At 43.5% G+C, this 126,960-nt stretch overlaps 3 protein-coding genes across 13 annotated transcripts; 1 reads left to right on the forward strand and 2 right to left on the reverse strand.

Annotated features, from left to right (window-relative positions):
* Positions 1-14,952: 14,952 nt before the first annotated feature.
* LOC108919977 (growth factor receptor-bound protein 14-like) lies at positions 14,953-27,564 on the reverse strand. Its single transcript, XM_018728421.2, has 13 exons — positions 27,270-27,564; positions 22,779-22,935; positions 21,331-21,452; positions 21,016-21,090; positions 20,758-20,895; positions 18,683-18,793; positions 17,995-18,090; positions 17,575-17,637; positions 17,367-17,483; positions 17,072-17,141; positions 16,903-16,990; positions 16,469-16,562; positions 14,953-16,341 (listed from the first exon to the last, which is right to left on the reverse strand). Exons 1-13 carry the CDS (start codon positions 27,330-27,332, stop codon positions 16,195-16,197), a joined length of 1,341 nt encoding a protein of 446 aa, XP_018583937.1. The 5' UTR covers positions 27,333-27,564; the 3' UTR covers positions 14,953-16,194.
* A 14,431-nt stretch (positions 27,565-41,995) lies between these two features.
* On the reverse strand, positions 41,996-69,609 carry LOC108920112 (cordon-bleu protein-like 1). Of its 2 annotated transcripts, XM_018728634.1 has the most exons (14): positions 69,508-69,609; positions 53,847-54,035; positions 52,338-52,545; positions 51,891-52,116; positions 51,367-51,408; positions 51,136-51,233; positions 50,779-51,009; positions 50,168-50,288; positions 48,802-48,906; positions 45,766-45,970; positions 45,481-45,566; positions 43,862-45,240; positions 42,676-42,828; positions 41,996-42,484 (listed from the first exon to the last, which is right to left on the reverse strand). In XM_018728634.1, exons 1-14 carry the CDS (start codon positions 69,573-69,575, stop codon positions 42,419-42,421), a joined length of 3,177 nt encoding a protein of 1,058 aa, XP_018584150.1. In that variant the 5' UTR covers positions 69,576-69,609; the 3' UTR covers positions 41,996-42,418. The 2 variants fall into 2 exon arrangements, with proteins under 2 accessions (XP_018584150.1, XP_018584151.1); XM_018728635.1 differs by lacking the exon at positions 48,802-48,906.
* Positions 69,610-77,060: 7,451 nt separating this feature from the next.
* On the forward strand, positions 77,061-118,219 carry LOC108920055 (sodium channel protein type 2 subunit alpha-like). 10 transcript variants are annotated; one of them, XR_001964973.2, is made up of 29 exons: positions 77,061-77,345; positions 83,209-83,304; positions 86,254-86,570; positions 87,884-88,002; positions 88,190-88,279; positions 88,413-88,541; positions 89,471-89,562; positions 90,643-90,849; positions 91,616-91,679; positions 92,625-92,766; positions 93,373-93,579; positions 94,353-94,634; positions 95,783-96,154; positions 96,525-96,660; positions 96,901-97,139; positions 97,268-97,441; positions 97,584-97,940; positions 98,446-98,931; positions 103,512-103,641; positions 104,895-105,049; positions 108,394-108,567; positions 108,908-109,030; positions 110,438-110,710; positions 112,761-112,814; positions 112,938-113,075; positions 113,943-114,047; positions 114,286-114,556; positions 114,695-116,201; positions 116,432-118,219. XR_001964973.2 is itself a non-coding variant. In XM_018728517.2 (28 exons), the coding sequence occupies exons 3-28, from the start codon at positions 86,307-86,309 to the stop codon at positions 115,885-115,887; spliced, it is 5,976 nt and encodes a 1,991-aa protein (XP_018584033.1). In that variant the 5' UTR covers positions 77,061-77,345; positions 83,209-83,304; positions 86,254-86,306; the 3' UTR covers positions 115,888-118,219. The 10 variants fall into 10 exon arrangements, 9 of the variants coding, with proteins under 9 accessions (XP_018584033.1, XP_018584037.1, XP_018584028.1 ...); XM_018728517.2 differs by lacking the exon at positions 89,471-89,562 and adding an exon at positions 89,272-89,363 and having other exon boundaries at positions 114,695-118,219; XM_018728521.2 differs by lacking the exon at positions 89,471-89,562 and adding an exon at positions 89,272-89,363 and having other exon boundaries at positions 95,783-96,121; positions 114,695-118,219.
* Positions 118,220-126,960: the final 8,741 nt, after the last annotated feature.

Raw genomic sequence — 126,960 nt, forward strand, 5'->3', positions numbered from 1 at the left:
GAATATTGTATTCTACACACTTTTTGAGACTCATTTTTAATATATACACATTACAGTTGCAGGAAAACATCATGAAACTTAAACTTAAAATTGCAACAAGACATCTATTTTTCTTGGTTTTTTTGGCAAAATCCTGTTCACATAATGTTGCGTCCTTTAATGAATGTACTATTTGTACATTTCACTCATTTATGTCAGACTTCATTTATGTCAGACTCTTGTGCTGTGGCACTGTGGTCAAATCTTTAGAAAGCATAAATCGTAGGCATTCATGTTTAAATGAAAGAGCTCAAGTTCAGCTGACACTCAGTTTCAGCTGTTGTCATTCATCCAGCGGATTCCAAAAGCTGGGGAGGCAAAGAACGGAAACTCTGTGCAATCTTGTGTTACACGAAAATAAATACCAGCACATCATCTAGCTTAATTAAGGCTTGGACCACAGCCAAGTGCACCCTCAATGAATGGAAAACCTCTTTGCTCTTCTGCTGGAGGCTCAGCATCCAGCAATATAGCTTCTACACAAATGCCAGCACATCTTAGCAGCCTGTGTGACCACAGCATACACTGGAATCCCCATCAAGATGATGTTTTTCCAGTGATCTTTTGGTGAGAACAATGATTTGTGTAAAATTCCTGAAACTGGAAAACAATACAACTTATTTTTTCCATGTTTTCACAGAAAATTAACTTTTTGGCACTGACAGAGTAAATAAATAGATTAAAAGAAAAAAAAACAGGAAAAAAGTAAAAAAAAAAAAAAAAAATAGAAAATAATAAAAAAACAGAAACTTTTATGTACCTGTCCTCATTGTGAGCATATGGCACATGTAGAGGCAGAGAGGTCTCATAAATTTTTTTAAAGAACAAATCAATATGATGGAACCAAAGTCAATACTCAATTAGCTCTGCAAACGATACCACTTTTGTAATGAATACAAAAGCAACTGTGGATTTTCATGCTTTTTGAAGCTATCTTTCAAGATTTAAAGATAGTTTTTATCCCGACACACAATGCATTCATCACGCAATCCATTAAAACATAAAATTGGAAATTGAGACATACCAGTTAACATGTCTGATCACAAAAGAATAGCTTTGTTTTTATTTCTGAGCGCGGTGGGTCCATTCATTGTCGACTCATTGGCAAATAATTGGCTGAATTGCTTGATTCATAACTCTTAAACATTTCATATATACACAGGTTTGATAGCAATTTAAAACTGCATGTTGAGCAGTCCCAAAATGTCCCTTACTAGCATTACAAGATCAAACTAAATGTCTCTTCGTTGTTGTGGACGGAGGCGTCCTAAATGTGTGTTAGCACTGAGTGCAATTGCCGGTTCCAGGATAAATAATGGTGAATTGTACTGGTCGCCACAGCAGTCTCCACATATGAACACATGCTAAATGAGTGTCTCTCCTGGTGGAATACCGGACCACCGACGGGTTCACAAAAGAACGAGTCTTCACTGTGACAGATCTCTCATTTCTATGCACCCTTCTTTTATTTACTCACTCACTTTGCACCTAACTAGTACATGACGCAGTGCTAAGCTTTTTTGTAAAAATAACACTTCCAAGAAACTCCTAAAATGCATGCTTTTCATTGCCTTTTGGTGTTCTTAAATGAGGTTGTCCATGGCCCAAGTGACGAGGTCACATTCTCTTGGCGGCTTAGAATGGTGCTCTCCATGCCATTATAGTGCATTCCCTTGGAAGCAATTTAAAATTAATGTGAAGTGGACTCAGTTCATGCCAAATTTCCATTAATGTTATTATTCAGTCATCTGTGTGGGGCAGAATGGTTAAAACAGTGTCTCACACTTTGAATATCCATCTCATGTGATAGCTGTCAGTATCAAGGAAATGTTCTATGAAGCAAGCAGATAAAAGCGTACCCACACAAAATTAACCGGGAAAAAATGAAGCAATTTGTCTTGTATCTATGTATAGTCAACTGATTTGTTTGTTGGCTCATAAAGCTAAAGACTTTCGAGCCTCTCTAGAGACAGAATTCTTGTTTTTGGGTGGATATCCTGCTTTGCATTGCATTATTCTGTCATGAAAGCTCATTCATTCTTCCTGAGGTAGGACGGATGTGTGTCTAAGTTGGCTGTCGGGACAAACGTGAGGACAGAAAGAGATTTTTCCTTCGCTATGCACCTGTGTTAACTGAGCTGCAGAATTATCCAGTTGATTTCCACACCGTTTTGGAGCCATCGTGAGTGCGATATTCAGTGCCAGCGTGTGTCTGGAGTTTATCATCAATTGGAACATCGCAATACTTCATCCCTTTAAGGCTCTGTGGTCAAATGAAGTAATCTTCTGCAGTGAAATGAACCTTACTGTGTGTTGTACAGTAAATAGACGGATGATATGAGCACATTCAGCTCAGACACTGAGGGATTCCGGTGCATAACATTACAGAGCACGTCTCAGGGCGGACAAGCACTCGCAAAATATTATTGATCATGCAGCAGGGATTAGAAGCTTGCAGCACTCAGGTAGAATTGAGACGTTTTTATATCCAAACACGATCACAAAGGAACCTGTAATTATGCCATGTATCAACAGAACAGCAGCAATGTAATTTTGTCCATTAGGCCAGAATGCAGAGAGAACATCTCTTTTATAAAACTGTGAGGTAACACCTGTCCATAATTCAGACAAAGTAAAGAAAACGCTCGTTCAATGCCAGCGACTAATATGAACGCAAATCATTTTTAAAAGTTATTTAAATCAGCAAAAATGGACGACAATAATTCAGCAATGTTGGGGATAGTGGATCCTATGCAAATTAGTTATTATGATAGTCACTGTGTGTCCGTTATTACTATTATTTAACAGTTTGGTTTTTGAGTTGCGATTTAAAAAAAAAAAAATGATAGTGAAAGAGTATGGTTCCATAACATAAAGAGGGTGGTGCGAAACTGCGCATTTGAAAGTTGCAAAGAGGTAAGACACAAAGGTAACGTTCCAAGCTCCAGGAGTGCTGAGTGTCCAGGAGACGCCCTATAAGCTGTAAAAGAAGCAAAGCGTCCAGTATAGATCAAAGTGAATGTATGAAGAGGGAATCCTCCTTATATTAAATAAGCCAGTTTGTATTTTTTCACAATAAGGGTTTTTTACCCTGTATATTAGGCGAGAGAAAGATTGCCAAGCCCAGAGCAGTCCGTGATAAGCCCAGTGAAAGGCTGTCCTTTGTCAGGGCTGTCAAATCTTTATTTCCCGAGTTATTTTGTTTGCCTTATTGTCATGAAAAGGAGAAACTATGCTGCATTTCAGGCTGCAGCATTATCATGCTGCATTTTTCTTATTAATTTAAGGCACAATTTTAGATTGATGCAACAATTTAAAAATATGAGAATGCACTGAAGAGTGAAATGATGTCAGTGGCAGATCCCGAGGAGAGAGAATTCTGGAGGAGATTAGTCAAACCATTCCCTTGCCGATTCACATAATGTTCCACAGATAAATTTAAATGTGCTTTTAAAAGTCCATAAGCTGGGTTAATTATAAAGCCAGGATATCATCAAAACACCTATTATATATATTAAAAGAATTAAAACAGTCTTAATAGTTTCTTTTTTGTTAACTTAACCACACCATTAATACATAAAATGATTTAATGTCCATAAAAGTGGCAAATAAAGAGTATCCAAAGTCCTGTGAAAACGTAATAGACAATCACACACTGCAGACTGGTATTTAACATTTTATATCCCATAATATGTGCGAGCACACACTTTTATTTATGTATTTATTTTTTTATAACCCGAGGGCTTGTAAGTACACAGCCACAGGCTGTTGGTGCAATTCGATTCGTTCAAGGCTACCCTGTCTTGAGAAAACTGAAAGATCCTGCTGTTTGAGTAGATAAGTCTCTGTTAATAGTCCATGGACAGCTGTGTGAAGGACAGTAAACACACGGTAGAACTGCTGTAGAGGTATATGTATGTTTAACCGGCGAACCGGACCCTAACCCGGCAACACAGGGCGCAAGGCTGGAGGGGGAGGCCAGTCTGCTGCAAGGCACCCCAAGCAGGACTTGAACCCCAGACCCACCACTTTAAAAACATTACTGCTTATTTTATGATTTTATAATATAGTTCAGCATCTTGGGACACAAACGTATATACATATATGTTTCCGCGGATTGTAAAAGATTAGTACAAATATTAATATTCATCACATGGGCTGACCTTTTTTGAGTGATGTGTTTGTAAAGCACTTCCATTGTCAAAGCACCATTCCCTCAGCTTCTAGGTGCCTAGAGTCCTCGTAAGTGCTAATTCCTGTAACTGGGAGGGTTACAGCTTCTCTGTTTAATAAGAATGTTTTTGTTTTAGTAAAGGATTGTTTATGAGCACCGCTGTTTGTGTGCTAGTAGTGGCTGTCTGTTTTATAGTGGACATTCCTTTTCCTTCATGTTGCCACCTTGACAAAAGTTATGCTGTAGACCAAGGGAACATAAATAAAACATCAAATATAACAGTCTACGAAAAATTACATTCTATCAATATTGCTAAGCTTATTATAATATCAAGCACTGTAATGCAAAAATATGTGCTTAACTGTAATTCTAAAATCTTGAATGATTGACCACACTGCTGCTCTGCATTTGATTGTAAAAAGGCTGTGATTTTTTTACAGTACACTGATGAGACAGTAGCCATGATAACAGAATCCTCAGATGGACACAGAACGCAAATGAAAATGTAGTCTGGTGTGCTGCTGTGGGGTTTCGATCCAGTCAGAATGGGAAGGTTGACAAACAAAAAACACAATAATAATATGGAGAAAAATACGAGTACATCTTTAGCAGTTATGAGCATGTATTGCTTCCGTAATCAAGCTATCAGGAAAGCTTAATATCGCTTGTTTGCTGTTAATCTACCATTTGTCAAACATTATAAAATGTGACACCTCCTTATCTTCTTTAGGTCAAACAAATTAAAAATGTCTTTCTAATGAAGCCAAAGGCAGACAAATCTGTGCTAAGTTGGACATGCATCTTGCTTCCCACATGAATCAGCCAAATGATGGAACGGCATTCAGCAGCGCTCAGCAGGGCTGCTCGGAGTGAAAACCCCTGGCACTCTTTCCTCTTGTCTTCTTCACACTTAATCCACTTCATCAGAAGCACTGCGCTTTATAGCTATTTGTTACACAGCAACAGTATCTCAGGATCTGTGCAACTGAAATGTGTATCTTTCTTTTTATCCTGCCCTCGTTCACGTCTCTTCTTTGCTTATCATTTTTATTCACGCCCTTCTTGACGGTTTAAAGGTCTAGGCAAACATTAAAGGTAATAAAGACAAGTTTGCAGGAGGCAAAAATTAAGGAAGTTTGACTGCTTTGCGGGGGTGTGGTGGCGCAGTGGGTTAGACCACAGTCCTGCTCTCCGGTGGGTCTGGGGTTTGAGTCCCGCTTGGGGTGCCTTGCCACGGACTGGCATCCTGTCCTGGGTGTGTCCCCTCCCCCTCCGGCCTTGTGCCCTGTGTTACCGGGTAGGCTCCGGTTCCCCGTGACCCCATATGGGACAAGCGGTTCTGAAAATGTGTGTGTGTGACTGCTTTGGCAAAATGTTTATTTTTTTAATAGACATATGCAATCTAGCACAGGAACTTTCTGAGAATAATCAGCATGTCAAAAGTTGTGAGCAAAACTTGACACGTAACTGCTATTGCAATGGTGAATTTAAAATGACCTTGTGTTCATCTGGAGGAGCCGCACTGGGTCCGGGGTTCGTTTGAAGCCTTTTTCCAAGGCACCTTACAATGTCAAGGGTGTGTATTGTCCTACTTCCAACTATTTACCATCTAAAACAGCAGGGTATACAAACTGGAGCAATTCAGGGTAAGTACTTTACTCAAAGGCGCAGCAGCAGAAGCGTGAATTTAAACTCGTGAGTTTGTGATTGAAACACTTTTAAATACTACACCACCCGGTGCCCCTCGCACCACCACAGTTGCACCATAGGCTTTCGCCATGCAGTGATGAAGGTTAAGGTTTCTAATTTGTCTCTCATCATGCCTTTCGTCTTCCTCACTGTACAATGAGTGCTGTATCTATCAGCAGGATGTGACAGCTACCATTCGGAGCAGACCTGCACATGTCACGGACAATGGCACTGATGTCTTTGGCTCAAGACTGTAAGTCCACGCAGTATAAAGGTGTTTTCTGGAGATACAAAAGAGAGATGTGCAGACAGACTGAGCTCCATTATATGCCAAGAGCGATCTAACCATAACCGTAACCCTAATCCTAACCCTTTTCTAGTATTCATCTGCAGCACACCAGTGTAACAACTTCTTCAATACTTTAAGTTACACTTCAAAGTTTATATTTACTATGTATAAATTTATACACACGCACATTTTCAGAACCGCTTGTCCCATACGGGGTCGCGGGGAACCAGAGCCTACCCGGTAACACAGGGGGTAAGGCCGGAGGGGGAGGGGACACACCCAGGACGGGACGCCAGTCCGTCACAAGGCACCCCAAGCGGGACTCGAACCCCAGACCCAGCGGAGAGCAGGACTGTGGTTCAACCCACTGCGCCACCGCACCCCCTGTGTATAAATTTATAGGTAGAATTAAATTCTGTTGTCAATAAAGTGAGTATGGTCATTTGTACACTGAGGAGAGGGGTTAATAATAGACCATACCTTGCGCAACTTGATGAACGTGCTCGCAGATAACTCAGAAGCAAACCGCAATCTGCGCCGTGCTTCAGATAAACACGTTACCTACCACTTCATCCCAACACAGTAAATATAAATTAACAGTTTGATGTTGCAAGGCTCACACCCTGTCAACAAATTAACTGAGTAACGTTATCTGCCCCCTACTGGAACAAATTACTTTTTTCAGGGCTTCAAATAAATAAATTAAAAAAATAAATAAATAAATAAATCAATAAATGGCTTTCAAGCTGCTATGTCTGAAATGACAAGTTTATAGTTAGTTATGAAATACAACAAATCCTTATATTCCAGTGTGCCAAATCAAGGACTGATTGCTCTCATAATGGAAGCTATGCTTACGTTCCCTGTCAATATTTATTGAGCAAAACTGTTTTCTATGTTTCCTTCTTGCTACACCTTGACAATGTAATCATTTTTACTTGAGATCTGTCGTCAGTTTTGGACAGGCTCTCTTTAAAAATGAATATTAACCAACATTTTCAACTTCAGGAACATCATGGAAATTGTCCCTTTTCTTATTTTCTGCTGGTAAATGAAACAGGTAGCCTGAGCATTGATGAGCCGTCTGATGCCGTTTATTTCCACTTTATTAGCAAAATCAATTCAAGAACAGAGAGAAACAGCAAGACTCGGACATATAGTGGGGTTTAAAAGCAAATTAGGTTTTAAATCAAATAGCAACAGATTGTTTGCTTGTAGCTATTTGACAGTTTTGTATGTGGAATAATTTGCGGCAGATGAAAGCTGCGCGTAGTGTGTGCGCCGTGGCGGAGCTCAGTACTGACAGCTGCGCAGGAATGCTCTCTGCTTCCCTGTGATCTGGGAGCCTGAGAGACTCAGAGGGAGTGGAAGCATATGCCCGGCGAAAGGTCGGATCTGCATCAAAATTTCCAGCAATTTTGTCAGAATGCCTGCTGGCGCTGCAAATATTTTTGACTCGCACTTCTCGGTGCTGGGGAGCCGGGCCCTCCCAGCGCAGTTCTCTGGTTCGCCGGCCAGTCCAGAAAAACACTGCTTTGGGTTATTCATCGATTGGCTGCTCGGAGCCCAACATACCATGCTCCGCTTCCCCTCCATCCTGGGAAGAAGCCATCCCATCCGTACGCTACCTTCCTCCTCCTAGAGGTTTCTGCCCGGCTCCGGAGTCTCTCTCGCAATCCATGTAAATTTAACGCGGAGATGCAAATGGATTCAGTACACAGGGGGGTGTGTGGGCAGCGGTGCTGTTTGTGTCCTTCAACAGCCTGTCCGTGAAGGAAATCATGCTGTGTGTGTGTGTGTGTGCGTGTGTGTGTGCGTGTGTGTGTGTGTGTGTCTGTGACTGAGTTCCTGAGTAAATACGCTCACCACCAGCTCCTTGATTAACTCATTTGAATTAAGCCCTCTATTGTGGATTGGTTTTCTCTCATGCTTGGAATAAATTAAGCGTTCAATGGGTTTACTTCACGTTTATGTGTTAATATGAATAGTAATTGCTCTATAAAAACATAAATAGTCTCACTCTGGAGGTAAATTACTGTTGAGAGGTACATTTCTCATCAGCTGCCGGACAGCGGCACGGGTAGGGTTTTTGTATCTTCGGTTTTGAATTTTCTGTGTACCGAATGGCATTTGCAGGTAGTTACACAGCATCTGATCCACAACAGAAACATGAAGAACAACAGCTGTGCTCTAGTAAAGAAACCAGTTACTATGTCCAACACACAAGTAATGCCAGCAGCAAACACACCAACCTTTGCCTTTTGCGGTATCTTACACAAAGAGGATCAATGAATTATCTAATAACGATTCAATTTTTGCGTCTATGCTCTGTTCAAAATAGAAATAAAGAGATTTTAAAATATTATTTAAAACCATCATTTTAAAGCCGACATTGCGAAACATGTCAAAGTGCTCAGCGGTAAAGGCTGACATTACCCATGATACAGAGCAATCCTTTTTTTTTCCCTAGGTTCTTCTCCTGGGAAGACTGCCATCAGTGTTAAATATAAAAAACATGCCGATTGTAACCTCTAAATATCCCACTGATATCACTTCACATGATCTCAAACTACAAACACTGTCAGCATTGATTTATTGTCAGATCTAAACAAGCTGATCCATATTTACCACTTGCGCCGTCGTCTTATTCATAACCAGCATTTACAAATACCAGTTCATATCACAGAGGTACTTGGCCTGCTGTGTTTTTTCTATCACCTCTGAGGCGTGATAAAGTCGCTCTTTCCAACCCCCACCCCCCACCCCCCATGAGGCCCCTCCAATGCCGAGACACTCTTTCCATGTTAATTTCTCAAGGTCAAAAATGCCCTATTGCCACACGGCGCTGTGTGAAGATGTACTGAGAAGACAATGACAGCTTTCCCGCTGTCCTCTGAAAGCAGCGCTGGAGAAAACACAGGTTCTCTCGATCAGCGGGACGCCTGTGGCTGTCTGGGCCTCCTGAGCCAACATGCCTTCCATGAAGACACTTTAAAGGGTTAATATTTACATCTCTAAGGAATATCAAAGGCTGATGGGTTAGGAAATCTACTGCGAAGCACTTATCCTTCTTTTTTAATGCCAAGCATCACTTGCAAGCACTGGGGTACCACAACTGCACATTTTACCATTATGCTGAGTCATGGAGGTGTTGGCTAGATCCATCGCTGATTTTACGGGTCTCAATTCACATAGACAGATTCCTGTACTCCATCTCTAAATGAAATGTTTTGCTTTGAATTCAGGTAGCAGAATGCACAAATATAAACGTTTCGAAATAAAAGAAAAAAAAAAAAGCTTTTCCATGGATATACTTTTGGCATCAGATTCTCCTGCAACTTCACAGGGAATTCATACCGTAAAAGATTATTAAAACTTAGTTGCAAAGTGTATCCTTTATTTGATGAGTGAATGTTTTATCCTTGTAATTAATGAAGCTGCCGACTTGCCGACCTTGGGTTCTGATACTTGGAAAGGAAAAAAGCTAACAGCTGAGAAATGTTCATTAAACTGTGTAATTAGTGGAGATGCGTTGTATCACAGCTGTACAACAGCTAAATGACATTCCATTTTAGACCATCAGATCTCCATAACCTTTAACTTAAAGGACTCATATCTAAGGACTGATGTAACCAAGATATCAAACATACTGTTGGGAGAAAACATTTTTCAAGCCTTTGGAATTGTCTAGATTTCTGTATAAATACCTCCTTAAAATTGGTTACAAAAGGATTTCTAATGACTTGGGTCTCTATCAGACCACAGTCAGGGAGACAGTTTACATTACACACACACACACACACACACACACACACACACACACACACACACACACACACACACATACATTTTTTGAACCGCTTGTCCCATACGGGGTCGCAGGGAACCGGAGCCTACCCGGCAACACAGGGCGTAAGGCCGGAGGGGGAGGGGACACACCCAGGACGGGACGCCAGTCCATCGCAAGGCACCCCAAGCGGGACTCGAACCCCAGACCCACCGGAGAGGAGGACCCAGTCCAACCCACTGCACAACCCCACCCCCTTCTTCAGTTTACATTACATTTACATTTATTTACTTAGCAGATGCTTTTCTCCAAAGCAACTTCCAATGAACTCTATGCAGTGTTATGAGCCCACACACCTTATTCATCAAGGTGACTTACACTGCTAGATACACTACTTACACTGGGTCACTCATCCATACATCAGTGGAACACACTCTCTCTGTCACTCACACACCGTGGGTGAACCTTAACAGCTTGTCTTTTGGACCGTGGGAGGAAACCAGACCACCCAGAGGAAACCCACGCAGATACGGGGTGAACATGCAAACTCCACACAGACTGAGCAGAGATCGAACCCATGGCTTCTTGCGAGAAGCCTGGTGCTCTGAGACAACAGCGCTACTCGCTGTGAACCGTGCTGCAGTTTACAAATGGAAGAAATTCTGTGTTGTTGCTGCTCTCTCTAAGAGTGGGTGTCCTACAATAATCGGTGCAAGGGCTGTTGAACAGTCATGAAACAAGTGCCAAAGCCTGGGGTGACAGGTAATAATCTTTAGGTATCCCATGCAGAAGGGGCAGCTAGTAGCATAGTGGTTAGAGGTACTGCCATTGGTTCCAAAGGTTCAAGTTTCAGTCTTACTTGCTGTTGTAGTACCCTTGAGCAAGCTGCTTTTCCTAAATTACTCCAGTAAAAATGAACTAACTGTATAAATGGGCAAATAACTATAGGTAACAACATTGTAAGTAGCTTTGGAGAAAAGTGTCACTGAAATAATAATGTGGGTATTCAGGAGGGGGGTGTGGTGGCATGGTGGCGCAGCGGATTTGGCCTGTCCCTGCTCTCTAGTGGGTCTGGGGTTCAAGTCCTGCTCAGGGTGCCTTGTGATGGACTGGCATCCCATCCTGGGTATGTCCCCTCTTTCTCTAGCCTTATGCCCTGTGTTTCTGAGTTAGGCTCCAGTTTACCATGACTGCACTTGGGACAAGCAGCTACAGGGTGTGTGTGTGTATTCAGGAGTCCACCATAAGAAGAACTCTAAATAAGAGTGGTGTTCATAGGAGGCAATGATGGAGGAAGCTGGTGTTGCCTGTCTGAGGTTTGCTAAAGACCACCTGGATGCTCCACAGCACTACTAGATTAAAGTTCTACATACAGATGAGGCAAAACTTGAACTTTGCAGTAAATATACACAGCATACCTTTTTTGGAGAAAACACAACACTGCATAGCAACATCAAAACCTCATCCCAGCTGTGAAGCATGGTGGCAGAAGAATAATGCTGTGGGGCCACTATGCTGCCTCAGGGCCTGGATCATGAAGTGACCAATGAATTCCAAGTTGTATCTGGAAATTCAACAGCAGAATGTTAGAGCTTTGGTGGGTGACCTGCAGCTCAAAAAAAGTTGACATACAAACTGACAATAATCCAAACCAGAGGAGTAACTCAGCAACAGCGTCATTCAAGCAGAAGGTATTCCACAGATTACAATGGAAACGTCAGAGTTCTCACGTTAAACCCACTGAAATGCCGTATGGTGATCTGAAGCAGGCCATTCAAACAAGTCATCCGAGAAAATTACTTGTATTGAAACAGTTTTGTATAGAGGAATGCTCCAAAATACCTCCTAACTGCTGTGCAGGTCTAATCAGCAGCTACAGGAAAAAATTTGCTTGCCATTACTGTCAGTAAAGGAGCGAAATGTAAGGGTTCACATACTTCTTTTTATAAATGATATTGATTGTTTAAATAATTTGTTTAGAAAAGATTGTTGTGTGCGTTAGTTAAATAAAACTCTATTTATTATGACTTAGACGAAGGTCAGACGACCTTTTAGGAGCCGCTCATGAAGAAATGCAAATAATTCAAAAGTATTCACAGGCTGTTTCTCAAAACTGTAATCAACAATCTGTAGTATGACATTCAAGTAACTAGTACATTGGGCATTATGTGATGAATTACTTACCAAACTAATCAGTGTAAAAAATTCTTCTTTGCACACATGATCCAATTGGCCTGGAGGCATTTTGGTTATGTTGTAGGGAGCCCACGGGAAATAAAGCAATTACCTTGTGGGTTCTGAAGAGCTTTTAACTTGATCATTCAGTGGAAAGGGACTCACTGTAGAATACAGTGTAAGACGTACAAATGATGTCAGTGGGGAGCGTCCTCGCTCAATGGGACACAGTTCACAGCGGGGACATTGTGACAGCAGCACCAGCAGCTACTAAAACTCAACACAAGTCATGTCTGATTCTCCTCGCTAATGCTCAACTCTATTATCCTTTTCATATGCTTTTAATTCTTTTGTCAAAACTGCGTGTCACACAGAGGTCGGTCAGTAAAAACACAGACTTTGCTCATAATTCTTGACACGAATACAATGGCAGACTGACAGAGAGCTTAAGACTTAAGACCAAGACTTCAGACCGTTCAATTATGCTCTATTTTTATCAATGACTTTGTTTTTCTTAATTTCACTGACTAACTTCACTTTATTTTGAAGTCTGATTTCAAGGTTTACTTGTCAAAGTCTGAACGCGCCGTTTCTCAGAATGCACGTCTGCATGCGTGTGTGTGTGTGTCTGTGTTGGAGGAGTCTCGGGGTTCTCCCTTTGGGGTTCCAGTGACACTTGACACGGCGACAGCAGGAGCAGGTCGTTCCCTCAGCAGGAGCTGCTGTCCGAGCACCGTGAGGCCGCCTGCGTCCCCTTGTAACCCAAACCCAGCCTGGCCGAGGGCCACGCTCCCAGGTGGAGGGACCAACGCTCTCCCTTACCTGAATCTGTCTCGGCATCCATTCCCACTACTGGGGTGACTCGTCCGAGTCGGGACTCCCAGGCCCGGACTCCCAGCCCCGGACTCCCAGGCCCCGCACCTGGTCCACGGGTGGCTGTCCGGCCAGGCGAAGATCGAGGGACCGGTTGTCCTGGAGCGCTGCCATCTCCCCTGCAGCCAGTGCCTGACTAAGCACAGCAGTTCACCACAGATGTCACAAGATTGGAGTAGATCCTCCTCTTTCGCTCTACAATAGATTCAGTCAGAGCTGGGAAGCGGACCATGTAATCAGCTCTTAAACAATAAAATGTGTGTAAAGAACTGAAAAAATTTTTTTCTTATCATGTAATTGTCAATACGATTTTAATGCACTGTTCAACTGGCATTTTTCTCCAAAGCAACTTACAGATATTCAGCCGGATGACTCTAACTGGAGCACTTTAAGGTAAGCACCTGGCTCAAAGGTCCTGCAGCTAGAGGTGGGATTTGAACCCATAACCTTTGCTTCTAAGGCAGCAGGTCTAACAACTGAACTACATTGACCTTCGCTCAGCTTCTGCCACAAAGTTTCAAGAATACTGTGACCTGAGGTATTCTCACTGATTTTTCATTAAATGACATGTACTTCTACATTGCAGTTTTTTTATAGAAGTAAAAACGGTTTAGTTCAAATGACAACAAATTACTGCATTACCAGTAGAGTAATTACAATTACTTCTGGCAATACTGCCTTTGAAATAATTGCTTATGTAATGGGTTGTAATTATTAGAAAGTTTTTGAAAAGTTTACTAAAATTATTATATAGAGCTTAAAAAATTAAGGGAAAACTTCTTAGGGTCTTCTGCCACCTAGTGGAGGAATTGAGGGCAAAACACGAGCATCATCATTATGTTCATCAATGAAGAGAAAATCAAGTCATGAGGAGTTTAGTCACACTGAGAACAGACAACATTTACTTGTCTACAAAGGGTGCCAATAAACAAGACCATCTTGTTTGGCTCACAGTCGCCTTTTTATTCTAAATTACATTTTTATGTGGAAAAACAACATAATGACAGCTTCAGTAAGGCACGCATCCGTCTTGCTGCTTTTACATAATCAAAGGAGTTACAACAATGGTTCCAAATGCAGACATTAAAAAGAAAAGCTGTTCGGAGGAGGCGTTTGCAGAAGAGCATTAAATTACATTTACACTTCCGTCTTACCTGCAATTTAGATTGTATTTCACTTCACAAAAATTAAATTAAACAACGTCAAACTGGGTTTTCCATAAAGCGCTCTAATAAAATGCAAACATTGTGACAGCCATTAAGAGCCTCTGTTTTTAGCATACGGAATATGCTACCAATATAATATAATACTATTATATGCTTCTAATATCTGTATATCAGTTCAATTCATGTAAGAGTTCATCTTTGATTTCAAAATATTTCATGAAGTCTGACAAGTTGTAAACTTGGTGCTTTGTCTATTTTAAAAAATACATGTTAACTGATCTGTTTTCTAAAGGTTATTGAACTGACAGAGTTTCAATGTTCTTTTTTACTGAAGAGAACTGGGCAAAAAGTGCTTTAAGATGGAAAATGTTTTGATTTAGACTTTTATAAAGTCCATTACATGATTATTTTTATAAATGCATTATTTCTAAGTTTCAGGTTTTGTACAATACGTGAAGTCTTTATTAATTAATTTATTTATTTTTTTTCCACACTGTTTTACTCACTCTATAGTACAAACTGACAGCAAGGTCTGTGAAAAGCAGTGCTTTGGCAGTCACTTGCTTCACTGCATCATTTCATAACATACGGCGTTGCTTGACGGTATGTGAAGCCCTTGTGTCCCTTAGTTTTACCACGAAATGGTTATTTAATGAGAAGCAGTGATTCTCATCTGACATAATAGGTGTGTAATGACCAATTCCATGTGTTGCTTTAGAGGAAATCGTGTGTGTAGTGGAGACACAGAAAGAGTGCAGGTGCAAAACTAAGTGAACCCCAAATTACACTGGTTAAACCAAGTAGATGAGTAGAATCAGGTGTATAAATTACAATCATTTGTAACATAAGTTTGTAATTATAATCTCATTTTAATATTTTCCACAAGAATGATGACCATCTCTCTAAGGTTCACATACCTTCAAGCGACAATGTGTACTGCAACTCCATGCACTTTTGTGCATTTTGCAGCACAGCTTGCATTTTGTTCGCATCTCTGAAAGACCTCAAGGATTTGAATTTTGCCACTCAAATAGTGTCAGCTGAAATAAATGAGCTCAAAGTGCAAGGTGGGCGAGTTCGCTGGTTTTGAGTTATGCGTCACAGCGGCCAGCGTAATGGGTTCATTCTTCCCGATAGCCGTAGATACTGTAAAAGGGACCCCATCGTTGTGTTTTTTTTTTTTTTTTTTGTCATGAAATACATAAACATAGCCTGAGATGCACATTACATGAAGCAAAGTCCAGCTACCCCAAGGAGCATGAGGCGCTGCGAGCGCACAGACACGCGAGTCACAGGCTTGGCGAAGCAGAAGAGAGAGGGCCAGCGAAGCAACGGGAGATGAAGGGGACACTCAACGCTGAGAACATCCTCAGCCCCGTCCGATCACCTCCCTCCTCACCCTCCGTGAGCGAGCGGGCGGATCCAATTCCCCCCGACAGCTCATGCGCGCTGTTTACAGGCAGACCCCATCGACCCCGACGGCGGGCCGCACTTCACCCTTTTATATACACGGGCTCAGACGGAACCGCCCCCGAGATGGAGAGCGCAGGTAGTGCAAACAGTCATTAGTTTCTGTGCGCGCGGCACCAAACGCCACGCGCTGCCCGGCAGGCCCCCCGTCTCCCAGGGCTCTCGGCCAGCGGGGTTTATCTTCCCGCTCGCAGCCTCCGCAGCCTGGTAAAGCTATGCAGTCGCCAGCGGGATCCACATCAAATGCTTGACGTTCTCACATGGCGGCCCTACTCAGAGTGCGAGCTGGGCTGATGCGCCGCTGGCCGACACACACACACACACACTCCGTGTCACAGGGAGAAATTTCAGTCTCGCACCGGCTGAGTTTCTGCAACAGATGGGCTGCGACTGCGAGGCGTGTCCACGGGGCTCAGTTGTGCCGCTGCGTCCCGCGCTCTCCGCGGACTCGTTGTGAGGGGGCGTCGCTCCACGCGATCCTTCGGTCCAAGGCGCGAGAAGTTCTCCCGTGTGCCTGTGGGGGGCGCCCTCCTCAGAGAGTGACCCTGGAGCACTGGTGCTTGAGCTTGCAGGGCAGCACCCCCCTGTTGAGCTGGTAGAACTCCACCAGCTGGAGGAGGTCAGTGAAGTGCGTCTGGCCGTCGTCCAGGCTGAAGAACAGCTCTCCCTCGCTCTCCACCTGCTCCGAAAACGCGCACACGCGCGCACACACGCACACACACGCACGCACGCGCCCGGCTTAGTATGCAGAGGAAGCAAAGTACGGGAAGGAGCCCTGAAAGCAGGACACGCTAGACTGCACTCACAGGCAGGATTTGGAAGTGCTTCACTCTCTGTCTGTGACACATTGACAGGACAAATGTCCTGGGGTTGCTCTGGCTCTCCCTTAATAGAAACACCCTGAGAACAAAACAAAACAAGACACTGCAGTTCGTACCCATATAAGGAAAAAAATGAATTTCCGTTTTAGAAATATGAAACGCCTGCTGGCCTAAGATGCCTTACGAATAAAGAACAGAAAATAAAATATGATCAAAATCTAATTCCTTTCACAACTTGATGCTGAAGCGCTACACAACTGCTATAGAGTAGATAAATTAATAAAGAAATTTTTCCAAAAAAAAAAACAAAAATAGCAAAGCTTTTCTTGAATGTGGTGCAGTAATTGCGTTATTTTCAGCTCATCGGGACCTGGTGTTTGCGGCGTGACTCAAGTATCGGTTCGAAGTGTCGCTCGTACCCATCGACGAGGCCTTGCTGGACGATTAGCCGATGAGCCTCATCTCTCGATATGCTGCTGTGGAACCAGGGCTGGGCTCTGTGGATGGCTGCCAACGAGAGGAGAGCGTGAGGCCCACCAGCTGGGCCTCAGCCAGGGCTCTGCCGGGACGCGACCGCTCTCTACTGACCTGGGTTCGACCGGGGTCTGCGGCCAGCCGATGGGCTCCCGTGGGAGACGAGCCGAGGACAGCTCTTCCTCTGCCGGAGAGGGGAAGTCGGTGGGTCACGCACACATTCAGGGCTGGCTGAGGCCTTCCCCCAAAACATTTTCACACCATTTAACACCCAGTCATGTGTAATGTTAGATAATTAGACCTGTGTTTCATGTAAGAGGAGGGCAGCATCTGCTATAATCCTCTGCCTCCCATCTCCCTGGCAACAGAGCACCCAGAGCTGTGCTGTGCTGTGCTGTGGGCAGCGTACCCTCCAGGACAGTCCCTCCTCCACCGCCACGGTGAGCGCCTCCGACGGATTCTCAATCACCCGGCTCTTCTGACCCGAGAAGTCCATGGCCACGAGGGAGTTCTCCGAGATGCTCCTCTGGAGGGACCGGACACACTGAATCTCATCCACCGGGCTTTCAAATACATGATCTGCATGAAAGTTTTCTTGAAAGGGGTACAAGACCTACCATGGGGGATACTTTCTGCTTCTGATGTGGCTCTAGGAAGTTCTGGTAGAGCTGCATGCCATACTTCTCACAAAAGACAAAGAAGGAAGAAATGAAGCTCATACGTTTTAAAGAAAGCAAACAGCTGCGCTCGTCCTCATACACAAGCCGCAGGGCTGTAGAGCAAACGGATGAGTTGACAGCCAGGTTTTCCCAGGGGGGCACAGTGCCCCCTATTGGCCGGTCACTCTAACCGCGTCAGCACCTCCGCTGACCCTCGTCTCCAGAACGGTCGCATTGGGCCCGTCTTGCTGACCTTCTAAGGAGCTCGGTGACAGAAGGTGTGTGCGTCGAGGGTGTGTAGATCAGCTAGGAACTGGGTACCAAAGTCCCACCAGCAATGGAGAGAAGGCAGACAGTCGTCGGAGGGGCTCTGGCTACCTTGAAGAGGCGCATGGCGGTTACCCAGCAGATCCTCAGGCGCTCCTCGTCAGCACACAGCACCTTCAGGTCTTGAGGGGAGTCTGACTTGGTGGGCTAGTGGTCACAGTATAAAAGGTGCAACACAATACGCATTTTGGTATTATTATTATTATTGTTCTTGTTCTTGTTTCTGTTGTTACTTTCTGTGCTAAGCTGTCCTATAATAAAATAATAATCATCTTCATCATTTTTTGTTGGAAAGCAATGCATGAAAATAGCAAACTGGAGCTACTTTCGAATGCTGTGAAATCATGATATAAAATATTGTCAGGTCACTTTTGTTTCAGTTCAGTTTTTTTCCTACTCTGTTTCAATGTCAGGAATCAGTTTATTCTTGTCTCAGATATTCTGTGTTTGGGTAAGCAGGGTAATAAAGTTCAGTGACGATAAGGCTGTGCGGAGACATTTGAGAGGGGATTTTACAGCCTGTACTTAACATTCTGTCTTAGATAAGGCTGGCAGATAATTATGATCGATTATGTTATCACATAAGCCTTAAGAAATTAAAAGGAAAAAACATAAATGGGTTGAAAATGATGTCATTCCATACATTTGAAGCCTTGGAAATATATCATTCCATCTAAATCTGAGCATAGGCTTTGATTCCTTCAGCATGTGGAATATAATACATGTGAAAATCATATACCTTTATACAAAATCCATAATCAGTTGGTGCACCATATGACTTCCTGGCTGATTGCAGCGTGTAGATATCACTGTCGCTGAACTCTGCGAGGAACTGGAGATGTCTCGGTTCCTTAGTGGAGAGTGAGATTGAAAGAGAACACGTGAAACGGCAAAATGCGCATTTAACGCGGGTAAGTGCAAAGTGCAGCTGAACGCGAAAGGTTTCAGTGTTCGATAGAGGTATGTAGAGCAGTGAATGAAGGCAGCTGGAGTTGGACAGCTGTTTGTAAGCCTTTTGCTTCATAACCCCCCAGTCACAATCACACACGCACACTGTCTGAACCGCTTGTCCCATATGGGGTCACGAAGAGCCGGAGCCTAACCCGGCAACGCAGGGCGTAAGATTGGAGGGAGAGGGGACACACCCAGGACAGGGTGCCAGTCCATCGCAAGGCACCCCAAGCAGGACTCGAACCCCAGACCCACTAGAGAGCAGAACCCAGTCCAACCCACTGCACCATCACTCACAAGCAAGGAAAGCTTAAAAATAGAGATGCCCTTCAATTTATTTTCGTAAGATTTTTATTAGATTTTTTAAAACTTTGAGCTAAACTGAATCTAATGTGACTAATAAATGAAATGTCACCTCTTCAAAGTACCGTTCACTGCTGATTGCTGACCAGCCCACCAATAGTAGTCATTTTATTATTGATCACTGACACTGATGAACACCGGACACATTTGGAAGGGCACTGAATCAAGGCAGGCAGTCGTACATACCTTTATTGTCTGAATACACGGTACTGCCAACTAATATCTAAGTGCGAACATTCCTGTTACAAGCTCCGCAACAGAAAGAAATTTTAGAAACTAAAACGGTGAAAAAAAAAAACACAGCTAAAAATGGAAAAATCTGGAGAATGTCATTATCTGAAATTTGCAAGTGGAACATCAGGAGCCAGTGTACCGTTTTTGCGCGCGTCACTTTTTGCCACTTGTTTCTCATCTTCAAGTATATTTGCTAGGTCATGTCCTAATGTGCTGAAGCCGGGGTGAAATTACACAATAAACTGGTCGTCAAATAGCGCAAGCGATCTGAAACCAATTCCATCTCTAATAAATACACGGTATTAATAAGGCACGCACCTTTGGTAAACATGGTAAAAAAAATGCAAGTAGAACTCTTCAGCAATAAACATCTAATCCACACCTTGTTCAAACATCTCGTATCTATTACCGCACTGACCAACAGGCAGGGTAAAAGCTTGGGCTGAGACCTAAACACGGTGAAGGGAACTCGAGACACAGCCTGCTGCGTGTACTCTGGTACACAAAGGCAGCAGTTGTTTTACCGCAGCGCAGGCCACGGCAAACAGCCTCGTTTGCACAGTGCAGCCTCCTAATGGGCAGGTGCAGAGCTGTGTGCGGGAGACAGCTGATCAGCATGACAAAAGCACAGCACAGAAATTCATACGCAGCCTCTCGAAAAGTCAGGAGTCGAATTACGCATATTGGAGTGTGCGCACGCCAGGGACGTGTCATATGCAAAACAAAAAGCCCTTTGTCCCCAGACCGCCAAGAAAGGAGCGCAGGGTGCTGAGCAGAGGGCTGCAGACCTGGCATGCCAGCGCACCTGTGCGACAACCAGAACGACCAGTTCCGGAGCGCTGGGGACCGCTGCTGGGCTCCGCCGCACGGGAACTGTTAGTCAGACCGCGCTTCCAATAACCCGCCGCACGAAACTGAACGGGACCGCCAGACTGCAGATGCTGGGAAATGTGGCCTAATTGGCAAAACTACAATTCAAGCACAGACGAACGTGCGTTTACAGAACTGGGGCGAGGTGACAGCTGAGAAACGGAGTAAACCGCAAATAAAAGGCGTCACGCCCACCGTTAGAGCAAGCGTGGCACCGTTACCTAACTGTGTTAAAGCTGGAAGGGCCCGCGGTGTATTAATAGCTTTTCATATTTATTTTAATGTCGTTTGCCTTATACACACGCATACTAAAGTACTGTGCTATTGAATGGGACGTGATATACTTACACATGAAAATGCAGCATAATTTATCCCGTCACCTGCTTTCTGACATACCTTTGAGGTCCCCTTACTTGAGAAGTACAGCCCAGACCTTCTCAAGACAAAGTAGAGCTTCTTCCAAGATTTCTTGCCCTGCTCTCTAGCATGGAGGTATCCACAGATCTCCGGGCATGTGTTTGAGTCAAGAAATGTCTGCAACGCAGACAGAATGTCATTGAATGGATTAAACTGACATTTTGAATTGAATTAAGGTCTAAGTATGTGAAAATGCATTTTGTTGTCAGTTCTGGGCCGCATGACAAAACTAATAACCTGAATCAACTGGAAGTGAGTCATTGTGTCGTTGGTCTCTCTGGACACACACACCATGTGCTCCGGGAAAAAGTCCTATTAAGAGGTGGTGAATGGGAAAGAGCATCAAACTCCTGATTTAACATGTCTTAAAAATTTAACAGAGCGGTCTGTAAAAAAAAACATGAGACAGAGTGAGAGGCAACTGAAAAAGAAAAATAAAAAAAAAAACGCTAAAAGGCAACACAACATATGTCAGCACTAAATATTGACCACAGTTTGGGTTTTTCATTTAACACATCAGACACTAAAGATAGAACATAAAATCGCACTTACCAGGGGTCTTTTGAAGAATTCATATTTGGCATAGTTCTTTCTGAAGCAGAGTCTGCTGCTGGAATCCATGCCCCAGTTCGACTGTACGTCAATGACTAACTCATGGTCTTCTATGGTTCTTTCTGGAAAGACAGGCAATGCCAAGAGAGAGGCGCAGCCGTGAACTCTGGCAAGCCGCTCCATCAAAGAGACAAACGATGCCAGGTTGGAAACCAAGAGGTAAATGAAAAATCCACTGTATCTGTAGGCCTCATCGGATTCGGGTTTGAGCGCAGCAAAGCCACAACCACCGGACATATTGCCCTAACATTTTCTAAGGATTACAGATAGGAGATGCAATGATCATTTTCATCTTTTTACTTTTTGTATAATACATGGCAGGTATGTAAGAACCGTCATAGAAGAATTAGAAGGACTTCTCACACAAAAACTGAAATGTATTATTTTATGGCTATAAGGGGAAAGGCATTTTCATCTAACAATCAGAAAGGTTTCCTGTAATTTCATACAGCAAATACATCATTTGTTTAGTCATTTTCCATATTTTTTTAAGAAAGTCACATTACATTTACTTATTCAGCAGATGCTTTTCTCCAAAGCAACTTCTAATGAACTCCATGGAGTGTTATGAGTCCACACACCTTATTCACCAAGGTGACTTACACCGTGTCACTCATCCATACATCAATGGAACACACTCTCTCTGTTACTCACACACTATGGGGGAACCTAAGCAGAATGTCTTTTTGACTGTGGGAGGAAACCAGAGCACCTGGAGAAAACCCACACAGACGCAGAGAGAACATGCAAACTCCACACAGACTAAGTAGGGATTGAACCCACATTTTCTCACAACACCCAGGTGCTGTGAGACAGCAGCACTACTTGTTCTGCCACCACGCCCCCGGCTTTTACCTTGCTGGAAATCTGTGTGTTTCCGAGAAGACGATTCATACAGAACTCTCTTTCCAGTTGTTTCTATTGTAATGAAAAGTTAAGCTGAATCCAGTTTCTATTTGTGACTCATAGCGAAACTGGAATAATACATAACACACATCCAGTCAAGTATTTCCTTTGCACTGCCAATGTCAAGATAAGCCCCACAGAAACCACAAACATTTACACGATTTCACATATATGTGTTTGTATAAGAGACTGTTGAAATAGCCTAACAGCTGAATCATCCAGTAACCTGACTCTTTCCATTGTGTTTGGAACAATCAGTTTTGCTACATATTGGTTGTTGAAAAGTTATTTTGTTACATATAACAAATCCTCGAGTACAACCTGTTATTAGGGCTGACCCTTTATCGATAACGGTGGAAAGAGCTATGGTCTAAGTTGCTCTATTGCTAAATCTCAGCCCAAATTGAATACCTCGCCACAGTGATACATCTGCCCAAGAAGAAAGACTGTGACATTTTCATCGAAGGGGGACCTTTGCGTACCTATGCCCAGGTGTGAGAGCTGCTCAAACAGTGTCCAGCTGTGGTCATCCACACAGTGGTTCTTCAGCACAAAGAGCTGACAGATGTCACGGGCAGTGATGTCATTGGGGACCTCTACTGCTCGGCTCGTGTGGTCCTCGCTGAACACCTTGATCACCTGCAATACACAATAAACATGAAGGACTGAAATGCAAAATGCGCAACAGCTGGCGATAAAATGCAGCGAAAGAAGTTCATTGGGCCATGCGTTTTTCATCACATGTCAATCAATCCGGAATCTTACTACGAACAATTGTTCAACTCCAGCAACTCCCATCTGTGAAATTTACACTTAGGGCACACAGATGTGCCTGGTCACAACATACAGCATGCTCTAAAAATGCTATGGCAGAATAAAAACTACTTTGATCTTCACATAGACTTGCGAAAACACTCTTTTACGGGTCAGTGGAGGTAACAAAGGTTTAAATTCCCCTGCAATATTAAGATATTTCTTTTAAAATTGTGTATGAACATGCACTTTCAGCCACAGAATGGTGCTATTAATTAAATTTAAAAAAAAAAAAAAAAAAGATAATTTAAAATATATATTTCCATGAGCTACTTACCCGTCTTTTTTGAGGGAAGAGGAGTTGAGAACGTGGGCTAGCTCTGCAACTGACATAGGGCTGAGTGCACAGCATTGTAACACGTAATTTGTACGTGCAACATAGACACAAGCATGAGAAAGAGTGCGAGCGAGGCGGGGAGCTGCTCCCCGACACACTGTGCTGCAGCGGAGCCAAAATGAGGTCATTAGAGAGAACTGCTGCTTAGAGGAGCACTCTACTCACTCCACATGTACATGTCACTGCGGTTCTGCCCACTAACCTGCTACATCTCCTCAAATGGATGTGTATAAGACAGGGATGATCCATGCACACCTGCACATTTTTTTTTAACATTTATTTATTTATTGATTAATAACAATCAGTAGGCTCTCTACACTTTTCCATTTGTGTGGCACTGGAAGCTTCAGCTTTCGCCAGTAAGGTTCAGTGTGACTCCCGAACCTCCTGCTGAGTGAGAAGGTAAAGGCAATGCTGGCACAATGAGGTCTATTGGAGGCTGGACCTTGTGGGAGGTGAGGGATGTCAGCAGGCAGAACAAGGCAAGTTCACTTGCCTGGAGGAAAAGAGGTCCTGCTCTCCAGTCTGACCAACATTACTACCCTTCAGGAGTGAGCAACCAGTGGGCGTCTCTCCCTATACAAGATAAACTATCTGCTGTTCCACTGCATGGGGATGTCTTGCATCAGGCAACAAAAATTTTCTTCTTCTTCTTCTTCTTCTTCTTCTTCTTCTTCTTCTTCTTCTTCTTATTATTATTATTATTATTATTATTATTATTATTATTATTATCACCCTTTGCACTAATTGTTAAGTATTTCACAAGCTTTGTCTATTTTAACTTTTGTAGGTCATTTCTTTTTTGGTCTTGGAAAATTTTCTGCCAGCTAAACACAAAGCTGTACACTATTTTTGTAGTTACACACTGATTTCATGTCCTTTCCTCAATGTCCCAATAAATCTGGCAACCGTCCCCAAGCAAAGCGCCTTCTCAGATGATCCATGAGAGATCTGAACCATATTTCCGCCAGTAACCTAAGGTGTGACTCCTAGGTATTCTCCCGGCTCTCAAACAAATCACTCATCTTCTGCAGCAAAATTTACCCGAGGCATGTTCACATTATAAGGATTATTTAAGTGACGTATAAATGGATCTGAAGAAGGCATGACACAGCGTCCACAAGTCCTAGGTGTGCAAGTTGCTCACTGGTGAAAACTAGTCTTGATAAACTACTGCTGTCAGCTGCTGCTTAATGCACTCGCAGATATCATAGAACACAAAGAGCTTTGTTCACAAGGCCTCCCAGCACCAGTGCAGACTCGTCCGTCTTTATCATCGCAGTCTGCTGCTCCATCTCTGTCTACGGGACTGAAGTCTCACTTTCAGCTGCGGGTCAAATGCAGGAACAATGCCATCACTGTATGATTTTACTGTCGTGTTTACCCCAAGGTTTTACCTGGGATTTGGGTTCTTAATCTGGTGCTCATAGACCCCTTTGGGGGCTGTGGATGGGCTTCAGTGGCTCTGTGAAACATTGGCTTGCCTTGAAAATAAACATTATAAATAAAATGAATCTACTAATAGGCTATTACTATCTGCGACAGTAATCGAAGTATACACACACAGTCTGAAACCGCTTGGCCCAAGCAGGGTCACGGCAAGCCGGAGCCTCACCCGGCAACACAGGGTGTAAGGCTGGAGGGGGACGCACTCAGGACGGGATGCCAGTCCATCACAAGGCAACCCAAGCAGGACTCAAACCCCAGACCCACCAGAGAGCAGGACCCAGCCAAACCCACTGTGCCACTGCGCCGCCGTACCCCCCAGAAACTAAAGTATCAATGTCATAAAATGAGTGCAATATTTTCTTCAAATTTATTTACGGCCTTTTGTCTATGAGGAGATCCTTAACTTTCGTCAGATTCTTTAAGTGATCTGTGGCCTGGACAAGGTTAAGAACCTCAGACCTGCAATCACAGTTCTGTAAGATACATAAGCTACTTGTAGAATGTGAATAATAAAGCAGTATATATGCAAAATTAGAGAGAAGGATACAGGTTTGGATTTGAATCCATCTCTGCCTACATGGAGTTTATATGTTCTGCCCATGTTGTGAGTTTCTTCCCAGACTCCAAAGACATGCACAGAAGAAGGACCTAGGAAACCTCTACTTTGAGCACCTCATGAGCGTTCCCACACAGTTGCCTTCGACTTCATGGTACTTTTTTCTTAGTTTGTAATAAATTTCACTACTATGAGCAACATATTTGAATAGAGACTGATATCCAACTTAAGCTGTGTGTATTGTAGAATTCATAGGCTGTAATTCAAATTTCTTTATCTCAAGGACAAGGCATAGACGGGTTTGCCAGGCATTCTCCTGTGGCACTCCCTTGTACGCCTGTCTCAGAGGGGCCGCTCTGGCTGTCTGTCCAAGAGTGTAGACAGAATAGGACCCAAATTGGCACAAGTGAGGGATGAAAAGCGTTCACTACATTTGAGCAGACAGACGTCCCATCCCAGGAGCACAGTGGCTATAAAACCTGGACTTCAACGTTGATGTTGTTACCAGTCACACTAAATATAACTTGTCAACCTGCCTTTTGTGTTTTCGTATCCTATTTTTTAAAACACGTCCCCAGATGTCTTTCCTGATGCTGACACTGCATGTAATGGTGCTCAGCACCTTCTGCTCATCCTGCTACATGTCCAGTCCTATGGCTATAAGAGTCTCTTCAGTCACTTTTCTGTGAAACTGCTCATATTGACCTTATTCTTCCCATTCTGTCAAGCAGTAAATGAGCTGTATGATAACTGCTTATCGGGGTGCTTTGGTCCCGAAATATTCAGACTGTGAATGATGCCTCTTAACTGCGCTGTAGGAATGAAGATGAGATCTGATTTGCTGACAGCGTACATGCTTGAGGAGGGAGCATAAGCACCTTGCATCACTGTCTCGCTGCCTTCAGGTGGGAATCAGAGCCCACCTGGAGTCTGAAACCTTCTGTTCTTTGTTGTATTTAGTCTTGAGTCAACTGATCAGCTGGATAACTGATTAATAGAAATGATATTTGTTTCTGAGAACGAAAGCTCTCAGGAAGAACGTGGAGGAGCAACATGGCCCAAAAAGCTTATGAGATGTTCACTCATATGTGGAAGAAAAAACCCCACTCAGTAACATTCAATAGCAACTGTATGCACCCCTTCCTGGATTTTGATATTCATTGATCAGCATTTGAATAAACAAGCACATCTCTCACACTTTACAGGTGCAGTCTTTGATTTTGCATTTACTTGACAGTGTGCCTTGAAGCTGTATGCATTGTACAGATGGTCATCACTGGAAATGCTCTCTGAGTACAGCAGCAAAGGATGGGAATTCGGTGGTAAGTACCTCCTTTCAGGAATAAAATGTAAAGGAAATCTCTACTAAGTCACCTGTGCAGACTCTGCTTCATTTCTCTCTAACTGGCAATGAGCTACATCTACATTCAGTCTCTGTAAGTTTTTGTAAAAAGGCATGCATGTTGTGATCAGTCAAAACAGAGACTCTAGATCAGGTTATATCTTAGCTCATGATCCAGAATGTGTCCCACACAAGTAGGAATGTCACAGCTACAAATTCTGCTGAGCAAATACAACATGCTGAAGTTTATAGTTAGTGAGCGTTGCCTCTTTGAAACCATGGAGGGTTTCACAAATAAACATAGCATACAAGTGTTGTGCTTGATCTGATTTAGCTTTGAATACAGACTCTCAGTTAAAATAAGAGTTTCATGAGGAGAAGGTTTAATCCTTTTTTCAGGAAGATATCCCTATGACTACCATAGAGATGAGCATCTTAATTCAGTAAATACACAAAAGCCCGGCACGCATTCTTACCCGCTTTTGAAGGGTGATTGGAGTTATGACCGGCAAGGTGACTCTTCTTGCATAGAAGTTCATTCTTCTTTTTTCAAGTTTCCTCACAGCTAAGGAGCACTCATGTGCAGCAGACTGGTTTCTGAAATGTGGGTGTTGTGTCAGGGATTTCTTCCTCAGCACACCGCTGGTGTGGCCTTCTTAAATGCTTGACCACTGTCGCTGGCTGTGGGTGATGTCATTTGCAGCTCGCTGCCAGGACCGTCAGGCGTGGATCAAGGAGGCCCACTTTGAAGGCTTCCAAGTGTGGCCTTGGAAAAGTGCAGTGTTCTTCCACCAAGAGTCACTTCACCCTAATACAAGGAAAACATAGATTAAAAATAGCTTCCCTGACAAGGACAGCAGCTCACAGGGGTTCAGTAGAAAGTACCTTTACTTCATTTAAAATTAAATCACACGTACTGATACAGAAAAAATCAACTGGGCATACCTGCAAATTTATATATGAAAAGTTACAGGAAGATAGAATAGTCTGAAATAACAGTAAAATAGTTTTTACAGGGTTTGATAATACAGCGAGACTGGAGTCCATGGTAGTTGTTCTTTTCATTGCCGTTCATTAGGGTTGGGGTTAGTGTTAGGGTTAGGGAAGGAGAAGGCCTGCTGGTAAGAAGGTCACAAAAGGGTGGGACTGAAAAGGAGACTGGAATTCAATAAGGATTCAGGATACATGTATACATACATACTGTAACGACCCGCGTTACTGTGTTTGAGCAGGAAATGCGTTTATTGTAATTGGCTGGATTTGGGTGACCTACGGGAATATAAGGGTGTGATTGCGTCTGTCAGAGGGAGAAAGAAGAGAGAGCCTGGGGGCACTAAGCAGGCTGGGAAGGCTGGCTAGAAGCGCAGGTCCTGGAGGAAATTAGATCCTTGGACCGAGAGCATTATTTCTCTGCGTGCCAGTGTTCAATAAAACATTCGAGATGAACGTTGCCTCCGCGTCCTTCTTCACCCCATCCAAACCCAAGGAGCTGCACACCACAATGCATACATACTGTATATACATACATACATACATACATATTTTTTTTTTTTCTTCTCTTTAATGTCTCGCAGTAGTTCACATCTAGTTAGAAAATAAAAGAGATGTCTGAACATGGGAAAGAGATGTAAATGTTTTAAGAGCAGTTTTGCTTGGCGACAATTCTTAATACATTTTTGAGGGGTGTTGACAATTATTCTCACAGGTCAGATAAATAGTTTCACAATCACATTACATTGTATCTGTTTGGAAAACGTTTGCTTTCACTCCGCAGAAGATGTACAATGTTGTGTAAATCCAGCAAATTGTCTTATGTTAATCTAAATGAATAAGCACATTTGATGCAGTACATATCAAGGTAAATTCATAGACATTAAGGTGCAAAAAAGGTGAATGCAGTGTTGAATAGGTATCACTAAAAAGTCAATATTAAACATTTGCCACGTTTCATTCATTTAAAGAGTATCTCCTAGCAGTTTCTTCCGTCTCCCCACAGAAGTCAAAGATGTCTGCTTTGTCAAAGCCGAAAGACAGGCCGGTACACCTTTCGCCACCACACACAGTCTCGTCCGCAGCACGCTCAGGGGAGTGGTCAGGATGCGTTCCAGGATATGAATCATCAGTGCAAAAGGTCACAGAGTTCATGTTGCATTACATTTGAGACTGTGCTTGAACAATGGGTCTTGGATTAGAAATCATTATTTACCACCTACGCACTATTAATGTTTAAGGACACTCACTGGCATCACGCCACTATCTGTACAAGCAAAAAACAACAATGATCAACAGACGGAGTTCTCTTATCAGCTTAAGATGCACAATGGGATTCCATTTCAACACAGCGTTCATGGGAATGAAGAAGGCTGATCGCATCCACCCCCAGTCCGAATCAGCTATCGGGCTTCCCAGCACGTCTTCTTAAGGGAGTGCAGACTGGGAGACGCTGCTGGTTATCTGACAGTGCAGAAACTAATCGGAATTAACAGAGACAGACTGATAGCCACGTCTCCAAAGTACTCATAACACAGCTGTCCCCAGATAGGCTTCGTCCAGGGCCACGGTCCACGCAAAGGACACATCTGTGTGCAGCAGACCCGGGCCCCGAAGTCTCCGCACTCCTTCCGCTGGACAGTGCATGAGTTCGCATTTCTCTTCTGCCCGGTCTAGGAGGAGAACTGATGCCTCCTGACAATGTGAGAAATGCTGTCGCCGCAGACATCGCTTTCCTTGCATCCCATTGTGTTCGTGGTCAAGTCATTCACTTGAGCCACATTTTCACATACACGCAGAAGCACTAGATGGCGTCTTGTAAATTAAGGCAAACGGAGTAGTATTTAATACAACCACACAGGATAATAACTGCCATGTTCTCTTTTGTCAGCTTCATCGCTTGTCCATGTAGGGTCACAGTAGTCCGGAGCCTAACCCAGAATCATATGGCGTGAGGCAACAGTTATGGTTGTTGTTGTCGTTGTTGCTGTAAATGTGTGGTAAGCACAGTCCTAGTTACCACAGCGGTAGTTAGTATATTAATGTCATGTATACTTCAGCTAACATACATTTTACAAAACGTAGCTATCCCTGTCTCACTTTACCATATGTATCTCTTACTTATCTGTACCTCTTATAATTTTTGTTATGAATAATTACACCCTTCATTTAAGATTCATGAGCATAACCTCATGTGCAGCAAGTCAGTTCTGTTTGGCTATTGATACTGGGAGGATACAGTCAATGTGTTTCCTTTGTGAGGTTTATGAACTGCCGGATTCTCCGAGGGTTTGTACGACACTGTATTTCTGATTTATTGCTGTTTTATTCGCACAGAGCTTTAGTTCTGCGGTGCTAAACTGATATATACACACACACACACACACACACACACACACACACATTTTCAGAACCACTTGTCCCATACGGGGTCGCGGGAAACCAGAGCCAACCCGGCAACACAGGGCGCAAGGCCGGAGGGGGAGGGGACACACCCAGGACAGGACGCCAGTCCGTCGCAAGGCACCCCAAGCGGGACTCGAACCCCAGACCCACCGGAGAGCAGGACTGCAGTCCAACCCACTGCGCTACCGCACCCCCTAAACTGATATAATTTAAATCAAATGTTTCTCAGAATGAAACAGAACATCTTATGCAGGTCTGAGTCTAAAAAAGTGTAAGAACCCCTGGACTTTGATACAATACATGACCCTGACCAGAGTTATTTTAATCACCCCCGTGACTCATAGGAAATAGTTAAGAAGTGTTAATAATATGTGCAGTTAGAGATAACTGTCCATGTGCGATAACTGACCACCAGAGATCACTTGCTGTCTGCGATGACTGTCCTTCTGCACTGTGAGCAATAGGGTTTCTGTTGAGTCCAGCTGAGAAAAGTTTAATGGCCTGCACTGATATACAGTACAGCTTGCACTCAAGTGTATAAAGAAATACCAGTAAAAATCATAATTCATGCAATGAGATACTAAATACAGCTTTATAGTGGTTGTAAACAGCGTGGTGTCCGTAGCGGAGCCTATACTCGGAAATGACATGTCTATATTAGCACGCTGTTAATGCCGGGGCCATGTAGTGGGAGGCGGGAGCGCAGCTCGCGGCTCGTCGTGCACCTGCCTGGGGTTCACAGAGCAGCACGTTCTCCCTCGCCAAGGGCTGGTGCACGGCTCAGTGGGCACATGCAGGAAACACTCGAGGGTTTGTTTAGACACAGAGTGTTACTTCACTTTACCCATTATAACTGTCGACCCTGATCACACACAACCACTGCTGTAAACACCCATATTTTATGTGGGCCCAAAGGAATGAACAATGACATCTTTCACCAGTCTGAAAATGGATAACTGATGATGGATGAAAGTGTAGGAGAATATTATTTCATTTCTTACAGTTTTGCACAAGGATTTGGCAACCCATGGGGGGTGTGGTAGAGCAGCAGGTTTAGCCTGTGTCTGCTCTCTGGTGGGTCTGGGGTTCGAGTCCTGCTTGGGGTGCCTTGCAATGGACTGGTGTCCCGTCCTGGGTGTGTCCCCTCCCCCTCCAGCCTTACGTCCTATGGTGCCGAGTTAGGCTCCAGCTCGATGCGACCTTGTTTTGGGCAAGCGGTTTCAGACTGTGTGTGTGTGTGTGTGTGTGTGTGTGTGTGTGTGTGTGTGTTTTAAAAGTGACACCGGAATCACAAATTAATCAAATTATGAACTGACATCTGATCCCAGCTGTGTTTGTAAGAGGAGTTAGTGAACTTTCCGAAGTGCCGCCCGAGAGGACTTGTGTACAGCCGTTAAAGGAATTTCAGGCCTTAACTGGAGGGGGCTGCTAGTCGAGGCCTTGTGGACTCAGCCAGCGGTTTATCAGCAGAGCGGATCAAGTGCTGGAGGTGCAACCGGGGACAAAACGACACTGATGAGTGTGCAGTACAGCAGCGGAACCAGCGGGACTCGATGGCATTCGGAGCCCAAGGTCACGATCCCCTGTGCAATGTAGGTGTCTCCGTACAGCACTGCGGATCAAAATTCAACGGCAAATCCGTGGTAATCCTCAGCTCTGAATACACAGATGGAAGGAATTACCACGTTACAGCCACTATCCAACTCTCCACAATAAAAAACACGGGGAGAGAGACTCATGTAACTCTGGGTCAGCACCCACTGTAATGTGCAGCCAAGCACTCCGCTTAAAACACATTATTTGCTCGCAAGTGACATTACACACAAAAGGACAAATAACTATTGTTCTCCGTCCCTTGAGAAATCATGTCGAGTTGTAAATACACCAGCGGACGACAGATAGTCATTAAAAACTCCATGAAAGACACACGTTGCTGATATGACTATTTCCAGCAGCCTGCTCGGTAATTTCGGCCCCGAAGATGAGTGCGGGACTTATGCTGGCATAATGCCCACGAGCACAGCGGCGGTAATAAGCACCGATGGTGAGACCAGCGACTGGGGAAACGGGTGACGAGGCTCACGGGTCACTGTCGCACTGAGCTAAGAGGACTACGTACCTGGCTGAGCAGAGCAGCTGTGGTTAAACACTATATGTCTAGGGACTGGATTCGGTTAAGTGCTGGAAGGCAACTTTAATATCTCAAGGAAAATTGGAAATATACAGCACGTATTGATTTTGTTGACCGGATGATTGAGACATTTGCTTTTATTATCAAATCGTCTCGTTTGTTGCGCGAAGCCTAATTTTCCAGTTGTACGAATCGTTTTCAAGGCGATGAGAAGCGTATAACGTAGTTAAAAATACACAAAAAAAAAACAAATACAGTAACAATAGAAGAATGACATCACGTGTTCAGACACGGTATTCTTAAAATGTGTCATGTGTGGTTGAGATGAATGGCGTCTCTCCAGCTCCAGACAGCGCAGGGTGCGGAAAAACAAACCCAGACGTGTAATTCTGTTGAGTCAGTGCCAGCCACCCCCCCAACCCTCGCCTGCACCACATTCCCACTTCTGCAAGGGTCGCATATGTGCCATTGGTCACCCAGCAGGACCCCAGAATAACCGCACACCTTAAAGTCAATTAAAGATGATTTCTTTCAAAGTGGTAAGCTGTCAACGTGGGCTCATATCTGCAGTTTATGTTGCAAAATCAGCCATTTGTTGGACTTTTTGTTTTATAATACTAAATAAATTTTAAGAACATACTTCCACATTCACTTAACCAAGCCTTGTTAATTTTAGATCAGATTAGATTAAATAAATAAATAAATAAATAAATAAATTTGTCCATTCTACCTATAGCTATGATGTTGTTTTTTCCCTGTAAAAGCACAAAACACCATTTGTGAGCTATAATTCATGTATCCGTATACATTGTTGCTTCTGTTAAAACCATAACAGCAATGTAGTATTAATAAGACTCGTAAAGAATGCACGATATCTTTTAAGAAGCTGTGCTCACCTGAGTCGCATAGCATTTGTACCATGACATGGAGACCATGGTAAGAGGGATCTAAGGCCCCTTCGGACTTCCGTCAGCCATGTCATAAAGCCGGTAGTGATGATCCGCACACAAACTGTCGGCGCTGCAGCGCAACATGGCAATGAGCGATCTGTCCCATAACAGGTACAATATGAAGAGGTGCAGATGTGACGTCATTGTTGTGACAACACACACAGTTGCAAGGTTGTTACTGTGGCTGAAGACCCGTGTCTCCTTTCGATCTGCGTGGATCCGACCGAGCAGACGTTTCATTTACATTCTATTTGAAGCATGCCGTATACAGTGCATGTCTTTTTATAAGTCATACAGCATAAATACGGTGATGATAGTGTTCATGAAATCTTGGACTGACCCTCTGGGAGAGGAGTTATGCTTCATGTCTGATGTACAGTTTATTTGCTTAAAGGTGGTGCAATAGTTTAAATCTGATATTCAATTTCCTAGATTCTGATAACCTACTAATGACTTTTAAATTTGGGGAATCTGAGAGGAAAATATTAGATGTTATTATAATAAAGAAGTTAATGAAACAAAATATTTGCACTTGAGTAGCTCCCTATAAAACCCTCTCGGAATGTCATACTCTTCTGAGAGATGACTTTCAAAGATGGATTGGGAAGAAACGGTGGAGGTGAAAAATCCAGGGTACGACACAGAGTAACAACGCCGCCACTCGTCATATGTTTGCTCACCGTGGTCATTCAAATGAGCAGCCAAGCAGACAAGGAAATGGATATCTTAGAGGAAGATAAATAAAGACATGCATGACTAATGTCTTCCACGTCACTTGCCAGCAGCTTGGTAAGAGTACTTGTCCTGGGGCTGACCCTGACCCTTTGGGCCCAAGAACAGCTCACCCACGACACCCACGGGTAAGCAGACATCGCCACCGATCCATTCCGCAAGTGGACCGTTCTCCACCACGCATACCTTAAATGCTCTCTCATAAAGGCTTAGCAGATGTTTTTTAATAAGAAACGGGTTACATGCTGCATGATTTCACAGTATTACAATTTTTAAAGCTAAATAAACTGACGCCTTATATTACAGTTTCCAAACTTTTGAAGATAGTCAAGTTTTCCAATTTATTTTTTCTTAACCATACTTGAAGCTGGGGGGGTGCGGTGGCGCAGTGGGTTGGACAGCAGTCCTGCTCTCCGGTGGATCTGGGGTTCGAGTCCCGCTTGGGGTGCCTTGCGACGGACTGGCGTCCCGTCCTGGGTGTGTCCCCTCCCCCTCTGGCCTTACGCCCTGTGTTACCGGGTAGGCTCCGGTTCCCCGTGACCCCGTATGGGACAAGCGGTTCTGAAAATGTGTGTGTGTGTGTACTTGAAGCTATCCTTTCTTTTGTTATTTTGTAATTGCACAAATGCGACCAGTTTTCAGTCTCTGCCCCAGATTTTTAAAAAACTTTACCCATAAATAGTTTTAGGCTTTATCTGAATTAATAGTCTTTTATTGCTTTTGATTTTAAGATGAAGCTCATTTGAAGTTACAAAGAAAATGAACTGCAAACACATTTCCAGTGCCAACTGAGTTCACAAGCTGAGGAGACAGTGTGTATTTATTGAGACTATGCACATGAGTACCTTGCTTGGGTGTACAAGAGTAAACTGCAACCTCAGGTTTGAGACCTAAGGTAACTATATTACTGTATCATTTACCCCAAACCAGGACAGCTGGTAGTGTAGTAGTTACAGCTACTGCATTTGGACCCACAGTTCAGAGGTCCAGTTCCTACCTCTGGCTGTAGTGGCCTTGAGCAAGGTACTTACCCTAAAGGTGCTCCAGTAAAAATTTCCCAGCTGTATAAATGGGTGAATAATTAGAAGTAGCTTAACATTGTAAGTTGCTTTGGAGAGAAGCATTAGCTAAATGAATAAATGCAACGTAAACTATGGCGGGAATCGGACAGCGTTTCCAGCTAGAGCGGCACAGTGCTATGAGAGAGGCCGTCAGCAAGGTTCCTACTGTGTTCATTATATATATTTTAACCTTTCGAATTCAAATCAGTGGTGCGGTGCTTAGAAAGCAAGGGCTGGTTCTTGCTTTAAAAGAAACGAATTTAGGTGGGAAAAATCTTTTACAGCGATAGTTTTTTTAATATTAGCCTCACCGGCATCGCTGTTCAGTTAATATACCTAACTAAGCTGTTACTCATTACGACGGGTAAAGCGACAGGTGCGCCATACAGACCCAGTTCGTTCTTCCCGAACTCAGAATACAGCAAGTGTTTGCAGGAGCAAAGTCCGCTCATATTTGTGCAACAGTAGTCCTTTCATTAAAATCCCCAAACATTTTGGCAGCACCCGCCGATGATAGGCGTTAAAGGTTAACCTCACTTTTGGAGCACAGGTGTGTAAAAACAGGTCTGAGCACTCAAAGATTTACCGCGCTGTCTGCAACACGTACGTGGAAACAAACACACGCATGCTCTAAATTACGACACATGCCGTTTCGACCCGACTTAAAAAAAACATTCGAGACTAAAACGTTTCCAGCGGTTTTCTGTGGAAAAGAAAAAGGAGAAAAAAGCCACATGTACAAGTACAATGGAGAGCAGCACCAGGACAGGTGCAGCACACCACCTGAGACTTGTACGTCTACGAGTACCTGGTGTCCGACTGCACGGGGCATCCGGGGTCAGGAAGGCTCTTTCCGGTGGGATGCAAGGATCGGTTCACTCGTTCTATTCTGCACCCCCCAGGAAGGTGTCTGCTTCTCCTTGCTTAGTCTTCAAGGCGTGTCAGTTCTGCACGGTGTCATCAATGCAGGCTATGTGGGTGTGCTGCAGAGCGAGCGTGACCGCGTGCAAGGCGTGGCGACAACACGCTGGCCTTCTCTGTCCTTTGCCACCCCTCGCCCGCGTGCACAGCGCCCGGCCCCCCCACAACGGAGCTATTTTTGAATCTTCCATGCTGCAACGCAGCGCTGCGCCAAACTGCACCCTTGTAGCCTGCACGTCTTTGCTGCCTCCCGTTTTTCCCTCCCTTCCTCGAGCAACGCGGCACGTGGAGCGGAGCGCCACGCTATGCATACAAGCGCCAAAGGCTCCTCGCAGGGTTGGCAGCAATGAGCCCTGGAGGCCTGCCAGCGCGTAAAGCAGCGCTTGCTTTACTACAGACTTCGCACTCGGTCCCTGGCGCTGCTTCAGACTCAAGAGCAGGGCTCGAACCCGTGCGCAAAACAGCAGAACACCATGAGCAGCTTACATATTAATCCTGAATGCTTGTAAAAATAATTTAATGTAGACTCACTTCTCATCAGGAGATCGCACACACATTGTCTGAAACCGCTTGTCCTGCGGTGAGCTGGAGCCTAACCTGGCAACAGAGGGCGCAAGGCTGGGGGGAGAGAAGAGACACACACAGGATGGCACACCAGTCTGTTGCAAGCCACCCAAATCAGGACTCGAACCTCAGACCCACCGGAGAGCAGCACCCAGCGAAACCCCCTGCGCCACCACGGCCCCTATCAGGAGATCAGCACGTTTTTAAATTTCAGCAATAAGGCAGAGTTTCAGGGGAAAGGCGTATCATCCCTGTAATGCTTGCTGTTGAAGCCTGGACGCTCATAACATGTACAGTATGTACAGTGGGGCTGTATGACAGAAGCTTTCTGAAAGCAGAGCAACCCCCTCAACACAAAAAAACTTGTCTGTTTAAGCAGGAGCTGCAAGTTGAAGAGAGATCAGCTACTTGGTAGTATATTTATGCCCTGAGCCAAAATAACCTGGTCATGCAGTACACGGCAGTACCGACTTTCACCTTTGACCTCACTGCATGAGATGATCTCTTGGTGGATGGCCGACGCTGCTCTCAGTGTGGACAAAACAGCAGAGAACTGTTCCAAAAGAAAGTAAATTGTTCTCAGCAGCAAAAACTTTAGACATAGATAGATAGATAGATAGATAGATAGATAGATAGATAGATAGATAGATAGATAGATAGATAGTACATGTCATATAATGTATTAGACATTCAGACAAGAATAAAGGTCTAGACAAGTATGTAGAGGTTAGCTATGAAGGAGCTTCCGTCATTATGAGCTGTAAGCATAATTTTGACCTAGTCACACAACCCTAATAAAGACCAGGACTTCAGGAGGGTATCCAAACATAGCCCTGACCTGAAACACATTCTTCTGGTCAAAGTAAATGTGTTTTAATTACATTAGGAAAAGAGGAGTGCCAGGGCTATTTCTGTACCCGCTGCGTGAGGGCTGCCTCCCCACGGCAGGACAAGTGCTGCTCTTCCTCACACTCGCTCAGCTTTGGAGGTGTGCACTCCCATGTGGGGGTGGGGGGGGGGGGGCGGTCTGAGTACCGGGGTGCTAGAAAGGCTTCCTTACTGAGGACTGTGTGAGATACACACACACACACACACACACACACACACACACACTGTTACAGCACAGCTGGGTACAAGGGATTTCATGCTGACTGCTGTTTTTGTGCTTACTGCCCACAATTAAAACTGGGCTTGGGAGAGGAAGACTCCAGATGTGTCAGGAAAAGCACGGTTCATGCGCAGTCTTAATTCATTCTCATTTAAATAATGAGGACAATCTGGCTGTTTCTGCCAATTTAGCCCCTGTATTGGTGAGAAGGCTGTCAGTCCTTTTTTTGTGATTCTGAGATGCATTTACTGATGAGTTTTTCACACCTTACACACAATAAATTATGGAAAAACATGCCTAACATTTTTATCCCAGACCTCTTCTCATGACATGACCGCCTTACAATCCTTTCAACCTCTCCAGGCCAGCAGAAGTACTTTTACACTGTCTAAAAAAGCTGCTCTTACCTTTCTTCGCTAAAAGGCAGAAGTGTGGAATGGGATGAGGTGCAGGAGATCAATGCAGGTCCCATCTCCTATGTTCTTCACAGCAAATAAGATGTGTGGCCTAAGCCAGCAACACAGGGCGTAAGGCTGGAGGGGGAGGAGACACACCCAGGATGGGACGCTAGTCCATCAAAAGGCACCCCAAGCGGGATTCAAACCCCAGACCCACCATAGAGCAGGAGCCGGTCAAACCCGCTGCGCCACCACACCCTCCTCCGCTTAGAAATATTGGTATTGGAAATTGTTAGAAAGAACTAATAAATGGACAATTCTGAGTATGACTGAACTGTACAAGCAGAAACAGATACAGTTCTGGCTGTCATGTTTTATGTGACTTTACAGTCATGCCCAGATAATTTCAGCGGCAGTTATAATCCATAAAAGCCAAACTGAAACCAGTAAAAGTGCAACAAACTTTGAAGGGCTCAGGGCTGCAACGTCCCTGTTCATATCCTCTTCTGCTATGGGACCCTCGTTCAAGGTACTTAACCTGAATTAGCAGAGTAAGAATACACTGTTTTATAAATAGAGAAGTCATCGTAGAGTTATCTAACATTTCAAATTACCTTGAACAGGGATTTCCACTAAATGGAAGCCAACACCACTACTTACTGCACTTAACATTTATTTAGCAGATGCTTCTCTCCAAAGCTACTTCCAATGAACTTCCAATGTAGTGTTATCAGCCCACACACCTTCATCACCAAAGTGACTTACACTGCGAGATATAGTACTTGGGTCACTCATCCATACATCAGTGGAACCTGAACAGCATGTCTTTGGACTGTGGGAGGAAACCAGAGCACACAGAGGAAGTCAAGACAGACACAAGGAGAGCATGCAAACTCTACACCGACTGAGCGAGGATCAAACCCACATCCTCTCACACCATCCAGGCACTGTGAGACAGCAGCACTACTTGCTGTGCCACCATGCTACCCACTGTGTAAACAAATGCAATGTACCATGTACAGTACCAGACAGAAGGTTGAATACCCTACTTGCTGGAAAACATTTTTTCTCCACAAGACATTCAGTTAACTGGTTTGATCAAGAGATGCAGAGTCATGTCTTCCAGGCTCTTCTGCAGCAATTCCTAAAGATGTAGGAGGCTTGTGAGTTGCTTTGCTTTCACTCCTTGACCAGTTGATACCACAAAAGTGCTGCCCAGGTTACTCAACTTTTGACTCATACTGTATACCAACATAAATTCAAAATATATTTTGCCTTCCATGTATACTACATAGTTTAGTCTTCATCACTTTCCTCTGGATGAAAAAATGTGAAATGTTCCCTTATTTCATATTTCATCAGTTTTCTCCCATCCTCCCCAGGTTCATTTTATTAATTGCTCTGCAGCAGATGCAGTTAGCAGACCAGCAGGCTCATCCTCTCAGTGTTTCACATTATCTTCTCATCCTATATTAGCAGAATGTTAAAAAGAACAATTAAGATTGTGAAGCAGATTCTTTTCATCCTGCAGATGGCTTAAGGAGATTACTGTAGAAAAAAGCCCTCGCGCTGTGCAAGACATGGAGCGCAGCGTTGTTTCAGTTTGACGGTTCAGAGTGCAAACGTGAGCTTAGCAGTGTTTTGGCCGCTGACCACAAACATTGACCTCTGCAGTAAAGACAGAGAGGACCGCCTAACCCTGCGATGACTTCCTGCTTTACCGCTCTGGATGACAAAGACCTGGTCAAAGAACCCAGTGCATCTTCACGGACTGCCTAAAGCTCAGCGGAAATAATGAAACGTGGGAATCACTGTTCCTGAACAGGTGCCAACCACTGAAAATGCCAGCTCTACTGAGATATAATATAAGTGAGTTCACCACTGAGCTACTTAGTTCCCTATGTGAAAAGTGCAAGCACCTTGACGTATCGTGTATTAAGGAAGATAGACGAAGAAAGTACACACACACACACACACACATTTTCAGAACCGCTTGTCCCATACGGGGTCACGGGAAACCGGAGCCTACCCGGCAACACAGGGCGTAAGGCTGGAGAGAGGGAGGGGACACACCCAGGACAGGACGCCAGTCTGTCGCAAGGCACCCCAAGCGGGACTTGAACCCCAGACCCACCAGAGAGCAGGACTGCGGTCCAACCCACTGCGCCACCGCGCCCCTGCTCGCGAAGAAAGTATCTGTTCTCTATATAAATCATGTATATTCATTTGTAGCGTTTGACTAAAGAGTTGGTAAGAAAACGATATCGGCATTCGTTCAGAGCACAGTCCATCTTTAAAGGTATCCTTATTCAACAGGTACACCCAAGTTATGAGAGGATTAACAGCGCTGCCACTTCTGGGAAGAGGTAAAGCCACTGGTGCCATCTACAGGATGTCATTAGTTTACACTTTAAATTGCCTATACTATACTACTTACAACGACTTACCCATTTACACAGAAGAGTATTGTTTTACTGTGCTGTTTCAGAGTAAGTACCTGCAGAAAAGAAGCGCCGGCACAGACAAGGAGATTTCGTGGGGGGGCTTTGATTCAGGGTCGTGGGAGGAAACAGACAGAGGGGGGAACGGGGGGGACAGGGAATGGCTAGATCGTGGGGGAACTTGGCGTGTGGGGTTGTGGTCGGGGTCGTTCTCGGGATCGCCGATGTCTTGGGGCCGTTTCCGTCATCGGCTCCTCAGTCTCTCTCTCCCTCTCGCCGGCCGGTCCGGGGAAAGAAATAGAGGCATTAATTAGCTTCGGCTACTGCTGGCCCATCCCTGGCTCCGCCCCCTCTTCAGACCACCCCGGCGTGCTACAGTACCTTAAGGACAAATGCTCTAATAACTACACCACCTGTTGCCACAGCATGTTCTCACAGGTAGGCTTTGTAGGTGATAAACTATTACAGCCAGTTATAAAAGCATAGCAATTTTTAACGGTTGTAAATGTGGGCAGCATGGTTGCACAGTGAGTAGCACTGCTGTCTTAGCACGCCTGGGTGGTGCGAGGACATGGGTTTGATCCCCACTCTGTGTGGGGTTGGCATGTTCTCCCCGTCTCTGTGTGGGTTTCTTCTGGGTGCTCTGGTTTCCTCCCACAGTCCAAAGACATGTTGTTCAGGTTCCCCCATAGTGTGTGTGTTCCACTGATATATGGATGAGTGACCCAGTGTAAGTAGTGTATCTAGCAGTGTAAGTCACCATGGTGAGTAAGGTGTGCGTGTTCTGATAACACTACATGAAGTTCATTGGAAGTTGCTTTGGAGAAAAGCATCTGCTAAATAAATGCCATGGAAGAGCCTTCTAGTGAGGTATCTCCAGGAGGCAATCAGGAGAAATTCTTAGTGGATAGTTTGCCTACTTGTTTCAGTTAAACAAATTTGCATTATTGTGCTATGAAACAGGAATAACAAGTCTACATGGCAAATGGTTTGATCATACATGGTGAGACATGTTTGGCAGCAGAGGCAGAACATGAACGTTAAATAGGGCATGAATGACAGCAACGTGACTGTAGCGTGTCAAACTACGGCACAATTAAACATTTACTCTACACATTAACTGATTCCCCCTTGCATTCTGGCATTTGGGGTTTTTAAAACTTTATTTTCTGGAACAATTTCTCATTTTTGCCATTTCAAGCATTTGTAACACAGGTAATGCATACAGATACAGTAACAGTGCCTTCTTGGGACTTCAACACACAGCTGATAACTTCTCAAAGAACTGCTTCTGTGTCACCCAAGCAGTAAATCAGTGTATACCACACTGTGTGCAGAGTAACTCACTCCTATGTGTACAAACTCTTAAAGCATTTATTTAATGCTTGAAAAAATAAATTTAGGAAAAACAAATTGATATCATTTTAGAGTTAGAATTAAGATTAAAAATAACTTGTTTCACAATTCTTTCAATATATATAGACATTCTGCACATCCCCGTGTATGGTGTTGTCTGGGGTGGGGGAAATCAAAAATGGAAACTAGAGTAAAACAATCTGATCATAAAGATTTATTAATAAACAGAATTCATATCAGCCTAGAAGGACCATTTTAAATCTCTAAATATACATTTCTTACGAATAAAAATTACAACTTAAATTTTATGCTAATAATTTAACCTGAAAATACGTTACCCAGCATAAGGCAGGCCTTTCAACAAAAATACAATTATGAAACCAGTGACTCATCAAGTAATGAACATATTGCAACAATATTGTACAAATAAAAACAAAATACATATACACAAAAAAAGTTCTCAAAAGCTGGCCAGGAATCTCATTTCAACATTTATTCCACTTGGGCGAGTCACTGGATAGAACATAGTTGGCAGCTTCCTTATGGCAATTATCAGGCAATAAATCTCTATCCCAGTGGCTCAGCCTGCACGGAACTTCCATTCACAACTGGCGCAGGCAAAGTTTCAGGCACCTGAGGACCAAAAATAGAAACAGATTAAAAATTAAGAATTAAAAAAAAAAAAAAACTGGTTAAGGTTTGTTTTCAGGGGGTCTACACCAGACATTAGAGGAGACCTTCATATGACACGGACCAAAACTTGATGACTATGTACAGTACCTGCAACACTGCACCCAATAAAGAGGGCACCCGTCGGTACTCACTGCACATGGGTCTCCGCACAACATAGCGCTTCCATACAAGCTGTGGCTTCTAACATCATCTAGGACGCTTCCAGGTATGTTGCCATCCCGGGCACTGCCAGGATATTCTGCTTCCTGCAATTCAGTTGCCTTCGTTCCTGAACTGAAAGTCTCCTGTATACAGGGAGTGGGAAAGAAAGATGGAAAGAAGTCAAGAGGATGACAGAAAAGCTTGACCCAGACACACTGGACATCGACGAGAAGGTGGCAGCACTGAAGCGAATCTGGTTTGCGCACACCCTTAACAGACTAAACACAGTGTTCTGAGTGAGTCACAGCAGTCAATGTCACACACCGCCAGGCCACGAAAGAAGAGGGCCACTTATCAAGGGCTAAGGTGCCTGATGTGGAAAAACCACAAAGAATTGTTTGTCTTGGCACCTGTTAAGACAAACACTGACCCCTGAACTGAACAAAGAGCCTTAGTGTGTGAACACCGCTGACAACCATGAGGCTATGTGAGCTTCTCAAAAAGGGTACGTTTTGTACCGTATAGGTCTCACAGGACATGGACCCTCACCCGTTTTCCGATATTTCACAGGCATCACTCAGATCAGAGCACAGAGAATGCAGTCCTTTCATTTTGTGGCGGGGGCTGAAAGCCCTTAAAACTATTAAGCTTTAAAGCCCTCTGTGGATCTTTTCCCTGATACATGCAGGTCCTGCTGACTCACCACGCCCTAATCAGAACACTACACACCTCCACTTCTGCCCACCTAGTCTCCCACACACAAGAGGTCCAAAACCGAAAGCCTGTAGGTTCTCGATTCTGGTCCAACATGATAGAATGAGCTCCCTCTCTCACTCAGAACTGCTGAATCCCTCACAAAAAGGGTCTCAAAACATCTCTTTTAGACCAACTTCTCTTTTGATCAGCCTGCTCCACAGACCTTCGCCACATTTGTCTATCAATCTTATACACAGCTCATGTAATGTATGCTGGTAAACATGGTGGTACCGGACTAACCAAGTGTACTTCAAGAATCGTGTCTGCATCGGTCTCAATTTCTTGGTGAAATGCTCTTTTGTATTGTTTTCTGTTATGGGCATCGCTTTGGAGAAAAGTGTCTGCTAAAGGAACAAATGTAAAAGCCTGCCACGCTGTGCTCTTCCCCCAGCGATCTGAAAGGCAGAAAAAGCAGCTCACCATGTCACTTGAGGGCTCCCTCAGCTCGATGACGGAGTATCGTCCGGTACCGGAGGTGCGGGAGGAGGAGCTGGAGCCCCGCGTGAAGGACCGCGACCTCCTGACTGCCGAAGCCACGGCCTGGGCGAAGCGCGACGGAGCAGGAGCAGCATAAGGCTTGGGGGCTGCGAAGCACCGCAGCTTGTCCACGCCAAGCCCTGCTGGCATCTCCTTGACCGGAACGCTCCACTGCCGTGTAAGCTTGGGCAGCGTGGCTCCTGATGTCCTTGAAACCAGAGGGATCTCACCTGGTGCCTTTTCAAAGCACACTGGTGATGGGGGAAGGGGAAAGCCATTGTCCCCAGGTACCTCTAGAGGTGACTCTACAGGAGATCTTCCATGATGGTCCTTCTGTCCACAGGCAGTGTTGTCACTCATGTCCTTCTCAGCTGCTGAGGTTACATAACTCCCTGGTGCATGTTTGTGTTGTGGTGAGCGAAAAGAGCCTGGCTTAGGTTTGACTGCTGGTGGAATTTTCTTCTGGTTGCCCTGCAGCGTTGAATATGCCTGAACACCTCCACCAGAAGGAGAAGGTGATTCGCTGGAGCTTCCATCTCCTTGAGGAATTCCATAAGAGTGGAGCGAGGCTGTGCTGCTGCAATGAGCTCCATTACTGATCACAGCACCATTACTCATCGGAGGAGTTTGGAAGAAGGAACGACTATGGAGTCCAGAGGGACTTGCTGAGACCTGAGGTCCACTGTTTGGTGAGGGACATCCTGCAAGTTCAGGAGAACCTGCTGAACGGTCGTGATGGGTGTTCATACTGGGAGCCTCCAGAGTCAACTCTACTTCGAAGAACTTAAGTTTTTCCCGGGACTTTAAGGGCATGATGGTGTAGGTGGTCAGTCCAACCTTTGGCGTGTAGTCCCTGGTCAACTCGTCGGAGGGCTTTGGCCTCAACTCTGACTCTTTGACAGAAGCTACAGCAAGAGCTTGCGCCACTGCTGGCTGATGTGTCACAGGCACAGCCTTCCCAGAGCTGAACTCCTCTGTGGATGTGGCCATGTCCTTCCTCAGACGGGCTGGGTTCAAGGAGGACGGCTCAGGCGCAGGACAATCCACAGGTGGCGAGCGATCACAGGACACCTGTACTCCAAGAGAGGTGAGCACTGGGCTTCCCACTGGTGTGCCCATGCTCTCTGGCTGCTCTTCACTCACTGGGTCCACTTGCAGACCAAGGGAAGCCTGAACTGCAGAGTCCTGCATGACAGACAGTGCTGCGGGCTTCAGGGGGACCCCAGCACCGAGCTTCTGCTCTTCTACGTTCAATGTCCGAGCCGCTTCTCCCGAACCACCTGCCTGTGCGTGCTTGCCCTCAGAAAGGCTTGAATCAACATCTGCCGAAAATAACAGTGCAATCTTAGGCAAGGTCTCTTCATACTGCAAAACATGGTTCCACTTAGTCACCAACAATTGATCTTTAGAGGACATACAGGTAGAGCAGTGTGTTAGTTGCAGCTCCTTTGTGTATTTTATAATGCAGAGCTACTATAGAATTGAGGCAGAAGAACAAAATATGAGTGGCAAACACAATTCAGCTGTTCGGAGTGCAGCAAGAGGACTAAGTGTACAATTACCAGAATGTTCAAAGTTCAGACCAGTTCCTACAGTGTCCAGAGTTTCCCTGGGATGTTCCTTGCAGCTCACATCATCCTGGGCTGGTCTAGAAGGCAAAAAAATTTTAAGAGGCTTTGTTTTATGCAAAGGTTAAGGTTGCTGTCTTGCTGAATATGGAAACTATAAAAGTTATGACACCAAACTGTAAGATCTCTCTGTAGCCAAAAAACACACAGACATGTGACACAGCTGGAACTCAATCCCTTTCCCCACATGTAAAAGGGCTCCTTCTCTAAATTTCGTACTTGCCATCAGTGGACAGACCACTAGGCTGATCCTTCCCTGCTTCTTCCAACAGCACGGAGCTCCGCCCCTCGATGTCGAGGCGAGGATCCTCCGAGACGTCAACATCCTGGTCCCCACTCGCGGTGCTGGAGTTCAAGGCAGGAGCACAGATGTTCTCCTCCGGCTCTGTGATCTCCTCCAGGGTGTTCAGGGGTGTTACTCCTACTGCGCAATGGCAGGAGCACAAATAAAAAGGCATCAAGTCGGGCTGCTAAATCAGAGCGGAGTGTTCACAACCAAACCGTGCATCCAAGAGAGCGGACTTCATTCATTTCAGCCAAACTCAACATAGAATTTAGATAAACTGTGTCCAAAACGGTGACGGATTTGAGCCAGAGTTCCTCTGACAGAATGTAATACCGTATGTCAGGTCATAAAGACCTGAGAGGTATGTTTGGAAGGAGTATTCCAGGAACTGGGGCTGTCTGTCAATTTTAAGCACAGGTCAGCAATCCAGCCATCTATCAGCAGAGGCTTTCCGTTCAAGATAGGAGGAGGACCAGGTACTACATCATCTGGCAAATACTGAATTGCATAACATATCCCAAAAAGCCAGATAATTTACCAAAATCTAATGTGCCCTTACATCAAAATTCTTGAGAAGGTTACCTACTCTCATACAAATTCTGTGCAAGACCATATCATTTCCTCATCCCTAACCGCTACCTCCAGCCATGTATTTCGAGCTTTATGAGGAGAACTCAATACTGCATTGACTGAGAAATGGTGCAAAAGTGGTAATTGGTCCCGACGGACTGCAGAGTACAGGTGGGGGACACACGCATTGCAAATCCACATTATGGTCCTCTTCACACGCAGCAAACGGAGAGAGTGGAGGCCACCAAAGGGGAGATGCATGCAGACACCAGGCCCATTTTGTGAATACCATTTATTATTAGAATGCCAGAGAACACCTGGACCACCTCCAGCGAACAATTCATATCTAAACTATTTCTACGGGTTTACTATTAAAAAAAGCCACCAGACAATTACAGTCATATAACACAGAGCAATAAGTAAAATGTAGGAGATTACAGAAGGCAAATGAAAGAAGTTCTGAAACAAGTGAGATCCTGTGAGGAGAGAGAGACAAAAGGATCTTGGCTGCCTCATGTGAGTACAGTTGCAGGAACATGTCTCAATTCAGCTCATTTTTATAAATATCAAGACTTCCTCTGAAGTCTTGGTCCAATTCCTCTTTCTGGATGATTCTTCTCTATAACAAGGCACAATTGTTCTAATAACAGAGAACAGAGACCTCATGATCCACTACGTTTGTTCCTTCTCCCTCTTATCTCAAAGCAACATCGTCATTTTATTCCACTAAACCAAGAAAAATCTGACATGGTTTGCTTTTATCCAATTACTTCTTTCAATGTGCCACAGGGCTTCAGCACTAATCTCATGACTGAATTGAGGGATCTTCCTTAAAAAGTTTCCTAAGCTAAGAACATAAACAGGCTGAAGTTTAATATAATTCACCACAAATAACACACAATCATACGTTCCACCAAAATCCCCCCCCCCCCCCCCCAACTATTCCATAGGAACCATATAAACGAAAAAGTGCTCTGTTTCAGGATCAACATCTGAGAGCTAAACTCAAAAATTAAATACAAAAAAAAAAAAAATTCAGCAGCTAATTTTTTTTTTCTTTTTTTTTAGGGGAGCACATGGAGTCATTTCAAATATGGACAAAAGCAGGAGCAAGAAAAGGGGAAACAAAGGACACGTAAAAAAAAAAAAAGCAAAGCTTGACGGACAAAAAGCTTGACAGGACATGGGAAAACCAAAGTGGAGGAGGAGGCCACCGTGTGAAGAGCAGAAGTGAGGAAGAGATGCGCAGGACAGGACAGCTCTGCAGTGAGTCACCGCCCTCCTCCTGTCAGCCTGGAGGTTAGAAGAGAAGCACAGTGTGAAGAAACATGTCCTCCTGAAGAAACAGCGCAAAGTCCTGCTAATGACCATTTACTCCTCCATTCAGACTAGAGATCAGGGATTTACACGGTTATGGTCAGACCTGACCATCCAGGGCACCAATGTGGTTAGATCTTTGAGTCTTGCCATGAAAAGGAAGAACCAGTAAAAGCGAACTTGGAAGGAATCCAGTTAACCCGCTCTTTGGCTGCTCAATTTACAAACGCAACCGGGACCAGATGTCTGCTCGTAACTCCAGCATCACTTCACCGTGTTATCAATAAAAGCTACACGACACAGATGCCCCTCCATTTGTTAGAATTAAAAAAAAAAAAAAAAAAAAATGAATAAAACAAAACCATCGATCAAATCCATTACCAATACATGCTAGGTTGCTGTGGCCTATCTTAGGAGCACAGTGTGTGAAGCAGAGTAGAATGTGAACCAGATGCTCATCAATAAAACTTTAATTCAAATTAAAAGCTTAAAAGTTATTAAACGTGATAAAGACAGCATCTCAAAAATCTCAGTATTTCACAGATTCATTACATGAGTGTTTGCAAAGTTTGTCAGCTTTGGGGCCACTTTCAATTTCCTTTATTATCTGCAGTAAAAACTGGAAACACCGCCCCCAATTTAGTTATTGTAAAAACCTTGGATATAACTATAAAAAATTGGAATGATCTGAAACACCTTTCATTTTAACATATTAACTTTGGTATTCATTAAAATACTTATTTTAAAACGGTAACTATATATTCTCTCCTATTCATTGCCGATTATTGAGCGATTCCAGCCATAAACAAACGCAACGATCGACACTGACAAACACCAGACAGCAGGTACAAACTCTGAACGTGAGCTGAACTGATGTGGCCCCACACTCTGGTTTGGGTGCATTTTGCTGACAGCCGTGAGTGGGAACACAGATCATGTTCGCTGTGCAACAAAAGACCTTTGAAATGTATAACTCGCTCATAAAGCCTGGAGGCAGTGCATCGGGAAAAAAAAAAAAAAAAGAAATTTTTAACTTACATAAAGGCACAACCTTTCTTCAAACACTGGTCAGGGGGACCTACCAGTGTAACTGGTGCCCCTCCAAGGGAAACTTCTGTTCTCTTGTAACTTGATATTATCACGCACTGCTACCTGCACTTCATCGTGAATGAAAAATTTCCCAGTACCTAAGGGCAAAAACACACGAGCTCAGCAAAACCACTGAGACTGGGCCACAGCAACCACTAGAGGGCAAAACAAACCACTCAACCAGGCTCCTGCACAAAGACCAGAACGTTCACTTCTGCACAGCAACATGTGGTTACCTAGCAACAAGCACACCTGGAAATCTTGCCATTCCACGTGGACCAAGGGTTACGCAAGCATCCCAGCGCTCCCCTTCATTCTCAGAACAGACAGCCAGATGTAGGAGGTGTGTGTACTCCTGCCTCGTCGCTACCGACTTCAGCACATCAAGCACCAAAGTCACCCTCGACAGCATCTTCTGCATAGAAAATCCAAGCAGCTGAACAGAGGTCACTTTTCGGTTCTGGCGAACGCTGGAGGGGTCAAAGCACCATGTGAACGCCCCAAATGATCACGCCATCTCCCAATCCCACAGCAGCGCACAGACAACTGGCACCACACCGGTCTCAGAGGCCCCAAATAACAGGTCACGCCTAATTAGGACCTCCTGCGCAGAAGGGTGGAGACAAGCGAGCCAGACTCACTGGGGCCACCTCATGGCCACCAGGGACACCCCTTCTCACCACACTTCCTCCTGGAAGACTTTGAAGGACGCGAGGGCAACGGAGCACGGGTCCTGCGGCTGATGTGGTCCGTGACCCCTCCCCCGGCCCCTCGCCGTACCAGCGAAGCTGTAGCACCCCGCACGGAATTCGCATTAGGAGCAGGGCAGGACTTGTTACGGAGCTGACGGGGCCCCGGAAAAAGCAGACTTTTTTAAAAGGAGAAGCTGCGCCGTCAAGGGTCTTTCCGCAGCCAACCAGCCCCTCCACTACTGGCCCAAGTGGTTGGACAGACAGTCTGCAGCTCCAGCCACGGCTAAGTGGGGTTGATCCTTTCGGGACAACAGAGCCCAATAGGAGGGCAATTCCGCAGCTATTATCCAAAACATAAGGGAAGTACTGCATTACACTTTTAGTATTACAAATGAAGCACTTCCAGTTGCTTCACACACCCACACAGCAGAAAGTTGCAGACCTCAGGTTGAGCTATGGTTAGCTGCCAGCTGTTTAGTAGGAACTGCCGCACCAACAACCAGCCCGGACATGAACCAAAACAACATTCCTAGGAAGTTCACGGGATTACTTACCAACCTACATTAAGCGCTAAACGCTTCCAGCAAGAGGCACGTATTTACACTGTGAGCCAGGAAGAGAGCAAAGCGCATCCACGTTGTTTTTAAGCGGAGAAGCGACAACACACCTTGAACAGTCCTCTCCGGTGGCATTTCATCCTGCGAGACGGTACCGGGCGGTAGAGGAGCCTTCCGCTTCGTCCTTTTCAGCGAAGACTCCGAGGAGCCTCGACTCAGCGCCGGCTTCACCTTCGTGTCACACAAAACACACCTGGCATTCAAAATACTACGCAGATTTACTGGATTATATTCATTTTATACAAAGTCAAGCAATGTGGATACATCTCTCTAGTCTGGTCTTAGTTCAGCTATTATCATCTGCAAGAAGAGACCTGTGGTTAATGAATTAATAAGGCCATGCAATGTCGGCCCTGTTGGACTTAGCCAAGCAGCTTTTCGAGGTCTCCTTAGAACTCCAAGGGGCCAGACTGGGAGTTAAAATGCCCTCGGTCAAGAAATTTGAACTTCAGCGAGTTTAAACAGGTGTGGTCACCCTACAGCATAAACGCCCCTGACACTGTTCTCTGAGGCTGAGGATGAATTACTCTGGTATAGACCGAAACACACTGGAGCGTATGCTGAAAATGTGTTTAAAAAGCCACATGGTCACACTGGTCTGCTGCGCCTAAGAAGCATTCAGAGGTGTTAGCAGGAAGACGGCGAGACGTGGCCGACTGACCTGCTCCCCTTCGATCATAGCCCCGGACTGAGTACCGCTCTGGTTCCGATTGAGGTCGGATGGGAAGCTGAGAGACGCCATGACAGGGGGCAGCGGCGCTCGTCTCTTCTTAGACCCCTCAGAGGGCATTGTGTTGGAGCAGTAGCCAGGGGCTTGTCTGCTCTGTGGGGCCATGCTGCTCGACGCCCGCTTGTTTAAGACAGGGGAAGCCGGGGCGCTCGAGGTCACCGCCTTTACGGCAAACGGCACAAACACGTCACTGCAACAGACAGCTAAGGAACACAGGAATCTGAAGGGAGGGTCACGCGTGATGCCAGACTCACAATAAAAACGTGGAACAAGAAATGACCACGGTACCTGATCGTTCTTCTTCTTACTTCTGCGGAATATACTGAAAAATCCTCTGTTTTCCTTCTCCTTCACAATTTTCTCTTTGCCAGGTGGGCTTTTACCTTCTGAAATTGAAGATGAAGAAAACACAAGTGATTTATTTCCAAAAAAAAGCCTTGTTTGCCAATATAAAAATCCAACGTTGAAAAAAAGTCTTACACATGTGCACTGAACAAATGGGGGGGTATAGAAGATTACCTTGGTGGAGTGGAGATGCTGGGCAGTTAGCAGGACTCTCTCCTGTCAAAGAGGGGAGAACAAGTGAACACAGCTGTCGCAAAACACAGGACAGCAAAGCTCTTGCAGCACAACACTTAGTACTATTAAAACAGTAATCCTAATGTGTTTGGAGATCAAACTAGATTTTCTGCCACGAGGCAAGTCTTTTGCTTGCTCTATGTCAAAAACCCTAAATGTGCCCAGGAAAGATGAAAGAAACTGGTACTTGGAATCCAAGAGGTTTATTTTTCTCCCAGTTTTCAGGGTTAAGATTTTTGTTTTCCTCTCCTCAGCTACCAGCCCGCATACTTGTCTACTGTTCCTAGCATTACGGCCGTTCTTTTTTATTTTAACGATCATTTGTGCTCCGTTTAACATTGCTCTGAATCACTCAGCTGAGGACAGCGGTCCATAAAGATACAGTTTAATTAAAGGTTAATAAACAGAGCAGAAATTCATCCTCAGAAACAACAAACTGCAAGTTCCAGCAAATCATCTCTTACCTTTATTGTCCTTTGCATACACCTCCCTTAATCCATAGTCATTGAGAGACTTTGCCAAGTCCAGAGGCTGGTCAGAATGGACATCTCTCAGTAAGACCGTAGTTTTCGGATCAAATTCACATTTCTCACAAACTGCAGGCATGAGCTGCTCCAGAGGGACTCGAGGGTTTACCCTCAGAATGGTCTTCTGGGTCTTTTTGTGGTTTATTATCAGGCGCACAGTAGCCTAGAAATAGCATGAGGGACTCGATCAGCATTCTAATACTGAGTTAAAGAGTAGGCAAAAATGACAGCAGTGAAACATAAAGGAGAGGTATGATGAGATATTATGGTATGCAGACTGGACTCTCTACAGAGACCTATGACCTACTATTTATTGAACTGTAGGAATTTCAGCTCAGAGGACAGGGAATGAAGTCAAAAAGATGAGTTATGCTTGAAGTGTACCTCTGGCATTTGAGGGCCCGTCTTTTTGTTTTTGTCATCCGTTCCCTTCAGTTTGATTAGGATCTTCTCTGCCTCCAGACTGCCTATCAGGGCATTAGGCTTGAACTTTATGTGGTTCCTGTTCGCTGAAACAAGCTCAATGGTGTGGCTGGAGGGGTTCAGGTGGTACTTTGCACAGAGCATGACCAACAAGTCCATCATGGGCTGGCTGAAAAACAGCAGTACACTAGAATATTACATGTGTTCTCATCACACCTCGTTATATCACAGACGAAACTCGAGGAGACACTTTATACCAGTGCTGATAACATGGTGGAATGTATAAGTACTTCTCAAGTACATTATGGGACTTTAAAGAATATCAACACGTCGCGTACAATTTTTAAGAACTTTGCCTCTTCATCGGTACAACAGAAAGAAGAACGTAGGTGAGCATAAAAAGGCCCAAAGTAAAGCCATGAGTGTTTGTGAAAGGTTAATCATTATTAAACTATACAATACTCAAAAGACATACCCTCTACTGAACTAAAATTCTTTTCCTGATAGGGGAAGAGGAGGAAAAGAAAAAAAAAAAAAAAAATTTTATTCTGGTAAAAGCTTATACAATAACAGTTTAACACAATCTACTCAGTAAGTTCACATGCTAAACATAACCCGCTAATTAAATTCTTTACACTGATTTAAAACTCTAAACCAGGTGAAGCAGCAATATACTGTATACTGAAAAATTATTTTAAATGAAGACAGTACCAACACTTATATCAGCTTCAAAAGAATAAGTAGTCACATAAAAGCAATCACTCCAAAAAAAAAAAAAAAAAAAATCTTCTATCCTCATCTCACTGAAGGATTTATTTAAATATCATTTAATCAGCACTTCAATATGACAGCTGATATTCATTAAGCTCACACATACTGACAGTATGGTACATGTCTCTCCAACTCCCTCATCCTCCTCACATTTATACTGTGTAGTACATGTATAAAGTCTTCTTTAAGCTGCCATTCCAATTTAAAGTCCATAAACATTTAGCTCTCAGTAGTGATGATAAACCCTTTAAAATGCAGCCCTTCCTGAGTCTTCAGTTTTTCCCGGTAACTTGGCTGCACCGCAAGTTCCTGCAAAGTGTTGGAGTGAGATGTGCGAGGTGATAATGAGAAATAACCTCCGCATCCGAGAAGCGCATACGTTATGAGATAAATCAGCGTGCCAATGGCTGAAAGATTTTAGCCTGAGGGCAAGAGAGAAGTACATAAGTCAAATCCACCCATGACAGCTAAAACAATACTCATTGTGAGGAATAACTTCCAGCTGTCACATCTGCCAACTGAGAACAAACACAATTCAAACTCAATACAACACAACTGACCCTTGAGTATACCACATCTTTATTTTCCAGATATCCGTTCCGTTCGAGCGACGTTTTCCCGGGAATGCGTCCAGCACGCTGCTCCACCTTCACAGACTCGTGCACCAGATGTCAATAAGCACCGAAGAGCATGTCTCACCTTCCCTGTATTGTGGTCATCTTCTCCACCCCTCCTGGAAGGACCACAGCGAGGGTCAGATCCTGGTCGACAGCGTTCTCCTTCTGCTCCATGGCGGTGTGTGGAAGCGCCAGGCGTCTCCGGGAGAACCCTGAACCATCCAAGCGCTTGGACGGCGGCGGAACAGCTGGAGCTTTGCTTTTGGCTGATCTTCAGTTGGAGGGGAAAAGAAGGGGAGAATCGTGAAAACCTGGTAACCGTGTGCACGCTTCGGCGCATTTGTATCACATGTTCCGTGAAAGCATGAGGTCAGCACCGTTGACACCGTTGCAGCACACCCCCCATTACCGATGGGGCGAGGAGTGAGTCAGCAGCTGGCGTTGGTAACGTCCCTGACAATGAACATCACCGGTAGAGAGGAACACGGCTCACGAGAAGATACGCGGGTCAACGTCAGTGAATCACACACAATACCCACTGGCGTGCCAGCAACAGGATAGGACAGGTTTATGAAACGTGACAGACGCCGGCACACACCGCCAACCCTTTGTCATACCGCTCCCTCTTCGAAGTCGCACTCTTGACCGCGAGCTCGACATCAAGTATTTTCATTTTGCAGTAACCCTGAATACAGCTTGACACAGAAGCCCATGCAGTTTCACATCCATCACACACAGCTATCAAGTGCCATCAGCTTCGGCCCAATACCCCCCTCCCCCCCAACAGAGGAACTGGAAGCCAGTATAAAACGTAGCCTATTAAAAAACTGTACATTTGACAAGCTATATACTATGGATATTTAGCTGAAATAAAACCAGTGGCTACATTTTGCCGCTATTAAAATTCTAAATGTGCGAGTTATTATAGCAGAACAAAGACAGCTCATATTTATGTCAACACCAAGCTATAATGGTATGTGCTTTCCTCACAAATGTATTTATACATCAATTCACAAGTCAACATGCGTCACTGAACACAAAACTACAAAGGATACAGTAAAATGTGGTCCTGTTATGCATACAACACATCTGTTCATACCTTAACTGCAGAAAAAAAAAACTTTTCAATGCAATGTTACTGTACTTACAGACCAAAGTATAGCCTATTGAAATTGTGTGCTGAAAATCTGATTTTTAAAAAAAAAAAAAAAAAAAAAAAAAAAAAAATTGGCTTCATCATACAACCTTGTTTCTCCGTCTGTGAAACAGACTCATTCTGTAGGTAAAATTATTTCACTTATTATTTCACAGAGACGACTGGAGAGCCCTTGTTGGCAGCCTATGCCCCAGGAGGGGTGGAAGGCGCAAGTGAGTATCATTTCACAACTTGCTTTATGAAACCATACAGCGGGATCTCATTCATCTGAAGATGAATACAACCGGAACATGTTTTGTAATGCGGAAAGCACACCCATTAAGCTTAAAATGTAAATAAAAGGAGTTCTTTCATCCCGACAGCGCGGCGCGCTGGCTTTCTGGCCGATCACAAGACAGGCTGCTGAGGACACTTATTTACCCCCTCAGCCAGGGGGCGAAAAGGAGGACGCGAAAGCACCAAAGGAGAACATTAAATAAATCCCGCACTGTCATCACCGAGCACGCGGTGCGTGGCAGGGAAGGCCGTAATAATTTCAAACCGCTCATTTTGCTGAGGATCCACTCTGTGCCGCCGCCGCCGCCGCCGCCTACAGAGGGAGTTCCCGGGCAGGTCTCCCTGGGGACGGACCTGCGCTTCCTCACCTCCCCGATCCACGCATCCTGTCCACCTCGACACACTCATTATCCCAGCAGACAGATGGTTAGTGGACTGCAGGCCACAGCGCACCCACATGCCCCTGCGTCAGCTTCTGAGCTAATGGTGCCTGCAGCAGTGGGTAATGCTGGTGGCGTGAGCAGGAAAAACAGGCTATAAAAGGAAGCAAGACTTGTTCGTGAGCCAGGAGGACACCATAAAAAAAGTACATAAAACACTGCTAATAAGAGAACACATGTAAAAGGCACCATTTACACATAATGAGAATTAAGTGTTAAAAACCAAAATGTGAGACAAACTAGCAAACTCACTAGCAGAAAATAACCCTTTGCCTACTGCAAAAACATAAATGCTCGTTACGCTCAATAAACATTAGGGATACGCCAAGTTCAAACGAAAAGCCTCAGCTGTAAAGGGGTGGGGTCACATTTTCAGATGTACCATATGGCTAAATGACCTAGAGCTTAAGGTATTTTAGTGTGTATTTTCATGCAACGGTATAGCCAAAACTTGGCATTTGAGAAGAATTTCCAGAGCTTAAAGCTGAAGCGACCGAAGCTTAATGGCCTCGGAAACGTAAGCTTTTTGCATGTCGGGACCGCGAATTAGCCGTATCTCCATTTTAAGGTCATTCTGCCGTAAAATTACAAGGTAACCGTGGTACGCCACGCAACCGCTAAACCACTGCTGTGCACTGCGTGTTACGAAGAGATGGAACGCTCCACGAACGTGGCAGAAACCTCTTTTGCAAGATACTGCCGTGAGATATGCCGTCTTAGTCGGGACCTTGAAAGAGTAGGAAATCTCACGTGACAAACGGGAAAATGCTGCCATACACGTTCTCTTCACACTAGGTCCGGTAAAGCCTGTGCCACGCAACCCAACAAAAATGCATAACCAGTCAGCACAGCGGCACAATGCTTTCGGAGCGGATAAAGAAATACCCACGGAGGCCCGAAACCGTTGAAGGCCAAAAGAGACCAAGTGTCAGCGGCACACGGGTGAAAGTCCAGCAGCCCACATATCACAAGTTTACATTCTGTATTCCTGTTCAAATAAAAAGATTAGTCCATCTTACTGCTGGAGTTGTAAACCACTGAAACAGAGTGATTCCACACACGACGCCTGCCTCTGACGGGTTACTTCTGAATGAAAACACCTGCCGTTACTGGGTGTGGAATACAGTATCTGCTATGTTTATCACCCAGGTGAAAAAATAGAATGAAGAAGGGTGCTGCGGTTAACACCCATGTGAGAGCAGCAAGAAGGATCCATAAACTGGCTGCAGAGACGGACATCCTCTGGCATACCGTACGCACATACTTTGGTTATTTTTAGTTGTTTTTATGCCTGGCCTCTGGAGATACACACTTGGGCAAACACGCCACAGAGCAAGACAATGGGCCAGCTTTCATCACTCGCTGCCCCACGTCTTTCAGCAACATCTGTGCCGCCGGCGCACCCATGACACAGGCGTGTTTTGGCAGGCCCAGTTTTGCAGGTTCCTGCAGCGACGGCGCTTCCAAATTAACTAATTCACGAGCAGGCCACGACAGCTTTTCCCAGCCACGCGTGCTCCGAACGCCCCATTAAGAGCAAAACTATACAACGGCAGGGATGGGAACACCGTGACGGACGGGGTCTCCCATTCACCGGTACGTATAAACAGCACAGCATGAGTTCAGTCTGTGGTCCTCACTGCCTCTACTTACTCCGCACATGGGTGCCAACAGCAAATCATCCTCAAAACACCCCTTTACAAAGGAACTGATTTATGGCAACAAGCCTCAACTGGATCAGTGCAAACACTATATTACATTTATTAATTTAGCTGACAATTTTCTCCAAAGCAACTCAGTGTCAAGCTACCTGCTACAGCTATTTACCTGTGTATACAGCTGCTGGACAATTTTTCTGGCACAATTCACGGCAAGTACCTTGCTCAAGGGTACTACAGCTGGAAGTGGGATTTGAACGTACATCCTTTGGGTCGACAGATGGCAGCTAATCACTAAACTACCAAGCGCCCCACAAAGAGTCAAAACAGTTCCAGTCCCCAGTGGCATAAAGTACACATGTAATAATATAATCACACACGGGGAGCTGATCTGAGTACATACTGTTGTATGTAATTTCTCACTCTTTTCTCTTGTTTGTTTATTTATTTAAAAGTATTAAACTTTGGCCATGAATAACGCATAATAACTACGTCGCATTTACTACTTCCAGAACTTTCTACATTAAAAGCCTTTAATAAAGGGAAGATAATAATCTCATCATAATCATTGCGGCGCCACATTCTAAATAAAACTATTTCTCAAGAGAAATATGACAAACTAGAATACGTTTGAAATACCAACAGGAACCAGGCACTGCTTGCACTTCGGAGGAGGAGAAGAGGTTTCCACGCGTTTCCACGTCCACGCGCGGCGCACAATTGACAACTGAATTGTTCCGACACCTGCAGCAGGGTCCAGCGGCGCAAGGAACGGGAGTCCTGAGCGCCTCCGCTTCACAGCCAAGAATTGAAGAAACACAGCAGACCCGCAGTCCGACTGCTGCGCTCCGCTCGTCCGCTGTCCGCTGTCCGCACGCCTTAGTTTCGGGGGCAGAGTTAGTAACGCGCTCTGGAGCGACAGAGAGAGTAAGACCCGAGTAAAACTTCTTACCGCGGTGCGCTCACTCGTGTCCTCTCATGAGCGCCTCTCCACTCCAGTCCAGTCCAGTCCAGTCGCCCGACCTGCGCTGCTGTGCGGTGCGCAGCGTCACTTCGCCGCGCGCTTTTACCGCGGAGACGAACGCGGAGCACAGACCGCGCGCGCGTCTCGCTGCCAAGTAGGAGCGGCTTCGGAGACGGAGCGCGCATGCAGTCCCTGCCCACGGCTACGGCGGCAGCCCACGGGTGTTAACTTGGCCGCGGACCGCCCACCGTCGGAGAACCGCGCCGCTTGGAGCGAGAACAGACACACTCGGACACACGTCGACGCGCGAAGAAGACACTCCTACGCGTCACCGCCGCGTGGCCTGCTGAGTCTGCTTTGTAGTTTCGCTCTAATTACTTGTTGACGAATTTCTTTACATTTATTTCTATCACTAGTAATAGTATTACTTAGAGTTAGTCCGATTTAAATTAAGATTTCAGTACATTCCCACTCTGTTTACCTTTTTTGTCTCACTTGTCCAAAGCGGCGTTCGGTCTAGATTAGATAATGACGTTCAGAACAGTGATTTACCCTTGTTTTACTCAGCAGGGTGTTCTTACTGTACAGATTCGGAGTAAAAACCCTGACCAAAGGGCACTTATGTTTACATTGATTCAGTCATCAAACGCGACGGAAAATGCCGTTTTCAGGGTGACTTACAACAGTAGGAGTCGAACCCAGAACCTTCAGGGTACAAGAGAGGAGCCCTGAGCCTGAGGCCACCGCCTAACGACACTCCTTAGATGAATGAGCGCAAAACAGATGAGTAGAAACATCATTTTCTCCATGACATCACAGTTCCAGTAAAGTATACAGTGTTCAGTATAGTTAAATCTATCATATAAATGTATTGTAAATGTCATATAAAGTCATATACATTCATAATTATATCTACATAAGTACATAAACTGCTTCCTTTTTTTTTTTCTGTGCTTATATGACAAACGGGTTCTTTCAATGTACACCACAAGAAGTATCCTTAAGGGACAAATAGTACAGTATTTCAGATACTTACTTATGAGATGATCACCACATCAGAGCAGAGTTTCCAGGGACTATGATCAGCTCAGTTATGAGGGAGGTTATGACCCTACAGGGCGAAGTAACATTACCGTGGTCCTTTGGGACCACAATACCCTGAACAATATGCAAAGGGCTTTTCCTGCTCAGAAGTGCCAACACCCGTTGTATTTTAAGATGTGAGATCTCTGGAGCGTAGCAGATCATCTGCGCTCTGCGTGGTTTTCATGGCAGCGCAAGAGTTCCACATGGGCCCCTGCTCTAACCCCTTTGGGCATCTTTAAATAAAACATCAGAGCAAGTCGTCTCACAGCCAGAATCATCCACTCATTTTAAAATAATAGCCAAGTTAACAGACTGGTTTGCACAAATCCAGGCTGCCATAGTTCTTCTCTGGAGCAGAATGAAACGCCAAGAAGAACACATACGGTCCAGTCCAACATGCCACTAGATACACGCATGTTTGAGAGTACAGTTTCAGCACGTGCACTGCGATGAAGGATTTTTTATTTTTTTATTTATTTATTTTTTAAAAATCTCGTGTTAAATATTTAGGAGCAAAGAAATGAATAATAGCGTACAAATATAAATGATCAAAATATGACAACCATCTGAGCAGCATTCCTCCCTGTTAGTCGCTGTTATCTGGGCTTCTTACCTCTTTTGACGTTGTATGCAGGAACGTCCCACCTTATACACCTGTTCCCCAGGTTCAGGGACCGACTCTAGAGTCCCGCTCTTGCTGCCAGCCGGCCTCCTTCCTACTGTGACGTCAGCGAGTCTGGCTCCTGCGCTTAAACCTCGGTAAAAAAGGGCCGCCTGATCCGATCAGAGAAAGCCCATCGGAGCAGTGTTAGTGTTAAAGTGGTTCCAGAGGGCCCTCGGCAGGGCCAGTTGTGGGGGGATAATCAGCTTTGCCTCTTTCTGCTGCTTGAACTTCATCCTGGCCAATTAAGCACCACATGCCACCATGTTTTCCAGCAGACGTGCGACTGCCTGCTTCCGTTTTCTCACCCACGTTTTTCTCCGACTAAATACTAAGCTCTTATTTCCCAAAATGTCACTGGATGGTTGTTGTTTTTTTTGACAGCAGTAACAATCGCTGCCACACCTATTAATTAAAAGATGATTCACCCGGTTTCTTCGGCAGAAGACGCCGTTGACACTCGGGCCCCATGACATCATGTTTCGTGGAGCATGTCACAACAGACGCCGTCTTGCACACGTTTGCCTTGCCGAGGGCGTTTCATAAACGCTGCTCTGAAATCGTTGCGGGCACGCGAGTGTGACATGTTACACCATGCATCATCTTGTAATCTTTCCCACTGCTTGTTGGCGATGCTTTTCTTTCTCGCTCTGCAGCAGTAGCGGATCATCCTCAGCAAGCCCAACACTTCCCATGTCTCTAGCCTGATATGCATATTGACGCTGGAGCTTCGGGGGGGACGCTGACCGTTCAGTGATGTTCAAAGGCAGTGACACACACGCTCTATAACGCAGGCTGTCTTCGGCACATCTAGCGAAAGGCTTGTCTAGACAACAAACATAATGGCGTAGCGCTTTCTGAACAGTGCAAAAATTCGCAAGACGCCGTGAGACTCTCCACCTCAAAACGCAGCAAAAATGGAGTCTGGAGATTTATGCGCAAAGTACACGCAAAAATAATTGTATATCTCCAGCCAAAACAGCAAAAATGCCTGGAAGTCTCCACCCAAACAAATTACAAAAATGCCTGGAAGTCTCCACCCAAACAACTGGCAAAAATGCCAAGAAAGTGTAAATAAATACTGGTGTCAAAATATGGAACCTCGTGTGCCACCAGTCGGTTATTATATGTGGGTCACATAAAAATCTTTATTATGTGTGTTTGTTATCTATTTATTGGCAAATTTTTTAATTCGGTCTGTCTGGACTGTGACGGGCCAACAGATTTACAAGGGCGTTCAACTGAGGTCGCACCCATGCACAACCCACTGGGGACATGATTGTGGGCGGTCAATGTATTCCGTACGTCTCGTAATGACCAGTTCACCTACCACATGAATTAACTTTTAATCACACATAAAAAGCAGCCGGCTGGGAAATATTTCTGTGCAAATGTCTGGATCTAATACGTTTAATATTGATCAGATTTTTTTTTTTTTTTTTTTTTAAATTGACAGCAATGTTCCTCTCCGGGTCAATCCCTCTTTTCACCCCTTTTGTAAAGTCCCTCTCCCGTGGTGTCTTCCTCATTCAGTAACTAAACACAAAGGTTTTATATCACTCAAATGAATCAACTGGCCCCTCTGTGAGTATCAACACTGACAACTTTTCAGCAAAGTGTCAACTCCCTTAACTATAAGGGGAAACTGCCTAGAGATGAGAAGGTACTTTCGGTTCGCTCTACTGACAGTGCAGAGGACTGAGTGATTGCAGGACTGACAAAATGTGCAAATATTTTTTACGCGTGCTTCTCAGGCCTGCATCATCCGTAGCGTTTTAGAATAGAACCGCTACTTCCAAAACTGGCCTTCTCTCGCTGTCAGTCTCAAAGTACATTACAGGAGCAATCGCACATATTCACAGCCAACATTGTCCCCAACCCATGAATTCTCATACAAGTAATAAAAAAAAAAAACACAATTCCATTTTGACTAGGTCTTTTAGTTCTAGAACCAAAATTCCCATTTCGTTCATAGCTCTCATTGCTTTTTAATTGCCTGACGTTGTGTGTGACGGGAGCTGGAAGCGGTGGGCTCTGCTGTGGGAGGAATGCGCTACCGCTGGCCGCCGGCCCGCTGGCTGTGCTGGAGGCCTCTGCCAAGTTGCCTGCTGCTCATTAAGCTTCAGACAGACTAGCGAAACCCTGAGTGCTGAAGATGACGGGTCAGTAGAAGACAGAGCCAAACAGGTTGCGCCCGCAGCCTTCTCCTCCACCCCCCATGCCCCCCACCACCACCAACCATCAAATATTCCAAGGGTTACGGTAGCCCAGATGTTGCGGGTGTTCGGTAAATCTGCAATGAGCTGGCCCCACACTTAAAAACTCCATTAAAACTTTTTACACATGCTACTTTTGAAATGGAACTATTGTCTAGCTCAAGACAAACAGCATATTAAAACAATAAATAATCTTGTTTCTTTAACAAAGTGCAGGGGCTTGGCAGGGTGGTGCAGCAGCACGGCAGTCGTCTCTGGAGTTTCTCAGCGTGAGGGCTGCACGGGTACACGTGGGTTGGAGGTTAGAATGTACAAAGAAGAGAATATTTGGATCTGTGTAGAGAATACATCTACAGAATGATAATACTTTAATTGTATGCACTGTTTTTTCTTTTTTCCACTGAACCACTGTCGTTATGTTGCCAGGAGACCACAAATGGTCAATGGGATATCTGGGGCTAAAATCAGGAAGCAGTGACCTTCAGGCAGGACTCTGCAGTGACTCACTCTAGGTTCCTGTGCCTTGAAACACATTTAACTGGTCACCAAAGCGGCAGAAGTTCCCTTGCACTTTGGCTGTCCCCCCACTTACACCCAGCGATGATGGCATTTTTCACAATAAGGCCTCTCTGAATATACTGGAATTTGCTGTATCTTAGGTTGGTGGCCTGCTGCAGCGTGTGTCCCGAGCATGAAAGTAGCATATGCATCAAACGGTCCTCCTGCTGCTTTCATAAATAAAGTCCAGAACGGCAGGGAAAATATGCACCCAAAGTATCTATTCATGTGTTATATATCTATGTTTGCATTCTATTAATAAACCTTTAGTTTAAGGTCTTGCTGCGTTTGAAATGTGACACTATCAGGTGATTGAGGGGTGGGCTCTGATTGGTGGTTGCTGGAGGTGGGGTTTAGGGTTCGGGAAATGGGGGGTGGGGGGCAGTTCCAGCAGACAAAACACAAAGTCAGGGACACAGCTGGGAAGTTGGTTTGTTGCTACTGGTAAAAATGAACTGTTCATATGGTCTCAAAAGGGTAGATTTCGAGGTACAATAAAGAATAAGGTGTTTAGCTGCTTGCCTTTCAGTTTAAATTTAAGAAACGTATCATAGCCATTCCGCAGCTGTGCTCCATACATAAACGTGTCCCCGGCAACGGAGGTACCATATGGATAGCCTGTAGACAGTAAGCAAAAAATAGATTAGATTTCAGATGTGAACATCAGCCAGTATTAAACTGAAATGTCTCCAAGCACAAAAGGAAAATTCTGATTATATCCAGGATAAGACTGGGTTGGGCTTGTATGCAAAAGACATAGAATGAGGAATTACGAAGAGAAAGGAATCCACCCTCGGTGAATTCTTGTCCTCTCGGTAACCCTACGCAAAATAGTGGTCTTCCGACGGCACACCCATCCATTACCCTCTGCGTCTCAAAGGTCAAACATGCTGTATTTCAGAGGTCAGAGTGTTGCTGTGTCAGACTCCTGCAGCAGATCAGTTATTGTACACAATTAAGATTTATTCTATTCTATTCTATTCTATTCTATTCTATTTGACTTTATCTACATAAGTGAACCATGCAATGCAAGGTGATACCTGAGAATAATACTACATTTACTTTCAGTGTAAATGAACCCTAGGTCGGCTGTGTGATTTGAACAAATCAATTCTGGATGCACCTAAATCGGCGGAAATCCAGAGCGCAGACAAGCAGCACAGAGATGCTGAATGCCCTTGTCCGCAGCTCCGAAGCCACAGAGTTGCGTGAGTCATTTCAAGGAGCTGCAACACGTGTTCATTGTTAGAGGTTGCAAATTGTCTGCTTTTTATAGAACGCACTTCCAAAGCTGAGCCTCTTGGGTTTAGCAGAACGGGGCTTTTGTGCGATTCGTATGTTTGTACGCATGGCAAACATACAGTATATACATAAAGGGCAGCAGTGCAATAACAGTGAAAATATTTCCCCTTGAGTCATAATTATACCAATTACTCTGGGTCTGCCCTCGACAGACAGTTGCTTGTTGTCTATGCCAAAGAGCTTTGGCAGAGCAGAGCCGTCACACTCCGTACTGCAGCTTCCCAAATGTCACACCGAATCTGAGATTCCCAGTCTATAGTTCTCCGACACAGCAGACGCTACTGTAAAGTAGCCTGTCCGCCTTAATCTGTGGAAGCACGAGATTTACCTTTACATTTCTTCCTTTCGTGGATTCTTTTCTCTAAAGCCACCTATAACTCCAGTATGCAGCAGTGCATTTGACAATCGATGAAAAGCTATAGACACAGACACCCGATGACTGCGACTTTGTCTGATACCACCACTTTGTGACTGTGTCAATGTCTCTATTAATCTGTGAACGACATTCAATGTCCATCTTTGCTTTACTAGGAAGAGTTCCAGTACTGCTAACAGTAACAATTAAAGACCCTCCCACTGTGGTGAAGATATTTCTTCTAAGGCTGGTGCCATCTAGTGCCTGATGTTACTCACATATAATACAGACACCCTCAACTTACGCAAATAGACCGTTCTTCAACCCCTTACGTAAGTCAAAACTTACATATGTCAGATTCCCCCTCCTCCCCCACCATTCAACATAATAACATTAAAAGTTTTTCCATCTCAGTTATTCACCTTGACGTTTCTTCGTTATCATCGTCGTTTTCATGCTGGCTGTTCCTTTCATGTGCTCCTTTATACATTTACATACATTTACATTTATTTATTTAGCAGATGCTTTTCTCCAAAGCGACTTCCAATGAACTCTATGTAGTGTTATGAGCCCACACACCTTATTCACCATGGTGACTTACACTGCTAGATACACTACTTACACTGGGTCACTCATCCACATCATCCATGCATTTTCAATTTCATCTCCAAATCAATTGCTGTACACTTGCGAGACAGTTCTTGTTTTCCTTCAAATGCACGATTACCATCAGGCATTGTGAACAACGAAATGGGTAAAAAATATGCAAAAAAAAGCACTACACTAACGCGAGGAGATGCATTCACGGCTCAAAACACGCCGGAATTGGGAAGATGCAGCTTCTTGCCTTGTCTGGTTACGCCGACTTGCGCTTAACATATATCAGATGTTTTGCATAAAATAAAAGCACTAGCTGTAAATAACATGTATGCTGGGAATTTTTTACGTAAATCCAGATTTAGGTCACCTGTTGCCCCTTTGAAAGACTTGGCTTAGAGCACATTTTAACCACTTATTTCACTGTCTTTCCCAAGTTCCCCTAGCTTCGCAGTGTGCAAAATAGAGGGGTAATTGCGAACCGAGCCGTAAGCTACCTTGCAGAAAGGTCCAGAAACCTGAGCCTTTTATCTGTGTTTCCTGCTTTGGTCTCTGCATGGTCTCCCAGTGCACAATCTGCTGGTGTCTCTGTTGACATATGTCAGCATGTCTGCTTGTCTGACACCCAGTGCCAAAAACAAATCCCTCCCCACAAGCTCTGCCATCTGGGTACTGTTCCCGGCCCCTGTAATTGGATTACGTGGATCTACAATGGCCATGAAATTCATGCAATAAACAAGATGGTCACTCCCAGAAACACGATTCCATAGCACACTGCAACTTTATGCTCTCGTACGCAAATGTTTTTTTAGTGACTGGGGCCCAAAAGTGATACAGGGTTAGAAGGTAATATGGTTGGACCTGTCGCTTTGCATTCCAAGACCCTGGGTTTGAATCCCCCACTCCTGCTGCAGCAATCTTGAGCAAGGTACTCACCCTGAATTGACGCAGTGAAATTGCCCGGCTCTACAAACGGGTGAATGAGCATAAGGAGTGTTGTGTATTAGGCCAACGCTGTAAGTCACATCGGACAAAAATGAAAGCTAAACGAATAAATAGTACAAATACTCATTTGGCAGAAAAGCTAAAGAAAAAAAGGGCTGGAGTTGATTAATCATGCGAAAGTCAAGCAGACACCTTCATCGCACACTCTTCAGCTATAATTCATGGCTAGAACTGTGGAGTATTTGTTTCGCAGAGCTTCGAATATGAAGGTCTCCTTCATCAGCAATGTAAACACTGCTCTTTCCAACATCTGAGCTGAACTGACTTTCTAATGCTTCTTCGCTACGAGGCACCAGCAGCTGTAAACATGTTGGATGGGTGACAGCTGTGTTGACAGGGGACGCCATACCACACCTGATGGGACAAGCACAGCCAAGGTGGTCCAGAGGGCTTAAAACTCTCATAAATGTTTAGACATGCAAAACAAACAGATACATTCACACAAACATGCCAAAACACACATACGCACTGAGATATAAAGTATCTTTTAAAAGACAATATTCTTGTCCTCCTCGGGAGATGAAAGATTTTTTTAAGACGGTGGTCCAATAATTGTGCAAATCATACACGAGCGTCACTAGCTCACAAGCCATAAAACACTCAAATTCCTCCTGCCAGGAAAAAGATACCGCATCCCTGAAGTTATTGGAAGGAAAAACAAAGTCATAACTGCTGAAAGCAAGTTTACTGCACTGCACAGACACGGAGAGGCCCTGAGCGGCTGCATGCCTGCCAACTTCATGGATTTACATCAGCTAGAAGGCAGCGGTGCTTCGGACGAGCAACCGCGGGCCTCTTTCCAGAAGTTTCCCGCATATACAGTACACGCGTCCGACACGTATGGAAAAGGGCCTGATTTCTTAACATTAACTAAGATAACCTAACTGCAGATCTGATGCAAGTAGACATTTTCTTTGGAAAGTTTTGAAATGGACTGTTGGTGCATGCCAGTGTTTACTGTTGCTATGCAACCTTTAACAGCATAACAAAGAGTGCCCATTATGCCACAGTGCTGTAGGAAGGTCACTGTTGCACCCAGCTAGGTCACAGAACATGCTTTCCAAAAAGCATAAAAGGCCTACTATTCCACTATATTTTGTCAATCCAAGTCTGCATGGAGTTTCAGCTATATTTTGGTTTCCGTTAAACATTGTTCTCCCTCTGACCTCAATTAGCAATCGGCTCTTTGACAGCAAAATGAAGCCAAATTAGCTGGCATTCCCTGGAATGCCAAACTTCAGTGAAAAAGGGTGAGCAGGACACACATGTCCTCAGTGTCACACGTTGTACCGCAGTTTTGCCAAAATGAACAGCCAAATTTAAAATTAATAGCCAAAACTGGCATGTTGTATACCTGGCATAGTAGGTCACCTTGGATAAAGGTGCTAGTTAAAAAATGTATAGCATTTATTGCAGGGGCACAGTGGCGCAGCGGGTTTGGCCTTTGCCTGCTCTCCGGTGAGTCTGGGGTTCAAGTCCCGCTTGGGATGCCTTGCAATGGACTGGCGTCCCATCCAAGGTGTGTCCCTCCTCCATCCTTACCGCCTGTGTTGCCGGGTTAGGCTCCGCTTTGCCGCGACCCTGCTTGCAACAAGTGGTTTCAGACAGTGTGTATTTATTGCATTTTGTTTTGGAGATAAAAGGACAAACAGCTAAATGACAAAAGTAAATATAGATGCAATAGCTGGTAAATGAATAAATGTAAATGTAGTCAGAAACACTATATCACAACAGTGATTTTTTTTTTTTTTTTGCAAGGCGCAGCTTATAAAAAATATCTCGAAAATGTACATTTTTGAATAATATTTAAAGAAAAATTACTATTTTACAATTATTAATCTAATTTAATTGCAGCTAAATTAAAATTATTTTTCAATTTTTAAAAACTATTTTTGTAAATATGAAATATTTCTAGTAATCAGCATGCTGGAATGGTGAAAAGCATACAGAGACGTGATTTATTCAAATCCAGCTGCGTGTTCCCGGCACTAATTTGACTAAACGCTTTCCGAGGGGAGAGGCCGGGAGGGCTTGGCGAGAGCAGCAGTGCAGCACTGCGTCCGGGCCGCTTCAGAAAGCGCTACACGTGATGCTCTTCTCCCGCGCGCTCTTGTCCTCGCGCACGGAACCGGCCTCTTGAGGCTCGGAGCCTTCGCCTCCGCTACAAACACGTTTCCCATCAGAGCAGAGCTGCGCTCCTCGCGGGGGGACGCGCGACACCCGCGCACCGAATACCTTCCGGCGCCGCTCCGCACTCGAAGCTACGTGGCTTCGCGCCCTCGGCCGCCGAAGGGAAACGGCACCACCGTGGGCGTGGGCAGAAAGCGCGGCACAGCAGTGCGTGTAGCGCCAGCTCCTTCCCCGCATTTATCTCGCACTGCGGTCCTTAACTGTTGACCTGGGCGTGTTTGCGTGCAGCCGCCTGGATCTCGTACCCCGCCGCACCCCGAGGAGTGACGCGCTGAGGGAACCCCCGCTCGACCTGTGACACGCACACGCGGGGGTTGCGGGCTGCAGTAAGCGTTTTCATCACAAAGCGAGGGCGCGAGATGCGCCTAGAAACAAGATGCTGAGGGCCACATGGCACAGGCTGCGGCGTCACACCGCCTTTGGTTGCGCACCTCGCCCCTGCCTCGTGCCGACGTGTCTGTGTCTGAGACCCCGTCCTACCCACGGTGATCCGTGAAGCGCCCCTCCCGAGATCCAGACCACGCGACATGATCATCATGATGCCCGACCGCAGTGGAGGGATTCGGTCGACAGCTGCGGTACCTAGATTGCAGATGCTTGGCCTCGTGCTACTCATTTCCTCAGGACGTCTCCCATGACTCACGCTGAACGCGGAGGTCATTTCGCTGTATCTCCTCTGGCATGAAAACAACACACGACCCAGAGTTACTGTAACGACCTCCGAGGAACGACGTCATCGTAAGAGCGGCGGCGCCAAACATCGCAAAATTGGTGACCCCGAGGAAGCAAATAAACACCACGTATTTCTATTTGTTTGTACTGATTCGAGATAATTGCGCATCCCCGCCGATGAGCAAATGCCAAGATATACCGTTTACACCATAGTAAACTGTTTCAGTTGTGACCTCTTGTTTTCTTTTAAGACAAATCAATGAAACTCAGGTGACACACTGTAGCGGCACACCCCGACAGCAGGTGGCGCAGCGGTTACAGCTGCCTCTTAGTGCTCGGAGGAGCCGGGTTCGAATCGGAATCCCCCTAGTTGTAAGCAACGTCCTTACCCTGGTGCGGTACAGTGGTCGGTACACCTCCGAGCTTCGTGGAGAGACATGACTGTGAGGGAGCGGACTTTCCACACTGGAGGGGAGTGTGAGCACTAAGTGCGGCCCCACTGCACTGCCGCGTGCCGAGACACATTCCGCCCACGCCACGCCGCTAGAAACAAACAGCCTCAATAATAATAAGAGCAACACGAGAGCGACACGTGTGTGAGACGTACCTGGCAGCACGAGTGTGTGGAACAGTCACAGTGTGTCCGGCGCTCTCACACCCGCCGGGGAGGTCCATGATTCCCTGAAACAAGGGGCACAAGACAAGTGCGGAACATCGGCGATCGGATCTGTGTGTTTGTGCGTGTCAACCAGACACAAACGACACACTCCCCAAACTCCCGACGCTCACTCTCACGGACTGCTGCGCGCGCACACACACACAGGCGCGTGAAGTAACGGTCCGCTTTCCGCCATGCACGGGTACTCTTCACTCACTGCACTGTTTACTCTTTACTATACTTTTTACTGTACTATTTTTGTTTGCTTACAGTAAGTTTACTGTTTACCATACTGTTTACTGCAGCTACTGTTTACTGCCCCGTTATTAACTGTACTGTACTGCACCCATTTTTTACTCTGCTGTTCACTGTACTGTACCCTTCACTATACTGCGCTACGCTGGACTGAGAAAACGGCAACATTCATGAGTCTTTCATAAAGTCGACTTTGTTCCGCTCTTTTTCACCTCTCCAACATTAACACACTGTATTTACTTTTTCCCCTCCAGTTTTGTGGAAAAACTGAAAAAAAAAAATTGAATTCCCAAAGACACACACACACACACGCAGTTCTCCTCCAGAGAAATCTGCACTCAGTCAGTCAGCTCATCACTCTTACAATCTGATAATTTGATTTAATTAATTACATATTATTTACCTACGGATGTGAATCTCCTCCATGTGTTTACCTGTCTGCTGTTCCTTACAGGTGAATCCTTATTCTCCTAATATATTACCCTTAGACTGTTCATTAAAATTTACGAAATTTTTATTATTTTGCATATGCAGTATTCTCAAATAAATAAAAAAATAAATAAATAAATAAATACATGTGTGTTATGGCGGCATCTTGTGGCATAAATGTGCATCATAATGTTACGCATGAAAAACACCGTAGTTTTAATTACCTTGTTTAAATTTACCTGAAACATTTTATGAGCTTCTGAAATATGACATCATGTCAATCCTTTCAGAATAGTTCGAGTTTGGAACAAGCTACCCTAGAATAATACCTGAAAGCGGACATAGCACTGAAAACACTCCAGCATTATTGACAGGAGTGTGCTCGTATCAACAAAATTCATTGATTAAATGATATAGGTTGCACGTTGAGCGCAAGGGCCACCATTTATTTACATGTATTGACACACACACACACACACTTTCAGAACTGCTTGTCCCATACGGGGTCACGGGGAACCGGAGCCTACCCGGCAACACAGGGCGTAAGGCCGGAGGGGGAGGGGACACACCCAGGACGGGACGCCAGTCCATCGCAAGGCACCCCAAGCGGGACTCGAACCCCAGACCCACGGAAGAGCAGGATCCGGTCCAACCCACTGCGCCACCACGCCCCCCACATATATTGACAGTGCAGTATATATATTTTCAAAGGTACAGCTCCAGTTACAGTACAACTAAGGGTACCGTTCACTGTAACACTAACTTCACACGGAACTGTGAGAATGAACAGGCTACACACACAAAGCACATAAACACAGCACCGGGCTTTTTTATGTTTTTTTGTAAGCTTTCTGAGGGTCATATCTGGAACACTGAGGTTATGATTAATGCAGGACTCCAGAGACCCTCAGTGGTATGAACACAGCAGTAATACATCTGTCTGTTAACTACATATAAATTGCACACTACTGTCCAAATCGGTGAAAATCGTCAAAATCCAAAGTCTTTAAGCTGTGTGCGTGACGGATTCACACTGGAAGTGTTCGTGTAATGCTTGTTAAGGCAGAGTTTTGGTTAACAATGTGGTCGGATGTACTGGTTGTACAGGTTTAAGAACTTTGCTCAGGTCGAATAAAGCTACAGTCTTTAATCAATCTGTTATCCAAGTTATGAACTTAACCGTAATTTTCTTAAACAATATTCAAAATAGAGGCCTGTTTTAATGTAACGAGAGATAAGACACCTGGGGTTATTTTATTTAACATGGTACCAGCTACTGCATCCATTTTTAACTATTTATTATATGTTATAATATTACATTTAATTCTCCCTTTGTTTAATTCATCTTTTCAGAATATTAGGGGTAATTATTAATTCATTATCATGAGAGACTAATGTGGACACCTTTGGAGAATAAGTTGAAGAGCTATACTGAGGGGATGGCGTTCCGTAGCAATGGCTGTGGTTTTCATTCCCAATGCGCTTTATTAAAACTTGAGGCAGGACGACGGTAGAGCCAGGATAAAGAAATAGGACTATTGCCCTTTGACCCGAGAAAAACATTTTTCCATTATGGGATGATACTTCAAAGGCAGTCTTTCAAACCCCAGGGACAGCGTTGACACAGCGCCATCTCACACACACACACACACTTCTGGTGTGCAGATTAACTATTTTTGGTTGTGTTCCCACTCCCGTACCTCAAGTAGCAGAGCGTATGTGTGGCCGTGGCCATGATCATCTACCTGCCCGACGTGGATATCTTCTGTCCGTGCTACACGTGTGCCGAACACAGTGGCGTGTGGCTGTCCTCCTTACAACCCTAGTTACACATGTGTGCACCGAGGTGGACCCTTCACGAGCAACACCACTGTGAGGAAATTTTCAGCTCACGAGATGCAAGAAGCTAAATGATGATGATCATAATGATCTATGATCGTGTGATCATATGATCACATTATCATAACTGTTGTCTCGTTTATTTTTGACTGCCTGTACAACTGCTACAGTAATTGTCATGGCTGTACCAGTCTGGTGCTGCTCTTTTCCTTGCACCCCCAGCAGATGCCTGTGACCAGGTGTAGAACTTAGAACGTATCTTAAGAGAAACGGTGGGAGTGTGGCTCACTCTGGGAGTTGCTGAGGATAGGTGCTCTTATTGCTTAGCAACAGCACGAGTACCGGCTCTGCTCGAGACTCAGCTTCGCATCACTTTGTCAGTCCCAGTACATTCTGATGTACCTCGTAGTGTTTACAATATGCGCGCCTACCTTTTTCAGGAATAGTTGTACTGAATTAGTCTTCGGAATAATTAATCTCCAGCATAGAAACAGTAGTTGTTAACAGATTAAAATAATGAGACATGAAAGCATGAGCCCGAAATACTGCAATCAGGTGTAAGGAGAAGCTGTGCAGCAGACACACACAGACATTGTCTGAAGCTGCTTGTCCCAAACAGAGTCGCGGCAAGCCGGAGCCTAACCCAGCAACACAGTGCACGGGGCTGGAGGGGACACACCCAGGATGGGATGCTATTCCATCGCAAGGCACCCCAAGCAGGACTTGAACCCCAGACCCACCAGAGAGCAGGCCCTGGCAAAACCCACTGCACCCCACTGTGCAGCAGGCAGTAAACTTTAATTTCTGGTGTGGGCAAAAAAACAAAACTTTTTAAAATGAGTGTAGAAACAGGAGAAATGCAAAGTTGTAGCTCATACTTCACTATGACAACATAGATTAGTTGCAAGATCCAGATTCATTTGCATTTGTCTGATTTACCCATTAAATAGATTTCACTTGCGGCAGTGAGAAAAGGATGCGACATTAGCTCATGGGAAAGGGAGGGCGCCTCGGATGTTTGGTTTCCAGCACACCCTTCTGTTTCATTCAATTCATTTAAAAAAAAAAAAAAAAAAAAATCAATAAAGGACACAAAACACAGGGAGATTTAGTGATGGAACCAAGAACTGCACTGCGTCCTGTGGCCAGGTGAAAGAGCACCTTGCACCTACTGCGTTCTCCTCCTTTTCCACAGACAATCACTGATGCCTTGTGCTGCAGCCTCTGTAATGTGATCAGATGAAGCGTGGCACTCCGACCGAGTTTGAGAGCGCAGAGGCCAAGAGCCTGTAAATCTGGAGACGGCTGATGAAGGATGAAGAAGACAAAGATCAAGAAGTACAGTAATGGGTCAAAATTTTATCAGAGTTTTTATTTCTGATCAGAGAGGCCAGCATTATGAAAGGACTCGCGATCATTGCTTCCCTCTATTTTGCACGGAAGCGTGATTTTCTCTTTTCGTTGGCGCCAAGAAGCCCATGGCCTCATAGTAACGAAAGACAAACACAAAACTGTACTGAGATGACACAAGGACCAGTTTCTCCAACTACAGAAACTGCACAGTGGAGCTGGCACTCGATGAAACGGCTCCATGTGAAAACAGCAAAGCGCTTGTCAGAATGACCTAGGGACGCTTAAAGGACATCTCATAAACCTCAAGGGATCCTGAGTGAATGAAGAGCAACTGAAGGGCAAGCTAGTGGACGCTGTGAGAGAAATAATCAATGCCTGACCCTCCAGGAGGACAATGACGGCACTGTCCGAGGTCACTGAACAGAGGTTATATAACCGTGCATCCGCTGCCACTGAAGCCTCTCGGTCTTATGAAGCTCTGCAGAATGTTTAATAATTGGACCTCTTAAGAAAACTCCACTTTGAAGCAATGCCATATGCACACCCGCTGCTCAAAATTCTCAGAATATCCAAACAAATATTACATGTATTTTCTGCTAATTCAAGTAATGCATTGAATTGAAAACAACTGCACTTAAAATGAAAATGTAGGCATGGACATGTATTTTTAGGGTAGACTGATTTATCTGCAGAAAGTGTAAAGGTGCCAGTGTTTTTAGTCATGACTACTTTGCATATATGTAAATACCGGCATGTCTCTCATATAGCGCATATAGAATTTCTGAAGGCTTTGAGACGGTATGTAAGTTCATAGGAAAGGGTTTCGAAAAGAGAGAACAAAAATTGTTTTTGTGCACACCAAGAAGTCTGGAACGCTCCTGCTCCGTGCATGTATCCTATTTTGGGAGCGTGTGTAAAAACGTTCAGGGTCGGCGCACAGTCGACTGTTGCGTATTTCATCGTCCCGGAGGTGCCCACTCACTCACACACCTGCACACACAAGTGCACGCACTCCAGTTGGCTTTCAGACGGCGCGTTGCACTGTATTCCGCCGTGCCCTGGGAAGTGCAGTGAGCATCAGAGTAGGGCCAATGATTCAAAGAAGTGGGTCAGAACAGAGACACACACATATACACACATACACACCAGCTAAATGGCCATATCGGGCCTAAACACACACTCCGCCAGTAAAAGAGACCGTCCGGGGAAGAGTTTAATCAGAAGCTCAGAGAATGTCACGCTGTGACTGGTGGGCCATGGGTCAGTCCAGGCGGGCGTTCAAAGAAGTGCTTTTAATAAAGGCACTTTTATACACTTTTTTCAGTATTAATAACTGTGCATTGTGCGACACGGAGGTATCAAAGAGCCTGCATACTTCCTATCCTACAATTTCCCGCTCTTAGTCATTACGATTCCAAAGACTAGTAATCAGGTGGACACTTAAGAACCTCTTTAGAACAAATTGGATGTGCACATGATTACTGTTTATTTTTAAGCTCATGGATATGAATGAAACTGAAGACAAACTGGTTAAATATCACCACGGGGAAAATCGGACTTCGGATCGATACAGTGAAAGCAAAGCTGATGGGTCGACACAGACATATTAGAATAAATACAGATTAATAGACTGCAGATAGATAAATACCTTTAGCCATTTAGGAAGTGTGATAGATGTTAGAGGAAGTGCTGATATTCATCATGCCAACTCCCTCAAGAACAGGAGAGCGACTTTCCCGCTATGAAGCCATTGCCATTACACTGAGTCGAGCCTCAGTCCAAAATAAAGATTTTTAATTCAAACACACGTTCTGCTCTTCTGTCTGCTCTTCTGGCTGTAGCAACAGCCAATGGTGTGGTGGTTAGAGCTGTTTCCTTCTACTCAGCAGAGCTGCATTTGAATCCCATTTCCTGCTGTACCCTTGAATGAGGTACTAACCCTGAATTGCTCCAGTAAAAAGTACCCAGCTGTATACATGAGTAAATTATTGCAAGTATAGTTTAACATTATGTTTCTTTGAAAAAAAAAAAAGGCATCAGCTGATTAAACGATCTGAACTGAAACAATAAATAAGCTTTTGTTTACCGGAAAAAAATGAGTATGGAAGGTTATTCAACGAGGAAGATGTCATGGTACGCTTTACCAAGAAACTGGACCTCAGTCAGTCATTAACAAGGCCGTGCGCTTCATGACACTGAAGGAAAGAGAGAAAAGGGAAGGAAAGATTCCCAGGACAGCAGTAGGAGATAGACCTTGTGGAGCCCCACCCCCGCAGCACTACAGCAACGAGGTCTTACTAATACCATGGTTCGTCCTATAGGCACTGCTTTCCAACACAAATTCTTACAGGGAAGAGGAGGGACTCATTGCTACTGCAAAGTAAAGTCAAATTAAATACCTTCCTGTACATGCACACCATTTAATGCAACTGTTTTTTTTTTTTTTTAACGATTCTTTAGAAAACAAAGTTTTGAGCATTGATTTTGCAGATGAGAAAAGCAGTATCACCCAGCCCAAGAGGAATAGTTTTTTTACAACTGTTGCCTTGTGATCCGAAGGATCTCGGTTTGAATCCCACTCCCGCAAGGTATAAAGCGAGGAGTGTCTTGCACAGTTTAAACAGAGCTAGCAAAGATGTGGTGAGGGAGTCCTCCTTATTTTATGTGTCAAACAATCACAATGTAATTTATTGTCATCCCCCCCCCCAAAAAAAATTACAAATAAATGTTGTTGAAGGAGGGAAACTGCAGAGTGAGGGGAGCTGAGCAGGAATGTGTTTTCTGACCAGCACCTATTGCTAATTGTCACCCACAAGCTGCCCAGGTTATCATTTCGCATCACTCTCTGCACTCATGTCTGACTGTACCGCCTTACGCGCGCCGTCGCGAGCCGCAGCGGATCTGAGCACCCCGCACAGCCTCGAGTCCACGTGTACCGCGCACGCGCCACTAGGGGGCGTCGCCCGCCAGTTTTTCTGCGCTTCTGTGGATTTTTGGGGTAGTTTCTTAATGCAACGTCCTCTTCCTATTGTCCTCGCGCACAGTGTTACACTACAGCGTTTGGCGACACTGACGTTTCAATCTTATTATTTACCTTTGGGGAAAAAAGGCGACGTAAGCGAAGCACATGACAGAACTTTTTAGAGTGCAATCGGTTTTATTTCAGCATGCGTTACTCAGGAATACTATAAAACGAATTTTTTAAAAAAAAAAAAAAAAAACATGAAGCGCTAGAAGGAACGAAACAATAAAGATATTTTGCCAAGCGATGATGGCTAGTTTGTCTGCGGACGGATAAGTGCAGCTGACGGCCGCTGAAGGAAGCGCGACCCCCTTTGTGCGGAATTGCGGCTTTCTTCGCGCCTCCGTCGACCTTGCGGTGCGCGTGGAGGTGCGGACTCCTGCTCGCGCCACGAGCGAAACGGGGCGCGCGTGAGTCAGTGCGTGTGATAGTGAGAGTATCTCTCAGAGAGACCTTTCTCAGGTGATCCACCTTCGTGCGCATTCGCGATCATTCCCGGTTTAAATGTGGATCACGCAGTGCCCCCCCCCCCCCCCCGCCCCATCCTTCCTGACTTGTGGAAGAGAGGCGTGAATCCCTGAGAGGAGGAGGAGGAGGAGGAGGAGGGCGTCCTTCAGCCCCGAGATGAACCACTGACTCCTATCCGCTGGGTTTGTTTGTACACTCATATCTGTCTGGGACTTATTCATCCGACGAGAAAGAGCCTCTCTCTGTATCTGCTGCTCCAACACATCGACGATCCATCCGTCGGTGAGAGCAGGAGGAGAAAAGGCTGAGAGAGAGAGAGAGAGAGAGAGAGAGAGAGAGAGTCACAGCGACACGAAGAGCAGACATGATGGGATCTACCAGGCGCTCATAGATCCCCCACCTGCCTCGCCTGCTCATCATGGTGAGTACAGAGCAAAATGTGGACCTCGAAGCGCTGGAGGAGGTGAAGGGAAAGCTTTGAAATGGCGCATTTCGTTGGTTTCTCCTCAATTTGTATTGCACTGCCGAGAAAAGATTTCTGTGTAAAGACACCGTTGGCACGATCAACCGTCTAATTTTGATTTCCCCAGTACATCGTGTGAAAAATGCACCCCGAGAGGTGCACTAAAATGATGCGGTCGTTTTGCCACTATTTTGAAGGCATCCAGGGAGGCACATTCGGATTCCAATAAACATTTATTATTAGGCTGACTGGAATTACCCTCATCGGATATAATATGGCATTTGCTTTCTGAGCGGGATTAGCAGATGAGACATTCAGAAACCGGTTATAAAAGACAGATGCAGGCTTTTACTGGATAATTACAACAAGGACAGGTATATCATAAGCAGCTTACAACTTAAATCTATGGCCGCGTCACTAATGAGACACTTGGACACTGAAATAGGCGTCAACTGCCGTCTTTTCTTTTTCTCCTTTATTATTCATTGGCAAGCCTTCCCACATTACCTCTTATTTTGTGTTCAGACGAAACCGATTTCATTTCTTTTACATGATTATGATATACAATAATACGTGGACAACTGCCGTAGTGTGCTGTCAGTCAGATCACTCATATCACCCAGGTTATGGCCATCACTGTCGTACATCCTTCATATTGTAGAGAGCAGAAAACAGCGCGCATACATGGTGCACATTTATCACGGAGGAAGGGCTCAACTGGTGATGTGCGTGTACCTGCGTGTGCTGTGCATACATGTAGGATCTCTCTACACCGTTTCCCACTGCATTTCTCTTCATTTGGTGGATGATGCATGGAGACGACCTCCCCACTCCCTTCCCCAGTCCCGCAGCTGGGAATTTCTCATTTGTAGGAAGCTGACATCTTCGCTCCATTAAATAAGCTTTCGACGGCGGGCTCGAGCTGTCACATTACTACAGCCAATTCATATGGCTTCATTGCAAAGGAGATGATGCCATTGCTTTAGAAAATCGGTCGACTGGTAAGGTTACGTGTATGTGTAGTTTCGTAAATGCAGCATGCTGCCATTGAGATGAAGAGATTGGAGTCCATACATTAATATGAATCAAAAAGTACATTAAGAACAGGTATATGACATGACATCAATGGGCAGGGTACTGATGCTGTAAGAGTGACGTTCGGATGACTATAGGAGTGGCAACGGGTGAGACCCTCCAGCTGGCCTGTCCTTTGGAAAGACCCTCCTCAATGCTTTCATATCCTACAAAAGTCTTGAGATGGAACCGATGTTGACATTTACTCCAGTATACAGTATAAATACCGCCTAGCGAACGTGCGTTTCCTACTCGCTCCCTCAACACCCTCATATTTACACTTAATCTGTTTTGTTTTTTGGCGAATCCCTTTCATGGAATCATTTTATTCTCTTTCACGTGGGGACCGATTTGGTCATTCCTGTGAAAAATGATAATCCTGCGAACCAAAGGCGGGTGGCTGCTGGACACGGGATGGGATGCGCTCGTCGTGCCGTGGGTGGGTGCGTTGGGTCGCGCGGTGCTGCTGCCACGCGGGGGGGATGTGAGGAGGGGCTCGCGGGGTCCCGCTAGGTGTGGATGGGCAGGGCGCTTCATCCTTCGGGACCCTCGCGCGGCAGGGTGGAGATGTCGCAGCTGAGGAAGCATTCGAAGCCCGCTTGTTTCTGGAAATAAAAGCAACGCTCAGTATGGCGACAGCCGCTGCTCCTTTTGCCCGTCAAACATCTTTCAGGGACAAGGTACCGTTTTCACATTTTACCCTTTTTTACCCGGTCTCGTGCGTGATCCTTTTGAGGCGACTATTTCTCGTTACCGATGCAAACGTCGGCGATTTGCGCCTCCTTTCCAAGTTGCGCGGTGGTACAGTCTGTTCCACAGACATTTTCTTTACACCTTCATCATCATGTGCGTTCATCCTCGAATGGAGCTCGCGCTCACTGCTGCTCTCAGGCGAATGTCTTCAAACAGAACGGATGTAATTCGCACGGTCTATACCTGCACTGGCTCTTACAGCTTACAGGTGTGTATATATAGAGTCATCAGAAGTGCGAAGTGCGATTCTGAAAATCTTCTTGCGGACGACATGCATTATTTAATGATGACATTTTTCAGTGTTGCGTGTGTTTTAAGCGCAGGGGCCGAAAACGATGCCGTGGCAATGACGTGACGGTGATGCTAATTGTAATAATAGCCAGAGGAGTGAAATAGTGCTTGACGGCGGCTCACTGTAAATGCGACAGCTTGGACAACGGTGATGATGGACGATGGATGGATGGATGGAGACAGTAGCAGCAGAACGTCCTGCTTCTCTGCCTCTATTCGCTTTTCGCTCCCTTTTCCGTTCGCCTGAAATTGTAGCAGAAATACCAGCAGCAGGAGAAGTAATGCATCCGACATGCAACAATTGCAACAGCTTTTAAAAGCACGGCCACCCCCCCCCCCCCCCCAACCCCACCCGCGGATTACGGCTGTCTGCTTCATTTTATAGCACGCTTAGCCTTAAAGCAGTATCTGCAGATGTTTTGGACACGACACCCTTTTGGTTAAAAAAGAAAGACGGGAGGATAGATTTTTATTAACGTAGATGTCGGGCTTACTAGAACGTGCTGGAAGTTTCTGGTACCAGCAGCTAAAGCTCAGCTCAGCCACCTGATCCTTCGTGGTTCTGGGATGTGTGTCTGTTTTTCGTTAATACAAATGTAGTGATTATTTAATCATCCCGTTATCCTGTTGGGGGTTGCGCCCAATATGTAAAAATACGGAAAAGCAGTCTTGCTTTGGGAAGTGGGGGGGGGGGGTCTTTAGGTCAGCTGTGGGAACTGAGCCTGTTGACATCTGAATCTTTTTAGAGAGGGTCTCATTTGTAGCTGAGGTTCGGCCCTGAGCCCCGTTAGGGTCCAACAGAAGAGCACGCAGATCCCTGCCTCCTTTTACAGCAGGTCAGAGGCTTCCGCGCATTATTGGCCGTGTGATTCAGCTCATACATCGCTTTTTCCCAAGACTAAGTTCCTTTATGCTTGCGTGAGAGTTTGTTGATTTATTGGAAATGGTAACGAAACGCACACGTCCCTTATGGAGGCAGTGCTTCAGCACCGCGGACAGCGGCACTCGCCCCCGCCCACACATTGACAGGGAACAACTCGGCGCTTGGCTGGTGAGACTGTCAGAAATAAATAAATAAGTAAGTAAGTAAGTAAATAAATAAATAAATGTATTCGACAGCTGTGTGTATTTACTTTTCTGTAAACCATTCTTACCGCTGCTTCATGCAGCTATTGAATGAGCGCGGTTATTTTCTAATAACTCGTATGGTATGTTCATCGTTGCCGTAGTTGCCATTGTGTTGATACTCTGAGATTAATTTGTCTATATTGGGCAGTGTTTTTGTTATCGAATCCCACATTACAGGTGTAATAATAAGTCTTTTGAAACTAAATGAACGAGCTTTTTTTGTGAAAGAGAGGAGGCCCGTTTCATTTTCAAGTACGCTGTTTAAGTCTCCTGAAAACATCTGACTTGTAAACAAAAGGGCATGACATTTATAGGAGAAAAGCAGCAGATGAGGCATGCATTTAGTAAGATGTGAGTGTCACACGTGGTCTGGGCAGTTGCTGCTTTACCTGGGCAGTGTGGTGTGTTTATTGCTGTGAATCAGGACCCAAGGAACTGCTGTGCCAGGGGCTTCAAGGGCTTCCCGTATCTCTACTCCACATATATTTGTGAAACAGTCATACGTTAACTGAACTTAATTTTATTTGTAATCTTCAGTATTCACACTAAATTATTAACGATGCACTAGGAAATGCACGTCTTGATGCTATAATTCAGAATATGCCGACTTTTTCTCTATAGATGTGTACAAATTTTCAGTAAAACTTTAGACCTTAAATAAGTTTCCATCTGCTGTTTATCCAGTAATCTTAGACTCTCCTGACATATATTGGAATGGCTCTGATGCTGCTGGATCTTTACAAAGGAACAATTGTGTGTAGTAAATAGAAGCACGGGTGGTTTCAGATGGATAGGAGTAAAACAATAGAGGGCTGAAGCAACTACACACCTGGGTTTTTGGGAGGGGCTTGTTTTTGTTGCTCTCTGTGTCTCCAGAGGGAGCAAGGTGGGTCTGTGGGATAGAATTAAGGTAGAAAGAAAGGCGTGGTAGAGAAAAGGACAATCCAGTGTTAAATAACCACACTGTACAGATGCACTTAAACAGTATGTTGTGGTTAATGCCAAATCAGTGTTTTTTTGTGTTCTTTTGTATGATACGGTTTCCTCATGTCAAGGCCCTTCTCTCACTTTTGTTTTGAGTTAGAACAGGAGTCTACTTGCTTCATTTTTCATAACAAAGGGTTCAAGCGCCTTGGCCAATTATGAAGAGGCCGAGAATAAAATGTCATTCCATTTATAGCCAGTGACCGGGAGAGCCTTGCACTGTCAGCAGCTCCCATTTGCAGTAACCAGACTGAATTTCGTCATTATGTTCAGGGAGTGCCACATATATCTGGGTGCAATTAAAATGGCCTCGCTGTCACGAAAGCTATGGATGACTAATGAACTGTGTGTGTGCAGACAGATAAAGCACTGGTCACCCTCTCCATCACGCTTGGTGTGTGAGAACAAGTGCAAGGGGACTCAGCACCCTGGCCTTCCACTGTTTATTTTGGCCTCGCTGGCTGTCGTCTTCATAGTTGCCAAGCGCTCGCAGTGACTATACTTCAATAACCAAAACAGTTTCATTTTTGTTGAAATATGGCTAAAAATTGCAGCTACCCATAGTTATGCAAAATCTCTCCTGTAATTTGTTTACAGAAGCAAAAAAAAAAAAAATTAACACTGATCTTGCTTTGATTGATATATAACATATTTATATAAAAGACCCATACAAACGCTGAACAGGAATACCTATCAAACCCTAGTAGAACTATCAGATATAACTGGAAACTTTATTATCACTGATGTACATGTGTTAAACCCCATTAATTTGGTTTTGGTACACGTTGCCGGTTCATTTTGTAGCGGAACTTACATGTACCAGTGGCAGAGGACCACAGTTTTGTCCAGCGTTATATGAGCCAAGACCCATTCTTAACTAAAGTGAAATGACAATGAAACAGTTGATGATCCAAGCTGGAAAGACAGCTCATGGGCTCTTTGCTATGTTTGGGGATGGATGCTTTTAATAAAGCTTTGGTTGTTTAAATATTTATTCTTCGTTGTTTATTTTTTCATCACTTTGATTAGAAATCCTTTTTTGATTTTTTTTTTTTCTGCAGAGAATATGTGTTTTCCTTGTTCAGTTATCTATAACTTACAAATATAAATAGTGCAGCAAACATGCATATACCTGCATCTAGTTCTTTGCCAGCAGTGTCTGTGGCCTCATAAATTCAGCTTTAGATTATTTTCCAGTCATAGTAAGTACTATGTTAAACAAAGTAAACAAGCAAAGCATTTGAATCAGTTTTATTTGTGTGTTCTATATACAAACAGCTTCAAAATACAAACATCACATGTGGAAGAAATTGTTTTTGTTTGTTAATACTTCAAAATTATCGTAAGGTCCGTTTCTCTTACAGACGACATACAAATTCCTTTAAATGAGATCAAATGTGAGAGGTTAATTTTATTTGATTTATTTTTGTAACAGACAACAGTTTGCAGCTTTTGTCATGTGTATATGATTTGTACCAGCAGTTAGACAATTATTAGCACCTGGCATGCGTGCCCATTTAAAGTAAACCTTAAAATTGTTGCATTGTTGCCAAGAAAACTGAATTATTGTGTCAGTGTTTTTGTCTTCCAGCCTGACCCTATGCTCTCGTAGAAGCTTTCTAAAATAAATGGATGGCAAAAAAACTTGTGTTAATGGAGGGGCCTCCGCCCTTGGGCGTAGACAAAGGTTGGTACCAGGGAACTGGCATGACTACACCCTGGCACTTCATTGAATACATCCTAAGTTGGGGGTTGCTTCCAAATTCCATTTTGATCAATGACAAGCTTTGTAAAAGCTTAATGAGTTTCTTTATAACCATACAGCATTTCATACATTTTCATAGTGGAATGTGGTGCACTAATTAAAAACAAAAATTATACGTGTATAAATAAAAAATGAGAACCTAATACAAGCCACAAGAAGAAGCACATATATGCCATTTCATCCATCTTTTGTTCTGAGTTTCTTCCTGAACCACAAGATTGAATTGACCCTGAGGCCTGTCTTTTAAAGAGAAATTATGTAATTTTACGACATCGCTCAATGACCGTTTTCTGGTCAGAATGTTTGCAGTGTATAATTCTGGTTCACAGAGATGTTCAGATGTGAATTATGAAGGACATGGCAAAAAAAAAAGTCTTTGAAGTAAATTGTCTGAAGAAATGTGACGACCCTCTGCTAACTCTTAGAGAGATCCCATTCTGGATAGTGTGCCCCATTATTCAGAATAGGAGGGCCAGCTTCCTCATGTATCACTGTGCTCCATGGTTGCTGCTACCTGCATGTGACAGAATGGTGCCCTGCTCTTCAAGTGCATGCGGTCCGAATGTGCATGCTACTGGAAACTAGAATGGTCATTCTAGGTGGAATGGAGTCCTGCTGGGATTCTACATACACACAACTGGTAACACTTTATTTTCCAGGGGTTTTATATTGACATACATAACACCTTATGATGTGATTTTCTGGCATTTGTAACTATTCATTATCATTCACTGGACTATTTAATTGCATTCACAGTTGTTCCTAAACACCCATAGTGACTTATGACAACTGACGTCACGGGTACGACAGGTAGTATTGTGTAAATAAAAAAGATAATGTTCTTATATTTTCCCTACAATCTGTGTCAATTGAAATAACTGGCTATGGATGTTTATGAATGATAATGAATGTTGGCAAAGTGAACGAAGGATATTTGTCTTTTTTGGGTTTCACTACGGTGTCTGAATATCAGCTAGTGTGTTGGACATCACGTGCTGAGTTTCTAAATGTTTATGAATATGTACAAATACTTATGACTTGGATGCCATAAATATCATGTATGTCAACATAAGATGCCTAAATGGAAGTGGTACCAAACAATTCAGCTATGTAATGACTGCAAAAGACCATGTTGGCCTTATGTTAACTGTCACTGATGCAGATAAAGTCCACACTGTAAAAAGGAGAAGAATATGCTTGGTAAAACACTCCATGGAGGGATACTTTACGCAATTTATTAGGAATATTGGTCCGAAAGTATACCTTTCACCTTAAGGTATGTGAAAATGGCTTAAGTAAGTAGGCTTTCGAGAGATATCAAGAGGACAAGAAATAAGTACTTTAAATTATGCTGAGAAAATAATCTGGCAAATTATTTCCAGTTTCACAGTTTCTATTTCCCAGAGCAAAATGAGAAAAGACCTTAACAGAGGATATAACAGCTTACCAGCACTGACTACCAAGCATACCTGAGCTGATAAAATACAAAAAAAAAAAAAGTTGTAAATGCATCAGAGCTATTTCTAACGGACCAATATGAACTTGTATCATTCACTTCTGTCGTTTTGAGGTTGTATTGCTCCAAAAGTTGCTCAGCAGTGCTTGCAATCTGTTTATCATTTTGCTGTTTTGAAACACTTGCCTCTCTCCTAGTCTCTCTTCAGCCATGGGAGTACAATGAGGTTTTACTCTGTTTTGTTCTGGGTTCTCTTTAGCCTAAAAATCAAACGGCAACATTATGACGTATGAAGTAGTCTCAATTGCTCTGTGTGATATGAGGGGTGTTTTACTCTTCAATATTCCAGATAATTGTGGCCACTGTAGTCTGCCAGTGGGTTACTTTAGGGCTTTCCGTGCTTGTTGAGAACAACCTGTCCCCTTACGCCTGCTTCTCTTACCAGTCGGGACTCGTCTGGTGAGGACAAGACCAGTCAGCACTGTCAATAAAAAAATGGTGATGACACTCAGGTACCAACTGCCTGGACATCTGCCTAGGTATCACAGAAGAATCTATAGGTCAACTTTACAAGTCTAATCTACTGACTCATCCCAGATCCAGTATTTTCATAGTGCAATAACTGTGCCAGGCTTATTCTGCCTCATTGAACTCCTGCAGTTCTGGCCATTTAGTTGCAGTACCTGCCTGGCCTGTCGTCTTGAATTGCTCTCTCCCTCTCTCATATGTGTATTTTATTGTTGCTCATTCATGATTCAGTTTTACAGTAAATTTGTCATTTGATATGAGGGCGCATTAAGTTACAGATTTTTACCTAGGGGCAGCTTAGTGACTCAGATTTTCGCCAGCATGTAAAGGAACTGGTGGGAACAAATGATTTTTATGAGGCTGAAAAGTCAGTGTTGCTTCTGGGAAAGTGTCATGGTAAGAGGTAAATCAAGCTGAAGAATGAGTATTGCCTGAGTGAATGGGCACTGTGGCAGCATGCTGAGCAAATAGAGAAGATGGCAATGCCACTGCATTAGTTCAGGTTGTTCTCAATTTTGGAAGTGCTTATGTTGCTGGGCTTGTAATGATCGAGGAATTGAATTTACTAATCGGTGCAGATTCTGATGTAAAGTAAGGAATTGAAAGGCCAGGGAGAATATTTATGTTTATTAGACTTAGCAGTTAGCTTTGACAGTGACTGTTCTGGACGTGCCTCAGGTAGACAGATGGTAAGGGAATATTATCTTAACCGGTTCGCTCGTTCGGATCCACGTGTGGAGAAGACCATAGATTCAATGAAGAATTTAAGCTGGTGTGCCAGCAGGGGCCATGTGGGATGTGAAGTCTAGGTTCACTGCAGATACGAGGGTTCGTTACCTGTTGTCGGTTGTTAACATAGTCTTCCATTTTCCCTTTTGTTATTTTAGCACTTTCTTATGCAGGAGGCTAACCGTTCATTCTGAAGGTGCAGGATGAAAAGATGGCACAGCTGCTTGTACCGCCAGGACCAGACAGCTTCCTCCCGTTTTGTCGTGAGTCTCTCATTGCCATCGAGAAGCGGATTGCTGAAGAGAAGGCCAAGAGGCCCAAAGCGGAGCGGCGCGATGAGGACGACGAAAACGGCCCCAAGCCCAACAGCGACCTGGAGGCAGGGAAGTCCCTGCCCTTTATTTACGGGGACATACCAGTTGGCCTGGTTTCTACTCCCTTGGAGGATCTGGACCCTTATTACAGCACTGAGAAAGTGAGTCGTTTGGGCCTCGGGATCCATTTTGACCAGGAGCAACTTTTGACTGGATAAGTCTCTGTTCATCGCTTTTCAGAAGCAGCTTATGCTGACTGGGCACACTGTCAGTCATCACTGCTGCTGTTCTGCACCATAAATCTTCTTTTTATATTAGAATAGATGTTGAACATTCTTTCTTGATAACCTTGTGTTTGATCAAATCAGGATTACTAACCTTTTATAGACTATAAACCCAAACACAAATTAATCTGAAAGGAGCTGAATAATAATTATTTAAAAATTATTCTATCCTTATGATTTCTCTCTCAGAGGAGGGGGATAATTATTACCTGTACATTTTAGTGTTCTGGATAATTTGGTGATTGGATGCTTAGGACATTGGATGGTTAGGACAATACAGTATACCCACATTTGAGAGCCATCCCAGTTCACTATCTATTTAGCTAACTATCTGAGTCTGTCAGCCTTGTTCACGTAGCACAATAAAGAGAGGATGCAGATGAGTTTCTTTCTGTCCCACGCCCTTCATCAGCTCTATAACGGGGAGCTGTCCTTATGCATCCTGCGGTGTGGTTTGCATGGCCCAGGGACAGATGTGTTTGCCGTTGCATCTGATCTTCACGTGCTTCCCTTTTAGGCTGAAGCATGCCGCAGTCCGCTGTGAGCATCACTGTACGTCATGTGGGCAGACCAGAAGGTTGCCTGTTTAGCAAGTTGACATTATCACAGTGACAGAACAGACATGGGATCACTTCTTAAAATATACTGCCGACAGACTGAGGGAGCATGGTTAATCTCATGATTCTAGATTCCATGCACTCATGCTAGCTTAAAAACTGTAATACCTTCTGATAAGCTGTTAAATGGGGTAAAGCCCTGATCTCACAAAAAATTCGAACTTAGGTATATCTCTGAGTGGCAGTGCGGTACATGCAATCCAAACGGGTAAATGTTGAACTTTTACGACTCACATGTTCCAGATTTCTGACCGCAGTAAGCAACTACAGATGGACTCACAACTTTATTCAATCTGGTTGGAAATCTATCCATTCTCTAGGTCTTTTAATCCCTGATGATTCTAATTATGAAGTGGTTAAAAATACATTGCTGAAGACAATGCTGGCCAACTTAAAGTTACAGTGAGTTTTTAGGTTTTGAGTCCTACAAATGAAGAATCAGAATGATGTTATTTTTGTTCTGGATTTATTTCTTTATTTTTTTATTTATTTACTTATTTATTGTGGGCGATGTTTCCTTTGTAGTTTTATCCCGATATCTTTCTCTCTCTTACCCTATCATCTCCCTTCCAGACCTTTATAGTATTGAACCGTGGGAAGGCAATCTTCCGCTTTAATGCCACTCCTGCCTTGTACATCTTAAGTCCCTTCAACCCTATTAGGAGATTATCAATTAAGGTTTTGGTACATTCATATCCTTTTACACATGGAAAAACTTAATGCTGGAATTTGAGACAATGGTGTTTTCAAGGGATTTTAAAGATTTCAACCTTGACCTTGTAGATCTGAGGTTAATTAGTAGTCTAATTATGTAGAATGTATTGCTGCATTTTTCTAATGACTAATATGTCTCTTGATTTCCTTGACGATGTCCTCCACGTTGTTCAGCTTTGTAATCATGTGCACTATCTTGACCAACTGTGCGTTTATGACATTGAGTAACCCCCCGGACTGGGCAAAGAATGTAGAGTAAGTCAGTGCTTCATTCCCTATGCATATTGCCATCTTGAGAGTTGCTTTTTGTTGATTTATTGATGGAATGTGAGCGTTCTGGTGCTCTTTTACATAAAATAACAACCTCACGCTTTCTACTTTACAAAAGGTACACATTCACTGGAATTTACACATTTGAATCTCTCATAAAAATTCTTGCAAGAGGCTTCTGTGTGGGGAAGTTTACCTTCCTGCGAGACCCATGGAACTGGCTGGATTTCAGTGTTATCCTCATGGCGTAAGTGTTGCACTCTAAATAATCCCTTTGTGTAATTTTAATATCATATTCAGTAACAGTACTGACTACTCCAGAAAATCTCATGAAAACTGTTTAACCCCAAACCAATTTTCTGCTGTTATCCTTACTGTACTAGTATGTGCTCGCCTGCGCTATTAATCTGTAATGCTAACAAAAAATAGTTACTTTACCTTTTCTTGTCTGGCAGAGTAAAACTGAAGATTGGAGTTTAGTTTGCTTTCACTTAAATCTATGAAGTCTATGCCGTTCAAAGCCACAGCTGGGAAAAGGAAAAAAGACAAAAGTCCACCAAGTATTTATGGTCTTAACGTGTGTTTGGTGGTGTTTCAGACCATCATGACTGTGGCCTCAGTCTCTACATTATTCTGTCTATCAGCGCAAGGTGCCATAGGAACTTTATTACTAAAATAGGATTGCAGGAACATACCATACACTGTATACCCTTTTCTCCAAAACAAGCTCTGTCTCACTCATAGAAAAACATTTTTGATTGAGCCTGTCCTGTTAGCACAAGATAAATGTGAGTACAGGTCAAATCCGAAAGTGGCGCGTTGTGGCGTTGCCGCAGACGCCCGCGTGTCTCATGTCCCGGCACACACATAGCAGCACAAGAGGTCGTGTCTAGCTGGATGAGGAAGTCCAGCGCGTATGTGTGTGGAGCCTGAGCATTGTGTTTAGTCCTGTTGTAACTGTGCATTTAATCCTGCAGGTATGTAACAGAGTTTGTAAACCTAGGCAATGTCTCAGCTCTCCGCACTTTCAGAGTACTGAGAGCTTTGAAAACTATTTCAGTAATCCCAGGTAAGGAGTGCTCGCTGTTAGGTGTCAGATAGCCCTTGTGTGATGCTTCCTCCGACTGCTCTTTGGTGTCCTGTCATGGCGTCTGTGTGTGACCTCCCCTATTACAGATATGTGACAGAGTTTGTGGACCTGGGCAATGTCTCGGCACTGAGAACGTTCAGGGTTCTCCGAGCCCTGAAAACTATTTCAGTCATCCCAGGTGAGAGCCAGGTTAAAGGTTATAGGTTAAAAGGCTGAAGGCTGGTGTTCACTCCATCAAAAAGGGTCACTTCACCTTACACTTTCCTTTAGGCCTGATTGTTTGCCTCTCATAGAGCGCAGCAGCCAGTAAAAGCAGGAATCTTAAACAAGTCCACTGCGATGGAAAAGGATTCCCTGCTTTTAGATATTTTGTTTTCTTTTATATTTATTTCTTAGAGCAGCCTTGGGAGTTGAGTAGATCGTTTTTTTTGCATGAGACATTGCAAAAATCCAGCCTGTTTGGTTGCATTTGTGGTGATGTCTAGTTTTCCTTTCCTTCCTTTTTGTGTGCTTGTTATAGTGCCCCCTGACTGTCTAACTTCAACGACCCTCCTCTAGTGAAGTGGGGTTGTGATGTTTTGCTGGTGAGGGTGTATCATGTGGTGAACAAAACCATGATACACACTCATACACACTGCATGCTCTTATGTCACTGACTATCATCTTTTCTGCTCCAAGGTTTTATGTGGGTTTATAACACATGCTCTTCCTGAGTTACATTGTGAAAAATCCGTTTTATTTGGATCTCTGTTTTAAAGATCTGAGTAAGAAAAAACAGCATTAAATTGAGAAAAACACACCACCGAGAACACAGATTTTGCATTTGAGCCTGAATTTGGAAGATGAATTGAGCACAGATTGTTGAACATGCCCTCTCAGAGCTCCTCAGCAGCCCAGACACATGTGTTATAAGCAGAAGACAAGAACATTTACTTGGAGGTGCGCATCAGAAAAGATGAACCGCTTGACATGGCTCACATATTAATTGTGGAAAACTGAACATGGGCTATTGATTAAATGGTATACATGCCATCCAGTTGTGCGACGGTCTTGTCTTTAGACCTTTAATTCACAATTAAATGGGCGCCAGCTCTTTTTTAAACCTCATGTTTATGATGTTCCTTTCTAACACACATATCGAATCCATCGGCTTACAGTACCCCTTCGGCCAGCACATCCATGACATTTAGATGTCATTCTTCCCGTACAACATGGAGCTCCTCAGACAATAGGAAGGGGAATCTGTTATCTCTTGCAGGCCTGAAGACCATCGTGGGTGCCCTGATCCAGTCAGTGAAGAAGCTATCAGACGTCATGATTCTCACCGTCTTCTGTCTGAGTGTCTTTGCACTAATAGGGCTGCAGCTCTTTATGGGTAATTTAAGGCACAAATGTGTAAAGACATGGAATGGGACAAATTTCAACCAGACCCAATTCAACTGGACAGAGTATGTCAACGATGAAAGTAAGTGCTTGTTTTGCCTTAGCTGGTTTTTGAGGTTAACAAGGGCCGTGTTAGTTGCCTCAGACCCTTTGAGTCATGCGTTTACTCTGAAGCGAGAAAACGGGCACCGTCCTCGTGAAAAAAGTATGATGCAAAATGACACAAATGGCTGAGAGGGGTGTCTAAGAGGAGACCGGGTGGAAACCGGCGAGCGGCAGGAGATTATCGCAACAAAGACCGTCTGTCGTTGAGACAAGTGGCGTGTTTAGGCAGAGAGCACGCGCTGAGTCATCGCTCCAGGATTGGGGGGTGAGACTGAGAGAAGGCTGGCATGGCAGATGGGGGGTAGGCCTTGGGCATCCATCGAAAGTGAAGCCGTGAGTCACTGACTTGGAGCAGATGAATTGGACACAAGCACTCTTGCCACTCTGGGCTGTGCACTCATGACCAGGGAGGTGCAGGGTCAAACTTCCGTTTGACCCCTATTTTGAATTACCCCTAAGCGAGGAACTTCCCCTTAAACCCACAGTAACATTCAATTCTATGTAGATAGTGTCCCAGAGAGCTTCTATAAAGAATATCGGGCTGCTGCCACTAGCCTGTTCGAGTTATTTCTCATGTGTGATATTGTTCCTGTCATGTATTTTATCTAATTTTGTAGTTGACAGAGCAAACAGTGCTGTGTAATTGGGATATTTTGTATAAATTTTAACATTTTCTTTTAAATTATTTTTTCGCGCAGTATCGTGAGCAGTTTTAAATTTTTGTTTACTTTTTCCTCATCTAGGTAACTACTATTTCTTACCAAATCGAAGAGACGCACTTCTTTGCGGGAATGGATCTGATGCTGGGTAAGACTAAACACGTTTCCTATGCAGAGAATTTAGGTAGTTACAAACGCACATATTCACACAGTATGGACAATATATATTCAGTATTTAGGTTGAAACACGTGTCTTTGGACTGTGGGAAGTAACTGAACCAACCGGAAGAAACCCACACAAATTGTATCGAAACAGAGCCGAGTTTGACCCTACTCCCAAACAGCACATGCTCTGAGACAGAAGCATTACCTGTTGTAATAAAAATTTTCTACTCCATCTATCAAATTTCATTTTTTCCTTTGGTAGACACTTTTCTCCAAAGCGACATACATCTCTGAGAACAACACAAAAAGTGCATCACACCAACAGAAAGAGAGATTTGGATGCAGACGCATAATAATTAATTTGTCACATACCACTGTATAAACCAGTATACATCACACACGTAGCTGCATAAGGGCTTTTTCAACTATTAAACAATTTTTTTTATTTAAAATGATTAAATAGAAAACACATACACATGCACATTATTGCTGCTTGTCCCGTGTAGGGTTGTGGGGACCCAGAGACTATTCTGGAAACATAGGGTGCAAAGTTACATCTTGAGTTCCTTCTGGGCATGATAGTAGCCCATCACAGTTCAACTCTTTTTTTGGATTAGTTTTTATTAACTTTAAGCTGTATTTATAATAAATCTTATTCAAAATTACTGTAACACAGGTCACATTTGTTTTACAGTAAACCAGATTTTTTTTTTTTTTAATTACACTGTGCAGAATACACAATTAAAGATAAATAAATGAACCGGAAAAACATGTCTCTGAAAATTTGTAATTCAAGTGCTTGTGAAACAATGGGGGTATAGATGTAAAGGTACGTATGCATCTATTTATGTATGAACGAATAAAAGTCCCGTTGTATTCATATTCATTTTGTCTGCTATGTAACAATGTCTTAATGGATGTGTTGCAGGCAGTGCCCAGAGGGGTTCCTTTGCATGAAAGCTGGCCGTAACCCAGACTATGGATACACCAGTTTTGATACCTTCAGCTGGGCTTTCCTGTCACTTTTTAGACTGATGACTCAAGATTTCTGGGAGAATCTCTACCAACAGGTTCATTCTGAATTTATCCCTGTTTTACTGCATTTTTTCCAATGCAAAATCTTTAAACTGTAAAGAATGCCTAGATTTAATTACTGATTTTGGACAAGTGTGTTAAATGTGTATTATTTACATTCAGTTTAGATTGAATGTATTTTAATTGTTTTAGGAGGTGGGCACTTTTTCCTTATTTGCTCTGTACACTCAAACAAAATGACATAGTCAACAGAGACTGTTGACAGTTTGTTAATGTATACACAATCTAGGTACAATGAAGCTTTGGAATAGCATAGAAAAGCATAGAAAATTCAAAGACTGAATTCTGCTGCATAACATAGAATGTCTCTGCTAAACAAGTGTAATGGCTACTGTGGGACATGCTTGGTTTACATGGAAGATTAAACATTTTTGTATGCATTTCATAATAGCCAGTGTACGTTGGCACTGTCAGAGTCTATAATGTTTCATGCTAAAGAGAAACAGAGCAGTTTCACTTTGAAATGCACTGAAGATAGAGCTGAAGGCTCATGATCACATTTAGTAACCCTGTGTGAAGTGCTGTATGTGATCCATTAGGCACTCAGTGTTCTGAAGTTGCTGTGCTCTGTTGATCCACAGACCCTGAGGGCTGCTGGGAAGACCTACATGATATTCTTTGTGCTGGTGATCTTCCTGGGCTCCTTCTACCTGGTGAACCTGATCCTGGCTGTGGTGGCCATGGCGTACGATGAGCAGAACCAGGCCACAATGGAAGAGGCACAGCAGAAGGAGGAGGAGTTCCAGGCAATGCTGGAGCAGCTCAAGAGGCAGCAGGAGGAGGCACAGGTATTTTGTCATTGGACCACAAGAATTGGTTTCTATCTACCTAAGGGTTCAGGTGACCCTTTAGGTGGCTGAGACACTAAAAACACAGTTCTGCCATCCAGTCAAAGAGCTCCACGATAACAATGAATGCCTGGAAAGAGTGCAAATGCGAGTGTAGGCTGAGAGGCCTTTCCAGTGCAATAAGTACAACAGAATGGTTTTGGTTTTATATCAGCATTATTTGTGACAATGGGCAGCTGAAATCCATCTGAGCATTGCCCCAAATTTTTCAGTTTTACCTGTGGCATACAGTGAAGTCCATGGTTTTTAAAACAGTACTATTTTTTATTCTGCGCTTTTTATGTTCCAAATTGTGTCCTTTTTCATTCTTTGTAATATCTGCGTGATTTACATGTATTTCAAAATGTGGAGAGCAACCAAAAAATGACTAAGAAATGAAAATACGTGCTAAAATAACCGATAGTTTTTGTTAAGATTTAGGTATTAAATTCTGTGAGACATGTAGCTGTCCTTCCCTTTCAAGGGTGTTTATCAGGCCTGCATAAAATTTACATTCATTCAAAGCTGTATGAAACAAATGATTTTTTTTTAAAAAAAAAAAAAAAAGGAAACATGTCCAAGTTTTATTTCTCGACTCTGGTCACCAAAAAATTTTCCTGTCTGATTTAGCTCCCCAACTAAAAAGATTTGGGTTTAGGTATCTTTGCTGCATTTGCGCAGACTAGGCCCCGGGTTGCCATAGTGACTGTAACCATGTGTTGGCTTGTTGGCAGGCCGCTGCAGCAGCAGCCGCCACTGAGAGCGGAGAGTCCAGCGGAAAGGGGGGCCCTACTGAGACCTCATCCGAGGCATCCAAACTCAGTTCTAAGAGTGCCAAGGAGAGGCGCAACCGCCGCAAAAAGAGGAGACAGCGGGAGGAGGGCGATGATGACAGAGCAGACAACGAGAAGTTTCACAAGTCTGAGTCAGAGGACAGCATCAAGAGAACAGGCTTCCGCTTTTCCATTGATGGCAACAGATTGTCATATGAGAAGAGACACTCATCCCCACACCAGGTAAGGGTCCTCAGTCCTACTGCTATATATTTTCTTTGTTCAATGACAGTTGAATTCTTCTGCGAAAACTGATGCTAAGGTGAAAATCTGAATATGAAGCATATGATCCCTGTACATTTACAGTGAGAAAACTTAAGACAATTATATCTGGCTCCTGAGCCTATAAAGTCACCCATTCTCTTCTTTTTACAAAAAATATGATGAAACGCTAAATAATGACTCAAACTGATATAAGGAAAGTTACAGTAGTTTGTGCATGTTGTCACAAATAACAGCAGTTATTCAGCTCTAGGGCTATTTAGCATTGCAGTTTCCTAAAATGGTATTTGTATTATTTAACAAAATAATGGCAAACATTGCAAACAGTAACGCAAAAAGTAATAGGTTTCTAATAAGATGTCTCATGTATTGTGTTAAATGAAGATCCCAAAAAATTACAAGAGATAGATTTTAATGCAGCAGTTTAAAACGTAAAATGTGTTTGGTGGGTGAGGGTTTTCGTCATAGCACTCATTTCAATTTGGAACATTTTCTTTTTAAAAGGGAACGTTTGACACAATTTTTCAAAGAGTAACTATTCTGAGTGTGCTGCCTGCTATACTTGTACACTGTACCAATACGCTTATTATAGATCCTATGGAGTTAGCAGAAAATCTGTTTTTATACACAAATTTTTTGATGATGCTCTGTGATGTTTGGCGGTTGATTAATACTGTTACACCTTCTCAGGCACAGAGACAGAGACAACCATTCAGCTGCTGGTTCCCCCAGCATTTACTCTCGTTTTTTCTAGTGTCTGTTTTTTTTTAAGCTATTTCTGTATTTTGCCTCTTTCCCTTCATTGCACGTCTTTCATCAAATTCCTCATCTCCATTTTCATCATCTTCACTGCCTTATCTTCATATTCGGTTCCTGCTGCATCTTCTTGATCTTTGTTGCTCATCGCAACAGCCTTGTCTAAATCGTCATCAGTTATTTTAACAGTCATCGTTGATGGACTTGGACTTGCGAGCCTCAAGTTCTCTTAGCATTACTGCTCAGTATCCGCGGCTGGAGTGAGTGATGAACTCCTGCTTAGGAGGAATGAGCCTAAGTGCCATGGGCCATGAAAGCGAAAGGGCTAAACCTGAAAACTCTTCTTCTCCCAGTCACTTCTCAGCGTTCGGGGATCCCTGTTCTCACCCCGCCGGAACAGCCGCGCCAGCCTGTTCAGCTTCAGAGGCCGAGCACGGGACGTGGGCTCGGAGAATGACTTCGCCGACGATGAGCACAGCACACTGGAGGACAGCGAGAGCCGACGAGGCTCGCTCTTCGTGCCACGCCGTGTAGAGCGCCGCAGCAGCAACATTAGTCAGAGCAGCGTGTCTTCACGGGTCCTGCTACCAGCCAATGGCAAGATGCACTGCACCGTGGACTGCAACGGGGTGGTCTCCCTGGTGGGTGGAGCCTCAGTGCCGACGTCGCCTGCTGGACTCCTCCTGCCCGAGGTGACTGTAGATAAGGCCACTACTGAAGACAATGTAAGGAAAGCACCGATCAGTGATGATGTCCTGCTCGCGCTGACATAGCTGCTATGTGTAGGCAACTCTTGCACTGTACTGTCTGGACCTGCTGTGCCACTAGTTCTGTGCTCTTTCCGTGTGCTTCCCCTCCAGTCTTTCCCCTTTTCTATCAGAATGTCTCTCACACCCTTATGTAGCTTCTGCAATGGTTAGAAGTGACGCAGTTGAAAACATGGTAATTTTCGGCTGTTTGTTGGATCTGTTCTGTGATTTTCCAGCTTTCTCAATGTACAACAGTGCCCGTGTTTCTTAGTGCTGCAGTAGTACATGAAACCCACAGGTTTATGTATTTTGATTGCTGACCTTTCAAACTCTTATTCTTCTCCAGGGCACCACCACTGAGACGGAAATTCAAAAGAAGAAGAGGTCTAGCTCTCACCAGACCTCCATGGAGTTTTTAGAAGACCCAGTTGCAAGACAGCGAGCCCTGAGTGTTGCCAGTATTTTGACAAACACAATGGAGGGTATGTTTTTTCCTACTCTAAAAGCATCAACAGAATGGACTATGGCAAGAAAAGAATGAAATAGAAATACACTTTTAAAAAGAACGGACCCTCGACCCTAGAAATCTCCGGAACTCTTATGGCTGGATTCACATGTATTTTGATTATTTCCACTTGGTTTCCATTATGAAAGATGCCGTGTTTAATGCATATGCATATAAAGGAAATGCTTTTTCTATTGTTTTTTTTCAACTCTTGTAGAGCTTGAGGAGTCCCGTCAAAAATGTCCACCGTGTTGGTACAAATTTGCGAACATTTTTCTCATTTGGGACTGCTGTCCACTGTGGCTAAAGATCAAGGAGATTGTCAGTCTGATTGTGATGGACCCATTTGTTGACCTGGCCATCACCATCTGCATTGTCCTGAACACATTATTTATGGCAATGGAGCATTATCCCATGACCAAGGACTTTAACAATGTCCTCTCTGTGGGAAATTTGGTAAGATTTGCACTACTTCTAAGTCTTGATATACCTTCATAGTGATGCGCTGCGTATTTCAACAGGCTGTCTCGTAAATACATGGGACTTTGTTCTGAGGACATTCATTGTGGTGTTTTCATGTGTAGGTCTTTACAGGTATCTTTACTGCGGAAATGGTTTTCAAAATCATTGCTTTGGATCCATACTACTATTTTCAAGAAGGCTGGAACATATTTGATGGCATTATCGTCAGCCTGAGTTTGATGGAGCTTGGTCTGGCCAATGTGGAAGGACTGTCCGTTCTTAGGTCATTCCGATTGGTAAGTTCAGTTGAAAAGTGTTGTTTTCTTATGGTTTCAGAAATGAATCAGGTGAAATGTTCATAACATTTTCTTCAGTGTTTGGTTGCTGAGCAATCAAAAGATAACAATGTCTTCAATGCTGTGCTGCATGTGCTTGCAGCTTAGGGTATTCAAGCTGGCCAAGTCCTGGCCCACACTAAATATGCTCATCAAGATCATCGGCAACTCTGTGGGTGCCCTGGGCAACCTGACCCTGGTGCTGGCAATCATTGTTTTCATCTTCGCTGTGGTGGGCATGCAGCTCTTTGGCAAGAACTACCGCGACTGCGTGTGCAAGATCTCAGAGGACTGCACGTTACCCCGCTGGCACATGTTTGACTTCTTCCACTCTTTCCTCATCGTATTCCGTGTGCTGTGTGGCGAGTGGATCGAGACCATGTGGGACTGCATGGAGGTGTCCGGGCAGACTATGTGCCTCATCGTTTTCATGATGGTCATGGTCATCGGGAATCTGGTGGTGTGTTTTCAGCTCTTGTTAGACCACACATTAAAGTGCTTACTGTTAATTGTGTACTGTAGTAAAACTACAGTCCATTTAGAGTCGAATATGAGATATTGAAACATTTCTGCAGTATTTACTGAAACCAGTACAGTGATACTGAGGACTGCGCTAGATCAGTTTCCGAGAAACATGAGCTCGAACTTAACGTCATAAAGTCGCTCAAATGAAATCATGTAAATGACAGACATGATTTAATAACCTCATAATTAGTGCTCTCAGAGATTTTAGATGGATGCATGTGTGTACCTGAGATAGTAGTTCTGAATATATTTAGTCATTTATACTAATTCTCAGCTATAGAAACAATACATGAGTAGATTGCCTCATATGTTATTATATAGGCTGAAGTGCTATCAAGAGGGGAGAGTGTAGCTAATAGAATCTGTCATACTGCGTTCCTGAAGAAGATTTATCCTGTGCGGCTTGTCACAGTTTGTTGGATTATTCCTGTTTGGTGCAGGTACTGAATCTCTTCCTGGCCCTGCTGCTCAGCTCATTCAGCGCTGACAACCTGGCGGCAACAGATGACGATAGTGAGATGAACAATCTGCAGATCGCTGTGGGTCGCATCCACCGTGGCATCGACTTTGTCAAAGCCACACTGCGACAGTTCTTCCAGAGCTTGTGCGTGGGGAAGAACCAGAGGGCCCTGGATGAAGTGAAGGCCCTAGAGGAGCTCCATAGCAAGGGGGAGAACTGCATCTCTAACCACACTGCTGTGGATTTCAACCGGGAGCCCGAATACTTGAAGGAGGGCAATGGTACTGCCAGCGGGCTGGGCAGTGGCATGGGAAAGTACATGATCGATGACAGTGATTACATGTCCTTCATACACAACCCCAGCCTCACCGTCACAGTGCCCATTGCTGTTGGCGAGTCTGACTTTGAGAACCTCAACACTGAGGACTTCAGCAGTGAGTCGTCGGACATAGAGGGCAGCAAGGAGGTAAGGCAACATTTCTGGTTCAGTTTCAACTGTTGAGCAATGGATTAGACATGCCAGCAGCGCTCTACTCTGTTATCACGACAGGCTTTGTTACCAAGGAGCCAGTAGAGACTCTGTAAAGGAAGAAAAATATGATGAGTACATAATGCTTATGACACCAGAGGCAGGTAGTCAGTGAGTGTGCTTGTTGTCATAGCAGTGCGTTCTGTTCAGCTCACTGAGCTGCACTGCAAATGTTACATGGCTTTCGCTGAAAAAATGTTCTTCACAGAGATTTTGTTATGCTCACCATTCGCGAGTGAAGTGCATTTGGTCACACAGCACATTACTTATAACAGCTGTGGTTGGTTGTTTCACATAGAAAGACCTCACCTTAGAATAAGGGTTCTATAGTCTCCTTCAGACACTGTTTCACCAAAAGCAGTAGGGAAAATGCCTATGAATTATGGTCAACTATGACTGATTGTGGGGCCAGTAGTAACGTAATCCATGAGAAGTATAGAGCTGAGTGTAATCCAGCTTTGTGAATGTAAAGTGGTTCCGTAAATGCAATATATCCATATCCTTCTTAATAGATACGATCAGTTCCTGGAAATCTAAAGCCTATTAACTGACATTCTCTTAAGTAAAGGCCTTTGCTTTCATTAATTTAAATGAATGAAATTTAACATGCCCTCAAACTCCAAAAATTCACCCATTTTTTCATTCAAATACATCACTGGACAAGCAAGAAGGATATCACTGATAACTGAGCTTTTGAACAATGAATGTATGTCTTAGAACACGGGTGAATGTTTAACCAATAGCTTAGAATTTGGAAACAAAATCATATCTTTGTTTCTCTCACCCAGATAAGCCCTTCAACACTTCTACTATAATACTACATATAAAATTCAAAGGAGATAATTATCTATTTAATTTTGCATTTTCAAAGTCTTCAGCAGTGTTTAATTTTTTCTGCCTCATTATTTGGACGGATTATGAGTATAATTCTTCAAAATAAGCAAAATGTGAAAGAAAAGGCAGATGAACACTGACAGCAACCAACCAAACTCAGTCAATAGTGCAGACTGAAGAATGGCCATCCGAGTGACTTGCTCACTCACATACTTGGCTGTTGGGTTTCTATTCCTCCGCACTACCCGTTCCATGCTCAGCTGCCTACTTTGCCAAGGATTTGCCCACTAAAGCAAGTAAATAATCATTTAAGTGAATAAGGAGATACATATTACCATTGTCTGGTAAAGCAAATTAAATTTCCAAGTGAATGTCCTCTAAGCTGGACATGAACGTACTCAGAATCCCTAGTAGGGTTATTCTGTTATCTCTGATTGCTTGAAATAACCGTATGAGAAGGGTGATATATGGCTGCTCCAGTTCAGAGAAATCTGCGAGCCTCCATTGCTGTGCGGTGGAAACCCCTTCGCTCCGTTGGACTGGAGCAGCTGCCATGAGTCACTCGTACCCGCTCGGCAGCATGGGTGTGGGGTGGCACATCCTTAACACAGTGTCACCGTCTTTGTGATTCTGCGGTCAAGGGACTGCTTCTGGTTGCTGAACCGAATGGAAATGTCACAAATACGAGTCTGAGGTCTGAGATCTGCCTTGCTCTCCCAGCGTCAGCCCTGCCTGGCAGAGTCTGTTTGTGATCAGCCTCATGATGAGTGTAGGAGTCCCTAGTGCTTGAGCTCTGGTTATTCCACTGGTGTCCACGTGTGGTGTAAAAAGCATGCATTATCTGCATACATTATTAATTCTGCTTTTGCCGCCATAGTTATTTATTGGTATTTCGCTTTTTCTTTGAGCAAATTGGGATGTTACCGTAGCAGTATGGATTATATGAGATGCATAGCATAGCAACTGAATTATTGCTCTTATTTTTCAGGTGCTGCCACAATGTCTTATGTATGAATATGTTACCTAAGATACAGTTGCAATGGTTTGAGTTCCTCAGTCCATCATAGAAGTACTGAGTATTGTAACTCCTATGAGTGTTGTTTTATTATTCATCTGTGTAGTTTTTGTGTTCTTCTTGTACACTGTGTGGTCATGTTACTTAATTAAATTGCACAGGGCTTTTGTGGTTCCATTGGGTGTGAATCTTACCCCTCTTAACCCCATTTGATTGTTATTGCAGCTATTTCACAGACGATCTCAAGGTTTTCAGTGAGAGGAGACCTGTAAGACCAATTTATTGTACATAACACTTAACCATGGAGATTGCCTATGCCATTTAAGCAAAAAAGTGTTCTAATGGATTGCTCATTTATTTTTTTCTGCTTGGTCATGTTGTTCCCCCCCTCCCGTTTCTGTCTGTCTCAGTTAAACAGCAGTTTAAAGGCTGCAAATCTTTTGTTATTTTCCTTTTCACATTTTTCTTTTACATCAGAGCTCTTTGCAGTACCAAAATATTTTATGAATGAGCAGTACCACTTTTCTCTCTAACCCATAATTTCTCTCATACTTTTGTTTTCTTTTGTTTATTCAGTTTTTGTTTTCAACTGATCACCGAGTTGATAGTGAAAATACCTAGAGCCTGAGAAATGTCACTGATGTAGAGGAATGGATTTTGCTTCACTATGTCAAAATTCATTTTGAGGACTGGATCATAATTTTAACATTATCCATGGCATTTATTTTAGAAATGTTACCCATTAAGGAATGATGAAAGCAAGTTATCTTTCTAGTAACACAGAGGCTTGCGATGTTTCATTTTGTAACGTTTTGCAAACGCCAAAGAGCAAGCTTGCTTATTAGCAGGGTTTCAGAATTGTGAAAAGCTGAAAATAATTAATATTTTACAATGAACCAAATAAATTGGATTCATTTGGCTTACCTCACAAATTAGAACCTCAGATTTTAAATGGTTACATTGCAGACACATCACATGCGAGTATGGGTGTGTAAAAAATAATTATGAACCCCTGGTAATTAAGCTGTCAGGCAGATGTATGGATGAGAAATGTAAATAAATAAAAAAATAAATAAATAAATAGCTTTGCTATTTTGCTATTTGTAGCATTGCTACAAATTCAACGTTCCTTAGCAGGTGCAGCTTGAAAATCTTGGCAAGTTCGCAAATGGAATGAAAATAAAATGGGTTTGTTGGGGGGTCCCTTTTAGTCCAGCATGCTTACATCATTCCCCATTGTGCATTAGCTGAGTCCCATGGCAGCCAGGACTGGTGCACTTTCTAAGATGGCGTCTGAAGATGGCCTGAATTTTAAGAGTGGCTGGTGATGCACATATTCGATCAGTGAAAGCATACAGAAAACCTGGGGACCTTCTATGCTTACTTTGTTTTTACTTTATTGTAAGATTCTTCTAATTAGGCTGTTGAGCTTTTCGTATCGACTTGAAATGGAAATGGTTCTAAATCAAATCCCTGTACTACCAAAAACGGCTCCAGATGAGTACTCGATGCGCAAAAAAAAAAGGGGCGTATACAAATATGTACTTGATAGTCACAATATTTGCACACCTTCCCACTCACACTTCCTGTGTTCCTGCTAGCAATGCAACGGTTTTAGGTAAAATGACAGCATTTAAAGCTTCCTGGCGGTGGTATGAAGAATTGGCTTGTCCTGTAGCTGTTTTTGTCCTGTAGGACAGTAACCATGGTGAGCACCAGCTCAGAGGCGTTGGCGGCCTTCGGGGTGTCAGCAGCTGCCAAAACAGAGCAGGAGCCGAAACCCTGGAGGAGATACTGCACTCGGGAAGCAAGAGCAAATCTCTGTTGGAGAGGAAAATACGGAGACCTCAGGTTACATTAGTGTAGTATGATGTTATTCATCAAGGTTTAAAGCCTCGGTTCACATTCATTGCAATATTTTTGTGAACAGTCATGAGGAATATTACAAGGCGTAGAGCAAACTGCGCACGTGTGGCGGAGGCCTGTTCCATGCCTTCCTGGACTAAGTGCACAGTTCTGCTTTTTTGCTGTCAAGCTAATGCGTGTGCCCTGCCCTCCTTTCCCTACAACAACTGAAAGCTTGTAATACCGCTTAAAGGAATGGACGTATGTGTTTTCATGTCAAAAAGGGGTATGTCGGAGGGAATATGTTTGCAATGTGTCTGTGGGAAATATCATTTAATGAAGTCATTCCATGGTGAGTAAATGTTTTAATGGCAGTCCTGAGGGTACATTTTGCACTAGACATGAAAATACTTCAGCACACGTTTTCTATTGGTTCAGTCACAGGCTTGGATGAAGAATGCACTTTTCTTACTGCATGCCGTATGACTGAAGTGAAATCAATGTTACCTACAGCTCCTAGTTCGATAATGGCACCTGCTCCTAGCAGAATTTAATATTTCGTTTGAAGCGCATTGACATTTGGGTCCCAAACTAAGTGAATACCTTTTCTCCAAAGTCTGTGGGTACTTTTGATTGATGCTGCATGATACGGTCTAACTCTGAAGGGGAGTCCCATCCTGTTGAGCTGACATGTAGCAACCTTGCATCATCCGGCATTGAGGACTCTCAGAGTTGGCTCCCCTGGAGGATGCAAGCAAGCCACGTCAAGGACCTCTTGGTAACAAGGTGCAATAATGCTTCTCTGGTGGGCCTCTCCTTGCAGAAACTGGCCGACCCCCAGCTCAGCTCCTCAGAGGGCAGCACAGTGGACATCAGGCCCCCAGGCGAGGGCGGAGAATCTGTGGAAATGGAGCCAGAAGAGTCAATGGACCCAGAGGCCTGCTTCACTGAAGGTAGGAAAGGGGTGAAATTGTCTCTATTGTGGCCCTGGGCAACAGGCACAAGCTTTCTCACTGCATTCTTTAAGACTGCGATAACCAAGTTGAAATGAAGCACAGTGGCACAGCGGGAAATGCTGGAGCCTCGCAGTGCCCGTGTTGTGTGTTTACACTCGAGTGTTTGCATGGGTTTCCTTCCATAGCTCAAAGACCTTTGGGGGAGAAGGCTATGGTGAACCACCTCTGTACCCTCCTTTAACATGAATACCATCAGAGTGGTCTCCATGAGTCAAATTTGACTTGCCAGCACTTACTCTAACCTTAAACAAATTGAACAGTATGTCTGTCTGAAATGTGATCATTCCCTCTATAATTTCACAGAAATTATCCTTAAAAACAAAACAGTCATCGCAGACCCAACTAATCCTATCTCTCTCTTAATATCCTAATATCTTTCAGTATTTGTGGAAAGAGTGAAAAGGAAGGAATGATGAAGTGATGGGGCTTGATCTCCTTACAGATTAGGATTATAGAGGATATTCTGAGATTCAAAGTCTTAAAGAAATCACCCTTTCATTAGTTCTTCACCCCATTCTTAGTGTCTTAACTCGGATCCAAAATGGTATATTAGCTGTCGTGATTATACTAGTAAAAGGATCATGCCTCTAATAACGTCTGATTAGTATAGCTCTAAAGATGTATTCAGCACGAGAGCTTAAAGGCATAACCAAGGCTGCTGCTTACTAAATTGTATGAAGGGGACTGAAGCAATGAACTACATAGTAGACAGTTACTCAGGACAAAATGGAAGCTCCCTGCCACTGGATTACATTTGTCTGGGATCTTGTTATTTTTGAGCTCCCTAATCAGGGCGACAGCCTGTGGAGGAGGCCATTTTCTTCCATCTCTGTCTGTGGGCTGAGTGGAGTCCACACCATAAATAAACCACAGACCTCACTCGAGTCTTCTGATTGGGAAAAATTGACGCTTACTCCTGCTCTGTTTCACTCACTGCAGGAAATGTGTTGCCATGGTGATTCTTCATACCTTATACATCATCATCATCATCATCATCATCATCATTATTATTATTATTATTATTATTATTATTATTATTATAAAGAAAAGAATGTAGTGTGTGTGTATATATATATCTATATGCATACATACACATATGTATAAAAAAATTAAATAATACACTGTATGTAGCTATTGTCCCCATTTTTGACAAATAAGATATCCATATTTCTTTTTCAATTTAACTTAAGGCTGTGTGCGCAAGTTCCAGTGCTGCCAAGTCAGCTTAGAGGACACCAAGTGGAAAATATGGTGGACACTGAGGAAGACGTGCTATAGGATTGTGGAACACAACTGGTTTGAGACCTTCATCATTTTTATGATCCTTCTCAGCAGTGGAGCTCTGGTGAGTGGGATGGCTTGGAAACCTGCAGAGCAGTGCTGGGGTGGCACCTGTTAGGGCCTGCATATGGCCCTTCCACTTTGCCAAATGAAACCTATATATAGAGTCTTATTGCAGATTGTTTTTAGAGTGCATATGCAAAGAATGATTTTAGGCTCAGATTATCGTGACTGCATGTTGTCTATGGATTTGTTTCTGGATGTAAGATTTCACTAAAGGGGTACACCCCTGGATCTAACTTGGTTCTTCGAGTCTAGCCTCTAAATTTTAACGGTGATCTATATGCTTTGAAATAGATGGTACTGAAATGCAAGGCAGGAGAGAGCTGGAAGAATGGTTGAATGGTCCTTATTCTCGATCGAGGGAATGTAATAGCAGACAATTGAGCGCAACACACAACAACGTCAATGGACTAAGCAATTTAGCAAGAAATAAGGAGATGGTGCAGAGAATATACGCAACTACAAGCGACCCTTCCTCAGTCAAGCCGAAATCATGACACGATACAATTAATACTGGTTGTCACAAGCAAGGCTATGGTAAAAGCATTGAAAACATACTCAGGGCCTGCCTGTCATTTGCTTAGCACATTTAGCTATAATGAAATTGCAGTTTCAGCACCGTCCCCCATAAAGCTTTTTCCTGTAGTTCCAAAGCCACAAATAACGAGGTTTTCCTTTCTTGTGACAAAGTCTTTCTCTAGCATTTCTTAGTAAAATATGAATTCCGTTATCAGGGTAAATATTGAAAGGCGTACAGGAGGAGTACAGGAGACGGTTAAAAAAAAATGTGTTGATGCAAGTCTGTTTAAGGTTTGTAGCAACACATTTTTGGTACAAGTTGGTACAAGAAATTTCTGCTCATTTCTCAGAATGTCATGAAGCCGATGCAGAGTGGCAAGGCATATGACATGTCCATTTACACTTGTACTTCAACTTACAAACACAACTGACTGAAAACTGGTTTGTAACTTGGAATTGTTTATAAGTCAGTCCTCTATGTCACAATCAATAAAAGCGTAACAATGCAGCTTAATCCTTCCATTTATTCACAAGTTAGGCTCTGTTACACAGAAACTTAAAATGAGCTGTAAATTCTCTATCAGACTTTATTCTATTTTCATAAATGCCCCATACAGTGCAGGGTCTCAGTGTTCCTCTATCCTGGAAGCACATAGCTTGAGAAAGGCTACAGTGTGGATAGGATGCTCGCTAACTTTATTTTATTATCTTTTATTAACATGAAACAACACTAAAGTCTACTTTAAAATGACTGAAAATGAAAATAACTAATCTCCAGAACCTCGTATTCAAAGAGTTGTGTTCTGCTTTCCATGCGTGAGACTGTGCCGTGTTCTTCCGTCAGGCGCCACAGTGAGGAAGAGAAAGAATGGTGAGTTGCGGTGCTATGGAGGATTGCGTGGGGAGAATGAATTAAAAAGTGTTTCACTTTAAATGCCGACACATATCTCATGGTAAACTAACAAAACTGGTCACAAGGAACTGGCCAATGCGTCACATAGACGTTTATCAGCATTTGGTTAAGTCTGCAGTCAATAAGCATAAAAGAAACACACCCCTTTTTATTTGCTGGGGTGTTTCTGTAAAAGTCTCAGATACAGCAATAATAAAAATATGCTGATGGTAATTGGTCTGTGAAGCTTTGTACTCCCCCTCACCCTCACCTCACAGTACCATTTTTTCTATTCTGAGTGCATCTTGCTACCATCTGAAGGCGGCAAGTAAAAATGCAGGCCATTTTTTGGCTGTGCAACAGAGAAATTTTAGAAGTGAACTGTCAAGAAAATTCAATTTAAGGAAAATTAAAAATAAATAAACTACTAAGTGCACGCAGGGATGAGTGGTTTAACTGTGAATGTTTTGACATCACACAATGAAAAACATATCTTTGAATGCCCTGATGAAGGCATCTCTCGTGATGTCTCTCCTCTACTTGTTTCTCTGCACTGGTTTCCTACAGCTGCCTGGTTCAAATTTAAAACCCTGGTTTTTGCCTATAAATGCATCAGTAGAACTGCTCCTAGCTATTTACAAGACTTGATCAACTGCTACACCCCAACCAGACCCCTTCGCTTGTCTACTTATGCACACTTCATGGTCCCACACATGAGAGGTAAAGCATGAGGGTTCTTGGTTGTGTCTCCATGGTGGTGGAATGACCTCCCCCTCTCACTCAGGGCTGCTGAAACTCTGTCCACATTTAAGAAGAGTCTGAAAACTCACTTCTTCCGGGCTCACTTCACCCATGATCTCTCAAGCTCATGTAAGGTGTAAATGTTTATGCACCATAACTTTATGATCCTACCCAGATAAGCCTTTACACAGCCACTACTCCTGTATTGTACGTAAATGTTTGTGTACCTTTAAAAAAAAAATTGTAGGAAGGTGATCAGGAATCGTCTATCCTGAGTTTTGTGTACCTACTCGTGCGATGAACATTGGTGCATAAAGTGGAAAGAAACAAACCAGGATTGTATTTTCGCTGAGATGTACGTCGCTTTGGAGAAAAGCGTCTGCTAAATGAATAAATGTAAATGTAACGTAAACGTCAAATCATTCACATTTTAACGACTCGTCTCCACGTGCACTTAGTAACCAAACTAACCCTCCGAAGCTATCTTACATCTTATTTGTAAAACTGGGTAATGTTGTAAACTTTAAAGATCTGTAACTTGGAAGTTTGGAACATGAGGCACAAGCTCAATTGAGACTTCTTGTACATGCATTATATACCCATTTTGGACACTACAGTGAAGTGTTAGAACTGTCTGTAGTCATATTTTTATGGCTGTGTGATTGTGTGTGATTTCCCTGCATTGGATTGGTGTACCATCCATATATATGCACCATATGCTCTATTATCTCTGGGTTATGCTTCAGACCACTGTGACCCTGAACTGGATAAGCGGCATTTGGTTATTTAGAATTTGATCAATTGTAATGTCGAGATTTGTCTTTATTGTTGTTTTATTGAATGACATAAGACCCATCTGGATTCAGCTCTGAGTTTTGAGTGTCTTACAGACTAAAGATATACAGTACAATAACTACCGGATGCAGATTTGAAAACACAGTTTTATCCAGACCATTTTTAATATGAAAAACCTTTCTGATTTCGTCTTCTGTTTTAACGACATACCGCCTTTCAGGTGTTTTCAGTGTTTCTGGTCAGGCTGAAAAAGAAGAGCACCAGAAAAGAAGATAACATTCTATGCTATTTTAGGCAGTCCTTGCATTCAATGTGAAGTGTAAAAATTCTGACAAAAGCTCGTTCATATGTCTTTCAGTGAGATGCAGATTTTATTATTTTCTTTGGTCTTTCTTCAGGCATTTGAAGACATCTACATTGAGCAGAGAAAGACCATAAAGACCATGCTGGAGTATGCAGACAAAGTCTTCACCTATATCTTCATACTGGAGATGTTGCTGAAATGGGTGGCTTATGGATTTGTGAAATATTTCACCAATGCCTGGTGTTGGCTGGACTTTCTGATTGTTGATGTATGTATATATATATTTTAACACTGAAACAAATTTGGAAATATTTTCTTAGATTTGGTTTTCATTCATTTAATTCCACTGCATTAATTACATATATGATCCATGCTTAAGTAGCAAATACACATTTTTAATCTTTAAAAAAATATCTGTTGTATATGTACTTGCATAAATTAAAACAGAATTTGCCATGGTTTGTCACATTTAGCAAATTTGCACTGGTGTCAAGTGCATCTGTTGTTTGTCGTTCAAGCAGAGAGAATTTTATACATTCAGTTCCTGTGGTCGAGGCTGCGTGCCAGTCAAGTCACATCACGGCAGCATCTCTATTGCCTTCCCTCAGGTGTCCCTGGTGAGCCTGGTGGCCAACGCTCTGGGCTACTCAGAGCTGACCGCCATCAAATCCCTTAGGACACTGAGAGCACTGAGGCCCCTGAGAGCACTCTCACGGTTTGAGGGAATGAGGGTAAGTGAGATGATCTCCCATCCCCCCTCAAGCTTCCAGCACTCCAGACCCCCTCCCTGCTGCTGGCCACTCCCTCACGCAAACCTTTTGGAGGCAGTGCATACAATGTCTGGTCGACAGGGAGGGACTGCTGAGTGACAACAGGGCTATTTTACACGCATTCATGACATCCGCCTTCCCCACAGATTCGTCCTTGTTTTCGTCCTTCCTGGTCCGTCAGCGCTTGGCCACACCCCCATCCCAACCACACATGCACGCACACACAGGCACATGCACATCCTGCAATTCCCCAGATGAGCCTCGCAAATGTCAGGGTAGCCAAGCAAACACAGTCTGTGCCGCCGCCCCCCCTTGTCACAGGAATTAGCTGAAGCACCGCTAGACCAACCCTGTCCCAAAGTAGCCATTTTGCTTATTTTACCCAAGCAGCTGTAGATCTGCTGGCTGTGCTAGGTGACACCTAGAGCATGGTTCATTATGCCTGGTAATCCTCCCACAGCTGAAAGGCACAGAAACAGGCAATGGCCATTCTATCGTTATATGTTTCCATGAGGACCAGTGTCATTAGTGACTGGGAGGCACAGGCTCAAATACTATTGCTCTTGGAAACAGCTGTGGAAATTGGAGAACAGCACAGACATGCATCATAAGAAACGTTATACACTGGGTCGAGTTATAATACTGCCTAACCCATGAGAAAATGTAATTGATAAAGAATCATGAAATCTCCACTTGTTATTATTGAAGTCACTGCAAGACCAAATTGCAAAACTATTGCAGTAGGTAAGGGCGAGCGTTAACCAGAGATGTTACTGTTTATTCATTGATTACATGGTGACTTGTGAGCTAGAGTTCCAGCAACACTCTGCCAGTAGCCTTTCCTCATGTGGCAGTCATTGAATTCCCCCATCTGCATGATTGACTCTTCATCGTTCAATCGGGTTCACATTGATGTTTTCTTAAACAGGATTGCATTCGGATGTTGCTTGCTGGGTGCCTTTAACCTTTATTTTTCTTTGTTATGTGTTTTTTTTTTCCATTCGCAGTAAACACATTTTGTGACTTCATCGTGCTTCTACAAGGTTTTTTTCCGTTTTGTCTTTGCATTGCAGTTGTAAAATATAACCCACCAGTTTGTGCCACCTTGAAAATAGTTTTCCTTCTCAGTCCCTCATTCTTGTTCATCTCCCTCCCTTGCTCCCTCCAAGTGTTTGTGGTAATGGTAAATTTTGTGCTATGCTGTGTCTGGTATTTATGCTGGTAATTTAGAATTTCGTGCTTGTCCTTTCCATGTTGTCACAGTAATCCATTGACAACATTCAAATTAAATTACCTTAAATATAGATCATACCCTACCTAAGTGTGTTCTGTGTCTCATGTTGCTGCTGTTTTCTCCTTGTGGACCAGGTGGTTGTCAATGCTCTCCTTGGGGCAATACCCTCCATCATGAACGTGCTTCTGGTCTGCCTCATCTTCTGGCTCATCTTCAGCATCATGGGTGTCAACCTGTTCGCAGGGAAGTTTTACCACTGCGTCAACACCACTACAGATGACATGTTCAGCATAGACATTGTCAACAACATGACACAGTGCCTGGCTCTGGGGGACAGGGCACGCTGGAAGAATGTGAAGATCAACTTTGACAACGTGGGAGCAGGTTACCTTGCATTGCTCCAAGTGGTGAGTGGTGAACCCCATTTACTCTTAAACCAGGCTAACTAGGGTAGCTAGTGCGTAGATGTGTACACTTGTCAGAATTTTTTCTGTCATCCAGCTTTGAGAATTTTCTTAACCAATCAGTAATATGAAAAGTAAAGGTTTTACTTTCATTGTTTGCCTCTAGAAAAAAAAAAAAAACAACTAAAACAAAACTCTTTGTACGTCATTCCCAACTTGAACAGCTCTTTCCGACTTAAAAGAGCCTCACACTGAAATAATTTCTAATTTATTTAAATAACGTAAGGATAGTGTCATCTTCTTACAGTATATCTATTTACAATTCTCAAGTTCACTCTAGAAAAGTCCATTCCAAGAAAGATCTCGTTCGCAGAGATGTACATCGCTTTGGAAAAAAATGTCTCCTAAATTCATAAGTATAAGTGTAAATGTAGCTGGTGGCATAGTGGTTGAAGCTGCTGCCTATACATCCACACGTCACAGCTTCAAGTCTCACCTCCGGCTGTAGTTCCCTTGAGCAAGGTGCTTAGCTCCAGTAAAACTACCCAGCTATGTCAATGGGTAAATAATTGTATATAGACTAAAATCATAAGTTTCTTGTGTCAGAACAAAGAAAATGTAACTGCTGCTAACCCACCTAAGGGTTCTACAAATGTATTAATGGAATTATTTGAATTGTTGACTTCAGAAAGGTAGTTCCTAATCCATAATGAAATTAAAAACTTTATCTATAACCCATATTGTCGACAGGAATTTGAGCTCTGCCTTAGTGATGAAAGAAGTGTGCAATTTGCCACTATTGGTTAAAAAAAGATCCATATTTCTTTGAGAAAAGTTTGAACCAGGAGAATGATTTTGAAACTGTACAATTTTTCCACCAGACTAACAGTAGAAAATTTGTCAGAATATTAGTTAACACCTTAGCTCTATATATCTAGTATTTGTAATTACACTATTTTTTTATAAACATGTGGTGACAGGATCATGTGGTTTTTGGATTTAAATGCAGTGAAGAACATGTCTCTGGACTGTGGGAGAAATCAAGGCACCTGGAGGAAATTCATGCTTTGTTAAGTGTATGGTATGTTATAGCTGGGAAAGTGCTGAATGAGCCATGTACAGCCATGCACAGCCATGCAGTGTTAGAGAGTAATTAATGAAGCGAAATGCCTTTGTTAAGTTGTGTTTATGATAATGAATGTTAGCTATTGAATTATTCGTTTCAATTTTAATAGGATTTGGTGATATTTCATCATAAATAGGTACCATTTTTGGGGCTCAGGATTGCATAAAATTTTTACCATATATATTATTGATGTAGGGGGGCATGGTGGCGCAGTGGGTTGGGCCGGGTCCTGTTCTCCGGTGGGTCTGGGGTTCGAGTCCCGCTTGGGGTGCCTTGTGACGGACTGGTGTCCCGTCCTGGGTGTGTCCCCTCCCCCTCCAGCCTTACTCCCTGAGTTGCTGGGTTAGGCTCCGGTTCCCCGCGACCCCGTATGGGACAAGCAGTTCAAAAAAATGTGTGTATGTATTATTGATGTCTGAGTTATGAGAATTCAACTTATGAAAGATTGTTTTTAACAGATTACCTTTGAATGAAGTGAAGAAGACTGCACTCTAATTTTGATTTTCTGTTTTTAACATAGCTTTGTGATCATTTTTGTTTGTGCTCCTCAGCATCATTTAATTTCATTCCCTTGGTTTTTCTGGACATTTAATAACATCTTCAGTTTGAAACAAAGAATGTTTAAAGAGTATAGCACTTTAAATAGCCTGTCAAATCCATTATTTAAATTGGATATGCATTGTAACAGATAGATCATACGTGTCAGGTATATACTCTGTACTGTAACAGACATGCTGCAGTCCTGATCTCACAAATCACAGATGTACTGTATACAGATTAGTTCTTTACAAGTGTGTGTGGCAAAGGTGTGGAAATGTCACTACTTTCTCATTTCAGAATAACAGTTTAGGGAGCAAGCAAGTTCTCGTGTCAAGAAGGTGAGTGACACATGCAGCTGTAACCAGTTCCCCTCTGTTCGCTTCCTAGGCAACATTCAAAGGTTGGATGGACATCATGTACGCAGCTGTGGATTCTCGCGATGTGAGTGCCTGCACTGTTTCATCAGAGCCACACTCCAAGACAGTTCTAACTTTAAGGATATCGGTGCAAAAGTTTTGCAGTAATGCAAACATGATGGCTTCATCTGTCTGCTTTGTACTACAGGTGGAGGATCAACCAGTTTATGAAGAGAACCTCTACATGTATTTGTACTTTGTCATATTTATCATATTTGGGTCATTCTTCACTTTGAATCTCTTCATTGGTGTCATAATTGACAACTTCAACCAGCAAAAGAAAAAGATAAGTATTTCCATAAATTGTTTGGGCCTTCTAGAACAGATTTAAACTTGACATTTTGCCACTAGTTGCACTATGGTACATTACCAGTGAAAAGTGCACCAGCAAAAAGCACACTTGCTGGAATCTAATTTTTTCGCAAGCCATTCAATTAACAAGAAAATAGTCATGTGTCTTCCTAGCTTTCGTAGAACAGTTCCCAGAGATGTACAGTTCTTGTGGGTCACTTTGCTTAGATTTTTCTCTCTACCTAGTTCCATACAAGTTACCGTAAATTGCCCAGGTTTCCGAGGTGTATTTAAACTTTTGACTAGTGCTACATGTGTACATATATGTATATGGATTAACAATGCTCTAATTTACAAATGGTACTGTAAACATACCTAAATGGATAAAAAAAAAACATACATGGATTAAAAAAAAACATGTTTACATAATATATCACTTCACCATTGTCTGTGCATTTGATAAATAATTATAATTGACCGATGTTCTGTAACCAGAAAACAGAAATGCCAAATGAGTCACCCAGACCACATCTCTGAAGGTGGGAAATTATGCCAGTGCTATGATTCTTCTATGAGGGCCTCACTTTCCAGTCTGTGAGCTGTGTATTATAGATCTCGGTGCTTACCCATGCAGTTACGGAGTATGTGTCTACACGAAAACAGACTTGTGTCAATGGGCCGAATGTACAAGCGGTATCTTTATAAATATACAAGCTCTCCATAATACATAGAGCTTCTTTTAGGTGTTGCCACACTCCTCTCTGTGTTGATGCTGAAGCACAAGATGTGTGCAGAAAGCACAACTGTAAGTCTGCTCTGGTAAAAAGTACATGGTTGTAACTAGTTCTGTTTTGCTGATTACTTAGGAGGTCAGGACATCTTCATGACTGAGGAACAGAAGAAGTACTACAATGCCATGAAGAAACTTGGATCCAAGAAGCCCCAGAAGCCAATTCCGCGACCAGCGGTATAGAAATAATCCTGCCTTTTCACATCAGTTATCAGAAAGGGATGAAGAATAAACTTGAAACTTGAACTTGAAACTTAAAGAAGTATATAATTAAACTATTAGTTTCCCTGTATTCATCCACGCATGTTCTTCTAATTTCCACATGTGGCTCTACAGTTTAATACAAAATGACCAATTATTAACAGTGATGTCTTATGGCAGTGGGTAACATATTGCTCCACTTTATTTCTTACAGAACAAGTTCCAAGGATGTGTCTTTGACATTATTACAAAGCAGGCCTTCGACATTGTCATTATGATTCTTATTTGCCTTAACATGGTCACCATGATGGTGGAGACAGATGACCAGACAAAGGAAATGGACAACATTCTTTACTGGATTAATCTGGTCTTTATTGTGCTCTTCACTGGAGAATGTGTGCTGAAGATGATCTCACTTCGCCATTATTACTTCACAGTTGGTTGGAATGTATTTGATTTTGTTGTTGTCATCCTTTCAATAGTTGGTAAGAACACAATATTTTTGTGCTACTTAGTAGTAACATTTATTGTCTTTCATAACTATCAGATGGTTAATGAAAAATGAAGTGTGCAATATAGTCAGTTAATATACAGCTAACTTTTTTTTTTTTTTCTCTTTTCAGGAATGTTTCTTTCAGAGCTCATTGAAAAGTACTTTGTGTCACCAACCTTATTCCGAGTCATTCGACTAGCCAGAATCGGTCGCATTCTGCGCCTCATAAAGGGTGCCAAGGGAATCCGTACACTTTTGTTTGCCTTGATGATGTCACTTCCTGCCTTGTTCAACATCGGTCTTCTGCTGTTTTTAGTCATGTTTATTTACGCCATTTTTGGCATGTCCAATTTTGCCTATGTTAAAAAGGAGGCTGGAATCGATGACATGTTCAACTTCGAGACATTTGGCAACAGCATGATCTGCCTGTTCCAGATAACCACGTCGGCAGGTTGGGACGGCCTGTTGGCCCCCATCCTCAACAAGAGAGAGCCTGACTGCGACAGTGAAGTGGAGCACCCTGGCAGCTCTTATAAGGGCAACTGCGGGAATCCGTCGGTGGCCATCTTCTTTTTTGTCAGCTACATCATCATTTGCTTCTTGATTGTGGTGAACATGTACATTGCTGTCATCCTGGAGAACTTCAGCGTGGCCACGGAGGAGAGCGCGGAGCCCTTAAGTGAGGATGACTTTGAGATGTTCTACGAGGTGTGGGAGAAATTTGACCCAGACGCTACCCAGTTTGTGGAGTATGACAAGCTGTCCAGCTTTGCCGATGCCCTAGACCCCCCGTTGCGCATACCAAAGCCTAACAAGATTCAGCTGATTGCCATGGACCTACCAATGGTGAGTGGGGACCGCATCCACTGCCTGGACATTCTGTTTGCCTTTACCAAACGAGTACTGGGTGAAGGTGGCGAGATGGACGCGCTCCGAGGGCAAATGGAGGAACGCTTCATGGCCTCCAACCCATCCAAGGTGTCCTACGAGCCCATCACTACCACGCTCCGCCGTAAACAGGAGGAAATGTCTGCCATCGTCATCCAGAGAGCCTTCAGACGCTATCTCATCAAGCGAACTGTTAAGAAAGCTTCCAAAATGTATAAAGAAAATATCAGCGATGGGGGGAAGCTGCTGGACAAGGAAGTCCTGGTCATAGACAAACTGAACGAAAACTCCACGTCAGACAAAACCGATGTGACCCCTTCGACAGCCTCTCCACCCTCGTACAACAGCGTCACAAAGCCAGACAAAAACAAATACGAGAAAGACAAGCGTGAGAAAGAGGACAAAGACAAAGATAACAGAGAGAACAGAAAATAGAATGACGAGGAGAAAGGACAAACTGAAACCTAGACATTCCATTTATGTGACAAATTGTTTACAGCCTTGGAAGGTGACCTCTTTGTGTCAATGGGACTCCTTTTCTGATGTGGAGAGCTATGCCAAACTGACAGCGCTTACATAAGTCTACATGTAAGGCCAGTGCCTGAAACGAGGCAGTGACCCTTGTCAGGAGACTGAGGTGAAATGGGAAAGAGGAGTCACGGTCTTGGGCGGAGGGGTCGCCATTTTTTCTGCGAGCCACGCAGCTTGGAGCAAGTGAAAATGGCGACTCCTGTAGGAGGCCTGCGTAGGTACAAACATCCTCTTTTGCTTTTTCGGTTTTGTTACGATCTCAGACACTTTAGTAGACTTCAGTGTTTAGTATTTTGTAGCTAGTACTGCTACTGCTACATCCAGTGTCTTGCATTACAATTGCCATATTATTTACTTATTTTTGTTACAAAATTTTGTTTTATATATGTTTTTTTTAATTCATAGGTTGAATGTGTAAATTTTGTGAATGGGTTTCCTCTGTAAACAGGGAGGGGGTTAATGTACCATTTAAAAACAGGATCAGAAATAACTATGGCATCGACATCAACAACGATTTGCTGACATTGGAACATTGAAATGTAAGCTGCTTTTTCTTTTTTTCTTTTTTTTTTTTTTGCATGGAAGCATGCGCAGTCATTGTCATGCATGAAGGATCATTTGCAAAAATGAGTTATTTTTGTCCTGTGTTTCAGGGTGGCTCTCAATATTTGAGGTGCTTATGAACCATCTCTGGTGAATCTAGATTTTTATGTGCCTATTTTTATCCCCCGTGAGAACAGCTCTACATATTAAGTAACCTTTAACCCAAACAATTCTTTGATTTCAGAGCAACGACCCCTGTACACACATTCTACTACTTCCCCGCCACCACCACCCCCTCCAGAGAGAGTCAGGCAGATTTCCATTATTTTATTCTTCACAGACTTTGTACAGGACATCGAGGAATTCAGTGGCTTTTTATTTCACTATACATCTGTTTGCTCAAATTTCAGTATTCTTTAGCCATCTCTGTCTCTGTCAGACGTAGATGTAGAGATGGAGCTCATAGAAATCAGTCTGCGCTGTATATAGCTCTGTTCTTTATGATCTTTTGTTTGAGCAAACAGATATTTTTTGACACAGTGTAATTGTGTCAGATATGTTCCTCCTTGTGTCGTCCGCCAGCTTTATGGGGGAAAGGCCCTGTATTCTGTGTCCCGTTGTGGATCTTGTGGTGGCGCTCTCTGATACATGTCTCTATGGCCTGCTGCACGTTAGAACTACAGGCAAAAGGGGAGGTGGTTTAAGAAACCCTCTTTTCTCCATGCCATTGCACAGAACCTCTATTTGCTTCTGATCTCAAACGTGTCCCCTTAATTCCCTTTCCTTCCGTCAGCAAGGATACAATGAAAATGCCCAGTGTTGTCTTCTGTATGGGGAGTGAACATGATGCATCCCACACCAGCTTTGAGAAATTTTAGTGATTTGATGTCACTCTGTGTCCATTGAACCACTGTAAAATATCACTATACTTTTTGTAAATAACACACTGTAAAATCACAACTGCACTGCAACATTGCAACCTTCGTAATTAGGGTCCATCGCACAGTTGTCCTCACATAACCCCTAATGAACGACCTGTGGAGAAGTTGATTCACCTTTGGTTTATTGTACACTGTTTTTGTAGGTCGGGGCTGCAGCAATAAGAAAGTAGAGGGCAATAGATGAAGAGGTGTGATGCAGAGACATTGGCTTACTGCGCTTGTGTCAGGAATAGTGTCCTCAAACACAGGCCTATTTTCTGCAGCTTTTACATTTCCTATTTATTTGTTTTTCAAAGGTACATGAGAAAACGATCTGCAATTTTTGTCTCACAAGAGAACTGTAATGAGCATGTAAATATATATATATATATATTTATATATGTATATTTACATATATATCTGTATGTATGTACACAATGCTTTAATTTCATTACGTTCAATAGCTACCATAATTACTATGCTTGTAGTGTATCAGTAGACTGCATGCAGGATATTGCTATTAGCCCATAAATCTCATTAAAAAGCCAAAAGAATAAAGACTGCATTTTTATCGTACCTCAGGTATGTCTGTAAAATGTCTTTATATATCTTTCCTCTAGTAATCTGAACACTGTCCACCACCTGTAACTCATACAGCAATATTTGTTTTAATTGTAGCACATTTTCTTTCTCCGCAGTGGTCTTTGCCATTCATGTAGAACAACATTTACTTTAAATGCATAACATACACGTTCACAATTTTTTTTAAAGATTTTTAGTGAATTCAAGTGCATTTTGCATTAAAATGTGTGAATGTTACACGTGTCTGGCTAGTAAAATAACGTCGTATATTTGAAGATGAAAAAGAAAAAATTATATTGAATTTACAAAACTGCTTGACGCATTTTTATTGGACGTAGACAATTGTATCTCATTATACAGAGAAATTATATGTAAAGTGTCAAAGTAAAGGTTTAAATTCTTTAAAATTAAAAAAATAAGTATGAGTGCTATTTTTTTTAGGAAAACTTTTATCAGAGAAAATACATAATATTAAACAAAGTAACAACATACATGTGAAATTACATATGAGCCTGTAAATACAATATTTTTATTTTAAATATTACACGAAAGAAAATCCATAAACCATTGAAAATGCAGAATTCATTAATCATCGACATAATCTTTTTACAGTGACTATGTCCGCTGTTTCAGTGAATAAACTGTATTATAGCACATTATAGTTTTCACAAGGTCATATTTCATCATGTCACCAAGACTGCTGGTTCTACAATCACAAACAGATTTGAGAAGTATATGCTGAAATTAAGGATGAAAAAAGAAACATTCTAAGCACATTTTAAGCCTTCCTAACCTCTGTAGTATTATTTCTACTTTCCACAGGTTCTAATGTTCATTGCTTCATTATAAGAATGACTGAAAAATTTTATCTCATGTTCAGATGACATACGGTCACAGATGAATGTTTAAAACTAAACTAATAAGCCAGACCAGCTAAACTAGAAACCAACATTGTGCGTTTTTAATGAAGTGTTAAACTGCATGTGTCACAGTTTGACTGATGATGCTTGTTGGATAAGGAAGGATCTTAAATAATGACCAAAATGAATTTTGCTCAAGGAGTATAAGGTTTGAGGCATTCTGTGTACGTCGCCTTTAAAAAACTGTGAAAACTGGTGTTTGAGAGAATTTTAAAGTTGTATCATAACCAATAAAGGTTTTAGAGGAATGTGTGTTTACGCACATACTCACACACGCGCACACAAAGACACAAGTATTCATACGTTGCATGTGTTTGTACATATACAATGCATTTTTTTAAGTTATAACCTTTTTATGCATATGCACCTTCGCCTTATTTCTTGTCATTTTATTTGGGCTGTTTCTTTGCTTCCTCTGAGAGAACACTTAGTTGGCACTTGATTGCATCTGTCTACCTGCAGTGTGTCTGTCTGGATTTCTTACACACAGTAGTGCTGCATTTAATTATGATAGTGCTTTCTCCTGTGTCATCCTTACACTCTTTTCAACTCTCGCTTTGCAATCTAAATCTATTGAAAGCTTAGACAAAAACAATATTTGGAAATTATAAATACATTTTATAGAACTGAGAGACATTCTTGATGAACTGTATACTATAATGTGAATTTGCTGTATGTCTTTGTGCAATGCAGTTTATAATTTAATTATTCAAATGCTGGATGATGTGCATTCTGAGGAATTTCAAGAGTCTGTCGTCTTGCTGGTGTGAACCAGTCAGATTCGTTGCAATTTTGCTCCTGTATGTGCCGTAATTCCTCCTCACTTGCACAATGTACTGTTCTTGAAAAGAAAACCATAAAGATATTTTAAAGAATTTCTGATATTTTAAGATTACTTATGTTTTTACTTATGTTTTTTTTATTCTTTTTTTTTTTTTTTCTTTGTCTGTGAATATTGCCACGTGACAGTGCCTGGATGTCTTTGATTTTGTTTCTCGGTCACAGTCTGCATCCAGCCTGGCCAGCTTGGCCTGGCCCAGTTTGACCCCAGTGGTTACTGGTATTAATCAATTGCCAGACACGGTTTAGCCCTGAAAGTTACATGTAAGGCAGACAATTAAAACATGGAAGATTTTGTACATAAGTTTTGTTCTGCTTTCCAACTCTGTACTGCAGCCTAAAGAGGGTCCAAAAAAAGACAGCTCACATCTGACACCACTCAAGTGTGTGTGTTCACATTGGTACTGTACATATTGTATTTGACCCCCAGTTCTGCACCCCATGAAAAATCATCAGGACAGAGTTCCAGGGTTTTGTATTATCTTTGCATACAGTGATGGCCTGTAGATTGTTAGCAGTTGTAAATGGAGGCGACAAACTGAATTAGATTTTTCACTGATGTGATTTCAGTTTTCCTTCACTTGATATTTGTGTCTCTTACAAAGTCCATAGGGAATCCTAAGCATACATCTGAAAAAGGCATCTATCTGTCCATGTAAAGAGAGTATTGAAGTCTTAGTGTACATCTGATAGGTTGGGTCTGCTCACCACACATCTACAAATGGAGAGGAAGCTCTTATACCCTGCTGAGATCACCAGATTATGAGCCCTGCATTGGAGCATCATGGAGGAAGATGGCTCAGTGAAGATACCCAGTCAAGTCATGCAAGAGTCAAGGGTGTTTAAACTGGTGGTAAAAAATGCAAGGTTTTAAAGAGCGATATGAATGTGGGCAATGAAAAGCTAAACAATATCTGGCGTGCTTTTAGTGTCTTAATATACACTTATTAACCTTTGGATTCAAAGTCTGTTTTTAAAGCATTGTAAATTGCAGCAATTGTTCACATAAATATTTATGAAGACACATTAGGCTATTTAAGTACTTTGCTCATGGGCACAACAGAAGTGGCCTTTTAGTAAAGGGAAATGATTCTCAGACGCTGACATTACTTCCAAGCAGTAATGGACTGCCTGTAGATTTGTTTGACCATTCACGGCCAACACTGCAATGCCCTTTAGTGAGAGAGGACTGCTATCAAGTCTTCTCTGCACTGATTAATCACACATGATATGTAAAGCACTGGCTCCACAACCTGGTTTCAGACTTCATTTTTTGTTGTGTCGCTTTTCATCACTGAACATCCGTAAGGCCCGGAATGAATCCGTTTCAACAGACTACTATTTGCAAGGTTTAATTTCCCTAGTCAATGTACAGAGCTCTGAGCCTTGAACCCTCCATGCTTACAGTATATTGCAAGACCAACATCTCAATAAACTTAGGCTTAAACGTTCCGGAATGTGTCTGAATTATCATGCAGATGTTCATTTTTTCTGGCCCAGGTTTGAAATGACTCTGCATCTGCTACCATAATCTGACAGCTCGGGACCTTGTTTGCTTTAAAGGTGATTAATAATTCACAGTTCACATCCAGTAGCTTTTTCATGCACTGAGGTTCATTATCCCAAGACCAAAATGTGTGCTATCGTGTCAGCTGATCTTTTTCACCTGTTGTAACCATTTGTGAATGCAAATACATCCTCTCTGTTTTCTTTTAAAGAAGTTTGCTTTCCTGCTGTATGGCCAAGTAAGATCTGAGAACAGTTTCATCTTTATTAACTCCATAAACATCACTGGATTGATGTTTCAGACTTGAGAAAAGAAATAGCCACATTACTGTTCCATTTTTTTACGTGTGTATGCATATTAGAAGCTGTAAATGTGAGCTACCAGAGGTTCTCTGCATGAAAGGAGCACTGGTAGACACAGAGTGCTGCTTCTCCACCAAGGCTTTTTTAATCAGGAGTGACGCTGCACATTCCCCTTCCTTGTTGCCTGGCAACCTGACATCACAGCACTCCCCTGATCAGCTGTCTCTTCTTCGCTCAGGTCTCTGCCACCTCCCAGAGTGCTCCTTGCTAATGCGGAGCAGCCCCCACCCAACCCCCACTCTCCCTACAAAACGCAGTCACACATTCCGTGTGTGTAGTCGATACCTGAGTGGACAAACCGAAGAGCCAATACCTGCACTCGGCGCATTCAGTCAGTCCGCCTTGCTGTGGCCAAAACGCCATTCACATGCCTGTTCATTGCTTCTGTCTGCAAAATCAGCCGAGCATGAAAGCTACTCGGCAGGAGCTGATTAGCCTTTGAGCCGGGCGAGCAAGTCTAGCTACTGACACGGGGCAGGAAGGGAATCCACCAGGAAAAATCACCCGTCTGCGCTGCTTTTCCCGGGGGGGGGGGGAGGGTTGTGAAGCAGGGATGCTCTGTCGTCAGGGCTACATACTGCACTGATTTTGTAAAAGTGTAGAAATACCAGATGATGCCAGTGGGTCCAACTTTTAAGCCAAAAGAAATGACTCATGCTTTACTGATAAACTGGGATAGTTTAACGTATTAAAAAGAGAAGCAAGGGGACAATATTTACAACGTAATCCATTTTGTTTCTATCTCATCTGCATTGTCTTCCGATTCAAACAATTTGCACAACAGATCCGTAAGCTCTGAAGCAGTGACACATGCTTTTGAGCCTTTTGCTGGATTCAGAATGTTTGCATCCTGATTCTGAGATCATTGCATCTCCCAGGCCCACGTGGCCATTGCCTTTTGAGGCTGTTTGATAGCAGAACTCCTCAGAGCGTCGGAGGCCAATGGCCGATGGTGAAATATCCATTGCCATGGTAATTAAGCCACCAGGAACGCTCTTGCAGGCACACACACAAAACAGGAGGATGACTGGTGCTCTTACCAATTACTCATGCCAGGTTGGCTGGAAAACCCTCTGTAATCAAGCGGATGGAATTAGCCTTAATTATGTCCTACGGAGAGAGCCAGCCAAGTTGCTGCATTATTTACTCCCATTAAAGATATCACTGAGACATCAACTATTCTGCTTTAAGGAAAAAACCCGTGCAGAGAATGGATCTGAATAAACCCAGCAGACAAGCTTGGTGCAAAGAAATCACCCCCTTATTCTCTTTCTCTATGTGTAAATTGTGTATTGGTAAAAATTATTAACATTTTACCCAAAACATCAACTAAAGTAGTATCAAGCATGAGCTTTTTTCTGCTAGATATTTGAGACGGCGTCAACTTGTCTGAAAGACCAAGGGTCCTGCATCAGTACATAAATCAATGAAACACTGTCACAAGCAATTGTATTATTGCACTATATACTGTATGTTCAAACACAGAGGCATAAAAGGAGATGTGTGAACTGCAGTAATCCAAGCGCTCTTGACCTCAGGCTAATGCAGTCCTATTAACGTAACTGACACTGTTTCTTTTTTCTCTCTGGTCCATGAGTACACAATATTGTCGTATTCGTGCACAACAATGCACAACAATGCACACAACCAACAGTCAATGCTGCCCTTGGTCGGGAGTGGGAGAAGCTAGTAGAAAGCAAATTAATAATTGTTTAGACATTGTCATTATAATTTATCATTTTTTTTGTATACAGAACATAGAGAATTCTAATCACTTAATTGTATTTTTGTAGTGAACCAACAAACATGTAAATTCAGTAATCGTTACATAAGATTACGCATATTTGACTTCTTAAAATCAATATCACCATTGGGTTTAGTAAAATTACATTTCAGACGATACAGTTACTGCCTCTAGACAATATTCTGGGTCTTTCTCTAGAGCAAAGAGATGAAATTTGTGTTTGTGTGTTCGGGCATGTGTGCATGAGTAAGCCTTTGTGTGCGTGTGACTTCATTTACGTTGGAGCAATTGTCTAGTCTACGGTCTATTATGGAATATCTCAGTTCAAGTAGGAATATTTCACTGATTGTCGTGAAAAGCTAACGGGCTCCACAGGGTTCCAGACGGGCTCTAAACTCTAGGTTTGGCACTAAGATCCAGAGACAGGGGTCACAGGCTGTTTGGGGTTGCCTTCCATCGAGCGATAGAGAAGCGTATGATTTTGTGCGCATACATGTGAGAGACGTCATCAGAAGGCTACAGCATTACAAATGTAAGTAACTGCATGCATGCGCGCGCACACACACACAGTCTGAAACCGCTTGTCCAATGCAGGGTTGCGGGAGCCAGAGCCCAACCTGGCAGCACAGGGCATAAGGCTAGAGGGGGAGGGGACACGCCCAGGATGGGACACCAGTCCATTGCAAGGCACCCCAGGTGGGATTTGAACCTCAGATCCACCGGAGAGCAGGACCCAGTCAAACCCACTGCGCCACCATGCGCCTCCTACATAGAATAATGATGGAATTCAATTTTACAGACTATTTCATGAACTGGCAGTAAAAAGAAGTATATTGTCAAGATTTATTGCTTTTAATTTCATACGCCACCAGTGTTTCCCCTAGGAGGGGGTAAGCATGGCATCACCACCATGTATAAAACATTACTGCTGTGCTTTAAAAATCCCCAGAGAAAATTGTCTGTTTGTGCATGTCTGTACTGTCTACAACTTGCTGAAAGCACTTTCAGCAGGCGTGAAAGTGTCATCTAAAAAAAAATTTCTACTTTTGCCTTTAAAGATATATTTTAAACCAGGATATTCAAAATGTGTCTCGGGAGACAGCATAAAGTGGCCAAAGTGACACTCAAAATGTTCTACTGCCAGTGAACCAGCAGCAAACATTAACCAGCCATTGAGCAGGAAGTCGGACCCCGACCACATCTAAGTGAAGATCAGCAATATCCCAAATCTCTCCTACAAGACCTCCAGCTCTTCCATTAATTTGTTCCATGACACAATGAGTACAGGCCCTTCCGTAATCACCAAGCCTTCAGCTGATGCAACAGGTTATGCTTGGGGTAAGCAAGAAAAAACACATTTAACGGCTGGGGGTCCCCAAGAACAGGTCTGAAAAGCATGGCCCCAAATCAAGGGTCAGCAACCCTGGTTCTCACTGTCTGCAGAGTCTGCTGGTTTTCCCGCTGAGCTGTTAGTAAATCTTGATTGAGATTCTGATTGAATGCATTGCATGGTTCAAATCACATTACCCGAAACGTGCGAGTTAAGCACTAGCTATCATTTTCAATCACATTAAACCCAAACCGAATTTCAGAAAGCCACTACGAGTGCATCTGTGCTAATAAAATGTTTCCTTCATTTTGCTCAGCTATGAAAACACGTCAGTCAACATATATTACTATACCGCATAGCGTTATTTGTCCCGACTTAATAAAAGGTTAAGAACAATTGCGCATTCATTAATCAAAATCGCACACCATCGGAAACTTCTTGTCCCATTCAGGGTCGCGGGGAGCCGGAGCCTACCCGGCAGCACAGGGCGTAAGGCCGGAGGGGGAGGGGACACACCCAGGACGGGACGCCAGTCCATCGCAAGACACCCCAAGCGGGACTCGAACCCCAGACCCACTGGAGAGCAGGACCCGGTCCAACCCACTGCACCACTGCACCACCGCCCCCCCTTCATTAATCAAAATAATGATTACTATTCACATTAGTATAAGAAAAAATAGTTTAAATGCTTAACTTTATTCATTAAGCATTTTTACCTTGATTAACACTCAAAATCAGGAATCAGAAAAACCCTGACAGTCTGGATAGAGCACCACCTGGAATGAAGTCCATCCAGGACACAAGTATACCCCGATGGATAGTGAGAATTCCGGGAGTTTGAAGTTTTACACTGTACGTATGCATCTGGGTGGGTGTTTAGTGTCCTTTCCTCTCACCCTTAGAGTGTGCTGAAGAGCTCGTACCTGCTGTTATGCGAGGTTGTTGAGCCCCCGCAAGTGCGACTTCATGAACAGCGTAGTCATTCAATATCTTTCTGTATAATCCTCGAAATGGCTTATGTCAGTATGTCTAAATGGGCTGAGGAAAAAAGGGCAGATGTTTTTACAAATAACAAGAGTCACTTTGACACACTGCAAAGTCACTAGACTTTCTGTGTATGTAAACAAACATTAATGGTCTCCTGTGGCACAATTTTCGATTCAAGGAGGCCCAAAATAATCTTTAAAGCAGAAAAATGTATTAAAACGATCACACCTGCACCGTACGCAAGAGACCTGTAGAAGCAGTCTATTAATAGGGGAATGTCTTTGTTCAGCTGTTGTAGAGCTTTTACACAAATTGCAAACTAGTTTCAGCTCCTGGGACTAAAACATCTTTCTAACAGAAGATTTTGCTTTGCGGCATACCACTTTCACCGCAAAAAAACATCTAGGGGAAACACAGTTCATAATATTTAATTCATGACTTTTTACCAGCAAGAAACAAATGCCCTACTGAAGGCATGGTAATGCACTGAATGTTCCTTATAAATTTTACATTAGTTTCATTTCACCGATGGGACAAATGAAAGGGATATTTCCAACACCTCTAACAAAATATAAAATATCTATTTAAGTTCCAGTGTAATGTAACGCTGCGAGCTGTAAAATGAAAGTTGTTTATGCTTTTACAGCAGATGTTCCTCTCCGGAGCCTCACACTCACATTTTTTGGTTCAGTGATTAAAGGTTCTCAGCAAATCCAAGCAATGGGATGGCAGCTGAAATTGAAACATGTTCCCTTACTCAAAATACCCATGTCGTACCCTGTTTTAGACTTGTAACAGAGGTGGCTTGTTAGAGGTGAATTTGTATTTTCCTTGTTTTCAGATTTTTTACAGCCTTTCCACAAGAGTCCATCAGGGCATGGTTTCCTAACCCATTTTTCAGTACCTCACAGATGTTGGGCACATTTTTACTCTGGGTTAAATGCAGCAGCTGCAACCCACTGATTCTAAAACATACTCAGTCTAATTAAATACAACTAATACCAGCCCTGCTTGACTGCCTGACCCCTGGGGAGTGGGAGGGTGGGGAGCTGCGGTAAAATCGCCCCCACAGCTCAATAAGGGAGTGCTCAGGCAGTGACTTCCCATCAGACGGAATGACAAAATATTTCGCAGGACACAAATATATAAGTTTAAAATGGTCGCTCTTCCGCGTACTTGTGGAATGTACGTACAGAAAGCAGAAATACAGAACATGAAACACACGCTCATTCGTCATTCTGC

Source organism: Scleropages formosus, chromosome 14 (assembly GCF_900964775.1).
Source record: "Scleropages formosus chromosome 14, fSclFor1.1, whole genome shotgun sequence".
Taxonomy (NCBI): domain Eukaryota; kingdom Metazoa; phylum Chordata; class Actinopteri; order Osteoglossiformes; family Osteoglossidae; genus Scleropages; species Scleropages formosus.

What these genes read in the sequence shown, in the direction of transcription:
- LOC108919977 (XM_018728421.2), bottom strand. Translation starts at nt 27,332, where the DNA reads ATGAACTTCTATGCAAGAAGAGTCACCTTGCCGGTCATAACTCCAATC. An exon ending in AGCAGAAAGTATCCCCCATG is followed by an intron (nt 17,484 to 17,574) that starts GTAGGTCTTGTA and finishes CGGTCCCTCCAG; the next exon opens with AGGAGCATCTCGGAGAACTC. An exon ending in CAGACCCCGGTCGAACCCAG is followed by an intron (nt 16,991 to 17,071) that starts GTCAGTAGAGAG and finishes TCTCGTTGGCAG; the next exon opens with CCATCCACAGAGCCCAGCCC.
- LOC108920112 (XM_018728634.1), bottom strand. Translation starts at nt 69,575, where the DNA reads ATGGACCTCCCCGGCGGGTGTGAGAGCGCCGGACACACTGTGACTGTT. An exon ending in ATGACCACAATACAGGGAAG is followed by an intron (nt 52,546 to 53,846) that starts GTGAGACATGCT and finishes GCTGTTTTTCAG; the next exon opens with CCAGCCCATGATGGACTTGT. An exon ending in TCTGAACTTTGAACATTCTG is followed by an intron (nt 45,241 to 45,480) that starts GTAATTGTACAC and finishes TATTTTCGGCAG; the next exon opens with ATGTTGATTCAAGCCTTTCT.
- LOC108920055 (XM_018728517.2), top strand. Translation starts at nt 86,307, where the DNA reads ATGGCACAGCTGCTTGTACCGCCAGGACCAGACAGCTTCCTCCCGTTT. An exon ending in GGCAGCAGGAGGAGGCACAG is followed by an intron (nt 93,580 to 94,352) that starts GTATTTTGTCAT and finishes GCTTGTTGGCAG; the next exon opens with GCCGCTGCAGCAGCAGCCGC. An exon ending in AGAGGCCTGCTTCACTGAAG is followed by an intron (nt 103,642 to 104,894) that starts GTAGGAAAGGGG and finishes ATTTAACTTAAG; the next exon opens with GCTGTGTGCGCAAGTTCCAG.